Source organism: Notolepis coatsorum (assembly GCF_963971535.1).
Source record: "Notolepis coatsorum genome assembly, chromosome: 4".
Classification (NCBI taxonomy): domain Eukaryota; kingdom Metazoa; phylum Chordata; class Actinopteri; order Aulopiformes; family Paralepididae; genus Notolepis; species Notolepis coatsorum.
Window position 1 is genome coordinate 7,053,003 of NC_140168.1, and position 134,499 is coordinate 7,187,501.

Genomic DNA, 134,499 nt, shown 5'->3' on the forward strand with positions numbered 1-134,499 from the left:
ATCAAACATTTATTTTTTTTAGTCTAGATTGGAATTGATTTATGTTTTCACAATATTTTAGTTCATCCTCTCTAGCCCATTCCACAGGGTGGCTCCGTAAGAGGAGACACACATTATTTGCAGGTTGGTTTTCATCACAGGTTTTTTGAAGTTCAATGGTCCTCTGAGGTTGTATCCCCCCCTCCCCTCTTTATCCAGACATTTGCTTATTACATTTACCGGTAATTGATTACTTCTTGCTTTGTACATAACTTGCAGAGTTTTAAAGTTTACCATATCAATGAACTTCAAAATGTGTGATTGTAGAAACAGTGTGTGTGTGTGTGTGTGTGTGTGGTCCCGATATCCTGCATTGTTTATTAAATAAAAACGATTACTAAAACATGTTGAACGAAGTAAAAATACATTTTCATTGTGAGATTAAATACCTAAATGTAATTTTATATAGTTTGAAATATCATGGTTTCGTTCGATGAAGGCAATGTTGTTCTCAACATCGATTACAGTCGACCTAGAAGAATACAAATAAACTGTCTGATTTCGCTTCGTATTCTATTATTAGTGGGGAAATAATCTGACCACAACACTAATTGCCGCAATCTAGTGGATTAGGTTTTCGATTACTGTACATTTCTCAGCAGGTACAGTAATCTCGGTCGAACACGTAAACATTTTAAGTAACCTTGACTACGAGCTGCACCTTCAACTGGGTCCAGTCAGGTCCGCAGAGCTCAAGGAACTCGGGGCTGGTGATGTGAGCGTTTGGAATTCAACGTTTGCACCGTCAGTTCAACTGTGTGTGTACCCCTGAACGTGAGCGGGGGTTGTGGTGATTCTCTCATCTTACATTTATTTATGTTATTCACAGTACTTTGCCTTATCATTTCTGCTTCTGTTCAAGATGTCTTGGAAAATCTAAGCAATTTTAATTGGAATGTTTTAATTAAATTTTAAGTGAGTTCCTGTAGCCTATAAATGGAGAACCCCCCCCCCGAGATCATATGTTACCCTTTAATCTTCTCATGTGCCATGTATGTTAGAGGTTCTTTGTCCAGGCAGGGTATGAACCTATGTGGGTCCTGATTGCTGATGCATTTGATTACTATGACTGCTGCAAATAAAGAAATTACTTTATTTCTGAATTTCCTGTCCATGAAGTGGTTCTCTCTCTCTCTCTCTCTCTCTCTCTCTCTCTCTCTCTCTCTCTCTCTCTCTCTCTCTCTCTCTCTCTCTCTCTCTCTCTCTCTCTCTATCTCTCTCTCTCTCTCTCTCTCTCTCTCTCTCTCTCTCTCTCTCTCTCTCTCACAAACATGCATGAAGTGGTCTCTGTCTCACAAACATGCATGCAGTGGTCTCTGTCTCACAAACATACATGAAGTGGTCTCTCACAAATATATATGAAGCGGTTTCTCTGTCTCACAAACATACATGAAGTGGTCTCACAAATATATATGAAGCGGTTTTTCTGTCTCACAAACATACATGAAGTGGTCTCTCACAATATATGAAGCGGTTTCTCTCACACACAGTCGGTCCATAAATATTTGGACAACATAATGTTAATAATTTTGTCTCTACACCACAATGGTTTTGAAATGGAACAATCTAGATGTGCTTAGACTACTTACTGAACCTCCATTTATTGAACCTCTGCTATAGACTACTTACTGATCATCTGCTATTAGACTACTTACTGATCATCTGCTATTAGACTACTTACTGTTTCATCTGCTATAGACTACTTACTGATCATCTGCTATTAGACTACTTACTGATCATCTGCTATAGACTACTTACTGATCATCTGCTATTAGACTACTTACTGATCATCTGCTATTAGACTACTTACTGATCATCTGCTATAGACTACTTACTGATCATCTGCTATTAGACTACTTACTGATCATCTGCTATTAGACTACTTACTGATCATCTGCTATAGACTACTTACTGATCATCTGCTATTAGACTACTTATTGATCATCTGCTATTAGACTACTTACTGATCATCTGCTATTAGACGACTTACTGATCATCTGCTATAGACTACTTACTGATCATCTGCTATTAGACTACTTATTGATCATCTGCTATTAGACTACTTACTGATCATCTGCTATTAGACTACTTATTGATCATCTGCTATTAGACTACTTACTGATCACCTGCTATTAGACTACTTATTGATAATCTGCTATAGAATACTTACTGATCATCTGCTATTAGACTACTTACTGATCATCTGCTATTAGACTACTTATTGATCATCTGCTATTAGACTACTTACTGATCATCTGCTATTAGACGACTTACTGATCATCTGCTATAGACTACTTACTGATCATCTGCTATTAGACTACTTATTGATCATCTGCTATTAGACTACTTACTGATCATCTGCTATTAGACTACTTATTGATCATCTGCTATTAGACTACTTACTGATCACCTGCTATTAGACTACTTATTGATAATCTGCTATAGAATACTTACTGATCATCTGCTATTAGACTACTTACTGATCATCTGCTATTAGACTACTTACTGATCATCTGCTATTAGACTACTTACTGATCATCTGCTATTAGACTACTTATTGATCATCTGCTATTAGACTACTTACTGATCATCTGCTATTAGACTACTTACTGATCATCTGCTATAGACTACTTATTGATCATCTGCTATTAGACTACTTACTGAATATCTGCTATAGACTACTTATTGATCATCTGCTATTAGACTACTTACTGAATATCTGCTATAGAATACTTATTGATCATCTGCTATTAGACTACTTACTGATCATCTGCTATAGACTACTACTTACTGATCATCTGATATTAGACTACTTATTGATCATCTGCTATTAGACTACTTACTGAATATCTGCTATAGACTACTTATTGATCATCTGCTATAGACTACTTATTGATCATCTGCTATTAGACTACTTATTGATCATCTGCTATTAGACTACTTATTGATCATCTGCTATAGACTACTTATTGATCATCTGCTATTAGACTACTTATTGATCATCTGCTATTAGACTACTTACTGATCATCTGCTATTAGACTACTTACTGATCATCTGCTATAGACTACTTATTGATCATCTGCTATTAGACTACTTATTGATCATCTGCTATAGACTACTTATTGATCATCTGCTATAGACTACTTATTGATCATCTGCTATTAGACTACTTACTGATCATCTGATATTAGACTACTTACTGATCATCTGATATTAGACTACTTACTGATCATCTGCTATTAGACTACTTACTGATCATCTGCTATTAGACTACTTATTGATCATCTGCTATAGACTACTTACTGATCATCTGCTATTAGACTACTTATTGATCATCTGCTATTAGACTACTTACTGATCATCTGCTATTAGACTACTTACTGATCATCTGCTATTAGACTACTTACTGATCATCTGCTATAGACTACTTATTGATCATCTGCTATAGACTTATTGTCTATACAGTATATACAATGCTTTGTAAGCTTAGCCCAAGATTAACAAGCAGAATCTACAAATGGACAGCTAAACACACAGCAGTCTCACATTGCTAGATCCATCTCCACACTACAGCACTGTGCCAATGCAGTTAACAGGAGTGGAATTTAATTCTGAAAATAGTTGATCAGTTTTAAATAGGCTACAAACAGGATTATGGTGCGTTTCGTTAATAGATTAAGTTCTGACATGTTGCAAAACAGATCAAAAAGAGGATATGGAGAGGGCTTCAGCGTTCTTGGTTTGGTTTCGGTAGGTGCTCTTTGGATTAAATCCGGGGTAGGATTCTGTAACAAATACTTGAGATCCAAGGCAGCTCTACATGTTTTAAAATGCCTTTATTTTATGGCTCACATTGCTTAGAGAATATTAAAATAAACCGACATGTTTTGGCCCACACAGGGCCTTCATCAGGGTTTATTTGTCTGTAATGAGTCAGGTGCCGTGGGGGAGAGATAGTCACAGGGTGCCTCGGTCAATAAAAAGTTTGGGACCCAATGGCCCTGGAGGACACAACCACTGAGGAAAAGGCCACGACTCACTTCTCCAGGGCAGGGTTCTTCTCCAGGTGACCACGGATGGCTTTGCGCAGCATGGTGTTCTTACAACATACAATGCTACAATACAATGCTAAGCTTACAAAAAGACTCTGCGCCGTCTGCGGTCGGTACAAGAGCACGTCGCCAAGGGGTCGCTCTTGTACGCCGAGGTGACAATGTGGATCCTCTGGTTCGTCAGAGCGTGCAGCTTGCGGATCAGCTTGTACAGGCGAGGAAACTCCTTGGGGCGAACGTCCAGGAACTCCAAGCGCTCCAGGTGTGGCAACGACTGAAGACCGAGAAAGTCTTTCTCCGGGACGCCTTGGTGGCGGATCGTGAGGCTCCTGAGTTGAGGGACCAACTGGGGGTTCTGCCAGTAGCCCGCATACCGAGACCGAAAGCACGGCGGGTCCAAGTGAAGGTGGAGGAGGCCCGGGACACGCTTCGCCACGACAGCAAAGTCCTCCAGCTGGTGTACCATACGCAGGGTCAGACGGGTCACCGTGGCCGGGATGGAGTCTGCATACCGACCAAGTGCGGGGCCCTTGACAATGACGAGGGTCGACAGACGACTGAGGTTGCTCAGCCATGTTTTCAGGTGACACCGGGGCCCGTACACAAAATGCCCCTTGTAGAACAGAGTGAGACTCTGAAGGCCGGGCAGGCTCCTCATTGTGTCTTTTGACAGTGAATGGTAATCGTAGAGAATAAGCTCCAAGCTGGATAAGGCCAGACCGTCGAGCTGGAAGCCATTCTCTCCTCCCTGACTGACAGCCGGATGCGCAGGGTGCATTAACCAGGAAAGGTGCTTCAGCTTGGGGAGGCGGGCGATCGTGGAGTGAAACGTCTCAACCGGGATGTAGTTTTTTGCATCCGGATGATACGCAAGAGATGTCAGATTAGTCAACTGCGAGATGGCGCTGATCACGTTTGTCTCATCAAGGAAGCAAACGCGACACAAACTCAAGTGAGTCAGTGGTTGAGGTAGAGACATCCTGGAATCAGACGACAAGCGCCTCCCTGTGACAGCCAAGCGCTTTAAGTTAGGGAATTTCTTTAAAAAGTTGAGGAGGCCCTTGTTGTTGGAGACATTATCCAGGAACAGTGCTAATGTGGTGAGAGTTGGAAGCGACAGGGCGAGCGGCTCCCAGGCTTTCTGCACGACAATACGAACACTATGGATTCTCCTGCGGCGAAGAATGGCCCAGAACTGGGGATTGTAAGTGTTTCCATTTCTGAAACGCAGCGCCACTGTATCGTCTTTCCAAAAAGGTCCGTGGTCAACGAGCTGATTGAAATACTTGCAGCAGGTACGGATGTTTAACTTGTCTGCCATTGACAGATATCCAAAGACGTGGACCCAGAGCTCCGGGGGCAGTCTATGTGACAGCAGTGCCATTTGCAAAGTTGAGGCTGACGTTCACTGATACAATAGTATCACTGATTATGAGGGCCGACGTTCCACTCTACTGGTTAAAGTTGCTTACTCGTGAGTAGTACGTTCGTTGATAAAGAAAAATAATGTCCACAGCCGCTCCAGTGTAAAACAAAGATATCCAAATGGTTTATTTCTCTTCCACACCAAAGTCGAGATGCACAATGAATGTTCTTCTTCTTCTTCTTCTTATTTGAATTTCCGGCAGAGTAGACGCATCGTGGCGTATTACTGCCCTCCGCAATTCTTTTTATGGGCTCTTCTTCTTCTCCTTCTTCTCCTTCTTCACCGTCTTTTTCTCCTTCTACTGGACCCCGTCATCAACTACATTGTCCATTGGAGTGCAGCTAATGAGAGAATTGTTGAGTATATATAGATACACAAATGTTCTAGAATGTTTGTTTATGACATCATACTGTGACATCACAAATGTTCTAGAATGTTCTATTATGACATCATACTGTGACATCACAAATGTTCTAGAATGTTCTGCCATTCATTCCGTTTAAAGTCGATTTGTAGCCAAACGGTGCTGTGAAACATTCCAAAAAGTAATAGCAACTCGAGTTGGACCAAGCCGGTCGTTTTGATACCTTACACTTGTGTGCATAGACGCCTGCGCAATAGAGCACTCGAAGCAGCTGCTCTCCCACTATTGAACTTGGGGAGCAAACTTGTCATTTTGCTCCCCCACTTCTTGATCATATGAAAAATATGATATATCCCCCCCCCAATATATAAATCTAACCATAACTACGTAATTTCAATCAAATTAATAATACGCAATGACACTTAATAGCAAGTTTTTAAGTTTCCAAAGATTCCGACCACCCCCTGCCCCATATGGTTTGATCCAGTGCCTCGGCGCACGGCGCTGCAGCCTCCAGGTAGGATGAGTGATCAAAGCCCACAGAGTCATTAATGGTGGCAGGCAGGCAGGCTTTTACACTAAGTTGTTCAAATATAAGGATTATGTTAGACATGTCTTTATTATTGAGTGGTAGAACTTCTGATGACGTTGTCATTATTATTATCTAGATATGTGGTCGTGTCAGCTGGATGACGTTTACTTCGTTTGCAAACGTTAACATTCACTATCTATAGCGCAGACGAGCAGGACCGGATTAACGACGGCCGCGGCCTGTGGGCCTCTAGTGACGAGGGGCCTCCATTTTTTTTTTTTTTTTTAACTTTTTTTTTCTTTTTTCTGGAGATCGATGTCATGACTGTGCATTGCAGACTCAGGAAGGAGGCAGAGAAGGAGATAAAGAGACACAAGAGTTACAGGTAATGGAAATATATCTTTTTTCTCTTTCTTATTAAAAACGTGGCCTATTTGAAAGGAGATTGATTTAATAAAAATAAATTAGCAAAAAATCAATATACAGTACAGTATATATATTAATATATTATTATTATTATAGTAATTGGCTATCATACTGCAATATAAACTGAGTTTTATAGTGAAAAGAGCAGCTTTATTGGTCAAGATTGAAGGCTCTATATTGCAGGAAATTGCAGGTACAGGTTCATTACATTTAAAAAAAAATCTGCCGTGGAGGGGGTCAGGCAAAAAAAAATGCAAAAAAACAAAAAAAATCTTGCACCCCCACTTTCAACTATAACTAGGCGGCCATGGTGTGTTGTGAAAGCTCTGGCAGGAGTTACTGGACAAAAATCGGCGGAATAAATAATAACGACAATTCCGCGCAGGGGAAATTATGAAAGTGTGGGTGATGCCTGATCACCGCCGGCCAACGGGAAAGGGTCTCTCGCAAGTCTCTATTACAAACGGTTCAAAAGATATAAAAATGGGGCGTGGCCTAAGGATCAGGGGAGTGGTCAACATAGACCAATGAAAGAGGATATCCCTACTGAGTACAATGGCACAACCCGCAAGTCTCTACGACAACCGGTTCAAAAGATACAAAAAGGGGGCGTGGCCTAAGGACGTGGTCAATATAGACCAATGAAAGAGGATATCCCTACTGAGTACAATGGTACAACCAGCAAGTCTCTACGACAAAGGTTTAAAAAGATACAAAAAGGGGGCGTGGCCTAAGGATCGGGGGAGTGGTCAACATAGACCAATAAAAGAGGATATCCCTACTGAGTACAATGGCACAACCCGCAAGTCTCTACGACAAACGGTTAAAAAGATAAAAAGGGGGTGTGGCCTAAGGATCGGGAGAGTGGTCAACATAGTCCAATGAAAGAGGATATGCCTACTGAGTACAATGACACAACCCGCAAGTCTCTACGTCAAACGGTTCAAAAGATAGACAAAGGGGGAGGAGCCAAACTATGGGCGTGGTCAACATAGACCAATGAAAGAGGACATCCCTACTGAGTACAATGGCACAACCCGCAAGTGTCTCTGACAAACGGTTAAAAATATACAAAAAGGTGGCGGGACCTAATTATAAGGGGGAGGGGTCGAACCATGGGGGCGTGGTCAACATAGACCAGGGGTCAGCAACCTTTTTGACATGGAGTGCCTGTTTGAAATATAGTTGTAACTAGTGTGCCTCAACAATATTCCATGCATCGTAATTTTTTTTTCTCATCAGGTCTTTTTAATGATAATCTTTACATTATTACATCATTATTGTTATTGTTATTATTAACAATATTATTATGATGGTTGTATCAACCCTAAATCTGAGTTGGGGGGGGGGGGGGGGAATGCAATGCAGACAAACAGCTGCATACAGTGCGACCATTTCACTCACATTTGCCCATTCATTTTTGGACACATCACACACCATCGTGTGTACTGTACGTGTGCTGTCATAGCTCCACCTACAGGCCTAATGGAGAACACCAGGAGAACACCAGGGTGTGAATGGAGGGTGAATGTGAGGTATATCGTGTAAATAAGTTTTGATTGATCGCAAGACTACACTGTACATTTTTTTATAATAATAAGTGACCAGAACTTACAAATAATGAGTTCAGTTACTGTGCATTAAGGTTTTCAGTTTTCAATCCATAATAAGTTAACAGAAAAATAAGTACACAACCACATTATTTCAACCTAATAAAACTATGTTTATTGTCATTGTTTTAAGAACACAAGTTGACTTGGTAGTACTCACATTTTGAGTAAAAAAATGGCTTTTAACATGTGCAATGTTCAATTAAATAGAAAAATTAATAATACAATTTGTTGATTAATCCCACTGGTCACAATGGTGACCGTAATAATGTTTTTGTTATAAGGCTCTGCAAATGTTACTGAATGATGTAGCAATGTATTTCCAGCTCAATTGAAATAATAAACAAATATAGGGTCTCAATTAAATATGTGGTAGTAAAAGAACCTGTGGGAGGATTTCAACAAGATAAATGCGACAACAGTGCAAAATATTTCACTATAATATAAAAAAAAAAATATATATATAATTTTTTATTTTTTATTTTTTTTGCTGCCCCCTGTGCCTATGAAAATGCCCCCGCGTGCCTATGCAGGCACGCGTGCCTAGGGTTGCCTACCCCTGACATAGACCAATGAAAGAGGATATCCCTACTGAGTACAATGACACAACCCGCAAGTCTCTATGACAAACGGTTCAAAAGATACACAAAAGGGGAGGAGCCAAACTATCGGCGTGGTCAACATAGAGCATAGACCAATGAAAGAGGACATCCCTACTGAGTACAATGCCACAACCCGCAAGTCTCTACGACAAACGGTTCAAAATATTAAAAGGGGGCGGGCCTAATGCTAATGGGGAGGGGCCGAACCATGGGGGCGTGGTCAACGTAGACCAATGAAAGAGGATATCCCTACAGACCCCCATGCCGTCAGGAGGAGGCCTCTCACTAGGAGAGCAGTTACTCCTCACCCACCAGCAGGGGACGGGGGGGACACAGGGACCCCCCGAACGCCTTGGGAGCACTTTATGTAGAGTTTTATGTTTTTTATTTATGTTAATCATTATGTGTATTCGGTAAAGAGAGCGGAGGCTACGACCGGAGGTAAAAATATGTGTGACATGGGGGGGACTGACAGACGAGCAAAGAAGAGAGATGACAAAGGTTAAAGGTATAAAAATGATGTTTGTAACTGAGGGGTACAATTCCCTGACTGTATTAATCAAGTATGGTATCATTAAACCACTACCGTCTTATGTACATTACTGGCCATACCGTACACAAGTATATCAGATGAGAACTCCTCCACAATGAAACGGTTTCCACACAAATACTAGTTTAGAATATTTATTACATCAAAGGTAAGATATATAACAATACTTTACTTCGGGTGCGCTTATAAGGCAAGAAATGTGCGTAAGCAAATCAATAATGAATATTAAGAATTATATCTATGGTACTCTGGGAAGGGGGTGTACTACCGGTTGTAAGCCAGCAGAGGGAGGCAATGCTCTATGCAAAGTCAATGGGTCCACGGGGACTTCAACAAGCCCTGCTCGGGGGGCGATCTTACTCCCTGGAGCAGCGGATGAAAACGGCAGCTGTAATCCCAGGGTGCGCGCCGCACAGGTGAAGCCGTGGAGTCTCTCCTTGAGACGGGCTCGAATGATGTCCTCACGGTAGATCCCACACAGCAGCGGGGTAGACGGTTCTCTGCTCCAGCAGCCACAGTCAAAGCAATGAAGAATAATAATAATAATCCTGCCGGAAAGTGGCTCTGCAATCACCGGTGTAAATCCTCCGTGGTCACGGTGGTTCACAATTGAACTTGACGTTACTATCCTATTCGCACGCGGCAATAAATGCTCTATGTAGACGCACAATTACCCACTTCACGTGGTCTTTGACTCGTAATGAAGGCTTACTAATAAATAGCGAACGATACGTTGAACAAACGTATTAGGATAACACGACTCTATTTTGGGGCAATACGAGCCCTACTCTGCCGCACGTTGCATAGTGGGTGAGACGTCACTTGGGTAACTGAACAAGACTGAACTCCAACTCGAACTGAAAGGCGAACTAACTCAGTATTCACCTACACCATATTTATATGTACGGGGAATAATCAAGTGCCAGCCTGCTCACTGTCTCGTAGCCCTGGGCAGAAGCGGGCATGTTGAGACAAGCCCTGACGGTCGCTTTCAAGTCGGCTCTAGGGGCACGGCACTGGCGCTGGTGGCACGCCATCCAATAGGAGAATGAAATATTATGGGCTATAGTAGGCTAAAGGGACATTCCGTGTATATGTACAAGGAATATACAAGGGATATCAAACGACATACAAATACCATTATATATCCATAAATAAATATATATATTCGGTTTAATCTGATCCTTCGTAACAGCCGCCCCCTAATTAGTCCCACCTAATTAGCTAAGCAGAGACAGATTAACCGCACTGTCCACTACTCAATGTCCGTTGTGAGGGTAGGCAGGTCACAAAGTCAGGGGTCATGGTCGTCATTAAGCGAGTCGGGGAGCCTTGGCGACTCTATCAGCCTCGCCACGGATCGGTTGTAGGTCCGCCCTTGGCCGAGCACTTCTGCCACTCTGACCTTTCCGTCGGCACCAGTGGTCACTTTGCTTACGCGGCCGGCCGGCCACGCAGCTCGGGGTAGTGACTGGTCTATGGTCATGACGACTGGACGGGATGAAGGGGGGCTTAGGAGGGAGCGGGCCTGAGACTGCTTTGATCTGTGCTTGGCTGTGCTTTCTCCTCCTCCGTCTGTTTCTCTTGTTTGCTCTGTACCCCGTCTGAGGAGGGGCCAGTCCCGGCCGCCCCGTCAAGGAGTCGCTTGGGGTGCTGGGTTCGAGGTCAGCTACGTCTGAAGCGCAGCTGAGGGGGGTGGAGTTCCGAACTCCCTCTGGTGCCCACGGTTCTCTCACGGGCCTCTCGCTTAATGTCAATAGCCTCTGCTGTACGGGGGAGAGGCCGGTGTCGCTCGCCTCTGTGTGTAGGCAGCGTGTAGACGTGGGTTGACTGTCAAGTCCGTAGAGGGGACCCTGGAGCGTCCATCCCAGTCGGGTCTGAACCGCGACTGGGCATCCTTTGGGTCCGACGTGGGCCGCCTCAATTGGGAGAATGAGGTCCGCGTGGTCGGAGCCGATGAGCAGGGTCGGTGTGGCGCCGTCGATAAGCGGTATAGGTAGTTGACGTAGGTGCACATACTTCTCCATCAGCTGTGGGATGGGGTAGGTGTACTGAGACAGGCCTATGTCGTGGCTGGTGAAGACGTTGGTTATACTATACTGCTTCTCGGGCCGGTCCACCGCTGCCATCTTGAAGGAGACCTTTTCACCCTTTATGGTCTTCTGGTCCCTTCTGATGGTGCGTATGGTCATTGTATCTTTGACACCCCGCAGGCCCAACTGGGCTGCTGCGGAAGCGAGGAGGAGAGTCTTTTCAGACCCATCGTCCAGGACGGCGTAAGTGTCCAGGACCTTGTCCTCGTAGCTCAGGAGCACTCTGACCACTTTGAGGAGCACTCGGGGGGTCCCGCTATGCTGGTCAATGTGGAGCACTCCTGTGTGTGGTGACGTAGAATCTATATGGTGCGAGTCGCACCGTGGCTCAGTGTCTGCCGTAGCAGTCGGGACACCAGGGAGCGGTCTGGTGGAACTTTGGTGCTGGTGCCACCGCCTCGGCATGGTACATTACCGCGACGGGCCCACTCTGTTGTCCTGGCTGATGCCTGTTGATGTCATGCAGGACCTCCAAGTGGGTGCCACCGCACCTGCTGCACTTCTTTTTCAGGCGGCACTCAGCTGCTAGGTGGCTGCGCGCGAAGCGGAAGCAGCGGCGGTGGTCCTTGGTCCACTGACTCACCTCGTCCGTGGTCAGCTTCCCGAAGGTGTCGCATTGGTACAGCCGATGTTCTCCCTCACAGTACTGGCACTCAATCTTCCACTGGTCCTCTTTCGTCGAGGGGGTGTTGTGGTTCTTGTGTGGTACTGATTCGGCTTGGTGCATAACGGTCACCAACCGGCGGTTATCCGTTTGTCCCCGAGGTCCGAGTCTTGGGCTTATAATAATAATAATTTAGGACCTGCTCAGAGGTCATCAATCGGCACACATGCGATGCATGCATGCAATTCGTATCTGCGATTAACCCATCCCGTCGTCCTTCCCCCCCAAGGGCAGCCGGGAGCAGACAGGCGTCAACGTGAGCCGCGCCAGGGGACCAATCCAAGTGCTCCTGTCCGTCTTCGTCAAGGACGCCACAGCGTTAGCGATCTATTGTTGTGCATGTTTTTGCCATTGGGTTTATCTTATCGGGGGGGAAACCCTTGCGAGCACGGGGAGAACATGCAAACTCCACACAGAAAGGCCTGGGAGATACCCCACCTGGGTAACTGGCATCATGGAAACCTGGTCCCCAAGCGGGAATCGAACCCTGGACCTTCTTGCTGTGAGGCGACAGTGTTAACCACTACACCACCGTGCCGCTCCACTCCATACGAACGTGTCGAGTCGTAGGCTACTGACCTCCCTGGCGAGGAACTCAGATAGGTCTAGGAGGGATGCCTCTGGACCGTTGGGGTCGCGGTAGTCTCTCTGCCGCCTGAAGCGCTCTTGTCGGGCGGGAGGGAGCTTCTCTAATATCCTCTCTACGTTGGAGTTAGCGTACAGTTCGTAGATACCCTTTTCCTTTTGGGACCCCAGCATCCCTACCAGGGACTGTACCTTGATAGACAGGTCATCTAATGCTCTGTTGTCTCTGGCTGGGGGGAGACGGTCAATGTCTCTTATCTCCTGTATCACATAGTCCCATACGCGTCCATAACGTTGGTCGAGTGCTGCTAGAGCCGCTGTGTATGGGGTAGTAGAGTTGGCATAGGCCAGCGCTATATTGTGCGCTCGGGGCACCTTGAGGTGCTTCAATAGGGTAGCATACTTGTGGCGTTCATCAGCTACATCAACCATCATTGTCTCTAAGCACATCCGTAGCTCCGTGTACTGTGCTCGGTTCTCATGGGTGAAGTCTGGAAACGTCGGTGTGCCAAGGTACGATGCCATGGATGACTGGCACATCGGTGAGCGTTGGGGAAGAGGCCTCCTAGGCGAGTCTCCCCGTGCGTGTCGTCTTGGGCTGGTACTTGGTGGGTACCGAAGGTCGGGTACCCAGGTGCTGTTCCTCGGGGCTGGCGATGCGTCAAACATTCCTCCTCTTCCTCCTCCTCTCCCTCTGCTAGGACCTGGAGTCTTCTGTTCAGTCTCTCGGCGTGGTCCGGTTCTTCCCGGTTGCTGGGTCTCGTATGGACCGGCCGGGGAGGGGGTTCGGAGACGTGGACAGGATCCTCCTGTTGGCGGGGTCCCGGGTCGCTTCGTCGGGTAGGGGAATGTGTCCTAGACCCATGTCTTGACGATCTCTGAGAGCTCCGTGTGGAGTGAGGGGGTGTCGCCATGGCAACCAGTTTGTCCATCAGCTCCGCCTGCAGCCGGTCGTGCTCTGCCTCGCGCTGGGCCTGGGCAGCGTCGCGCTGTGCGTTGGCGGCGTCGCGCTGGGCATTTGCGGCGTCGCGCTGTGCATTGGCGGCGGCGTGCTGTGCATCGGCGCAGCTTCTCTCAATGTTCTCTTCTGTCTGGAGGCGTCTGGTCTCCAGTCTTATGCGGTCGTCTTCACTCCTTTGTTGCGCCTGGAAGCGCTCTCGCTCGCCTGCAAAATGTTCGCGCTCGCGCGTCTGTTGCGCTTGAAGTCGATCGCGTTCGGTGGAGGCTGCCAGGGTGGCGATGAGTGCTTGCGCCAGCATCTTGTCCGCCTCGCTGGGGGAAGACGCCGTTCGGGGCGATCGGCTCCCGGCAGTACTTGTTGGAGATCCGTTCTCCTGTTGCGTACCGAGGAGATCCATCTCCTGGGTGCGCGTCTCTTCTTGTGGTGGGTCGGGTTCCATCCCGGGAGGGCTTTCTCTATCCTGGAGCTCTCCGGGGACTACCTCGTCGACGTTGTCTGGGGATAAAGTCGTGTCAGTTCCCTCCTGGTCCCCACCGTGAGCTTGGTCAGTTACATTAGAACCCACTAGGGTCTCTGTTGGCGGGGTAGCCTGGTTGATAGGGTCGGACATAATTTTACTATCCGCTTTAGTTATTTTATCCGTATTTAATTTCCCTTTAAAGCTAGGTATTGGACTGACAGCGTATGCCTCTAGATAGGGAGGTGGCTGCCGTCTGCGCTGCGGGCGATCTAGCTTAGGAGAACCGTTTGTGGAGTGTTCGTCATCGGCCATGTCAATATTAATATTATATTAATATTACGCTAATTATTATCTCCGGCTCGAAGGACCAATTGTAACTGAGGGGTACAATTCCCTGACTGTATTAATCAAGTATGGTATCATTAAACCACTACCGTCTTATGTACATTACTGGCCATACCGTACACAAGTATATCAGATGAGAACTCCTCCACAATGAAACGGTTTCCACACAAATACTTGTTTAGAATATTTATTACATCAAAGGTAAGATATATAACAATACTTTACTTCGGGTGCGCTTATAAGGCAAGAAATGTGCGTAAGCAAATCAATAATGAATATTAAGAATTATATCTATGGTACTCTGGGAAGGGGGTGTACTACCGGTTGTAAGCCAGCAGAGGGAGGCAATGCTCTATGCAAAGTCAATGGGTCCACGGGGACTTCAACAAGCCCTGCTCGGGGGGCGATCTTACTCCCTGGAGCAGCGGATGAAAACGGCAGCTGTAATCCCAGGGTGCGCGCCGCACAGGTGAAGCCGTGGAGTCTCTCCTTGAGACGGGCTCGAATGATGTCCTCACGGTAGATCCCACACAGCAGCGGGGTAGACGGTTCTCTGCTCCAGCAGCCACAGTCAAAGCAATGAAGAATAATAATAATAATCCTGCCGGAAAGTGGCTCTGCAATCACCGGTGTAAATCCTCCGTGGTCACGGTGGTTCACAATTGAACTTGACGTTACTATCCTATTCGCACGCGGCAATAAGTGCTCTATGTAGACGCACAATTACCCACTTCACGTGGTCTTTGACTCGTAATGAAGGCTTACTAATAAATAGCGAACGATACGTTGAACAAACGTATTAGGATAACACGACTCTATTTTGGGGCAATACGAGCCCTACTCTGCCGCACGTTGCATAGTGGGTGAGACGTCACTTGGGTAACTGAACAAGACTGAACTCCAACTCGAACTGAAAGGCGAACTAACTCAGTATTCACCTACGCCATATTTATATGTACGGGGAATAATCAAGTGCCAGCCTGCTCACTGTCTCGTAGCCCTGGGCAGAAGCGGGCATGTTGAGACAAGCCCTGACGGTCGCTTTCAAGTCGGCTCTAGGGGCACGGCACTGGCGCTGGTGGCACGCCATCCAATAGGAGAATGAAATATTATGGGCTATAGTAGGCTAAAGGGACATTCCGTGTATATGTACAAGGAATATACAAGGGATATCAAACGACATACAAATACCATTCAATATATATCCATAAATAAATATATATATTCGGTTTAATCTGATCCTTCGTAACAATGTTGTTAAACGTTAATGGAATGAATAATCCGATAAAGAGGGGCAAAGCGATGCTGAAATGTAGAAAGAGTGAGATGCAAGTGATTTTTTTGCAGGAGACGCATTTGATAGCACAGGAACATGAGAAACTGAAAAGATTTGGATATGAGAATGCATATTATAGTTCCTTTAAACGGACCCTGAGGAGAGGAGTAGCCACGTTAATCAAGAACACAGTAAAATTTGAATTGATCAAAGAAGTAAGAGACAAGGAGGGGAGATTTGTTCTGGTGAAGGGGAAAATGGAGGGTCAAATGGTTACGTTAGTGAATGTTTATGCACCCCCAGAGAGTGAGAGGTATTTATATGAGACCATTTTTGACATGATAGCGATGGAACTAGAATGGATATTGATATGCGCGGGAGATTTTAATGTGGTATTGAATCACGACTTGGACACCACGAGTACTAGAAAAGGAAGGCCGCAAATCAGCAGGTATATGAATATACAAATGACGGAAATGGGAATTACGGATGTTTGGAGGGGGATGCACGCCCTCGACAGGGAATACACACATTACTCACCCACACATGACAAATGCGAGAATAGACTATTTTTTGATGACGACGGGGGACAGTTATAGGGTGCGGGAGAGCAGAATAGGAGTAGCGGACATATCGGATCACAGTGCCATATATCTGACAGTAGATCTGGAGGGGAGACGGAGGAACACGATCTGGAGACTGAATGTGGGAATATTAAATAACAAGGAGGTGGTGAGTCAGATTAAGGAAGAGATAGCCAGGTATAAGGAGGAAAATGACAACGGGGAGGTCGACCCGAACATTCTATGGGACACACTGAAGGCGGTGATAAGGGGGAAATTGATGGAGAAAACAGCACTGCTGAAGAAGGCCAGAACGGAGACATATCACAATCTGATAGGGAAGCTGAAGGATCTACAGGGGAGACACCAGATAACGAAAGAACAGGAAACGCTCTGAGAAATCAAAGAAGTAAGGACCAGGATAAATAGGGAATTATTGACGGAAATAGAAAAGAAAGCGAGGTTTATGAAACAGACGTACTATGAAGGGGGACCAAGAGCGACCAGACTGTTGGCTAGGAGAATCAGGACCAGTGATGCCGGTAACGCGTTACTAAGTAACGCGTTATTGTAATCTGATTACTTTCCCCCGAAAATAGTAATCTAACGCGTTAATCTTTAAAAGCCAGTAATCTGATTGCAGTTACTTGTCCAAGTGGCTGTGCATTACTATTTCGTTACTATCTCATCATAAATTCATAATGCAGGCGGAATGCAGTATTTTATTTTGTTTTCGACAGTCAAAAATACATTTTTGAGCTGTTTTTCTTATTTGGGAGTGACGTGGTGTGGCAGTGAAAGGGTTACACAAGAATGTGGCCCGCGGCGTGACTGGACTCTCTGTCTGTGAGTGACTCTGCTTTGGCCCAATCACATTCCCCATCCACAGTCTGCGAATCAGAGGCAGAGTAGGGCGGGTCTTCACAGCACGTCATGTGACATATGCGTCAATCGTGTGACAGCAGGGCTCCGTTGCATTCGTCTGAGAATTCCACCCCAAAACGCTTACAGGAAGAAAAAACGCGGCTTATTATTATTACCGAGGCGCGCGGCTTATTATATTATTAAAACAGCTACTTGTGGGCACTCATAAAAACACCGTGGTCTACAAGTTGTTTAGCGAGAGAGGATGGTGGTAATGTGCTTCAATAGAACAATGGATCAATGCCATGTCAAAACTCGGCTCCGCTGATTTGAAGGGCTCTGCAGTGTACACACACAGACACACACACACGCGCGCGCGCACACACGGGATCGCAGCAGCCACACACACATTTCCACTGTCCAATAGACAAGCGCCCTTTTCGACCGCGTGACATTGTTCAGATGTTTCAACTTCACCCCCAGAACCGCACCGAGTCCACCAAAACTATATGTGAAAGCGACCTAAACGTAAATACTGTCTACCGCTAAAAACAGCACATCCAATTGCATTGAAAGCATCTGGAATCACAACACTACGACGCTTCGACTAGGTACAGGAGGACTCGGAGGCCAGCCAAACAGCAAAAGAGAGAGATTGATTAATGTATATTTGATGGTGGCAGAGCAAAAGCTCTTATTTGCCAGATTTACAGTTAATTTACATGTTAAAGAGAGACTGATTGTATGTTTATAGAGAGACATTTATAAAAACAATTTAATAGTTACAGTTGATATAATTGAATAGTTCAGCCTGCATTTGTTAGATGTGAATGGATACACTGGTTTTGTAAAACCACTGGCTGGCTGCTCTAATGCTGTGAGCATCATAGACTGTTGCTTTACCATACTTGATGGTACAGAAGCTGAAGCACTAGTTTAACAATTTACGTTATGTGCAGAGAAACAAGTTAAAAACAATTTATGCACTTTCAATAAAGCGTTTAAAAAAAACGGTTGGGGGAACGACGACGACTTCGTAACCTAGTTACTTTCAAAGTAACTAAGTTACTCTGATAATCAAGTAATCAGTAAAGTAACTTGGATTACTTTTTAAAGGAGTAATCAGTAATCAGTAATCGGATTACTTTTACAAGTAATCTGTGGCATCACTGATCAGGACGCAACAGAAGTTAAACACGATACACACAATAAGGGATACAAAGACTAATGAAATATTGAGGGACCCAGCTGAAATAGAGAGGACATTTAGAGAATACTATGAGACACTATACACACAGCCAAAGGCAGCGGGAGAAGAGGAAATAGAAACTTTTCTGGAGAAGCTGGAGTTACCATCGATAGGGAGAGAACAGAATGAAGAATTAAATAAAATAATTACGGAACGGGAACTGGAAGAGGCAATTAGTAGAACTAAAAACAACAAATCTCCGGGGAGCGACGGATTCCCATCGGAATTCTACAAGACATTTAGAGCAGAATTAGCGCCCATGTTAGGAGCGGCATTCAGGCACACAATGGAAGAGGGCAAAATGCCTCCCTCGTGGAAGGAAGCCGTAATCACCACGATACCGAAGGAAGGGAAGGATAGAGAATTATATAGTAGTTTCAGACCTGTGTCCATACTCAACGTGGATTATAAGATGTATACATCAATAATATCAAAGAGATTCGAGACGTTTATGCCAGACATTATAGATGAAGATCAAACTGGATTCATTAAAGGGAGACAGACACAGGACAACGTGAGAAAGACATTACACATAGTGGAGAAGATACAAAAACAAGGTGGTAGTGCGGTACTGATTAGCCTAGATGCAGAAAAGGCATTCGACAGTGTGAGTTGGGCATTTTTATATAAGGCATTGGTGAAATTCGGGCTAAACGGGAGGGCAATGAAGATGATCAAGGCACTATATCAGGAACCGACAGCGAGAATTAAGGTGAATGGCAGCCTGACGGATAGAATCAGATTAGAGAGGGCTACCAGACAGGGATGTTGTCTCTCACCAACGCTCTTCGCCGTTTTCATAGAACCACTGGCACAACTGATCAGACAGACCGAGGACATCAAGGGAGTAAGGATAAAGGGAACGGAATATAAACTAGGCCTATATGCGGACGACGTGATAGTATACATGAGGCAACCAGACAAGAGCTTCCCGGCACTGATGGATCTACTGAAGGAATACGGCCACTACTCAGGATACAAACTAAACGTGACAAAGACACCGACATTAGCATGGAACTTTACCCCAATGACGGAAATTAGGGAGGTGTACGGGATAAGGTGGGACATGGACAAGATTAAATACCTAGGGGTGAACATCACAAGAGGGGTGGGGAAACTGTTTGAGGCGAACTATACACAGATAAATCAGAACATCAAGAGAGACTTAGAGAGATGGACAGTAATGCCCTTGGACTTCAATTCAAGGATAGAGGTCATTAAGATGAACATACTATCAAGGTTACTATACCTGTTTCAGTCACTACCGATACAAATACCACAGAACCAATTCAGGGAGTGGGACAGACTGATATCGAGGTTCATATGGGCGGGGAGAAGACCACAGGTCAGATATAAAACACTACAACTACCAAAGGAAAAGGGAGGGATGGCAGTACCCAGCCTACAAGACTATTATTATGCAGCACAACTGAGAGCAGTGACGTGCTGGTGTAACGACAGATATGAGGCCAGATGGAAAGACATTGAAAAAGAAGGGGAGGGATACAAGGTACAGGCTCTGGTGGGGGATAGGGAACTATTCAAAGAAAAAGAGGGACTGTTAGATCCAATCACCAAGTGCACCTTGACTATATGGAACAGAGTAGTAAAAACACACAAATTGGAGAAGCAGTCAGGGGTTCTGAGATGGGTAGCACATGACAAGAGATTCAAGCCAGGGAGGTTGGACCATGGATTCAGAAGGTGGGAGAGGGGGGGGGGGGCAACAGCGATATGCAAAATGATAGAGAAGGGGGAAATGCAAACCCTACAAAAATTAAAGGAGAAATTTGGACTAGAAAACAGGGACCACTTCAGATATCTACAGGTTAGAGATTACTACAATAAAGAAATAAGAGGAGACAAGGACGAAGAACAGAATGGAATAATCGAGATGATAGTATGGGCATACGAAGCGGGGAAAGGAAGGGTAATTTCAGCACTATACCGGGCTATAATGAACAGCAAGGGACACACGACCGATTATATAAGGGAGAAATAAGAGAGAGAACTGGAGATAGAAATAACAGAGAAGGAATGGGGTAGCATATGCGAAGTGCAGCACTCAACAACAGGATCAAGGGTATGGAAAGAATTTGGATGGAAAAACATAATCAGATTCTTTATAACCCCAGAGTTGAAGGGAAAGTATGCACCAACACAAAGGACATGCTGGAGGATGTGTGGGAAGGAGGGGGCAAATCACACACACATATTCTGGGGATGTCAGAAGCTGAAGGGGTATTGGGAGGAGATAGGGGAGGCAATGACCAGAATATTAGGATACGGATTACCACAAACGGGACTGGTGCTTTACTTAGGGGACCTGACGCACGAGGGAATACATGGGGGGGACAAGTATTTAATAAAGATAATGTTGATATCGGCCAGAAAAGTAATAACGAGACTGTGGTACAAAGAAGATCCACCGACAATAGCACAATGGGTAGGAATAGTAGAGGAGATACAGGATATGGAGAGGATAACACACATGCTGAGGCTACAGGAAGAGAAATTTGGGGAAAGATGGGGAAAGTGGGAGGATTATAAGGGGAATGAAAACGACATCACAGAGGAGGAACCAAATGCAACACAAGAGGGTGAAGGGTAAAGGAGGAAAGAGGTTCAAGGAGGGTCTCTGAACCCGTGTCACACACCTTTGCTTTAGTTAGTTTTTCCTTTTTTATTTCTGACGGGTATGACAATTGTTTTATGTTTTTTTTTCTTTTTTTTTACTTTATCATTTAGTTTAGTCTGTTTAACAGTGTTCTTTTATTGTATGTTTATATTTAATTTCATGAATGTACCCGTATATGTATGTCGATATGCTATGGATGTCAATATAAATGTTATGTTGTATGTCCATAAATGTTGAATAAAGATTTAAGTAAAAAAAAAAAAAAAAAAAAAGAGGATATCCCTACTGAGTACAATGACACAACCCGCACGTCTCTACGACAAACGGTTCAAAAGATACACAAAGGGGGAGGAACCAAACTATGGGCATGGTCAACATAGAGCATAGACCAGGGGTAGGCAATTAAGTTTGGCCGAGGGCAAAATTTTTTCCAAGCCATTGTATGGGGGGCCGGGAACAAAAACAATGGCTAATTTAATATATTGATAGTAAAAACATTTTAACTCTGTGACAGACCACCTTATAACTAAGACATACATTTGTGGCAGAGGCAGATAATGGACAAAATAAATGAGCTGCATAGGTGGCCTAATAAACTGTAAACGACATACACATTTGCACTGAACATTATACCTTTGTCTGTTTGCCATTTTATTATAAAACCAGAGACAGCGCCTCTCTCTTATCGGCCTATCTTACATTACGCGCAACCAATGTGTCTATCTGACGGCCCTTTCTGTGGAGCGCATTGGACTATTGAGAAACAATAGGAATTTTCCATTGGTTCTCCCAGTCCATGTGACCATTTCTAGCATTTCCATTGGCTATAGTGAGGAAGGCACTTGCGTGGAGGGCTCTGAACGGCATGACCAGTGTGTGGAAATCCAACCTCCCCCGTCAAATCAAGCTCAACTTCTTTCATGCAACAGTTGAGTCTGTCCTTTTGTATGGCAGTGAATGCTGGACCTTGAAGCCCACCCTGCAGAAGTCCTTGGATGGGTGCTACACCAGAATGATGCGTGTGGTGCTCAACATCAACAGGGATGAGCATGTCACTAATGCAAACTTGTATGGGGGGGTGCTAAAGGTGAGCGATAAAGTGGCGAGGAGGTCAGGAGAATGAGGCTGGCAGGTCACTGCCAGAGACACCATGAGATGCCAACCAGCAAACTTGTGCTGTGGGAACCAACACACGGGCATCGATCACGAGGACGTCCCACGTTAACCTACGTGGACGTACTCAGGAGAGATGCGGGAACAGAAAGCACCAACGAGCTAGCCAGATGCATGGAGGATCGGGATGACTGGAAGCACCGATGGAGGGCCCGTCCGAGGACGACCTAGATAGATAGTGATAGACATAGATATATGATAAATGGATAGATACAGCGGATTAGATGCAGTCCAGAGAAAACAACCAATCTAGATATTTCAAGATTCTATGCTTTACATCCGCGCATTCTCTGAGAGATGCACTAAATTTTGAGATGACAATCGATTCCGATATAATAAAGCAAGTCTTTATCACAAACAAATCCAAAGATATTTAATGTTTTACAAAACATGTCTACTGTTTTTTAGTTAATAAATGTCTCGTTGTAATTCCTTATATACCTAATGTAGCGCATCTTCTTGAAGCAGATTCAGCTTTTTTTGCTCTGATTTGACTTCAGTTTAATTGCATTGTTACTGTTCACATGTGTGGTGCCGTCACAGTCATATATAAGTAAAGATAAAGTTTGAATGACCTACTGAACTGATGTTTTAATTTCACACCACACATGTGGTGTGGCTTGTTTATTATTTCAGCACCAGGCGCTGTCCACCGACTTCTTTCATGTTGAGCAAGCACTACTACATTGCACCTGGCTATACCTGTTATTCACTCTCAACATGGATAAAACAACATATAATAAGCATTCTTTAGGTGGTGGTAGTTTCTCTATTTGGACATTATAGCTAACGGACAGACCCAGGCCTAGCCAGCAACTGGGTGTCAGCCCCTGTCCCCATGAGAAGCGAAACGTGGGGCCGCTCGTGCTTCACTGAAGGCACGCAGCCCGCAGCCAAAGGGAGCAAATCAGAGCCTGTATCCCGCTGGTGTTTGGGGGGGGAGTGACCGGAGAGCGAGCTAGACGGCAACGGTTTTTTAGGGTGTGCCAAGGCTGTCGGCCTTGCGAACACCTGTTGTCTTTGTGTCCAGGGTACCTCAGGCGGGGGAAACATGGCCGCTGGTTGGGGGCCTCGCCACAGCCGCTGGCAAGGCCGCGCCCTCACCTCTGGCTGCGCGGTGTGAGGCGGTGTGGGGCCTAGGTCAAATACCGCCCGCGCTCCTGCGGAAAGACCAAAGTCCCTCTGCGGAGAGGGGAGCCCTGAGGAGGGAAAAACCTTCTCTCCTCCTCAAGGGGAGACTGATCCAACCAAAGATTGGACAAGCGTTGACACCATCCTAGCCCTCCCTGCGGTTATAGCTAGGTCAAAAGCTAATAACCTCAAAACCTCGCACGGCACCATTTTTGACAGAAAAAACAGCAATTCGAACAATGTTGCTAGTCACTGCTAATTCTATACCGCGACGGTATAGGCTTTAACAGCCCACCAGCCACCTGCCGGGCCGACTCGCCTCATGGCGTCGGCCGGGCGGGACACCGTTCCACCATGTCAGAAGCAAAGGACTGATGCCACCTGCTTCACAAGCACAGAGCACCAGTGGTGGCTGCAGACAAAAGACTACTACTAGTGAAGCACTGCCTCACTAGTAGGAATGCAGCAACCTCCACTCTGGTGTGCACCCATGAAGGGGTAAATGAATAAATGAACGAAAACTCCACTAACACACTGCAGAATGGGCTAGCCCATACACACAATTGTTAAGGGGATGCAGACCAGAGAAAAACACCAGTCCCGCACACAATTTATAGATTCACAAAAAGCACACCAGCCCTGGGCCTCAGCCCATCCACCCATGAAAATGGTAAACAAGCCCCCGCTAAACCCCCAACATTAGACACCGATTGACCGTCAGCATGAATGGTTAAGAGGAGGGAAGACCTTTTAGTAAAGACAGCCCTCGGCGGGGAACAAAGAACGGAGACCCAGCATTGTAGCATTAGCATTAGCCGCGCGCACTAGGATAGTTGGGAAAACACCCAAAACAGAGTCACCCAAATATCCTGCTCTCGCGCCAATACATCACACGGCTGTCTCATGGGACAACAAGCAGTATTACTCATGCTAGTATCAATGCCTGTGTGACGGATCATACTGGGTCTGCGTTGTGTTTGATGTTAAATGAGAATGTCCCGAGGGGGAGTCGAACAGGGGGCTCCCGTGTCCGCGGGCGACGACACAGGCCGCTGCACTAAGAAGTGAATTCACTCCTAACTACCGTACCTATGCGTCTGTTAACCCTGTTATGGGGAAGTGAGTTTAATTTACCAGCCCGCACTGCCACAGTCACTCGTCAACACACCTGTTTCCGTGACTGTGGACATACCCACGGGCTTCCCCGTTACACTCACCTCCCTAAACTCACGCCCCTCAGGACATCCGGGTCACTGGGCACCACTGTGACGGATCATATTGGTCTGCGTTGTGTTTGATGTTAAATGAGAATGTCCCGAGGGGGAGTCGAACAGGGGGCTCCCGCGTCCGCGGGTGACGACACAGGCCGCTGCACTAAGAAGTGAATTCACTCCTTAGTGCAGCGGCCTGTGTCGTCGGACGCGGGAGCCCCCTGTTCGACTCCCCCTCGGGACATTAACATTTAACATCAAACACAACGCAGACCAGTATAATCCGTCACAGTGGTGCCGTGACCCGGATCATACTGGGTCTGCGTTGTGTTTGATGTTAAATGAGAATGTCCCGAGGGGGAGTCGAACAGGGGGCTCCCGCGTCCGCGGGCGACGACACAGGCCGCTGCACTAAGAAGTGAATTCACTCCTAACTACCGTACCTATGCGTCTGTTAACCCTGTTATGGGGAAGTGAGTTTAATTTACCAGCCCGCACTGCCACAGTCACTCGTCAACACACCTGTTTCCGTGACTGTGGACATACCCACGGGCTTCCCCGTTACACCTGACAACGCAGGCCTACCTGTGCGCGACGTAGCTCGACTGCTAACGTAGTCGCGCGATGTTGCTCAGTTCGCTGTCACGAGATGAGGAACCCCAGGACAGGCCTGATGCGCTGGTAGGATGTGCCGAGAAGATTCCAGGGGCTGGTGAACCTCCGGCGAAAACCCAACATTGTGTAATTTCTTCCTGCGTTTCATAACAACTAGTTCACGGAGTGCACTGCAACGTCCGTGTTGGAAACAAAAAAGAGGAAGGTAGAGTGTGACCATGTCCGGTGTCATATAGTAGGACCCGGGGGCGTGGCCTGGTCATGTGCATGTGAGTGCAATTGTTTGTTCGTGAGCACGGTAGGTGCTAGGAGATAAGAGATATCTCATAATGGCAAAGAGCGAGACGCGATGACCAGTATGATAATATAACTGTAAACAACAGTTGATTGTGAAGAACAAACGATGATTGTGAAGAACGTCCTCATCACAAGAAAGGATCTGCATCTCAGCACCAATGTCAACGCCATGCCAAAGACCTGATGGAGGTGTTGCTGAGCAATGGGAATCCCTTTGAGGAGGGCAGTAAAGACCTGGTTACATTAGACAATAAGGTGTGTGAGTCTGCGGCTGCTGCCGTATCTGTCCATCAACTCGAGTCTACGGGACAAGAGCAGTACAACAATTTCAGGAAGAGTGCTTGAATCAAATGACAGACTTCTGACAGCACCAATCAAGCTAAATAACTTACTGTTGTTCCATGAGAAGAAAACACAGAAGAAGACAGCAAATAAGCTGAGAATGCAGCACTTCAAACATCATGCAGAGCTCTATGGGAAAGCTTTTATTGTGCTAGACAATACACGTCAAGTAGAGATATTTCTGTTGCGAGGAGTTAGTTGCGCCAGGTGTAACAAGACATTTTCTCATTCCTGTCAAATAAGTTGTTAACAGATGGACAGTTCCCAGATGACAAGGATGTCTACATCACTGCAGGTGATCAAGTCCACCATGTTGGAAACAGTCCACCAATGGATCAATGCAACCATGAGGAAGCTGACACTCGTGTCCTATAATACATCTCCTCCACGCCCTCCAAACATCATCACTTGGGAGGGTGCATACTGGAGATACAGATGTTTGTCGTAGTCCTTCTGACTAATTTCCATCACATCAAGCCACTAACAGATACACACCCACTCAGGGACGTGCACATGACTTTAGAGGGGCAGGTGCTCAAAGGCTGAAAACGGCACTATACCTGTGTGTGTTTTAACCGAGCGTGCGTAGCGCACAAGCCGGATTTTTAAGGTTCCCTTTCGGGCGGGGGGGGCCCTCTTTCTATGCTTTTTGGGGGGTTTTGGTGATCAAATATTGAATATTGAACTATAATAATCAGTGCAGGAGCTCACTTATCCTTGAAAGACTGTCATAATCACAGCTAGAGCATTCTTCACTCCTCCTCATCCCCCCTTCACATTCACCACACACCTTCCTCACTTCTCTTCATCCTCCCTTCCATCCACCACGGAAGCTTCACGCCTATATTTGGTCAGCGCTCCTTCACCCCCTGTCACTCAACTCAGCTGCACCTCATCTCCTGATTCACACGCTGCCAGGCACCTCACTCTTCACAGCTGTATCCCATTCCCTGATCACCAAGACCCTACTTCTACCGGAGGATGCTGACCAGAAGTCGTTGTGGTGTTATTATCATTACCTAGGTACGACGCCTCAGTCCGAAGACCTGCTAGACACTCTTGTGTGATTATTCCCTGTTCTAACATTCCTTCTCTTGTGCCCAGGACCTCCGTGCCAGCGAGCCCCTGTCTGGACCCCTGGAGCTATACTAAGGAGTTCCTGCTCACTCTCTCGACACGGACCTGTGTCTTCCGTCCGCAGTAGCACTGGAGTGCACCTGCTCTCATTGCCCCAAGAACATTCCCAATTCCTGTCTGTTGTACATTTCTGGATGTAACTCTTGTCTGCTTGGGGAATACTATTAAATATCCTGAAACGTGTGTGTGCTGTGCGCTGAGGCTGCCTCACTAAGCCATTATTTAGTTTAGCAATAGAAATACATCAAACCAACAATAAATAATATCATAGAGAAGAAGACAGTATATGGCATATTAATACAGTATATTCCACTATACAATAGTTATATCCGCAGCGATCGGTTTAGTTCTTATTTATTTAGTTTGCAGTGTGTGTGTGTAATGCTCACAATGCCTCATAGAGTCAGGACTATAAATGCAAAACGTAATTATTAATGATACAAATATTGTGGTATTAACTCATTCTGCGCCAATCACGTAATATTGCGTGTTTGCTCGCCAGCGGTTGAGCGCCAAACACGTAATTTATTTTCCTCTGATCCCCGTTTTAAATCATCATCCGGGTCATTCTAGCCGTCCCTGGGTCGTTTGTATACGCTGGAATTGCAATGCCGATCGAATATCACTAGGTGGCAGTATCGCCTACCTTTTAAACTCGGATAGAAAGGCAACAGGATAGTCAATGAATGCACCAGACTATCGAGGCTCACTCTTTGGAGCTCTTCAAAAGCAATCGCTAGCAGATCTGATCGCCTCAAAACCGATAGTGTCCCGTAAACACGTGTGATTACATATAAACGAGTAATCGCGATCGCTGATGGGATCATTGGAATTATTCTTTTTGGATTACCATCTGGCTAAGGTAAGGACCCCCTATGTCTATTTTACCAAATGTGAAACATGTTTATGTAACGATCACAGTGGCTTACTTTACTTGTCATAAACTAGGCTTTTTCTAACAATCGGATTTTCGGATACAGAACACACACACAGCTCTGCAAACATCGTGAAACACTGCAGACATGACCATTGACCTTGACCTTCTAGCGGAAGGGATGGGGATTAAGCGTGGTGCTGAAAGTGTTAATTATCATTATAATTATTTAATTCCACGGATGTCTGTAGTATCGGCAATCCCCAATGGCATGTCCTAGAGAAAGATGTTGAAACCATGAGTGCACACCGGTCTGTCTGACTTACGACTGCCTTTTCGAGTTCGTAAATCCTACAAAGAATTTACAATACGAATGCAGAATAATTATGTAAATAGAGTTACGAAGGAATTCCTTGGTAACTTTTACGTATGTCCGTTCGAGAATGAGGACCATTGACAACGCTCTTTGGGAGGGAGGGACATTCATCTCCAGAAGGCAAAAGCTATAAGATAAGATAAGATACTGGTATGTTGATAGTCAGGTTACTGCGCCTGATTGAAGAGCCTCAAGCCCTAAACAAAAGGTCGGTGCAATTAGATATAGCAACATGGAAATACGTTGAGGAATCTATCTGGACACAGTGTAGACAGAGACAGACAGAGACAGAGACAGGCAGAGAGATTAATGTAACGATAACCTTAAATACAATTACACTGGCTCCCTGTGCACTACCGGATTGATTTCAAAAACCTTCTACTCACCTTCACAATCTAGCCCCCATCTACATCACTGACCTCCTCCAGGAATACACCCCCTCCCGTACCCATACTGGACTCCTCTCCATCCCCAGCTCACGCCTCAGCACCATGTGTGCCCGAGCTTTCAGCTGCTCGGCTCCCAGACTCTGGAACTCCCTGCCCCCGCATATCCGACAGTCTGACTCCCTATCATCATTCAAATGCAAACTGAAACCCCATCTGTTCAAACTCGCATATTCACTATAACCTCTGTCACTGTCCTATACCCCCTGCTGTTTGTTTGTTTGTTATTTTAACTTCACTGTTTTTATACTTCCTGTTGCTTGTCTTATTCTTAACCTTGACTTTTAACTGCCTTGCTGCATTTAAATTCTTTTTATAATTTTTTTTATGATCTGTAAGGTGACCTTGGGTGTCGGGAAAGGCGCCACCAAATACAATTTATTATTATTATTATTATTATTATTATTATTATTATTATTATTATTATTATTATTATTATTATTATTATTATTATTATTATTATTATTATTATTATTATTATTATTATTATTATTATTATTTAAATGGATTGAAGTGTATACTTACCTAAAATGTAGACAAGTATTGCAATGAATTACAGTTATTAATACAATAGAATGCCTGAAACATAATATCCTATACTTACCCAATTTCACTCAGAAAGTCCAGTACCTAGGCGCTCAGGGCAGAGCTCAGACCCAGCTCGATCAGCTTGTCCACCAGTCTGGTGGGGACTATGGTGTTGAACGCTGAGCTGTAGTCAATGAACAACAGTCTCACATAGCCCCCCTTCTGACGGTCAAGGTGCGAGAGGGTGCTGTGCAGTACCTGGGAGACCGCGTCGTCGGTGGACCTGTTTGTCCTGCATGCAAATTGCATAGGGTCCATATCACTGGGGAGGGAGGCACAAATGTGGTCCTTGACCAGCGTCTCGAAACATTTCATGACCACAGAGGTGAGTGCCACCGGTCTGTAGTCATTTGGACATGTTGGGGAGGGTTTCTTCGGTACAGGGATGATGGTAGACATCTTGAAGCAGGCAGGGACCACTGACTCCGCCAGGGATTGATTAAATATGGCGGTGAACACTGGGGCCAGCTGGTTGGCACAGGACTTGAGTATGCGTCCTGTTATGCCATCTGGGCCAGCAGCCTTCCTGGTGTTCACCTGCATAAATGCTCTTCTCACACTGTGTTCCGACAACGAGAGAGCGTCCCCGCCCCCCCCGCGGTTGCCCCCCCCCCTCCACAACAGCCGGCGCGCCAGTGACGTCACTAGCCGGAGAGCCAGCAGCGCCACTGTCTACACCAGACCGAGCGTAGAAGGTGTTGAGCTTGTCCGCGAGGGTGGCGTCGTCGCTCCCCATCCTAGCCCTCCCTGCGGTTATAGCTTGCGGCTAGGTCAAAAGCTGAGTAACCTCAAAACCTCGCGCAATGTTTTGACGTTGGCTGGCCCTAAGGCTGCACCACCCGACACCATTTTTGACAGAAAAAACAGCAATTTGAACAATGTTGCCAGTCGCTGCTAATTCTATACCGCGGCGGCCACCTGCCGGGCCGACTCGCCTCATGGCGTCGGCCGGGCGGGACACCGTTCCACCATGTCAGAGGCAAAGGACTGATGCCACCTGCTTCACTAAGCACGGAACACCAGTGGTGGCTGCAGATCAAAGTCTACTACTAGTGAAGCACTGCCTCACTAGTAGGCATGCAGCAACCTCCACTGTGGTGTGTACCCATGAAGGGGTAAATGAATAAATGAACGAAAATTCATAGATTCACAAAAAGCACACCAGCCCTGAGCCTCAGCCCATCCACCCATGTAAATGGTAAACAAGCCCCCGTTAAACCCCCAACATTAGACACCGATTGACCGTCAGCATGAATGGTTAAGAGGAGGGAAGACCTTTTAGTAAAGACAGCCCTCGGCGGGGAACAAAGGAACGGCGTCCCAGCATTGTAGCATTAGCATTAGCCGCGCGCTCTAGGATAGCTGGGAAAACACCCAAAACATGTTTTCCCAAATATCCTGCCCCTCGCGCCAATACATCACTCGGCTGTCTCACGGGACAACAAGCAGTATTACTCATGCTAGTATCAATGCCTGACAACGCAGGCCTTACCTGTGCACGACTTAGCTCGACTGCTAACCGTCGCGCGACGTCCCTCAGTCCGCTGTCACGAGACGAGGAAAAACCCAGGACAGGCCCGTTGCGCTGTTTAGGATGTGCCGAGAAGATTCCAGGGGCTGGGGGGTGGACATTTACGGTGGCCAGTTTCGAATTGCAGCCTCCCGTAGGTGCTCTTTGTGAGCGGTTTTGAAAGTGGGTAGGGATTCACATTATTTTACAGCTGTTGTTATATGCACATTATTGTGGCATAATTGCGAAACGTGTTTAGTCCCTTGTTTGAGCCGAATCTGGGTTTAACATGATTTGTGGAACTCCCTCTGGTGTTGTGGGCGTGGTATTCACTGACCTTTGGGAAGTATTTCGACATGTACATTGAATGTACTTTGAATTTTCCACCAAATGAGTGATTCCACTTCCTGAATGTTGGTTCATGGGTAGTTCTCTTTTGTTCAGAAGGCTAGTAAAAATGTGAGGTTTTGCCCGCTGCTCACTACCTTTTCTCTGTCTTCTTTAAGCCTACTGTTAGGAATTCCCTACTCACTCTCTCTAGCCCCCACCCTCTCGTTCCTTACCCTTAGTGGCCACACCTGTTTGATATTCTATTATCTCTCGCACCTGTGGTGGCAGGCTAATTAGTCCCCCTGTGGGCTTTAAATACCAGGGCGCTTCCCCTCGTTTTGGCGTGGGGTCGTGTTGTATTCATGCTGAGTCATATTCTCTAACATCTAGACTCTTTCGGGAGATCCTCTGGTCTACCAATGCTGTAAGATGGATCTCTCCAGCCTTGAGATGTTTGCTCCAGCCTTCATCTGCTGTCGCCGTAGCCTGTGGAGGAGACATTGTACTGCGCTTTCTAATTCTCTACGGGAGGTATTCCAGTGTTCCACTCCAGACCAGCGCTCAGACGCGCATCTTCCAGACCTTCGAGCTTGGCACGCTCCTCCGTACCAGCGCACTGACGCGCATCTTCCAGACCTTCGAGCTTGGCACGCTCCTCCGTACCAGCGCACTGACGCGCATCTTCCAGACCTTCGAGCTTGGCACGCTCCTCCGTACCAGCGCACAGACGCGCATCTTCCAGACCTTCGAGCTTGGCACGCTCCTCCGTACCAGCGCGCGGACGCGCATCTTCCGGACCTTCGAGCTTGGCACGCTCCTCCGTACCAGCGCACTGACGCGCATCTTCCAGACCTTCGAGCTTGGCACGCTCCTCCGTACCAGCGCACAGACGCGCATCTTCCAGACCTTCGAGCTTGGCACGCTCTCCAGACCTCAGCGCGCCGACGCGCATCTTCCAGACCTTCGTGCTTGGCGCACTCCTCCTCGCAGACGCACCCCGAGGCGTCTCTCTGTTCCGACGCGCACACCAAGGTGTGGCGCGCACTCTGTTCCTCGGCTCCGACAGCGGCTACCCGGTGGACGACGCCCTCGCCACCGCCACTGTTCCGACGCGCACACCAAGGTGTGGCGCGCACTCTGTTCCTCGGCTCCGACAGCGGCTACCCGGTGGACGACGCCCTCGCCACCGCCACTGTTCCGACGCGCACACCAAGGTGTGGCGCGCACTCTGTTCCTCGGCTCCGACAGCGGCTACCCGGTGGACGACACCCTCGTCACCGCCACTGTTCCAGCGCTCTGTTCCTCGGCTCCGACAGCGGCAACCCGGTGGACGACATCCTCGCCACCGCCGCTGTTCCAGCGCTCTGTTCCTCGGCTCGGACAGCCAGCCACCCGGTGGCGATGCCCTCGCCCCGTTGCTGTCCCTGTACCATTACGCATACGCCTGGGTGAGTTTTGATTGTGATGTCACTCACCCAGCGTAGTGCCCTTGCCCCCCGTTCCCGCTGCTGTCCCTTACCTTTACGCATACGCCTGGGTGAGTTTTGATTGTGATGTCACTCACTCAGCGTAGTGCCCTTGCCCCCGTTCCCGCTGCTGTCCCTTACCTTTACGCATACGCCTGGGTGAGTTTTGATTGTGATGTCACTCACTCAGCGTAGTGCCCTTGCCCCCGTTCCCGCTGCTGTCCCTGTACCTTTACGCATACGCCTGGGTGAGTTTTGATTGTGATGTCACTCACTCAGCGTAATGCCTCTTGCCCCCGTTCCCGCTGCTGTTCCTGTACCATTACGCATACGCCTGGGTGAGTTTTGATTGTGATGTCACTCTCCCAGCGTATTGCCTCCTTTAGTTCTCACTTGGATATTATTTTGGACATTCCATCTCCCACTGTGTGTTTGTTCACACGAAGATAGTATTTACTTTGTTACTTTGTTTTTTGGACTGTTCTGCTTCTGCTCTGTTTTTCCCTTTGAATATTAACCCTCTCCTCTGTTCTGCAGAGCGGCCCAGATGTTTTCCCACCAGTCCCCAGTTCCTCCCTGTCCCCAGCCCGCCTCCGCGGGCCTCTGTTCCCTCTGTCACCAGAACCTGGCCCTCTGTTCCCCAGAACCTGTTCCCTATGTTTCCCCAGTACCTGTCCCTCTGTCCCTAGATCTCCTAGTCCCTAGTCCTCTATCCGTAGTTCTCCTAGTCCCTAGTCCTCTATCCCTAGCTCTCCTAGTCCCTAGTCCTCTGTCCCAAGGCGTTCCCTTAACCTTCCCAAGGCGTTCCCTTAACCTTCCCCAAGGCGTTCCCTTAACCTTCCCAAGGCGTTCCCTTAACCTTCCCTTAGGCGTTCCCTTTACCTTCCCATAGTGTTCCCTTTACCTGCCCACCTCTTCAAGGCACTTTACCTTCCCCTCTTGTGTTATTCCAGTGTTTTGTGTTTTCTCCCTTAAAGGGACAGTGCCCTTTTTCCCTGTTCTAAATAAATATCTGTTTCTTGGCAAACCATCATACCTGTCTTGTGTTGTGCGATTGGGGTCGGTTACAAACCATAACAGTACGACCCCACCAAATCGACGACCCCAGCCAGCACAGACGGTGTATGTTGAGTTTGCCTTTTTTTTTTCTTGTCCCCTCTAGCTCCCCTGTTAGCCCTGTTAGCTTCCTTGTTAGTCCTGTTTAGCTCCCTTGTTAGCCTGTTACTCCCCTGTTTAGCTTGTTAGTCTCCCCGGTTAGCTCCCCTGTTTGCTTCCCGTTTTGCCCTGTTTGACCCCCCTGTAGCTAGCCATGCCCTGGCGGCTAACCCAGTTTCCCTCTGCATGGCCCCGGTCTGCTAGCTTGGCCCCGGCTGTTAGCACAGCCTCTATGTTAATGCAGCCTTGCAGCTGGCATAGGCCCTGTAGCTAGCCAGGCCCAAGCAGCTAACCCGGTCCCTCTGCATGGCCTCCACTTTTTTGTGTAGTTTATCCCACTGCTAGGACTGCCCTTTCAGCTAGCAAGGTCAGTTTTTCTCACACAGCTAGGACTGTCCTTCCAGCTAGCTTGTGCTCTCATGCTGGTCCAGCCCTGTCTGCCAGCCTAGCTCCGGCAGCTAGCGCAGCCTCTATGTTGATGTAGCAGTACAGCTAGCATAGGCCCTGTAGCTATCAGTGCCCTGGCAGCTACCCTTTCCCTCTGCTAGCCTGGCTCCGGCAGCTTGCGCAGCCTCTATGTTGATGTAGCAGTACAGCTAGCATAGGCCCTGTAGCTATCAGTGCCCTGGCAGCTAACCTTCCCTCTGCTAGCCCTTTCCCGGTGCTTCCATGGTTACCCCTTAGCTACCCTGCTTGCCCCTCAGTTCCTCTAGACCAGTTGCTCTAGACCAGTTCTCTAGACCCAGTTCCTCTAGACCAGTTCCTCTAGACCAGTTCTCTAGACCAGTTCTCTAAACCAGTTCTCTAGACCAGTTCTCTTGCCCAGTTCGCTAGACTAGTTCTCTAGACCCAGTTCCTCTAGACCTGTTGCCCCTCTGCTACCCTAGTTACCCCTCGGCGACCCTGTTTCTTTTGCTAGCCCCACTCTTGTGGTGGCTTCCCCTGCTGGCTTGGCCAGTACCTCTTGTTTTGCCCCCTGCCACTCTGTCTGTATTTGTTTTGGGTCGCCGGGTGGCTCCCGTTGAGGGGGGGGTACTGTGAGGTTTTGCCCGCTGCTCACTACCTTTTCTCTGTCTTCTTTAAGCCTACTGTTAGGAATTCCCTACTCACTCTCTCTAGCCCCCACCCTCTCGTTCCTTACCCTTAGTGGCCACACCTGTTTGATATTCTATTATCTCTCGCACCTGTGGTGGCAGGCTAATTAGTCCCCCTGTGGGCTTTAAATACCAGGGCGCTTCCCCTCGTTTTGGCGTGGGGTCGTGTTGTATTCATGCTGAGTCATATTCTCTAACATCTAGACTCTTTCGGGAGATCCTCTGGTCTACCAATGCTGTAAGATGGATCTCTCCAGCCTTGAGATGTTTGCTCCAGCCTTCATCTGCTGTCGCCGTAGCCTGTGGAGGAGACATTGTACTGCGCTCTCTAATTCTCTACGGGAGGTATTCCAGTGTTCCACTCCAGACCAGCGCTCAGACGCGCATCTTCCAGACCTTCGAGCTTGGCACGCTCCTCCGTACCAGCGCACTGACGCGCATCTTCCAGACCTTCGAGCTTGGCACGCTCCTCCGTACCAGCGCACTGACGCGCATCTTCCAGACCTTCGAGCTTGGCACGCTCCTCCGTACCAGCGCACAGACGCGCATCTTCCAGACCTTCGAGCTTGGCACGCTCCTCCGTACCAGCGCGCGGACGCGCATCTTCCGGACCTTCGAGCTTGGCACGCTCCTCCGTACCAGCGCACTGACGCGCATCTTCCAGACCTTCGAGCTTGGCACGCTCCTCCGTACCAGCGCACAGACGCGCATCTTCCAGACCTTCGAGCTTGGCACGCTCTCCAGACCTCAGCGCGCCGACGCGCATCTTCCAGACCTTCGTGCTTGGCGCACTCCTCCTCGCAGACGCACCCCGAGGCGTCTCTCTGTTCCGACGCGCACACCAAGGTGTGGCGCGCACTCTGTTCCTCGGCTCCGACAGCGGCTACCCGGTGGACGACGCCCTCGCCACCGCCACTGTTCCGACGCGCACACCAAGGTGTGGCGCGCACTCTGTTCCTCGGCTCCGACAGCGGCTACCCGGTGGACGACGCCCTCGCCACCGCCACTGTTCCGACGCGCACACCAAGGTGTGGCGCGCACTCTGTTCCTCGGCTCCGACAGCGGCTACCCGGTGGACGACACCCTCGTCACCGCCACTGTTCCAGCGCTCTGTTCCTCGGCTCCGACAGCGGCAACCCGGTGGACGACATCCTCGCCACCGCCGCTGTTCCAGCGCTCTGTTCCTCGGCTCGGACAGCCAGCCACCCGGTGGCGATGCCCTCGCCCCGTTGCTGTCCCTGTACCATTACGCATACGCCTGGGTGAGTTTTGATTGTGATGTCACTCACCCAGCGTAGTGCCCTTGCCCCCCGTTCCCGCTGCTGTCCCTTACCTTTACGCATACGCCTGGGTGAGTTTTGATTGTGATGTCACTCACTCAGCGTAGTGCCCTTGCCCCCGTTCCCGCTGCTGTCCCTTACCTTTACGCATACGCCTGGGTGAGTTTTGATTGTGATGTCACTCACTCAGCGTAGTGCCCTTGCCCCCGTTCCCGCTGCTGTCCCTGTACCTTTACGCATACGCCTGGGTGAGTTTTGATTGTGATGTCACTCACTCAGCGTAATGCCTCTTGCCCCCGTTCCCGCTGCTGTTCCTGTACCATTACGCATACGCCTGGGTGAGTTTTGATTGTGATGTCACTCTCCCAGCGTATTGCCTCCTTTAGTTCTCACTTGGATATTATTTTGGACATTCCATCTCCCACTGTGTGTTTGTTCACACGAAGATAGTATTTACTTTGTTACTTTGTTTTTTGGACTGTTCTGCTTCTGCTCTGTTTTTCCCTTTGAATATTAACCCTCTCCTCTGTTCTGCAGAGCGGCCCAGATGTTTTCCCACCAGTCCCCAGTTCCTCCCTGTCCCCAGCCCGCCTCCGCGGGCCTCTGTTCCCTCTGTCACCAGAACCTGGCCCTCTGTTCCCCAGAACCTGTTCCCTATGTTTCCCCAGTACCTGTCCCTCTGTCCCTAGATCTCCTAGTCCCTAGTCCTCTATCCGTAGTTCTCCTAGTCCCTAGTCCTCTATCCCTAGCTCTCCTAGTCCCTAGTCCTCTGTCCCAAGGCGTTCCCTTAACCTTCCCAAGGCGTTCCCTTAACCTTCCCCAAGGCGTTCCCTTAACCTTCCCAAGGCGTTCCCTTAACCTTCCCTTAGGCGTTCCCTTTACCTTCCCATAGTGTTCCCTTTACCTGCCCACCTCTTCAAGGCACTTTACCTTCCCCTCTTGTGTTATTCCAGTGTTTTGTGTTTTCTCCCTTAAAGGGACAGTGCCCTTTTTCCCTGTTCTAAATAAATATCTGTTTCTTGGCAAACCATCATACCTGTCTTGTGTTGTGCGATTGGGGTCGGTTACAAACCATAACAAAAAACTATGAACTAACAGGGTGGAATGCAATTTTGGGGACACACGGTAAATTCAATACAAATAATAAATAACATTAATTTATCCACTTATATATATATTTATAATTAGAGAGTTTTTAACTTGAACTATATGATAATAAAAGCATATTTCAACGTATTTATAATTATATTGCAAATGTTTCTAATTGAAACTGAACATTTGCTTTGGGGACATTGTAAAAAGGGGTGTATGTGCCTAACATTTTTTATTTAATAATATATATATATATATATATATATATATATATATATATATATATATATATATATATATATATATATATATATATATATATAGTACATGCATTTTTGTGTGTTAATGTTATAAATATGACCTCAATATATAATAAAAGCCTTTCATTATAAACATGTGATTCATTTTAAGTAACATATAACGAGTTATATATCCTGAGGAGGACGGAAAAGTCACCAGAATGACCTGTTTATTATTATAGGCTCCCTTTCCTGCTTTTCCGGAGAAGCATGCAACTGCAGAGCCGCAGAGCCAGCGGCGCTCTCAGGTCCGGCGGTCTGAGGACCGCTCAGCAGCGCCACCCAATGGCTGAATTCAAATGAAATTAAACAAATCATGACATTTATGACTGGCTATGAACAGCAGTATTATAGGCCTACAGCAGTATTGTACAGCCAGCAATATTATACATTATTTATTATACATGACTATTCTATGCAAGTAGGCTATGTCTAAGCTATTTTACAATATTATACATGAACTGCTTGTTTGTTTTAATCTGTTTATTACTTGTTTTTTATTATTATTTATTTTAAATTTATGTTCGAAATAAATAAACTCATTCATTCAAGATATTGTGTGAGCAAAAGTATAGTTACTGGCTGTACAATACTGCTGTAGGCCTATAATACTGCTGTTCATATCCAGTATACACATATTTACATTAAACATAATATTCACCATTCCTTAATTACCATCATACGTACCCACACCACATCACATAGAGTGTATAGCATATAGCAAAAGTATACCGTTACCTTATATTTATGTAAATAAGTAAGGCAATTGAAATATAACAGAACTTGCGGCATCATATTGTTAATTTTGTTGTCAAAATCTGCAGTACGGCTCAATACACACAATTGTTGAGGGGATGCAGACCAGAGAAAGACTTCCGTCTTGTTTACATCAGGGTCCCCCATTTTCAATTCATCATAAATGTACAGTTCCCTCCCCCTTGTATATATTTACTGTTAGGATCTTTGTTTAACAGTACTGTATATTTGCATATCTTGTATGTCACAAATGTAACAGTACTGCATATATGTATGTCATAAAAGTCATGATTAGTTAGTTTAGATTAGATGATTAGATTTTTATATCTGTATATTGAGTATGTCATAAATGTCATTATGAATTGAAAATGGGGGACCCTGATGTAAACAAGACGAAAGTCCTTCTCTGGTCTGCATTCCCTTAACAATTGTGTGTATTATTGAGCTGTACTGTACTGTACTGTACTGTACTGTACCCATTCTGCAATCTGTTAATTAAAGTTTAAATAAACGCATTCATTCAAGATAACTGGCCTTGCGCGGATCTCACAGCTGTGCCCGCACAGTGCAATACTCCAATTCACAGTAAATTACCAAGTATGGCTTTGTCAGTATTCCAATGTACAGTGTACAGTGTCCCCCCCCCCCCCCCCCACCTCCAATGTACAGTTCCCCCCTACCCCCCCCCCCCCCCCCCCCCACCCACCCACCCAACCCCACCCCAGTGACCCCACCTACCCAACCTCCTCCAATGTACAGTTTCTACATCAAATGTATATACACTCTTTTCTGGACACTTTTTGTATCACAAACAGTACTGTATTTGCAAATCTGATATGTCATAAATGTATAGATGTAGCAGTACTGTCTATCTGTATGTCATGTATGTCATTATGTTACGATGAATTGAAAATGGGGGACCCTGATGTAAACAAGACGAAAGTCTTTCTCTGGTCTGCATCCCCTTAACAATTGTGTATTGAGCCGTACTGTATTGTACCCATTCTGCAATCTGTTAATAAAGTTTTCAATCAATCAATCAATCAAAGCCATTGGGTGGGTGGCGCGGTCCTCAGAGAGCGGCGGACCTTGTGTTAATCCCAGCGGAAGAGTGCAAGAGCGCTTCCGCATTTTGCCCTGATTGGCCGCGGTAACGCCCTCCAAATGCGCATTTTCTTCCCCCCCCCCCCCCCAGGCCCAGCTCAGACGCCGAAATGGAATGCATGTAGTACATTGCAACACAACGCAGCATTTCCGCGTACATTGCAACGTAACACAACGCAGCTGTCAACTGTACTTTACATATTATCCAAACGAGGACCACATAATGTTATTTCCCTGTACATTGTAACGTTAACACAACGTTTTAATTATGGAATACAAACGCAGCTGTCAACTTTACTTTGTAACATTGTTTTTTCGGTCATTCATAAAATTGATTGAATGAAATTGATTGAATGAAAATAACAGATTGCAGAATGGGTACAATACAGTACGGCTCAATACACACAATTGTTAAGGCGATGCAGACCAGAGAAAGACTTTCGTCTTGTTTACATGATCAGGGTCCCCCATTTTCAATTCATCAGGACATATATGACATACAGATAAACTGACAGCCCTAATTACAACCTTTATTTAATGGTTAATATTTTGATAAAAGGTAATTTACTATATTTGTATGGCATTTACACTTAAAGTAGAAAAACAAAAGTAATCTGTAAAATAATAGTGAATTTCCTGTGAAAAAACATTTATTTTTTACAGTACGTTACACACACAAATGCTACATTATGAAAATTTTTACAAAGAAAGTATATTTAGATTCAAAGACTATTTTAATAGCTTTCTTTGAATACACGGTTTCTCTCCTGTGACGTACAATGTTCAACAAAACCGCCAACATTGACTCAGCTAGACCTCTTTGTTATATCTGCAGCGCTAACAGAAATAAAAACAACCCAGGCCCATGTTAAAGTGCAGCTTGGCTTAGAGGATAATGTCTTGTATGAACTACCAGTAATATAAATCATATTAACAACAAAAATGTGTTACGCCTTCATGTCAGATGATTTTCAAAAAGGAAAATGTACTCTGTCGTCTACTCTACGCCATCCTAGGTTGTCAAAGTGGGCAGGGGTGAGGTGGGTTCTAGACCCATGTTACTGACCAGACACTCTATATCAGTGATGTCTGTTTACTGTATAATGTACAGTTTCTACATCAAATGTATATTATACACTCTTTTTCTGGACACTTTTTGTATCACAAACAGTACTGTATTTGCAAATCTGGTATGTCATAAATGTACAGATGTAGCAGTACTGTCTATCTGTATGTCGTGTATGTCATATAATGATGAATTGAAAATGGGGGACCCTGATGTAAACAAGACGAAAGTCTTTCTCTGGTCTGCATCCCCTTAACAATTGTATGTATTGAGCTGTACTGTACTGTACCCATTCTGCAATCTGTTAATACACTTTTCAATCAATCAATCAATACTGCAGAGTGGCAGCGCTAACAGAAATAAAAACAACCCAGGCCTATGTTAAAGTGCAGCTTGGCTTAGAGGATAATGTCTTGTATGAACTACTCAATCAATCATGTACCTCGGCGCGGCTGAATAACAGTAGCAGTGATCGCCTGCTGCGTCCATCGCGTGTATGTGTGCTAATATGGCGCGTTAGCGTTAATATGTGATTAATATGAACCAAAGCGTGTTAATATGTGATTAATATGATCGCCTGCTGCGTCCATCGCGTGTATATATGTGTGCTAATATGGCGCGTTAGCGTTAATATGTGATTAATATGAACCAAAGCGTGTTAATATGTGATTAATATGAACCAAAGCGTCGAACCAAGCGGGGATCTCATGCGCATGCGCGCGCGCGAGCGAGCACCTGGGCGAAGGAAAAGGAAATGCGCATTACCGTACTGGCGTATGGCGAAGTATGCGGAAGCGCTCTTGCACTCTTCCGCTGGGATTAAGCTACACGCCGCCGGCGTTGAGAGCGCCGCTGGCTCTGCGGCTCTGCAGTTGCATGCTATTGGGATCGCCCCGCCCTCGACTGCTGCAGTTCCTGTCTTGAAATACAACTCGCACAGATAGGGTTTCTCACTCGTCTCTGCTGCAAGAAGGCTCAAGAAGGGAATGTGTCAATTAAACATCTAATCGTCGGGAACTTCTATATATATATTTTTTAAACACAAATAACAAGACGCGCATGGGTCTAATCTTATTATTGCATGGACAGTAACATGTCCTAGTAATAATCCATCCATCGGGACAACATCTGTCAGTCATCTCTGCTGCAGCACTACTACTGTGTACTACTACATATTAATGTCCACCATGTATCAGTCGATCATACGGACGTGTTTGCTGTCAGAGGCGCGGTGTTGGGACGCCGAGAGCAAGAGGTCATACCAGGAGCTGTTCGACAAGCTGGACACCAACAGAGATGGGAAGGTGGACGTGGCTGAGCTGAGAGCCGGTCTCAAAGACATGGGCATATTCCGCCAGGGAGCTGCCCAGGTATAAAAACAATTCATGGTTTTGATTGATTGATTGAAAACTTTATTAATAGATTGCAGATGGGTACAATATACAGTACGGCTCAATACACACAATTGTTAAGGGGATGCAGATCATGCAGACCAGAGAAAGACGTTCGTCTTGTTGTGTAACCCAACCCCCTCCAAAGTACAGTAAATGACCAAGTATGGTTTTGTCAATATTCCAATGTACAGGTTTGCTTGTACAGTTGTACAGTGTTCCCCACCCCCCACCCCTCCTACCCAACAATCACAAACAGTACTGTATTTGCAAATCTGGTATGTCATAAATGTATAGATGTAGCAGTACTGTCTATCTGTGAATGAATGAATGAATGAAAACTTTATTTAACAGATTGCAGAATGGGTACAATACAGTACGGCTCAATACACACAATTGTTAAGGGGATGCAGACCAGAGAAAGACTTTCGTCTTGTTTCCATCAGGGTCCCCCATTTTCAATTCATATAGACATTTATGACATACACAACATACATGACATTTATGGCATCGGGACATATAGGTATATATAGGTATTTAGTACTGTATGTCATGTATGTCATGTATGTCCTGATTAATTGAAAATGGGGGACCCTGATGTAAACAAGACGAAAGTCTTTCTCTGGTTTGCATCCCCTTATTACAATTGTGTGTATTGAGCCGTACTGTATTGTACCCATTCTGCAATCTGTTAATAAAGTTTTCAATCAATCAATCAATTGTTTACATCAGGGTCCCCCCCCATTTTCAATTCATGGTCACATGCAGATGCAGATTAGTTTTTTCCAGCTGGCATGCAAATTGTACGTAAACCCTTTTTTGGCCTCATGTTGTTATTGCATTTGTATGATGAGAGACCAGCCCTATACTGTGAACCACCGGCCTACTGTATATCTAGACCAGTGTGCTCCGAACAGATGATCTGATGGGATGCAGAGAGACTCCCAAATAGCTGCCCAGAACAGACTTGATTGATTGATTGATTGAAAATTGTATTAACAGATTGCAGAATGGGTACAAATACAGTACAGCTCAATACACACAACTGATGATGAATTGAAAATGGGGGACCCTGATGTAAACAAGACGAAAGTCTTTCTCTGGTCTGCATTGATTGATTGATTGAAAAGTTTATTAACAGATTGCAGAATGGGTACAGTACAGTACAGCTCATTATACAACGGCATGCAAATTTCTCGATTCTGATTGGCCATTTACACGTCTTTATTGGCAACAATCCACGGTCCTGGGCTCAGGACCCGCCCACAACCGAATCACATATCACTCCCCGGCTCACTCCGGGAGAAAACAAGATCGCGGACAACAAATGGTTATGTTGAAAGCACCATAACGACTAAATATGAAGCGATTCTGTCAAGGGGAATGTGTTAGTCCTTTAAACAATGTTGGATGATGTAATTGATGGGTCTTGAGTCAATCTAGAACAAAAGAAAAATCGCGGATTGATTGATTGATTAATTGATTGATTTAAATTTCTTCCTTCCTACTTTCTACTGACTGCAGCGTTCTCTCTCACACTGTCCGACGCTGGCGTACCCACAAACACACACACACACATACACACACACACACACACACACACACACACATACACACACACACGCACGCACACACACACACACACTGTGACACACACACACACACACACACACACGCACACACACACACACACACACACACACACACACTCCTGTCTGCAACAGCGGGGGAGTCAGACTGAGAGAGAAGCAGCGCTGTTTTAAGTGAGCATGGTCTATTGAATTGATTGATTGGTTGATTGCTAATTTTATTACTGTACCCCTGGTTTCCAACTGGTTAAGTTTAGGCTAAAAGAAATAAATAAAAAAATAGGGCGAAGAAAACGTTTTTTTCCTATAGGGCAAAGAAAACGTTTTAATTTGTTTTACCTACTTTATATAGAAGCATCTAAGAATGAAGTTCTATGGAAAGTAGGTCTGCATTCCCTTAACAATTGTGTGTATTGAGCCGTACTGTATTGTACCCAAACTACCCATTCTGCATCTGGTAATACAATTTTCAATCAATCATTCCAATAATACACAGTTGGATGTGTTAGTTGGTTGGATGCACTTCAAGCTGCTTCCACATGAGGCAACTTCTCTCAATCATTCCAATAATACACAGTTGGATGTGTTAGTTTGGTTGGATGCACTTCAAGCTGCTTCCACATGGAGGCAACTTGTCTTTTTTGTAGTTGTGGGAACTACTTTTTCTGGCGGATGGTTTTTTCAATAAATCTTCGATTAATGTGTGTTTATTGTATAGAAATAAGGTTGGATGAATCTGGCAGTTGTATAAAAGCTTTACACCACTTGTAGTCGTGATTTGTGACCAATAAACCATGCCTAGGGGGGTCTAACGACCACCCCTAGGCATGGTTTATTGGTCACAAACCACTCCTGCGCGTGATGTAATGCTTAAATACATACAATTGTTAAGGGGATGCAGACCAGAGAAAGACTTTCGTCTTGTTTACATCAGGGTCAGGGGTTGGGAAGGGGACACACACACATTTTACACTGTACATTGGAATATTGACAAAGCCTTACTTGGTCATTTACTGTACAACTAGGTTAGGACATTTGTAGGGGCCAGTTTCGCATCCGCTTAACAATTGTGTGTATTGAGCCGTACTGTATTGTACCCATTCTGCAATCTGTTAATAAAGTTTTCAATTCAATTCAATTCAATTCTGTTAAGGGGATGCAGACCAGAGAAAGACTTTCGTGTTGTTTACATCAGGGTCCCCCCATCAGACTACTTATACATACATACACTATTGTTTTCCCCAAACAGGCCTGTACAGGTTAAATAAGGACACGTCACAAAGCTCTCACCATCAGACGACCAAACCACAAGCTTTATCTGGAGCATGGCACTAACCACTAACCACTAACCACTAACCACTAACCACTAACCAATATCCTAACCCAACCCCCTCCAATGTACAGTCATTTACCTAGTATGGTTTTGTCAATAGTCCAATGTACAATTTTGTTTGTTTGTACAGTGTCCCCCCCCCCCCCTCAATGTACAGTTTTGCTTGTTTATACAGTGTGCCCCCCCCCCCCCCCAACCCCCTCCAATGTACAGTCATTTACCTAGTATGGTTTTGTCAATAGTCCAATGTACAATTTTGTTTGTTTGTACAGTGTCTCCCCCCCCCCCCTCAATGTACAGTGTTACTTGTTTATACAGTGTGCCCCCCGCCCCCCCCCCCCCCCCCCAACCACCTCCAATGTAAATTACCCAGTATGGTTGTCAATATCCCAACGTACCCAACCCCCCCCACCCAACCTCCTCCAATGTACAGTTTCTACGTCAAATGTATATACTCCCTTTTCTTGACTCCTTCTGTATCACAAACAGTACTGTATTTGCAAATCTGGTATGTCATAAATGTATAGATGTAGTAGTACTGACTATCTGTATGTCATGTATGTCATATATGTCCTGATGAATTGAAAATGGGGGACCCTGATGTAAACAAGACGAAAGTCTTTCTCTGGTCTGCATCCCCTTAACAATTGTGTGTATTGAGCCGTACTGTATTGTACCCATTCTGCAATCTGTTAATAAAGTTTTCAATCAATCAATCAAACTACACCCGTGTGTTCTCTACAGAAAATAGTGTCGTCTGGTGATCAAAACAAAGACGGATGCCTCGACTTCAGCGAGTTCACCAGATACCTGAGTGACCACGAGAAGAAACTACGGCTGACGTTCAAGAGTCTCGACAAAAACAACGACGGTAGGCTGTGACTCACCGAATGACACTGTTATGACTTCAAGTCGCATTGATTGATTGATTGAAAACTTTAATTAACAGATTGCAGAATGGGTACAATATACAGTACGGCTCAATACACACAATTGTTAAGGGGATGCAGAGACCAGAGAAAGACTTTCGTCTTGTTTACATCGGGGTCCCCCATTTTCAATTCATAATGACATTAATGACATACGCAACATACAGATATATATCATGACATGTCTGACATACAGTACTGTTACATTTGTGACATATGAGATATGCAAATATACAGTACTGTTATCCTAACAAAAAATCCTAACAGACAATATATACATACGAGGGGGAGGAAACTGTACATTAGGAGGGGGTGGGTGGGAGGGGGGGTTTGTACATTTACGGGGGCCATACAGATATACAGATATATATCATGACATTTATGACAATACATGACATACAGTACTGTTACATTTGTGACATACAAGATATGCAAATATACAGTACTGTTAAACAGTCAAAGCATCAAGTCAAAGTCTCTATTTGTCACACGCACGCCTGCACGCACATTAATACAGTGTTTCTTCTGTACGCCTCCCCCTAGACTGCAAAAGGAAGGAAACTCCTCAATAAATAAAAAAAAATATAAACGTCAATGGCAGTAAAGAAACTCAATAAACTCAAGTGACTTAATAAAGCTCTTATAAAGAACTCTCTGGAAAAACTTCACATATTTCCAATTAAACTGCTTTAAGTTACATAATGTTAAGACTGAGTGTTACCAGTAGTGTAATTTACAATCCAGGAGACATGCAAAAAGAAAACAGTAATGCATTGCGAAAAGGAATATGTGACTATGATGCAGTCAATGGGCCTCATTCACCAATACTCTCTTAACTCTCTCTTTTATTTGTTTGTATTTTATTTTTGTATTATTTTTTAAACAAACATATAAACAAACATGACAACACACAATTAGATATACAGCATTGTTAACAGTGCACATCAAATTAAATCACCGTTTAGATAAATGTCTTATACAAGATATGCCCCTAATACCTGCTATCTATTCCCCTACACACTTATTATGCTCTTGCTCGCACCCCCCACCCTGGACCCCCCAATGGATAATCCATCCATTATCTTCGCTCCTAACCAGACACTACCATTATATGCTATCTTTTATTCTCTCCACCACTTCTAACCACATTGTCAATTTGGATTAATTGAGACCCAAAATTCTTGCTGTAGATATTTCTAGATAAATCACATCGAGATATGTAAGAATCCAGACCTTTCGGCACATATGCTATCAGTTTTTTAGCCACTGTAATACCAGATAAAACCAATCTCTTTAGCTGTATAGGTACTGCATACTCAAAAACATCATTCAGCAGTAATACAGGTACAGGTATATTCAGAATTAAGAGATTTGATAATTGCTGGGTCACTTCTTTCCAGAATATCTTAACTGGTGGGCAGTCCCAGTACATCTTAACTCTCTTATATTGTTTTCTTAACTGTCTGTTAACCTAATGTATTGTCGCAGTGAAAGGGTTAACCCTTTGGTAGTGAGGCAGTGAAAGGGTTAACCTTCTGTAGCGTGGCAGTGAAAGGGTTAACCCTTTGGTAGTGTGGCAGTGAAAGGGTTAACATTCTGTAGCGTCGCAGTGAAAGGGTTAACCCGTTGGTAGTGTGGCAGACAGTGAAAGGGTTAACCTTCTGTGTATTGTCTCAGTGAAAGGGTGTAGTGTGGCAGTGAAAGGGTTAACCTTCTGTGTATTGTCGCAGTGAAAGGGTGTAGTGTGGCAGTGAAAGGGTTAACCTTCTGTATTGTCGCAGTGAAAGGGTTAACCCGTTGGTAGTGTGACAGTGAAAGGGTTAACATTCTGTAGCGTCGCAGTGAAAGGGTTAACGGTTAACCCTTTGGTAGTGTGGCAGACAGTGAAAGGGTTAACCTTCTGTGTATTGTCGCAGTGAAAGGGTTAACCCGTTGGTAGTGTGGCAGTGAAAGGGGTCAAGAGAAAAATAAGAAAACATGGCTGAATCCCAGGCAAGAACAAAATAAGGAAAAGAAAATGCTATAGTTAAGAACAAAATAAGAGGAAATCTATTCTTATATCGCTTCGTGAATGAGGCCCAAGGAGCGTTGTACAGTCACTAGACGGTCCTCATGTGGGATCCGGAGGGCCTGTCGGTGGTAGCTAATGCACGATTGATTGATTGATTGAATCAATCGAGCCTCTCTGTGTTGGCGTTTGGGGGCGCGGCGTGTGGCAGCGACCAGTGTTGGGATTGGCCGGGATCCTGTTTAGGGTTCTGTATCGTATCGCTCTCGCTCGGCATCGCTCTCTGCACTATCTCGCATACGTGCACGCGCACTGAATAAAGACCACAATGTACCTTTAATCCCAATATTCGTCTGACCACACCCCTATCAGCTTACCCATATAAGCAGGGGTGGGGCCACCCACTCTCCTCCTTCTCGCTTTCACCACAAGGAAGAAGTGCCTCGGTAGATCCCCACACTTGACACCATGATGGAAGAAAGGTTTAGGAGCAGCTTTGGGAAACAAGGATACGTTGACATCATATCTTTATTTTCTCTCTCACTATTTTCGAGAAAATACGGCGATATTGTCTTCGTACTGGAGTGTCTGGAAGATGATGATCATTCTAAAAACCCTCCACCGGTTTTCGTATTGGGAGCACGCCGCTGCATGCTTCTCAACTGCAGTTCCTTGCTGTGTTTGTTGGGGTGAAACCTGTCAGGCCACAGCTGAACTGTCGGACATGCCGCTGTTGTGAGAAGCGGTGCGTTCCAGGTTGGGTGAGTAGTGTTTGCTGGCGGGCTCCACTTGTCTGTTAGTGCTATGGGGGCTACTTGACAAAGTTTATGGAAACCGGCCCCAGGCTAGGGTCCTTTGTTCAGCCACCTAGGCGACAGAAGGCCTTGGTCTGAAGACCATTATAGTTTTAACTAGTGGGCCGCGACCATTGACACTGGTGATCCCTGTGTGTTCTGGACGAGTGGATTCTCTCTGTCACCGTGTTAAGGCCCCATCTTTCATATCCAAATGAGAGTATTCCTTCACGAGGGGATATGTGCATGTAATGTGCGATAGCGGCAGATTCATGTTCAAAGTCAGCTACACAGGCCAGTTGGTACTGTGCTGATTCCGTCGGGTGTGGTAAAGTCACCGTTGTGAAGCGGTGTTGACATCTTGTTTTCTCTTTTCTCTTAAAAAGTGAGGAGAGGTTCAGAACGGCGGCCTGTCTGGGTGAGTGTTATGTCATTGTTTACATGTTCATAGCTTACGGTATAGCCAGTCAGCTGTTAGCTGCGGGGCTAGCATGTCGTGGTCGGTCGCTAGGTAACGTTAGCTTGCTGCTATGGGCCATGGCTGGCGCGGGGTAGCTTAGCTTCTCGCGCGCCGCCGTGAGCTCGCTTCTGATCGCGTGCGTCGTTAGCTCGGCATCTCGCAAGCAGAAGCAGTAGCACCCGAACGGTTGGAGCGGCCGTTAGCTTGATGCTATTCTGTTGAACGTGCTTTGATTTTAACATGTTTTACACTCTTGACCGCGACGTCATCCTTGACAGGGGATGTTTCGTCGACCCTGCCCTGAGCCTGGACGGCAAGGTTGCATCAACGGGGGACTGTAGTACGGGTTGGGGCGGTGACGCTACCCAGTTCGGACAACACAGGAGCGGCTGTGTTCCTACGGTGTCTGTGACTGCACTTCGCTGATCTGCGTTCCGGGTAGGAACGGGGTTGACCAGACCTCATAACACGTCTTCTGGTTTTACTTTGCTAAATGTATTGTGAATAACGGTGTTTTTTCCCAAAACGTGTGTTGTTGCAATGCATTTAGGATACGTTGCGGGTTATGTGTGAGCTGTTTTTTGTCACTGGCAGTTAGCTTCTCCGTGCTGGTTGTTGTGTGAGAAACATCATGGTGTTTATATGTACCGTGTACTCGCAACTAAGGTAACTAACCTATGAAGCTATGCTTGGTGACAAGTGAGTAAAAGAATGTTCTTTCTCAGACTGTAATGACAATGAACAGTGTGTTCACACATTAACAGGTTTTCCTGTTTTAACTGGCCGTATTGAGGGTAAAATAGGAGGATTGTGTTTCCCCCCCGGTTCCCTGGGGACTTTTTCATCCTCCTATCAGACATGTTGTGCATTAATTGTGTCTTTTGTGTGGTAGGGATACGATGTAACTCTTAGCTTGATTGCTGAGGTTGTGCTAAATCTGCTGGAGAAACTTATTTCCTAAAGGGAAATTGGTTTGGTTGCTGTCATGTGTGCTTAGCAAGGCCTGTGGTCGATACTAATCAAGAATGATGTATTCTCTCATTGTGAAAAAAAGTGGGACCAGGGAGTTCCTGGTCCCACGGCCTGGTATATTGGGCGTGTGCACCGCAGGAATTCCCCCGCCATAGAGTACGTCACCGTGCGCGTCTCTGTTGGTAGGACTTCCGTGTGCTGTTCAGGTCCATGTGATGGATCTGTTTTCAGGGGGGGTGGTCAGGGCTCCTCCTCACCAAGCGCCTATTCAGGCCTTCTGTGAGTTCGGACTCCTTCTTCCATGTGAGGAAGCCTCCATCAGAGTACAGAGCCTTCCTCCTCAGATTGTCAAAGTGAGTGGACCCTCTAGAAGGGTCCTTTTCTATTGTATGTATATTCGATTCAATTCGTTTATTGAGTGTGTATGGGTTCAGTGCCTCTTCCCCGGAGGCCCTAAAACCAGTTTTTTACATGGCTCAAGGTGCAATATATTCTTTTCAATCTGTACAGCTCGCGTGGGAAGTCTCTCTGGGGATCCCCGTCTCTTTCCTATGGGAGGGTGGTGGGATGTAAAAATGTGAACATTTTTTACCCCGGCTGTGTAGACTGGGATACATACTGTTGATGCTTCCTTCTTTCTATTCCAGAAGTGTTGGAGTTAGGGAGTGTCACACCCCTCTTGTCGTTCCCCTGGGCGCCTTGGGGATTCAATGACAGGTCTAAATAGCCTGTTCATTGATGGGGGTGTGTCCCGACGCACGTATAGTGCTAGCTCGCTGTAAACAGGCGATTGACTGGCACGCCTTGGTTGCTTGTGGTTGAAACAGCGTTTTTATAAAGCAACTGAGATGGGGGTTTTTCCTCTTCCGACGACCACATCCCATGACCTGGGTGGGTTGTCGACGGATTCTCGTTCATGTCTGGGGGATGATGACGGGATGGATCTGAACATATGTGGTGGGGTCTCACGCCCTTGGGGTGGGCCACCAGGCGCGGTTCGTCCGAACGTCTGGGTGGCGCCTTCTTTTCATGTTAAGATCAACACGCATATCTGCCCTTCTCCTGGAGTAGGCATGTCGGCGTGGTTAGGGCATGGCTTACAGCCATGCCATTCTGTACGCGCTCGATCTCGTCGGATCTCGGCCGCTACACAGGTTGGTCCTGGTTAGTACTTGGTTGGGAGACCGCCGGGGAATACCAGGTACGGTGTGCTTAGGGGCTGGTTCTCCATTATTTTTCGCTCCTCTCTCACGCATGGCGAAGAGGGGCCTGTGGGGGTGGTTTTTTGACCTCCTCTGGTGACCCTGTGCTTCCCGTACCGCCAGGCCCGGTCCGAAGTGATGTTTGCGACCCGTAGGCCTGGGTTAACCCTTTTTGGAAACTGAAACACTTGTACTGCGGTATAGCCGGTGTATACCCGCAGGTGTGTTTTGGAGTTTTTTCTTGAGGGGTTATAGGAACAACCACCGCATTGGGTAACACCGAGGTGGTTGATTCCCTGGTGTGTTGGAGCAGTGTCAACTCCCGGGTTCACCGTTTGAGGGTGCCCCTGCACGTTCATGACGTCTGCCAATCGTGTCAGCCTTCTCTGCCTCGACCCCTCTGGGTGGGGGTTTTTAAATGGAGGCTTGGTCATGCAACACCGCCAGCTTACGCTCCTTCCGCCGGGGCGGCTGTGTTCAGCTGTCCCCTCTGGCGCCTGTCTCGTCCGCAGTCTCCAGGCTAGGGTTAACAGCCTGTTGCCTGGTTTTTCCCCGGTGCGCTGCCTGCTTCCGTTGGTTAACCTTTTTTGTGTGCTTACGGCCATGCTGACTGCCTGTTCTGCAGGGTCAGTGTGCCAGGCGGTGTACTATTGGGGGGACAGGGCCCGCTCGGCTTACGGCCATACCAACCTGAACACGCCCGATCTCGTCCGATCTCGGAAGCTAAGCAGGTTCTGGCCTGGTTAGTACTTGGATGGGATTCCGCCTGGGAATACCAGGTGCAGTAACTGAGGGGCCTTTGTCCGAATACGCTGGCGATGTGGGGGGCGGGGCACTACGTGCCCACCTGGTGGGGTCTTGATGCTGGCATCATGGACTTCTCCGGGCCCCCATTCTAGGGAGTCCAGTCCTTTTGGTGGGTCTGGGTCTTCCTTCGTGCTCCGCTGCTACGGCCTTGCCACGGGGTTGGGTTTGCCCTTGACCCCGTGATTCTGGGGGCAGTAACGAGGTTGTTCCTCCGTTCGTTCCCGGGTGGCATGCGGGTTGTGCGTGTGTGTAGTCGTGGGGTCAAGCCACGGTCTGCTCACCCTGTGCGTTGAGTTGCTTGAGTGCCTCTTCGCACGGTCGGGTCCGTCGCCCTCCCGTGAAGCCCCTAATAGGGGGGGTGCCCGCCATTAGGGTGGGTCGGGGGGGCTCGGCCCTCCCTGTTCTGATGGTTTGTGGGGGGCTGTCAGCGGGGTGTATTTGTCGGCCGTTGGCTCTCGCTCGGCCTCCCTTGTGCAGAGAGCGATGCCGAGCGAGAGCGATACGATACAGAACGTTAGGTTATGACTATAACCAAGTTCTGTTAGTATAGCGACGCTCGGCATCCGACGCCGCTGCAGCCTTTGACCTCGCCTTGTGGCGAAAGCTTGGGAAGGAGGAGAGTGGGTGGCCCCACCCCTGCTTATATGGGTAAGCTGATAGGGGTGTGGTCAGACGAATATTGGGATTAAAGGTACATTGTGGTCTTTATTCAGTGCGCGTGCACGTATGCGAGATAGTGCAGAGAGCGATGCCGAGCGTCGCTATACTAACAGAACTTGGTTATAGTCATAACCTAACGTTCTCTTGGCCTTTGTGTCGTCTTCATTATATACCGGTGATAATCTCATTATACTCAAGACTCATGATTTCCACTTCCAGCGAGAGCTAAGTTCAAGGTTGGTCACCGACCCATGCCTTGTTGTCAGGGATAAAACTAAAAGTCCAAGGACTTATCTCCATCGTTGTCCCTGTTGTTGTCACTGGTTGCAAGTGGCACGGTGGCATCTGAAGGGCATCGAGCATTCTTAGTGCATCATCTAATAAAGTGCATTCGTAGTAGTATTCATGTTTCAGTTTTTTTTAAATGTATAAAAAGCATCATTCATCAGGGCGGCTACGTGGCGTAGTGGGCAAGGCGCTCGCCATGAATGAATCCACATTGCTTTCAGTTTAGCTGGCCGTCCATACTAATACACATTGGCCGTATTAGGGGGTGGGAAACTGATGGGTGGGGATCGGGCGTTGTGGACAGCGACTCCTACAGGTCGGTTGGTGCGCCTGCGCAGTAGAATCAGGAAGTGTCGGGGGCAGCGTGAGCCTCCCACGCGTTACTCCTCGCCACTGAGAGATCGAGCTGCGCAGGTGAAAAGATGCGACGGCTGTTACCTCAAGTACCGGAGGGGACTTGTGCTATGTATGACTTAGTCCACATTGCAGCCGGCTCGTGGGAGGCAAGAAACAGCGTCCGTGACAGGGGAGGGTTGAATTGGATGATACGAAATTGGGATGGGAGAAAATATAGAAAATGGGAGAAAAAGTGGATAAAAACCATGTATCATTGGTGCATAGGTTAACATCCAGTGTTCACGGTTCACATATCGCATGATCACACCTCTCAATATCTCCTTCTTGCACCGCAGGGCGCATCGATGCCTCTGAGATGCAGCAGTCCCTCTCGGAGTTGGGCATGGACGTCTCCAGAGAGGACGCCCTGAAGATCCTACATAGGTTTGACCTCGTTTTACTCAGTAATATATCAGTGACGTTTGACTTCAGTGATGTTAGATCGCTTGATACTCACTCAGTAATATATCAGTGACGTTTGACTTCAGTGATGTTAGATCGCTTGGTACTCGGTAATAATCAATGACGTTTGACTTCAGTGATGTTAGATCGCTTGATACTCGGTAATAATCGATGACGTTTGACTTCAGTGATGTTAGATCGCTTGGTACTCGGTAATAATCGATGACGTTTGACTTCAGTGATGTTAGATCGCTTGGTACTCGGTAATAATCGATGACGTTTGACTTCAGTGATGTTAGATCGCTTGGTACTCGGTACTCAGATTGCTGTGTGTCTCCTCAGTATGGACATCGACGGCACCTGGATGGTGGACTGGAATGAGTGGAGGCAACACTTCCTCTTCAACCCCGCGCACAACCTGAACGAGATCATACGCTTCTGGAAGCACTCCTCGGTGAGACACACACACACGCACGCACGCACGCACGCACGCACGCACGCACGCACGCACGCACGCACGCACGCACACACACACACACACACACACACACACACACACACACTGTCCTCATAATCGGTTTCTCCTCCCCTCCCTTCCCCCAGTAAAGAGAAAAGAGTCCATTGTTGGGATTGACTGGGATCCTTCATGATTCTCTTGGCCGCTCTGTCGTATTCATTATTACTAATCTCATAACTCGAGACTCTCGTGATTTCCAGCGACAGCTTCTGGGTTTCACACCCATGCTGTTAAAGGAAGTTAAAGGAACACTCCGACATTATGGGAAATGTGCTTACCGTCTTCTCCAGAGTCGGACAGGAAAATACTGTTATGTAGATATCAATTTCCTCTCTGCAGCGTTCAGTAGATAGCTATCCGGCTGCATGATAGCCTAGCTTAGCACAATCGAATGGAAGCAGCAGATACGGACCAGCTAGCCTATACAGTAGCTGTTGGCCAAAAACACCTCGCCCCCCCCCCCCCCCCCCCCCGGAGTTTTAAGCTTGGCTCCTTGGTCCTTATCCGTTTACATTCATTTGAGCTAAGCTAAGCTAGCTTGCAGCGTTCGCTTGCGTTTCTACTGAGCGCACAGAGAGAAGATGGTAAGCACATGACATTTCCCATAATGTTGGGCGTGTTCCTTTAAATCTGCTGCGAAAAATGATAGAGCAAAACAAAAGGCCCGGTACCTCTGTATTAAACATGTTATACATTCTCTACTATACTGCACAACTACACACACTGCAGTGTAATATAAAGGCACACTGTCTTTACAAACAAACAAAATAAAAAGGTCACAAGGTTAGTGAGTAGTCTACACAATGAGTCATTGAACAAACGTTCAGATTCCGATTCAGACTACTTTATTGATCCCACGTGGGGCAATTCATAATTGTAGCTTTGCACGAGTAACGAAACAACGACAACAAAAACATCTCAACGACGACAACAACATTCCATGCTATACACAGTCCAGTAAAAGTAAAAGTAAAAACAGACAACTAGGTGTAAAAGGCTACTTAAAGTGACTACCGTCTGTGTTTAAAAGTCTGATAGCCGAGGGGACAAAAGATTTGGCATAACAGGTTGGTCCTACTCAACGGAATGTCATAACGGCGGCCAGAAGGCAACAGTGAAAACCGCTGAGACAGAGGGTGGAGAGGTTGGTTTGTGACGCTCGTCCCCTTCTTGACCACCTGGTCCGTCCAGAGAGAACATAGGTCTCTCTGTTTCACTCCAATTATATTGGAGCACACTTTCACAATATTCTGTAGGCTGTTCTTATCTTTAATAGATAGGCCACTGCACCAGCAGATAAAAGAAAATGTTAAGAAAATAACCATAAAAAGTGCTCAGGATCTTCGCACTAACATTAAAAGAGTTCAGCTCTCTCAACACGTAGATCCTCTGCTGACCTTTTTTGACAATGGACTCTGTATTTAAAAGTTGACCTTCAGTTTACGATCAAAAACACAGTTCCCAGGTATTTGTAGGATTCAACAATCTGGACGTTTGTGTTGCTGTTGAGAGGTCGTTGCATCACTACCGCCCACGATAAATACTGCATGAGATCTTTTATGGTCCTCGTAAAATACTGGATAATGTGACTGTAGTTTAACTGAGAGAGAGAGAGAGAGAGAGAGAGAGAGAGAGAGAGAGAGAGAGAGAGAGAGAGAGAGAGAGAGAGAGAGAGAGAGAGAGAGAGAGAGAGAGAGAGAGAGAGAGAGAGAGAGAGAGAGAGAGAGAGAGAGAGAGAGAGAGAGAGAGAGAGAGAGTATGTGTATTGTGTTTTGATGTGTGTGACTACTGTTGAAAACAAACAGGTTCTACAATTAGTATCAGGAGCATTAGCAGCAGTGGAATGTGTAGCAGTAGCTATATCTAGTTGACCTAAACCAAAGCAATTGTTTGTCTGTGTGTGTGTGTGTGTGTGTGTGTGTGTGTGTGTGTGTGTGTGTGTGTGTGTGTGTGTGTGTGTGTATGTTTGTCCGTGTGTGTGTGTGTGTATATGTTTGTTTGTGTGTATGTGTGTACATGCATGAGACGTGATTGGTCTCAGCTGAGAGAGAGAGAGAAATAGAGAGAGAAACACAAGAGAGAGAGAAACACGGAGAGAGAGAGAGAGAAACACAAGAGAGAAAGAGAGAGAGAAATAGAGAGGGAGAAAGAGAGAAATAGAGAGGGAGAGAGAGAGAGCAGCGTAAATCATGCAGTACAACGGTTGAGATCTCACAAAGCACCGTTAGCCGAACCAGAGAATATATAGGAGCCCAGTTTCTTGGTGTCATTTAATTTTCTTGTTTTGTGTCTCATTCATCATCTAATATTCATTGTACAAGTTGTCCTAGACGAGCCCTATATGCCTACTATATATACCATATGGTCTTTTGACCTGTTCTGTAACCTTTTGGTTGCGTGCGTTATGCTACTGAAATATTGTCTGGATGTTCTTATGGCGTTATTGTGCAGTTAACCGTCTGTAGTGTGGTAGTGAAAGGGTTAAGGCCGGCGAGTTGACCAGTAGTTGCTGCATCAGACCGCGTCATGGAGGAGGACGAGCTGTGTGTGTGTGAAGGTTGTGTGAACTCTGTCACAAGAGAATGTGTTCGTCACAAGAACCGAAGTGATAAAGAGAGGAAACCTATAGCAGAAGGAAGTAAGTGTAGTAGGGATGTGCATGACTGACCCAAAACATTTTCGAATAGTCTACCGTTCTTAAGACCGAATATTCGAAAATTCGGGGAAAAAACACACAAAATTGTTATTTTCCGTTTCAGTTTAAATTCAGTTGCAATTTTCAGTTTCAGTTAAATTCAGTTATTCTTTTTAATAGAATGGATCATTTAAAATCAAAGGGTATTGCACATAAATAGGCACTTCTTCAGATAATCCTTCAGAACGTTGATCGGCTCAGCTGACCGTGACAATAAATCAAAATGACACTGTTCGCCATCGTAGCCTATAATAATAATAACGGCATTGCATTGGCCTATCCACCGGTTTTAATAAACAAACAGAAACGGTAGCATGTGCATCTTGCTAGATCAATTAGGCTATGCAGATTAGGCTGCCTCTAAATCTGCCCCCCCCCCTCCCCCCCCCCCTCCCCTCGGTTTCCTCACTTCCCTGACTCCTCCCCTACTGGACTCTGTATCTGCTACTTGTTACCCGTTGGTTGTATGTCCTGCGTCTTCACACTGTTGCTTAATCCCTGTGGTTCTTTGTTTCTCTGTTCATTTGTTTTGCTCATTGTCAGCGTCTTTGGGTTCCTGAAAAGCGTTTTATAAATACAATTTATTATTATTATTATTATTATTAAATATAAAAAGTTTAGTTTAGTTTGCTTCACTTAAAAAGAAAAAAAAATATAATAATAAAAAAGAAAATTATATATATATTTTTCGACTCTGACATGAAAATCGAATGTGGAGACTGGCAGGACTATTAAAAAAAATAAATTGAATAAAATGTAGTGTAGTCAAGTCCAGGGGGAACTATTATTTACCACACGTGTGAAAGAACAAGCAGTCACCGTGAGTTCACAATGGATCGCCAAGTCGTTTTCACTGACAATGTTATTATTACATACATTTTTAGCTTGACTGTGAACTTATCTCGAGACGACCCCGTCGCCATATCAGGAGGTTCCACATGGTCGTCTCCACCCCCCAGGCCTGGGACGAGACTTGTTTGTGTGTCAAAACAAGTGCACCCATCCAGTTTCTTTTTAATAAGGAGAGTGAGTGAATCTGTGTCCGCTTTCTCCCCCTGGCCGCCAGGTGCTGGATATAGGGGACAGTCTCTCCATCCCCGATGAATTCACGGAGGAGGAAAAGACGTCGGGGATCTGGTGGAAGCAGCTGGCGGCCGGCGCGGTGGCAGGGGCGGTCTCTCGCACCGGCACCGCCCCTCTGGACAGGGTGAAGGTCTTCATGCAGGTGAAACATCACCAAACAAAGTGACTCAACGTGCCACACACGTTGGTTTACATTTTTCAATTGAATTGAATAGCAGACTCGCTATGTAACTAGGAAGGGAGGGACGTTCTCTCCGTGTCGCAGGTCCACTCCTCCAGCCGTCTGTAGTGTGGTAGTGGAAGGGTTAACCGTCTGTAGTGTGGTAGTGAAAGGGTTAACCTTCTGTAGTGTGGTAGTGAAAGGGTTAACCGTCTGTGTTGTGGTAGTGAAAGGGTTAACCTTCTGTAGTGTGGTAGTGAAAGGGTTAACCGTCTGTAGTGTGGTAGTGAAAGGGTTAACCTTCTGTAGTGTGGTAGTGAAAGGGTTAACCTTCTGTAGTGTGGTAGTGAAAGGGTTAACCGTCTGTAGTGTGGTAGTGAAAGGGTTAACCGTATGTAGTGTGGTAGTGAAAGGGTTAACCGTCTGTAGTGTGGTAGTGAAAGGGTTAACCGTATGTAGTGTGGTAGTGAACGGGTTAACCGTCTGTAGTGTGGTAGTGAAAGGGTTAACCGTCTGTAGTGTGGTAGTGAAAGGGTTAACCTTCTGCAGTGTGGTAGTGAAAGGGTTAACCTTCTGTAGTGTGGTAGTGAAAGGGTTAACCGTCTGTAGTGTGGTAGTGAAAGGGTTAACCGTCTGTAGTGTGGTAGTGAAAGGGTTAACCTTCTGTAGTGTGGTAGTGAAAGGGTTAACCGTCTGTAGTGTGGTAGTGAAAGGGTTAACCGTCTGTAGTGTGGTAGTGAAAGGGTTAACCTTCTGTAGTGTGGTAGTGACTCGCTATGTAACCAGGAAGGGACATTCTCTCCGTGTGTCGCAGGTCCACTCCTCCAAGTCCAACCGGATCAGCCTGACGGGTGGCTTCAAGCAGATGATCGCAGAGGGGGGCGTGAGGTCCCTGTGGAGGGGCAACGGGGTCAACGTGTTGAAGATCGCCCCGGAGACGTCCATCAAATTCATGGCCTATGAGCAAGTAAGCCTGAGTTTATTTATTTTCTCTTAACTCATTTAGCTTTTATTTGTCTTAATTTGTCTCTCTCCTCTCTCTCCTTCTCTCTCTCCTATCCCTCCTTCTCTCTTTCTCTCTCTCCTCTCCCTCCTTCTCTCTCTCTCCCTCCTTCTCTCTTTCTCTCTCTCCTTTCCCTCCTTCTCTTTTTCTCTCTCTCCTCTCCCTCCTTCTCTCTCTCCTCTCCCTCCTTTTTTTCTCTCCTCTCCCTCCTTCTCTTTTTCTCCTCTCCCTCCTTCTCTCTCTCCTCTCCCTCCTCTCTCCTCTCCCTCCTTCTCTCTTTCTCTCTCTCTCCTCTCCCTCCTTCTCTCTTTCTCTCTCTCTCCTCACCCTCTCCTCTCCCTCCTTTCTTTCTCTCTCTCCTCTCCCTCCTTCTCTCTCTCCTCTCCCCCCTCTCTCTCCTCTCCCCCTTCTCTCTCTCCTCTCCCTCCTCTCTCTCTCCTCTCCCTCTCTCCTCTCCCTCATTCTCTCTCTCATCTCTCTCTCCTCTCTCTCCTTCTCTCTCTCTCCTCCCTCCTTCTCTCTCCTCTCCCTCCTTTTCTCTCTCTCCTCTCCCTCCTTCTCTCTCTCCTCTCCCTCCTGGCCATGCCATGCCTGTGTAGTTCAAGTTTCAAGTTTTGTATTATTCATCACGTGTAAGTTACATGTACGTTACAGTGCAATGCTTGGTTCTGTATGAGCCTCCTGAGATTGTGCTTCATACAGTAAAAAATACTACACTATTACAAAATATACAATATACACAACGAAAGTACAAAATGCTAAAATGTACATTTCCTCTGTGATACAGTAGGCCCCATTGTACATATTTACTATCTTTTATATATATATAACGATTCAAATGATGGTTATAGATGAGTTATTGTCACCATTCAAGATTCAAGAGGTTTACATTTGTCACATACATACTAGGGCATACAGTGAAATGCGGGTGGTCATGCCCGCATTGATTGTGCAATAATACTAATAATAAAATAGACATAAAAACAGGTAAATAAGAAGACATAAGATGTGCATGATAAAAATAGGCACTGGGTCCTATGTACACTACTATACAATATACAGTTTTAATTCTGTCATTATGCTAAAATCTAACCCTAACTAACCTTACTGTCATGCACTTGTCCTAATAAACTAACCTACGCTGTAGCACTCAACACTTTGATGAACATTGTTACTCAGCTGATAGAGTTGTGCCCTTCCTGATGACTTGTCGTACAGAACTTGTAAGTCGCTTTGGATAAAAGTGTCAGCTAAATGACTAAATATAAATGTAAATGCTACACTTACTATATCTAAACTATACTATACAAGAACCACATCGGTTCTTTCCTTAAAGTGACCTTTATATTCCTCACCTTTAAAGTGACCTTTCCATTTTGTTTAAAGTGACATTTTGTTTAAAGTGATTGTTTAAAGCGATTGTGTGTGTGTGTGTGTGTGTGCTCATGTGTACTTGTGTGTGTGTGGAGAGTTCAGTGTTCAGTGTTCTGATGGCCTGATGGTTGTTGTGTGTCTCCTGTTGCAGTATAAGAAGCTGTTGACGTCGGAGGGCGGTCAGATTCAGATGCACCAGAGGTTCATGGCAGGCTCTCTGGCCGGGGCCACAGCTCAGACGGTCTTATACCCCCTGGAGGTACGGCGTCCTGTGTAGATCATCACTGTCTAATTGATTGATTGATTAATTGAATTGATTGATTGAAAACTTTATTAACAGATTGCAGAATGGGTACAATACAGTACAGCTCAATAATACACACAATTGTTAACACTTTGGGTGCCGGGAAACGCTTAAACACGTCATTCCCGGCCATGCTCAAGTTGCCGAAGACGCTTTACAGCATCTTTAATATCAATATTTCAAAAATCTGGGATCGGATTCATATGTCCCCTCCGCTGGCCTGAGATCCACCAGGAGGACCCACTGAGCTCTCTGGCGGTTCAGGAGCGCCATCTGGTGGCCGATCGGCGCAATCGCTTAACAGGAAGTGCCGTAGAGGTTGTGCTGGACAGCCGTATTACTTCCGGGCACTCGCTAATAGGTCCCGGGACTTGATCTCGACAAACTACATAGCGATCGATTGCCAATAACTCGATAAACAACATGATTTGGACGTATATACCATTATACAAGCTGGAAATGGACCGGGTAAATCTACATCCCATAATGATAAAATGTCTACTCTACGATGATCGCCCAACGGCGCGCGGAGACTGGGGTGAGTTTTAGCGTGCAACGTTACCGTCTTCGATACTAACTGCTATTATCAACATTTGACCCACATTAGATGATTGGTATAACGCTGCCCACGGAATTATAAACGCCCCCTAGCCCATCCGGTCAACATCAGATGACGTGTAGTAACTTCTAGAAGTACGTCTAGTTGGAATTTTTTATATCGCGCTGATTGCCATAAAACTGTATTGCATCATCAATATAATGTATTTGGGGCTATAGATCACGTTCTGGAGAAAGCTGCAGAAAGAGATGAAAACATACTTATACATTAGACCATACTTTACTATGAATATGTGAATGAAAAAGTTTAACGTTGCTACACAATGAACAATACATATAGGACTTTGAATGGGCCCTAATAATGGCAATGTAGCAATAGAATTTAAAAAGTTATAGCCCTGCAAAGAAGGGGACTTTCTCTATAGACAAATAGAGCCGGCAACCTACGGTTGATAATGAATTTAACCCATGGCAGCCAAAGTGTTAAGGGGATGCAGACCAGAGAAAGACATTTCCGTCTTGTTTACATCAGGGTCCCCCATTTTCAACTCATCGTAACATTTATGACATACATGACATACAGATAAACAGTACTGTAATCACACACTGTATTCCCGGGGGCCTAGTGACTGAGTGGAAGAAGTCGGGGTGGGTATTTTATCACCATATCTTATGTCACAATACAGGAGTATTGTGATTTTAAACATATTGCTATTGTGATGACTATTATTGCGATGACCATATTGCGATGACATTAGGGCTGATATTCGATTTTTTTTTTGGAATTCGAAGCATCGGGCCGAGATTCAATTTTAATTCGAAGCTTCGAAATAAACGAATCGGAAAAACAATTATATAAAAAAAAATAAAAAATCTTTAAATTACATTTTTTTTTATGTTATGGGAATTGTACAGCACTTTGTTCAACTTTGTCAGTGCTGTAAAGTTTAAACCTTTTTAAATCTTAGACTAACTAAACACTTTGCTTCCATGAAATATTGTAAACCGTCATGTGAGGCTTTATAAAAGCAGCACAATGAACACAAATCTGTCAGTGCCGAGTCCGACCTCATCTTAAATAACAAACAGCATTGCTTGTTGTAGTTAACAAAGAGAGGCAGAGTTGATTTTGCAAAAAAAAAAGAAGAAAAAAAATCATATACCGGTATATATTTTTTTACATAATCGAATTTTATTTTCATATTCGAATCCCATGCCCATCGAACGAAGCTTCGACGTATTTAAGACAGCCCTAGATGACATATATTGCAATGACATATATTGCGATGACATATATTGCGATCTATTACCTTTTTTGTGTCCCCAAATTATATCCCCAAAGGAAGACTTTGCCAACAACATCTGTTATATCTAATATACGCTTTCAGTTCATCTCACTTCTCTTCAATCATTTCTATTGAAGCAAAAATGGGATTGTTGTTGCCAAGCGGGAATGAAGACGAGCCCTCCTTCTGTTGTTGTTGTTCTCTGTGTGTTTCCACTCTGTTCAGGTGATGAAGACGAGCCCTCCTTCTGTTGTTGTTGTTCTCTGTGTGTTTCCACTCTGTTCAGGTGATGAAGACCAGGCTGACCTTGAGGAGGACCGGTCAGTATGGTGGAATGTTCGACTGTGCCAAGCAGATTCTGAAGAAGGAGGGCCTGAGGGCGTTTTACAAGGGCTACGTTCCAAATCTGATAGGCATCATCCCCTACGCTGGCATAGACCTAGCTGTCTATGAGGTATGTACGCTTAGTGATATATACATGTATGTGGCCGCTGCCATGTCAAGTGTGTTCCACAGTACAGTGCACTTAAGTTTTCCTTAACCCTTTCACTACCGAACAGTCTGTAGTGTGGTAGTGAAAGGGTTAACCGTCTGTAGTGTGGCAGTGAAAGGGTTAACCGTCTGTAGTGTGGCAGTGAAAGGGTTAACCGTCTGTAGTGTGGCAGTGAAAGGGTTAACCGTCTGTAGTGTGGCAGTGAAAGGGTTAACCGTATGTAGTGTGGTAGTGAAAAGGTTAACCTTCTGTAGTGTGGTAGTGAAAGGGTTAACCGTCTGTAGTGTGGTAGTGAAAGGGTTAACCGTCTGTAGTGTGGCAGTGAAAGGGTTAACCGTCTGTAGTGTGGCAGTGAAAGGGTTAACCGTATGTAGTGTGGTAGTGAAAGGGTTAACCTTCTGTAGTGAAAGGGTTAACTGTCTGTAGTGTGATAGTGAACGGGTTAACCTTCTGTAGTGTGATAGTGAAAGGGTTAACCGTCTGTAGTGTGGTAGTGAAAGAGTTAACCTTCTGTAGTGTGGTAGTGAAAGGGTTAACCTTCTGTAGTGAAAGGGTTAACTGTCTGTAGTGTGATAGTGAACGGGTTAACCTTCTGTAGTGTGGTAGTGAAAGAGTTAACCTTCTGTAGTGTGGTAGTGAAAGGGTTAACCGTCTGTAGTGTGGTAGTGAAAGAGTTAACCTTCTGTAGTGTGGTAGTGAAAGGGTTAACCTTCTGTAGTGAAAGGGTTAACTGTCTGTAGTGTGATAGTGAAAGGGTTAACCTTCTGTAGTGTGGTAGTGAAAGGGTTAACCGTCTGTAGTGTGGTAGTGAAAGGGTTAACCGTATGTAGTGTGGTAGTGAAAAGGTTCACTGTCTGTAGTGTGGTAGTGAAAGGGTTAACCTTCTGTAGTGAAAGGGTTAACTGTCTGTAGTGTGTTAGTGAAAGGGTTAACCTTCTGTAGTGTGGTGTTTGACGAACAATGTTTCTGACCCTTAGCTGCCAGAGTTGCACCCTCTTCCTGCTGACTTGTTGTTATCCAGAACTTGTAAATCGCTTTGGATAAAAGTGTCGGCTAAATTACCGAATGTAAATGTAATTACAATTACATAGTAATTGATGATATGATACTAGTCAAAGTAAATAGTAGTGTAGTAATGTCACAGCAGCAGTCAGTCTGTGTAGTGTTCACAGTTTTTGAGTTTCATTTATTTATTTCAAACCATGCAACCTATACAATACAAGACAACGACAAAACAGTACAATAACCACCGCAAAACATTACAATAGACAACAGTAACAACAGACCCCACTTAATGGTTTGAAAAGGGGGATGGAAGAAGCTAAGCTTGTGAATTTCCATTCCCCACACCCTGACCATCAATTACATACAACATGTAACATAGCTCTGTTTCCCACATTCCCCCGACATCTCAACAAGACATACATGAGCTAGTTAATACATATTCTATATAACATATTCCTTCTAATGCCAAACGTCATGTTCTCCCTCCTCCTTATACCTTTCCAATATTCCTTTTTTTTTTTCTTTTTTTTTCTTTAAACTGGTTTATGTTTTTACTCAGTTTAACCTCCTCGTCCAATCCATTCCATAATCTCACTCCACAAACAGACATAGATTTGAGAGTGGTTCTTACACCCGGTTGCTGAAGTTTCTGTTTCCCTCTGAGATTATAATTCCTGGTGCCTATCCTCTCAGTGAACCAATAATGGATGGGGGTTGGAAGAGAGTTGTGTGAAGCTTTGAACATGATTTCGGCAGTTCTGAGTATGATCAAGTCCCATTATGATTTAAAAGCTGATGCTTGTAAAAACAATGGGGTAGAGTGTTGGTTGTACTTAGCATTGTACACAATCCTAATGGCCTTTTTTTTGCAGTATATAAAGAGGTGATATAGTGGAACGATAAGAATTACCCCAGACTTCCAGACAATAGTTTAAATATGGTAGTAAAAAACTGACAGTTCAATCAGTCAGTGAGGGGGGGGGGGGGGGGGGGGGTGAGGTGTCTGTGTAGCCTTACTTGCTATATACAATAAATATATATATATATATACATACAATATATATATACGGTGTATACAGCATTATTGTGCAAAGTTATATAGGTAGACTATAGTTTGAGGAAGGTAGTTATGAGGACTGAGGGAGTCTGACTTGCTGCACACAGCCTGTAACTAGGTGCTTTTTGACTTGCAAATGTTTGTAAATAGGCCATGAAAAATGGAAATATTGAACTGGTAAATTACCATAATATGGGCTCTTTAAAAACAAGTTCAGTACTGAGAATTATGTGAAATATAATGAAAAGACCTTTGTGTGCCCAGATTAGGTCTGGAATATTGCCTTTACATTTGGAAACTGGATGTATACGGCCCTCTGCATCACGTTCAGCGAAAGGGTTTGTTTGATCAGATAAATAGTGAATATCTTGATTGTAGAATCCGCTTCAAGGCCCTCGACCTAGCATACCGTGCGGCAAAGGGAACTGCTCCCGCCTACCTCCGGTCAATGGTCTCTAACTACACACCCTCAAGACCCCTACGCTCTGCATCTTCTGGCCGCCTCAGACCTACTCCTATCCAAGCTCCGGGAGGGTCATCAAAGAGAAGTCGCCTATTCTCAGTCCTTGCCCCACAATGGTGGAATGAACTACCCACCCCAGTTAGGACAGCCGAAACACGTCCAATCTTTCGCCGTCGACTAAAGACGCACTTCTTCAACCATTATCTGAATAAAAAAAAAAAAAAAAATAATAATAATCTAACCCTAACTAACCATACTGTCATGCACTTGTCCTAATAAACTAACCTACACTGTAGCACTCAACACTTTGATGAACATTGTTACTCAGCTGATAGAGTTGTGCCCTTCCTGATGGCTTGTCGTACAGAACTTGTAAGTCGCTTTGGATAAAAGCGTCAGCTAAATGACTAAATGTAAATGTAAATGTAGAAGAAGAATAATAGAAGACTCGGAAATACTGAAAAATGTATACTAGAAGGAAACGTTTGCCTTTGTGGATTATTTAGATAATGGACACTAAGAAAACACATGTTTTATAAATGGAGGTTCTGTATTATATTGGTTACCTTTATTATTATTATTATTATTATTATTATTATTATTATTATTATTATTATTATTATTATTATTATTATTATTATTATTATTATTATTATGCTGTGTGTCCGTGAAGACCACGTCTTAAATGTTGTAATAAGTGTGTCATGATGTAATCACATGTGGGATTGGCCATTAGACGGTACGACATGAAAATAAAACAACACTGATTCATAGTATAATGTGATACAGTTACACTGTAGGGCTGCTCATTACAAATTGTCGGACTACTCGTTTAGTTTAGTTTAGTTACAAATTGTCGGACTACTCGTTTAGTTTAGTTTAGTTTACTCAGTTTATTTGATCAGGGACAGTGCATATCAATCAACAGTTATACATTTATAAATAAATACACAAATTAAAAACTGTAAATATGCCAACATTAGCAGGGTTGCTAGTTTTCAGTTGTAGTCCATGGGCTACAATGTTTAAGCCAGAAAATAAACAGAAAAATAGAAGGACATTAAAGCTAATATAAAAACAGTTTAAAACATATTCTGTACATTCACTCACTAGGCATTCATGCATCTATAAAAAAAAAAAAAAAAAACAGTGTACAGGGACAAATCAAAGCAATACATGTATACGCACCGTATAGCCAGGCACACATATGGCAGGCACACATATACATAATCATAAATCGCATAACCACATAATCACAATCAGGACAGTCAGGCTAGTGGGAAAGCATACGATGCATGCTGGGCAGCGTGTGTGTGTGTGTGTGTGTGTGTGTGTGTGTGTGTGTGTGTGTGTGTGTGTGTGTGTGTGTGTGTGTGTGTGTGTGTGTGTGTGTGTGTGTGTGTGTGTGTGTGTGTGTGTGTGTGTGTGTGTGTGTGTGTGTGTGTGTGTGTGTGTGTGTGTGTGTGTGTGTGTGTGTGTGTGTGTGTGTGTGTGTGTGTGTGTGTGTGTGTGTGTGTGTGTGTGTGTGTGTGTGTGTGTGTGTGTGTGTGTGTGTGTGTGTGTGTGTGTGTGTGTGTGTGTGTGTGTGTGTGTGTGTGTGTGTGTGTGTGTGTGTGTGTGTGTGTGTGTGTGTGTGTGTGTGTGTGTGTGTGTGTGTGTGTGTGTGTGTGTGTGTGTGTGTGTGTGTGTGTGTGTGTGTGTGTGTGTGTGTGTGTGTGTGTGTGTGTGTGTGTGTGTGTGTGTGTGTGTGTGTGTGTGTGTGTGTGTGTGTGTGTGTGTGTGTGTGTGTGTGTGTGTGTGTGTGTGTGTGTGTGTGTGTGTGTGTGTGTGTGTGTGTGTGTGTGTGTGTGTGTGTGTGTGTGTGTGTGTGTGTGTGTGTGTGTGTGTGTGTGTGTGTGTGTGTGTGTGTGTGTGTGTGTGTGTGTGTGTGTGTGTGTGTGTGTGTGTGTGTGTGTGTGTGTGTGTGTGTGTGTGTGTGTGTGTGTGTGTGTGTGTGTGTGTGTGTGTGTGTGTGTGTGTGTGTGTGTGTGTGTGTGTGTGTGTGTGTGTGTGTGTGTGTGTGTGTGTGTGTGTGTGTGTGTGTGTGTGTGTGTGTGTGTGTGTGTGTGTGTGTGTGTGTGTGTGTGTGTGTGTGTGTGTGTGTGTGTGTGTGTGTGTGTGTGTGTGTGTGTGTGTGTGTGTGTGTGTGTGTGTGTGTGTGTGTGTGTGTGTGTGTGTGTGTGTGTGTGTGTGTGTGTGTGTGTGTGTGTGTGTGTGTGTGTGTGTGTGTGTGTGTGTGTGTGTGTGTGTGTGTGTGTGTGTGTGTGTGTGTGTGTGTGTGTGTGTGTGTGTGTGTGTGTGTGTGTGTGTGTGTGTGTGTGTGTGTGTGTGTGTGTGTGTGTGTGTGTGTGTGTGTAGGACCTGAGTGTATTAGTACTGCGGATGGGTCTTGAATCGTGCTACAATTCCAGAGTAAAATAAGGTAGTACCCTGACATAGGGGTGGGCGATATGACGATATTAGATAAATATCGGGTACAGTTCATTAACGATTAACTTTTTAAACGTATCGTGGACATTGTGATGTTTTGCACAAACCCTCACGTCAGTTTCTAAGCCTCCGTGGCTGAGATGAGACTTACTTTAGCGTAGTGCTTTCCCCTCTCCCTCTCACAGAAAATAAATCACACACACTCGCCCAACTTACTAGTGTGTCAGTAGACTATACTCTTCGATTTTTAGAAACTTTTAATTTAATTATTTTTGAAAGCATCTTCATGGTTTAATGCAGGGACATATGTCACAGGGACTATTATAATCATCATATTGGTCATGACTGTCAAGTCAAGTCAAGAGTTTTATTTGTCACGGCATACAAGCAAACAGTGAAATGCGGGGGTCATGCCCGCAGCGATTGTGCAATAATACAAGTAATAAGAATAGGAATGAGAATAAGACATTTGTGCAATAATACAAGTAAGTAAGTAAGTAAGTAAGTAAGTATTTATAAAGCACCTTTCATACATGTCATGCAGCTCAAAGTGCTGTACACAATTATAGGCATATATAACGATAAAAGCAATAAAGTCATAGTGATCAGTTAAGATCAATGTTAAAAAAAAAAAAATAATAATAATAATAATAATAATAATAATAATAGTAAAGTAAAAATGAAAATAACGTAAAAACAGTCATTTGCTTACCAGTTTGGGAGAACAGGTCCGCACAAACATTTCCGCTCAGTGGCAACCGGAAGTGCACTAAACCAATGCACTTGTATGGTAGGTAGCAATGTTTAGGTCTTATAATGCTAGTGTAGTTACGTTTTTATCAGTGGTCATAGTTGGGTCCATAGTGCTTTACCAAGTCCCACGGATCCATCAGTGGCCGTGTATTGTGTGCGTATGTACCCGTTCGCTCATGTGGTCAGTGGCCAGAGTTGGGTCCACAGGACTTATCCAAGTCCCATGGACCCATCAGTGGCCGCGTCTTGTGGTAGAAAGAAAGAAAAAGAAAAACGTATAAAGAAAACAGTCTAAAGTTTGAAAGTTTGGGAGGTCCGCAAAAAAAAGTAATAAGAATAGGAATGAGAATAAGACATTTGTGCAATAATACAAGTAATAAGAATAGGAATGAGAATAAGACATTTGTGCAATAATACAAGTAATAAGAATAGGAATGAGAATAAGACATTTGTGCAATAATACAAGTAATAAGAATAAGACATAACAGGTATAATGTACATAAGCATGGTAAAAGACATGCTAAGGTCCTGCGATAGTGCAATACAATGTTAGCTACGGATGAGGCACTGGGTCTTATGTACACTACTATACAATGCTATGCTATACAATCTACAGTTATACTATGTGTCCTATCAATCAAAGGGTTAAATCAAGCATGTTTAAATGCTTTAGAGGAAATGTCAAAATATCGCGATATGTATCGTGATAGAGCCAAAAGATATTGTGATATCATTTAGAGGCCATATCACCCAGCCCTACCCTGACGTACGTAGCTCTATCTCTCATCCTGTCCTTCTCCTACGCCCCCCCAGAGTCTGAAGAACGCCTGGTTGTCTCACTACGCCAAAGACACGGCCAACCCGGGAATCCTGGTGCTGCTCGGCTGTGGAACCATCTCCAGCACCTGTGGCCAGCTGTCCAGCTATCCCCTGGCTCTGATACGCACGCGCATGCAGGCGCAAGGTAAGCACAGCTCGTAATGGTCACAAATGTGCCTGCCTATTGTATTTCTGTGTTGTTATTTAGTTGCAGTGCCATGCAGCGTTTCCGTTAGCCGGTAATTACCGGTTTTTGACCGGCAAAATATGTTGAAGTCCGAATATTTAAATATCTCCGGTCATAATGTCCGGTAAAAATAATTTCTCTAAGCACAATTTTATTATTTGAATTGTATTAAAATAGGCTCAAATTAAATAGCCTATGCGATGAACAAAACAATCATTACATGTTGCTTCACGCTGATAAAGCGCGGATGGCGCCGCTCGCAGTGTTCGAATTATGAGGGGGCCAATGGGGGCTCAGCCCCCATAGCTATAGTCTGAGCCCCCATAGTCAAGAGCCCCTGTGGGGGTCTCTCAAAAAATTTATATAATATTTTTTTTTTTTTTTTTTTACGAATTAGTATTATTTATGTTACCTAAATAAATTGTTAATAGATCATATTTTTCTTTTCAGTTTTTAAAAGAACTGAGTAATTAATGTTGTGGAATAGGCTGCATTTCACCTCCAAGCCGCTATGCGTCGCCCATAAGTTTAACGCTACTGCAACCTAGTGAAGAAGAAGCAGCAAGCAGCTGCTGTAAACAGAAAGCTGCCGGTCTGTGTCCTGCAACTAAAAACATAAACACTAAACAGTACGCCACATGCCGCCAAAAAGAAAGAAAAAAAAAAAGGCTCAACCCGCCGCAAGGCTGTACAAAGCTGGACAGCTTTGGTTTTATAAAAAGGCCAAAGACTGACGCTGTTAGTGCAGCAGCTAGCAGCGCTACTGTCACTGAAGTTGACACTGCTAGTGCTAGTACTAGTGTTAGCTCTGCTGCTCCTGTGCGCAGTGCACCTGTTATTGTTACCGCGCCGGTTGCCACTGCCAGACCCGAGTCTCCACCACTAGACCTGGACTGCGCTGCTACTCAACCACCACAATGCTGGGGTCCGAGTCAGTGGAACTTTTGGAAAAATAAATATGACTGGTTATTTGCCAAGGAGGGATGCATTGGCTGCCTTCCATGTAAAAACGCCAAGATATTGTTAAATAAATCATTTGGAGCCCATTTGGCAGAGCAGTGGATGAATGGGACTGTGACTAGCTCTCAGAGCAAGAAGTTGAGGAAGAGAATATAGTCGTCACTACTCGCTTTGGATAAAAGAGGTCAGTGGTTTGAATCCCGGCTCTTCCAGTCTGCATGTCGGTGACATGCTGCAGTAGTTACTTTTCTTCTTGTTGTTCTAAGAAGATGCTGCTACTATTTTTCATACAGTTCTTGATTACCTGTGCACATTTGTTTATAACATTATTTATTTTGATTTATACAAGTATTTATTTTATGTTCATTTTATTATCAGATGATAATGTTACTTACTGTATCCTGATAAATGCTGCTGTTGTGCCATACAACTATTTATTTTCCATTAGATTATTTTGTTAGTTTTTGATTTATAAGTGCAGAGACAAATAAATGTTAATTCAAGTTCATAAATTTGGTCTAATTTTTCAAATTAAATTGTTGTATTTTTTCAGATGCAAAATGCAAATAAGTAAATATGGCATTATATATCAGAGGTGAGTAAGAAAATGAACAAATATTGATGGTTAAGAATGAGCCTGAATAATGACATCACACAATAGTCTAATGCATAGGTGTCAAACTCATGGCCCGCGGGCCAAATGCGGCCCGCCACGTCATTTGATGTGGCCCCCCAAGAGCGCCGGTAAAAAAATTGCGGCGTTAAAATAATTGTGGGTTAATGCGTTAATAAAGCTTTGACAGCCTTAGTTATTACACATTCTTACACATACATGTGTGTTGAACATCTGAGGTATTGATGAAGTAACAAAGGAAAAAAGCCAAAAGCACTTACTCCTCAGACATTCTTTGACAATTTTACAGCCCAAAATACAAAAAAGATCCAGGCGGAATAGGTAACAAACTTGAAGAAATATTGTCTGAACTGTCAGATGCAAGCTGGCTGTGTGACATAACCGAGCATCTCGCTCAATTGAATAAGAAGCTGTAGGGACGCAAACAAGTCCCACCCAAAACTTGACCAATATAGTTGTGAACTGAGACAACCCTTATTTTGTTATTTTTGAGTACAGTTACAGTTGTGTGTTCATGCAGACACATAATAGCAATTTCATTACGAATTGAAAATGGGGGACCTTGATGAAGTAAACAAGTCGAAAGTCCTTCTCTGGTCTGCATTCCCTTAACAATTGTGTGTATTGAGCTGTACTGTACTGTACCCATTCTGCAATCTGTTAATTAAAGTTAACGACTATGCTTGCACCTCATGGTACCAAAGCACCTCAAAGGCACTAAAAACCAAATTACAAACATCTCAAAACAAACTAGTCAGACTACTGCTTGACCTGACTCCTAGAACCCACCTCACCCCTGCACACTTTGCCAACCTAGGATGGCTTAGAGTAGACAACAGAGTACAGCAACTTGCAATGGGCCTGGTCTACAAGATACACTACACGACCAAGGTACCCATGTACATGTCAAAATACTTCCCAAAGGTCAGTGAATACCACGATCACAACACCAGAGGGAGCTCCACAAATCATGTAAAACCCAGATTCGGCTCAAACAAGGGACTAAACACGTTTCGCAATTATGCCACAACAATGTGGAACGCCCTACCCAAAGCTGTAAAGGAATGTAAATCACTACCCACCTTCAAAAACACTCTCAAAGAACACCTACGGGAGACTGCAATTCAAAACTGGCCCCTACAAATGTCCTAACCCAGTTGTACAATAAAGACCAAGCATGGCTTTGTTAGTATTCCAATGTACAGCCCCACCCAACCCCACCCCACCTACCCAACCTCCTACAATGTACAGTTTCCATGTCAAATGTATGTCAGTATTCCAATGTACAGTGTCCCCCCCCCCCTACCCAACCCCCCCCCCCCCCCCCCCCCCCCCCCCTCCAATGTACAGCCCCACCCCACCTACCCAACCTCCCCCAATGCACAGTTTCTATGTCAAATGTATATACTCTTCTTCTGGATTTTTTTAGTATCACAAACAGTACTGTATTTGAAAATCTGGTATGTCATAAATGTATAGATGTAGCAGTACTGTCTATCTGTATGTCATGTGTGTCATATGATGAATTGAAAATGGGGGACCCTGATGTAAACAAGACGAAAGTCTTTCTCAGGTCTGCATCCTCTTAACAATTGTATGTATTGAGCTGTACTGTACTGTACCCATTCTGCAATCTGTTAATAAACTTTTCAATCAATCAATCAAATTAAACTATCTTCCATTAGTGGCCTCTGCAAGGTTGTGTGCAGCCATTTGTTTTTGTAACATCTGCTACATCTGTCCCACGTGTTCTTTGCAGCTCAGTTGTTAGTTCTGCCCTTCTTGACTGTGACAAAAAGGTTTTGAACAAACTTAATGTCATAGCTTGTATTTGATGATATTCTTCTTTGTTATTTACTTGAATGGTTTGATCATTGATTGATGGAGTAATATGGGGTTCTGATAAACTAAAATTATTTGTTAAAATAACATAAGCTAACATATATTTCTACATCTATGCAAATGCATATGCAATATGTATAACTTGAATAAGTAATAAATACAGAAACAACATGTTTAACAATATGTAAATGAGTAGCTACATTTATTTTACATTACATTAACATTAATACGGTCTTTGGCCCTTTGAGGGCAACCATAATGCTGATGTGGCCCTCTGTGAAAATGAGTTTGACACCCCTGTTAAGAGAGGAACTGAGGAGGGTAGAAAGAAAGAGAAGTCACCGCTGCTCTGTGAAAATGAGTTTGACACCCCTGTAGAGAGGAACTGAGGAGGGCAGAAAGAAAGAGAAGTCACCGCTGTAGACAACAACTGACTCAATTTTGGATCTAGAATTCTTATTTCTTGTGATAATATAAATTAGATTGGGAGAGTAGCTTAATATAAGCCTAATCTACTGGGGGAAACCTTGTTTTAACCTTTGAATAGACTGCTACCTAATAAGGTATTACACTCTTATCTTATGAGCTTGTATAGCACATCTGCAGACATATTGATCTAGTGTGTAGACTATTCTCTTATAGCCAACTTCTGTCATCACGACTTTATTGTTTTACAGGATAATATACTGTACCAATACTGTAGATCTGTCTCTGGGTACTTCTTCTCTTCTCTCATTTCTGGACTCCTTTTGTATCACAAACAGTACTGTATTTGCAAATCTGGTATGTCATAAATGTATCTGTACTGTCTATCTGTATGTCGTGTATGTCATATATGTTATGATGAATTGAAAATGGGGGACCCTGAAGTAAACAAGTCGAAAGTCTTTCTCTGGTCTGCATTCCCTTAACAATTGTGTGTATTGAGCTGTACTGTACTGTACCCATTCTGCAATCTGTTCATTAAAGTTAATTAAACTATCTTCCATTAGTGGCCTCTGCAAGGTTGTGTGCAGCCATTTGTTTTTGTAACATCTGCTACATCTGTCCCACGTGTTCTTTGCAGCTCAGTTGTTAGTTCTGCCCTTCTTGACTGTGACAAAAAGGTTTTGAACAAACTTAATGTCATAGCTTGTATTTGATGATATTCTTCTTTGTTATTTACTTGAATGGTTTGATCATTGATTGATGGAGTAATATGGGGTTCTGATAAACTAAAATTATTTGTTAAAATAACATAAGCTAACATATATTTTTACATCTATGCAAATGCATATGCAATATGTATAACTTGAATAAGTAATAAATACAGAAACAACATGTTTAACAATATGTAAATGAGTAGCTACATTTATTTTACATTACATTAACCCTTAGAAGTCTAACCTAAATAGCTCCTCCTCCTGAGAATTTCCCCCTTTTTTTTGTTACATAATATAAAATTACAGATTCATACCTTCAAAATAAGCCATCAATTGTCAAATTTGAGACGATAGTTTTCAATCAATGTCCTATCAAACATTCTGGTAAAATCCTAACACCTTTTCAGTATAGGACTTTGAACTAGATCCAAGTTCATTCAGCTATCTGATGAGAGAACTACACTCCCAGAATTCAATGTGATCATTGTCACTAGAACCATTTCACACCTGGAGCAAAGGCCCAGTCATTCCTTTGTTATTCCAGTGAATGGACCCAGCAGGAGGCCTAGCCTAGCGACAAGCGGCCACTACATAGTTGGGTATTGAAAAAATGCTCATATCCAAAAGTAGTAGATAGATATAGGTCATACATGTAGGTATGCACTTGTCCTAATATACTAACCTACACTGTAGCACTCAACACTTTGATGAACATTGTTACTCAGCTGATAGAGGTGTGCCCTTCCTCAATAAAGCCAGAGAGAGAGAGAGAGAGAGAGAGAGAGAGAGATAGAGAGAGAGAGAGATGGTATTTACATTACTGTACCATATCACATACCATATCACCTTTTGCAGCATACCATGATTACTTATATTGAGATGTTTCAGTACAGTGGATGGTACAGTATATACAGTAAAGTACAGTATATATAGTACTGTAAGAAAAAGAAGCAAACCAATAACAATTTGTGGTTGTATTTCTCTAGAATGAGAGAGAGAGAGAGAGAGAGAGAGAGAGAGAGAGAGAGAGAGAGAGAGAGAGAAAGAAAGAAAGAAAGAAAGAAAGAAAGAAAGAAAGAAAGAAAGAAAGAAAGAAAGAAAGAAAGAAAGAAAGAAAGAAAGAAAGAAAGAAAGAAAGAAAGAAAGAAAGAAAGAATTATTATTGCAGCGATTTTCACTGTTGACTTTTATTTTACTGGCCATCTTTGAACATGCCATATTTTTCTACTAACTGCCTGCTGGCAAAACTATGCTACTCGCTACAGTACCTGCAGATTAGACTACCTGTATATGCGCTGTCAACTCTCGCTCTGACTCCAACCCGTTGAAAGAGACAACACGCATTTCGTGAAGACCCGCCCTACTCTGCCTCTGATTCGCAGACTGTGGGTGGGGGGGCGGGATTCTGACGGGACTCTGAATATGATTGGACCAAAGCAGTAGACAGACACAGGCAGTTGGAGCAGTGCAGGCGGACAGACAGGAGCTTGCAGAGGAGATAGCGGAGAATTTCGAGGATACCTGCTATACGCACTGATGACAGGATATATTTCCTTCCACTTGGTATCACTCTCGAATCACGTTTCAACCACTAACGTTGCTGCCATGAGCCTTCGCTATGGTAGCCTACAAGTGATAAAATAAATAAAACGCCCAACTCGCTGTACAAGAAATTCCTTCTGTGTGTGTGTGTGTGTGCTCTACTGGGCGCACCTTTCTACTCTAGAAAACTGCGAGATAACTCATCATAACTCGTACACACAAGCACTCTGTCTCTACTCATACAGTAGTTGATGTTTTAGCGCGACGTGGGTATATACACGGGCGAGGATGAAAAGCATGTTAGACTACTTTTTATTCATAAGTTAACGTTCCGTCGGGTCCGCGTGTATTCTCGAGAATGATAATAATAATAATGCAGGACCTCTTCAGATTATATTATCAAAGACAGACAGTGAGAAACACAACCCCCCCCCCCCTCTCGCGCTGAAGAATATGCATATTAGATCACTCAGTGATTAACACCTATGCGCTGTGTGTGTGTGCGCGCGTGCATGTACGTGACGCGTTGTAGTTTCGGGGGAATACAGGGATATTTAGAACTATACAATTGAGCAAGAATTAAACATATTTACAAGTCGTATTATGTTTAGCAAGTAAGGATACATATAGATTACACTATTATGCACTCGAAATTGTCTTTGTGCTATTTTTACAGATTTTTGAAAAACGGGACTTCCTGAGCATTTGTGAGAGATTCTAATTATTTTGTTCTCCGCCCACGGGAGCAATAGGCCCCGTTGACTTCTAAGGGTTAACATTAATACAGTCTTTGGCCCTTTGAGGGCAACCATAATGCTGATGTGGCCCTCTGTGAAAATGAGTTTGACACCCCTGGTCTAATGATTAGAATGTTGTGTGATGTCATTATTACTTAGTATTAGACTAATCCTAATGAGATATTCCTCTAAATATGACTTCGAAAACAGCCACAATTCCAGGAAAAAAAATAGTAAAAAAAAATATTCAGGGGGCCCCCATAGCTCTCAGGTGATAACTCAAACCCTGGCCGCTCGGATGTGAATCTTTTTTTCTTTCTTTTTTTGAGCCTGTCTGTCTGCCCACCACAGAGACCGCTGATGCCGTGGTGAAAGAAAACAGAAACAGAAATGTCGAGCGTTCAGGCCCGAGTGGAAAGTTTAATTCTCCTGGCTGAGGTGCGACATTATATCCACATTTTCCAGTTCACTGATCCAGCCAGGGTTACCAGTGACACAGTTCATTCTGGAACCTCAGATCCCCGCTGATCATGAGGTTCTAGTCTACAGTATCGCGTTGGATCCATACACGTATCGATTTTTTCGAATGGTGATCAGGAATTGGAATATACCAGTTGGATACCATCTGATGTCAGGTAAGGACTCTATGTTATCAGTGTTAGGATAATCAGAGTAAGTTTGATGAAGTTATAAGCTGTTTTGTGAAATGTCTTCTTGTTTCGGTTTCACTAAAAGTCCGAGAGGAAATCAACAGGGCGATTATCCGCGCGCGGCCGTAATGTGCTTGCGTGCACGTATAATATTGATCATCTAGCGTTTATTTGAAAACTATTCATAAAAAGGCCGACGAATATCAACGTTGTGGAATATTCCACTAAAAGACTATTTTCATAGAATGCTCCAGAAAGAGCTGTTTTTTATCTGAAAACGGGGGCTTTTCTAACTGCTCTGAAACGGCAACGACGCGATAAACAGCCTTGACAGCACCGACTGGAAAATAGTCTTTGATAATGCGATGGGCAGATTAGACACATAGCCATAATTTAAAACATAGATTAGGCGATATTAACGTTAACATTGGCGCCGATGGTGGCATTCAGCCGGTAAAAAGGAAAACCAGGCTGACCGGCATTTCTCGAATATGTCCGGGGATAGAAATCTTGCAGGACATCCAGACCGGCACGAATATGTTCTAACGGAAACGCTGGTGCCATGGTTTGGTCACTAAGTGGCGCTCCGTTGTTTGTACCCGATGTCGCTACAGGTTTCATTTGATTTAAAGGGGAACTATCTTATAAATGGCCTTTTTGAGTGTTTAGCATTGTTTCCTAGCTATGTGAACTTATATTAATATGATCTATGTCTCAAAATTCTCATATTGGCGCATTCTTCCAATTCTCCTCTCACAATATTCACCCTCACTGAACTGAGTCATTTGAAAATGTGCCCTATATATATATGTGATGTCATAAAGACACCGCTGCATGTTAATGTTCAGGCGGCACCGGCACGGCGCAGTGGTTTAGGAGCCCAGGCTCAAAACGGCTCGAGATCTTGAGGTAGAAAAATGCTGTTTTTGAGGACTTGATTAGAAATACAAAACAATGAATAAAAAAAATATATAAATTACAGAGGTGTTCCATAGACTCACAGGAATTGTGTAAAAGTGCCCAAATAGTGAAAGAAATAGTAAAATAGTTCCCCTTTAACCAATTCCCAATCCCCTTCCTGGTCGCTGCGCACTTACCCCCCACAGTCGGTCTGGGAGAGTGGAGGCTATCACGTGCTTCCTCCGACACACGTCCAGCCAATCAACCGCTTCTTTTCACCTGGCAGCGCAGACTCTCACTGAGAGGGCGTAGCGTGTGGAAGGATCACACTATCCCACTTAGATCCTATCCGCGCTGAGCAGGCGCCCACGACCGAACTGTAGGAGTCGCTGTTTACAACGGCCCGGACCCACCCCGCCAGCTTCTCCCACCCTCTAATACAGCCAATTGTATTAGTGTGAACGGCCAGCCAAGCTGGTGACAACGCCGGAGCTGTGAGCTGGATTCGAACAGGCGAATCCAGCGTCTCCGGGGTTGGTGACGAACGCAATCTCCGCTACGCCACCTGACCGCCCGGCTAGTAGTTGTTTTAATATAGTTGTGTATATTGAATAATGCCGTATGACCAGGCATCGTATGGCCAGTCCTTATTGTATCACTTGTAAATAAATGGGTTTGTGCCAAATCCCCCAAAAACGACTGTCTGTTAAGCTATTGTGCTAGTAGCTGTCCTGGTGGCGTCTATTCGAATACCAACCGGTTCATGCTTCTGCGTTCGCGTTTTGCGAATCTGATTGGCCACTGCCGTTTCTGGTGCGATCTGATTGGCCACGGGACGTTTCTGGTCATGTGACATGTGCGCCCGATCGCGTGACGCGCCCATTTCCGCCTCGACCAGCAGCAAACTACCTAACGCCTAGTTTAGCACCGGTTAAGCTTATAGGCGACTCTGTCGAAGTTGGTCAAGGTTAGAGTTTGGAATCAGGGCTGGCGTTCTATCGCCCTGCTCTAAAGACAAACTCTAACCTTAACCAACTTCGAAAGAGTCGCCTATAAGCTTAACCGGTGAAAGAACTTGCCGTCACACGATTGGTGCGACCAGAAACAGCAGTGGCCAATCGGAGCGCAAAAAACGCGAACGTGGAAGCATGAACCGGTTGGTATTCGAATACAGGCATCCTGGTGCTGTCATTTTCATGCTGACAAGTTGACGTCGCACAGCCAGACACGTTACAACTAAGCTCCCATTCATGACCATGCTGTCAGCTGTGGAGGACACGTCAGTAATATAGATATCGATTTTTTTCTTTTGTCCACTTTCGTGGAAATGTGTCTTTGGCTTCACCATGGTTACAATCAACAAGACAACAACACAGTACAAACACCACACAGGCACAAAAGATATTGGCCCAAAACAGCCCAATACGTAGACAAAAGAAAAACAACAATACAAACATAGACAAGTGCTTCAGGTACCCAAACAGTACCATGGTTATTAAAATTAAAATCTAAGAATGCATCAGAGCAATGGCATGTGGGATGAAATACTTCTTAAATATGCAGGACATAGGGCGGCTGGGTGGCGCAGCGGACTAAGCGCTCGTCACCAACGCGAGAGACACTGGTATCGAATCCGGCTGTCAAGCGTTGCCGCCGGCTTGGGCCGGCCGTCATACTGGCTCGATTGGCAGAGTCAGCGGGAGGGAAGCCGGTGGGGTGGTATTCTGGTCGTTGTAAACGGCGACTCCTACAGGTCGGTCAGGGCGCCTGCACAGCGAGGGAGGGAGATGGCGAGGGTAGTGTGACCTCCCACACGTTACACCTCGCCAACGAGAGTCCTCGCTGGCAGGTGAAAAGATGCTGCTGGCTGTCTCCTATGTCTCGGAGGAAGCATCTGATAGACTTCAGGGCTCCCTAGACCGACCAGTGGGGGGCACATGCGAGCAACGACCAGGAAGGCATAACGACTAAATTGGGATGGGAGGAAAATACAGAAAAACAGGAGAAAAAGTGGATAAAAAAAAAGAAATATGCAGGACATGGAATGGTGTGTGTGTGTGTGTGTGTGGGGGGGGGGGGGGGGGGGTATAGTATGAACTTAGTATGCGTTACTAAGTAGTATATAGTAAGCGTTAGTACATTTTATTATTGGTTAGGCACTAACAAAGCTCCTCAACTTGTGGCAGTACGATTAGATTAGATAATAATTTATTGTCATTATACAGCAGAAGTACTACAGTACGACGAAAACAAGTTCGACATCCAACGAGAGTGCAAATGTAACAGTGAAGTGTGCAATAGTGATATACAATGTACAGGTGATTAAACTGGGTTTGAATCCGTATGCCACAGAGTAAACGTGCAGACTCGCATAGTGCCGCCAGACGCAAAGGTTTCCACCTGGTCTTCTGTTGTCCGATGAAGAGCAGACATCTGAGGGAGACAGAATGACGTGGACACCTTGGGCTAGATCCACAGAGAATGGATTGCACGGAGCAAGTTGCACCCTTACTTAAAATTCACTATGAATTGAAAATGGGGGACCCTGATGTAAACAAGATGAAAGTCTTCCTCTGGTCTGCATCCCCTTATTAACAATTGTGTGTATTGAGCCGTACTGTATTGTACCCATTCTGCAATCTGTTAATAACATTTTCATTCAATCAATCACCGACATTTTTATTAACAGATTTCAGAATGGGTACAATACAGTACGGCTCAATACACACAATGCTGTAGCTCCTGAACTTACCATAACAGGGATATCTGCAGGGTATTAGAAAGACTTAAAAAGTATTAAATTCACAATTATAAAAAAAAAAATCAATTATAAGAAAAACAAGTTAATTCGCACAGGTATTAATATCGCACAGGGGGGCAGCCCGGCTCTTGGGAGATGAAAATAATATTGAATATATGAAATGTTTTTGTATTCAAGCCGTTGTTTTTCGCGGGGCTACCGGGAGCTTGGGGCCGCCAGTTCAGTGTTTATTGCTAGGATGGTCATGAAATTGATATTAAATTTAGCTCTAAGTGGTATTAAAAAGGTCTTTAACCCTTTCACTACCACACTCCCAAAGGGTTAACCTTCTGTAGTGTGCTAGTGAAAGGGTTAAAAAGTCTTACATTTAACTTGTTGAAACCTGCAGATCTCCTGCATAATAAATATATATATTTTCCTAACTGCATGTTTTTTTTTCATCTCCCAGCTTCCCTGGACCCATCAGACCAGCCTTCCATGAGTGCACTGGTGAAGAAGATTGTGGCTAAAGAGGGCTTTTTCGGACTCTATAGGGGCATCCTGCCCAACTTCATGAAGGTCATTCCTGCCGTCAGCATCAGCTATGTTGTCTACGAGTACATGAAGACTGGTTTAGGGATCTCCAAATGAGGCAGCAGGGGGACATGGCAACAAGTAACGAAACACAAAAAACAACAACCGTTCGGCCTCAGACTTGAACACGGAGCTGTACCACCTGTGTGACGTCCATGGATTGGGGCAGCAGTCGAGGGGCTGGGACGCGCGCATGCCTGAGAAAAGAAAAGCCTGACTTCCACTAAGCCAAGCATGAATCATTAACGCAGAGAAAGCAGTCGACAACATATCCGATGCTATTGGTGAAAATCACACAGATACCACAACACCAGTGGTGGTGAAGGAGGCAATTTCCACCCTACATTGTGGGGGGAGCGCTTTGAGTGTCTAGAAAAGCGCTATATAAATGTAATGATCATTCATTCATAGTACACACGCATACCATTACACAGCAGAATGGTAATCTTTTTAGGACCGTAAAAACAAAACCAAAAGTTGTAGCCACTGTGGTTGTAATTCAGTGGGACATGTTTGAAATGCATTTATATGCAGACCAATGTCCTATGTTGTGTTCTCTTTTGTCAAGTACATTTTGACATATATTTTACATTATTTACATTCCTCCTCTGCATTTAACCGAACCGGTTGTTGATTGAATACTTTATTTTGACACAAATCGTATGACAAAAAAAACATTTTAAAAGACAAGACAATAACAGTGTCAATAACGCAGGTCAAAAATGGATAAAACACAATAAAGCCAAGGCTTGTTTCCATTGTGGTCCATACATGGAACATAAAAAGGCACAGAAACACAAATGGACATGTACACTGACAGGACACATTCTAAAAAAATAATTATAAAAACACCTAACCTGACAACTCATACAGTTAACTAATGTTAAAAGAAAATCCGCAAACCCTTAAAAGCAACTCATGATAAAAGAAATAAAAGCCAAGTTATGATAAAAGAGATAAAAAAAACATTTTAAGACCAATTTGAGTTGCTGCTGAGCCATGTTTTTAGGGCGGATTTAAATCCGAGAGGGGAGTTCAGGAGTTTTAAAAATGTTGGCAGGGCATTCCACATTACAGTAGCCGAGTAAAAAAATGCATCTTTCCCCATGCATGTCCTGACTCTCGGCGGGACCAGGTCCGTGGGGCTTCCTCTTGTGGCGTGTTTGTGGACATCTCCTACTTTATTAAAATAATTGACTAGGTACTTGGGGACCGTTTCTTTTAGTACTTTAAAAACCAGTAGCATTTTAAGCTGGTGTACTCTTTCTTCAACCCTAAGCCATCCCAGCCTGCTAAAGTGGGCTGGCGTTAGGTGAGTCCTAAAGTGAAGGTTGTGCAGGAGTCTCACTAGTTTGTTTTGGGAGGTCTGGAGCTTTGTCTTCATTTGTTTTGATATGTTGCTGTACCATGAAGTGCAAGCATAGTCAAAGTGACATTGGATGTTACTTTGGGTTAGGGTTAGGACTCGTTAAGAAGCAGTGGGGCCCACAGTCGGGCGCCCAGGCACCAACTCCAGCTGCAATGTATGCACCTAGCATGCATGTCTTTGTGTAATGTATGTACCCAACAACATGCATGTCTTTTTACGATATATATAATATTTATATTATTTGCGATACTCAAGATCCATTGAGTAACCATCATATCCCATTCACAGTAACCCAGATAACTTGTGATTATGAAAAGCCAGGATAAGATGCCTGGTATATACTGGACAGCCAGGATAAGATACCTGGTATATACTGGACAGCCAGGATAAGATACCTGGTATATACTGGACAAGTATCATCAAGGATACTGAGGCCTGGTCCACAGGTATTTTTGAACACATGTTTTTTTCCTATTCCAAAAGAAATCCTGTCCACGTCAACTGTGTTAATATCTCCATCCACAACAACAACAGCAAAAACACTTGCATGAAATTATCTGCTGGCATTAGGGTTGGGCACCGAGAACCGGTTCTAACCGGTTCCTAACTTCGGGTTCTGGAACCGGAAGTAACATATTTGCATTTCGATTCTTAAAAAAAAAAAAAATATATATATATATTTATTTTTTTACTTTGTTAATTAATACCCTAGTTACAGTACAGCAACCAAATTAAACTGTATCAAGTCAACTGACAATGTGAATAGTATGAAAAAAATTAAAGATAAAAAAGAAAAAAAATCTCCTGCAAAATAAGCTGTGACCTGTTTTGACCTCAAAGGATCGAGAATCGTTTAGAACAGGAATCGAAATGGAGAATCGGAACCGGAATCGTTCAAATCCAAACAATGCCCAGCCCTAGCTGGCATTGACTTACATTGTTATTTTTTTTTACATCCGTATAATCGTGGGCGTGGCCATTATTCATGATGTTAGCATTTTCCATAAGCTCCGGTTTCACCCGTCCACGCAACCGCGTATCTTTAGAAACTTGAGTTTATGAAAAACCTTGGTAGGATTTTTCAAAAAGGTCAGTGCGTGTGACAAAGAGCCAAGAAAGAAGTGCATAGAAAAAGATATGGTTTCAAAAATACTGGACTAGGCCTGAGGCACATATACAGTACATCTTGTCCCGTATACACATAAATGATTTTTACAGTCAACATCATTTCACCTTCCAGGGTAATATTCACTTTATTCACGTATCCAGTGAGATAACGTGAGCAAGACATTCAGATAATGTAATCAACTTATTCCAGATATGAGCCATTAGCGATTAGGGATATACTGTACTGCAGTGGATATATAGTAGTGGGTTCTACCGCAGGGTTGAGAAAGAGGCCAGTTGCACATTTTCTTGTTTTATCGCTTCGTGATTATTTATGCGTGCCTTGTCGTCTGTCGGTTCCTGACTATTTTAAGAGATATTACACTGTTTATTGGGATGCTCGATATTGGCTTTTTTACCGATACCGATATACCGATATTGTCCAACTCTTAATTTCCGATACCGAGATCAACCGATATCACATTTTAATGCCGATATCGGTCGATAATATCGGTAGGCCGATAATATCGGGCATAATTTCTATAGAAATGTAAACATTTTTTTTTTTTTTTGAAAACCGATATTTTCCGATATCACATTTTAATGCCGATATCGGCCGATAATATCGGACATCCCTACTGTTTACATTTACTTCTTAAAGGTCAGCCGGAAGCCTCTCTGAGCTCCTGAGTGGCTCTGTGGACTTGTTTTCATAATTTTTTTTGCAGAATACTTTATGAATAATGCAAATGTTTCTTCTGACTGACATTTTAGCAGGGTATTTGTGTTTCTAGATTCACACCAAAAGCAATCCTAGTATGACTGAATAAAGATACTTTGTCTTATAATTTTTGGTCTGTTGTTTCACTGTGATGTATAGTGTTAGCCCATCACTTGTCCAAAGTTGTCCAATATCTGCTTGTGAGCATCGTATATATAACCTGGCTGGCCTCGAAGTTAGCATCGTATATATAACCTGGCTGGCCTCGAAGTTAGTGTTACAACCCCAGTATGTCAAGCGGAAGGGGTGAATAACAGATGATCATGTTGTGATAAATGACCCAAAAGGAAAAATAAAGCAATGCCGACAAGTTTAGGTGAAAGAAAAATATATATATTGTGCCTTTTATATATAACAAAAACAGACTGACAATGACAATGGTTGAGTTGACACACAACCAAGGGGGGGGGGGGAGCTTGAATGATGCCAAAGGAATTAACTGAGTAAAACAAAACTAACCCAGTAAGGAATATCTTCTCTACCTATACACAGAAGGTCAAATAAAAACTACTCATCACTAGTCACTACACTAATATCTGGTATGTCATAAATGTATAGATGTAGCAGTACTGTCTATCTGTATGTCATGTATGTCATATATGTCCTGATGAATTGAAAATGGGGGACCCTGATGTAAACAAGACGAAAGTCTTTCTCTGGTCTGCATCCCCTTAACAATTGTGTGTATTGAGCTGTACTGTATTGTAAACATATGTCTATGGTATATTGACTTGAGCAGACTGTTAGATCAACCCTGAAACTGAAAATATCTGTTATAATAGTTAATTCAAAATAATGCTTTAATATTGAACTGTAGCATTACATGGAGGCTACTGGAAAGAAGATGCAAATGGTCAGTGTTGTGTGACATTCTGGGGGGCAGGTCATAAAAGCCCCCTCAGGGTAAGACTGTTTACTCAACTGTATTTAGGACACAGCCATTCCAAATCCCCCACGATCAAGAAACACCTTCTAGGGGGTGACTGTTGAACACTTGAAAAGAGGCTAAATGAAGAATCCACATGATAATAGATTAGAGACAAGACACACAGGTCAAATAATGCCTTAAGTCTGTAGGAAACTAAACCATATCAATTTAGAAGGTAACTTACAAAGAAGATTTGAATACCATTTTAGGAATGTCAAACTGGTTAAGTAATAAAGCTATTTCACTCTGGTTGTAAAGCTTGCTAGAATCTAAGACCAAGGAACTATTAATTGTGATACTTTATGTAGGAAATCTGGTATTAAAATATAGACAACTCCTCATTGGATAAATGCTGAATACATATGTAACTTATTACATTAACCATACAAATATAGAAAAGGTTTTAGAGTTAAGCCTCTGTGCTCATCAAGAGGCCACACCGACGGGGGCCCATGGGCCCCCCCTCTGATGCTGGAGGAACACCAACGAGGAAACCAGGGGGAGGGGGGACCGCCCCCAGAAGACCACCAATTGGAACAAACTCCTTATTTAGAGATAATTGTGATTAATTGTGGTTAAAAGGCAGTCTAAAAATGATGTCATATAGCCTATAAATATTGAATCAGTAAGGTTAGTTGACAGGCCAGAACTCTACCCCAGATTCTGAGCCTCCATCGCCCACCAGAGAAATATGCCTGGCAAAATACATGTGAGTAAATCATGGGAACCCACTGTTGGGTGTTGTTTAGTGTAAACTGTAAAGATCCCTATCTTAGACCAGGTTTAACCATGTGTATTGCTCAGTACATTCTCTTTTCATTGACATAACATGACTACTATTTATGTGCAAAACTGTCTTGATGTGAAGAGCCACCGTGACTGGGCTATATGATTATGAAAACCTCATCAATCCTTTTGTACAATCATGTCTTATGAAAAATGATGAATAATTCCTGTATGTAACTGATGCTTATCCACCTTTGGCCTCTCGGCAAATAAATACATGAGTTTGAATTCGAACTCTGTAGTCTGGACTGCACGTTTATTCCTTGCTGGCTATATTGGAAGTCAGATGAGGAGACCATTCTATCACACTGTCCTTCTTCCCTCTAGTTAGCAACCTGTATGCACTGTAAATAACCTTAGGTATTGTGATTAGAATATACCACATGTCCAAAACATACAATGAGTGGCATCACTCCTTACTTAGTGTGTCTACTCTAGACAATACTATCACTACGTTGTGTAGCACCAAATGTATTGGGCCCCTTACATGCTCCCTATCGCTAAGCCACGCCCCCTTTGAAACCTCGGACAAACAAAGCCGACCGTGAATGACGACAGTCACGAAAGGGGCTAGGCCGCTGGAGATTTACCACAGCAGGTAATAGACCTGTTTTTTAAAGATAACACAAATATTTCATCTAGAAGCAGACAGAGAGGGTTACAATATGCAGTGGAAAAGTATGTTCATGAGATACACATTTACCTTAGACCTCCATGGTGATGCAAGCATTAGCTATAGATAACGTCTCAAGCATTACTTAAAGTTGACTTGATTGAAGATTACAAGAACTATGACGATAATCCATGATTACTACTATTGCTGATACATTTAGTTTAGGCTAGTTGTTAGAAAGGATCAGATTAAACCGAATATATATATTTATTGATTGATATATATTGCATAGTATTTGTATATCGTTTGATATCCCTTGTATATTCCTTGTACATATACACGGAATGTCCCTTTAGCCTAGTGCAGACCATAATATTTCATTCTCCTATTGGACAGCAGTCCACAGGCGCCAGAGCCATGCCTCCGGAGTCAGGTTCAAGGCCACCGCTAAGACATGTCTGTACATGCCCGGCCTTGCCCAGGGATACGAGACAGAAATGAGATTGGCACTAGATTGTTCGCCGTGCATATAAATATGGCGCAGGTGAATACAGAAGTAGAGTTACCCAATAAGTTGAAGCCTCACCCACGATACTCCGTGCGGTGAAGTATGGCCTGTTTGGCCCCAAATAGAGCATTGAGACCGCGTGCGAATTGATAACTGAATTGTCAGAGTTTGGCGCTATACCGTCGAGTGCGACATATTTCTATTAAGTCAGTAATAGTCTATTTGTGTATAGTGTATCGTGCGGCTAAAGTTCTACAGTGACCAGCATCACCAACGCTTCCTCGTATCAGCTAGAGTGCTTATCCAGGCTGGGCTGCTTTCATGGCGCTTTCACCCGAGGAGACCTAGACGAGAACCGTGTGGACATGTACACTGGATTAATCTACCCGACGACTACATAGCCCTTTGTGGCTGGATTATATTTGCTTTGGTCCTGTGATTTATGGAGCGGAGAATCGCCGACGCCTACACGTGTTGGATTTACCCTGTGAGGAGCCAGGTCGAGTCGGCGCCTCAGAGAGCCTGAGGCCGGCTAGCTTTCTTCACTGTGGAGCTACAGTCTACGGAGAACAGCTGTATTCGTCTGTGGATCAAGAGACTATTGCACCGTCTCCTGTACATGGAGTCTCCTTAGTCATCGTTGACCAGACTCTCTACTACCGACAGATCCTCTACCCCTGCTGGCTTACAACCGGGGGGACCCTTCCAGTATCTCCCGCTATATATTACTAGTGTACCATAGATATAATTCCCTAAGATTCAGGTTGTATAATTACCTCCTGCGTAACCAGAGAATGGACATTCATTATTGATTTGCCTACGCATATTCCTTTGCCTTATAAGCGCATCCAAAGTATAATAGAGAAGTATATTATGTACCTTTTGCTGCAATAAATACTTGATTATACCTTTGTGTGGAACCGATTCAATGTAGGAAGTGTTCATCATATTTATATATCATGTACTGTATGGCCAGTAATTAAAGTACATAAAGCGGTAGTGGTTTAATGATACCATACTTATCAATACAGTCAGGGAATTGTACCCCTCAGTTACAATTGGTCCTTCGAGCCGGAGGGTAACTAGTGTAATATTAATATAGTGGTATTAATATTGACATGGCCTATGATGAACACTCCACAAAACGGTTCTCCTAAAGTAGATCGCCCGCAGCGTAGACGGCAGACACCTCAGTACTTAGAGGATTACGTTGCCAATATACTACCTAGCTTTCTACAGACGGTAAACGCGGAAAAAGTAGATAGTAAAATTATGTCCGACCCTATCGACCAGGCTACCCCGCCAATAGAGGCCCTAGTGACTTTACCCCCCGCCAAGACCGAAGAAGTAGTCCCCGGAGAGCTCCAGGATAAAGACAGCTCTCCAGGGATGGAACTCTACACGCTACAAGAAGAGGAGAGCACCCCGGAGATGGATCTCCAGGACTCGCCACAGGAGAACAGATCTCCAACGAGTACTGCCAGGAGCGGATCACCTCAACCAGCGTCTTCCCCCAGCGAGGCGGACAAGATGCTGGCACAGGCATTCCTCGCCAGCCTAGCAGCCTCAACAGAGCGCGATCGACTCCAAGCACAGACGCTTAGTGAGCGCGAACATTCTTCCATGGAAAGAGAACGCCTTCAAGCGCAGCAACGGAGCGACGAAGATCGTATACGTCTAGAGATTAGACGCCTTCAGACGGAAGAGAATATGGTAAGGGACCGGGCCGAAGCCCAGCGTGCCGCCGCCGAAGCCCAGCGCGCCGCTGCCGGTGCCCAAAGAGAAGCAGAGCGCGACCTCGCTCTCACCAAGCGCGAAGCCGAGCGCGACCGATTACAAGCGCAGATAATGGAGCAGCTGATCACCAGGGCAACACCCCCTCCCTCCGCACGGGGTTCCAGGGCCTCGTCAAGACAAGGGTCAAGGGCACCCTCCCCTACCCGATCAAGCGACCCTGAGCCCGACCACCAGAGAGAGCCTATACCCCCCTCCGAACCCCTTCCCCGACCGGTCCAAGTGAGACCCAGCTACAAGGAAGAAACGGTCTACACCGCGGAGAGGCTAAATAGACGACTACAGGATCTAGAGGACCTGCCAGAGGAAGAAGAGGAGGAGAGTCAAGCCCGACTGCAGCACAGTACTCCACAGGACCAGGAGGTCCAGTACAGCCCAGGCTCTACCCCCGCGGCTCTGCGCTACAGACCCCCGACTCAATTCACGGGTGAGCTTGACGCACGACCAGCCCCGAGGAACAGCACCTGGATACGCGGGCCATGGTACCCAGCAGGTACCAGCCCACCAAGAGGCGTAAGAGGAGACTCGCCTAGGAGGCCTCTCTTCCAACGCTCACCGATGTGCCAGCCATCCATGGCATCATACATTGGCACACCGACGTTTCCGGACTTCACCCACGAGAACAGAGCACAGTACACGGAGCTACGAATGTGCTTAGAGACAATGATGTCCGATGTAGCTGATGAACCGTACAAGTATGCTATCCTACTGAAGCACCTCAAGGTGCCCCGAGCGCACAATATAGCGCTGGCCTATGCCACCTCTACTACCCCATACACAGCGGCTCTAGCAGCACTCGACCAAAGATATGGACGCATATGGGACTACGTAATACAAGAGATAAGGCATATTGACCGCCTACCCCCAGCCACAGACAATCGCTCACTAGACGACCTGTCTATCAAGGTACAATCCCTGGTAGAGATGCTGGGGGCGCAAAGAGAAAAGGGTATGCACGAACTGTACGCGAACTCTAATGTCGAGAGGATTTTAGAGAAGCTTCCGCCCGCCCGACAAGAGCGCTTCAGGCGGCAAAGAGACCACCGTGATCCTAACGGTCCCGAGCCATCCCTCCTAGACCTAGCCGACTTCCTGGCGAGAGAAGTCAACAGCCTACGGTTGGATACGTTCATGCGGAGCACCCCAAGCTCCAGAGAGGGACCTAGGAGAGCAAACGATGGCCGCAGATTGGTGACCGTCATGCACCAATCAGAATCAGTACCGAGCAGCAAGAACCACAGTACCCCCTCGATGAAAGAGAAGTGGAAGATGGTGTGCCCGTACTGCGAAAAGGAACACTGGTTGTCACAATGTGACACGTTCAAGAAGATGACCGCCGACGAGGTGAGTCAATGGATAAAGTCCAACCGACGCTGTTACCGATGTGCGCGCAGTCACATGGCAGCCGATTGCCGCTTAAAGAAGAGGTGTAGTCGGGTGACGGAGCCCACCTAGATGTCCTACACGACAGTAACAGAAGAAAGCCTGCACCCTCAAGCAGCACAAAGGCAAGTGTTATGTACATTGACCCCGCCAGCAGCGGGGGCGCCCGGGTGCTCTTAAAGGTGGTCCGCGTAACACTGAGTTACCAAGACAAGGTCATGGACACTTACGCCGTCCTTGACGACGGGTCAGAGAAGACCCTTCTCCTCGCGTCCGCTGCGGCCCAGCTGGGGCTGCGGGGGAGCGAAAACCAGATGACGATTCGGACAATAAGAAGAGATCTAAAGACGATAAAGGGCGAGAATGTCTCCTTCACTATCGCAGCAAGTGGGCAGCCAGAGAGACGGTATAGGATTACTAACGCTTTCACCAGCCAAGAAATAGGCCTGTCGCAGTACACCTACCCCATCGCCAAGCTGATGGATAAATATGTGCACCTGCGTCAACTACCTATACCGCTCATAGACGGTGCCACCCCGACCCTGCTGATAGGCTCCGACCATGCAGACCTCATCGTCCCGATTGACCGGGTCCACACAGGGCCCAGAGGCTGTCCTGCAGCAGTCGAGACCCGCCTAGGATGGACATTACAAGGCCCCCTCGCTAAGTCTCTTAACCGAACAGCAGCCACTAACTGCCTCCACTCCAGAGTGACAGAAGAAGACACCACCCTCCTACAGCATGTCGAGAGGCTATGGACACTAGAGACAATGCCCTTTAAGAACGAAAAGAAAGACATTCGTTCCAAGGAAGACATTTACGCTATAGCCCTCCTAGAGCAGGGGACAAAGAGAGTCAAAGTCAACGGAGTGATGAGATACGCAACTCCACTCCTGAGGCGAGAGGGTATGCCTACCTTCCACGCCCCAAAAGAAGCGACGGAGCGGTATCTATTGAACACAGAGCGGCGCCTAGCCAGAGACCCCGCTCAAGAGACTGTGTACCGCGCTGAGATTAACAAGCTAATCACAGCGGGACACATAAAGAAAATTGACATTAAAGAGGCCGATCAGACGACCGAATCATGGTACGTGCCGCACCACAAAGTCCACCACAACGGCAAGGATCGTATTGTGTTCAACTGCAGCTACCAGATCGGATCACAAAATCTGAATAAAGAGCTCTTGCCCGGCCCAACACTTGGCCCCTCTCTACTAGGCGTGTTACTACGTTTCCGCCAAGACAAGGTGGCCATCAGCGGCGACATCAAAGGGATGTTCCTGCAGGTGAGACTAGTGGAGGAGGACAAGCCCCTGCTGCGGTTCCTATGGAGAGAGAGGATCGGGGATGAGCAACCAGCCATCTATCAATGGGAAGTCCTCCCTTTTGGAACCACATGCAGCCCATGCTGTGCTACGTTTGCACTGCAAAAACACGTCGCAGAGGACCCAGCAGCTGATGAAGAGGTCCGACAAAGTGTAGGAAATAGTTTCTACGTGGACAACTGTCTGCAAAGCGTCTCGACGCCAGAAGAAGCCGAGGCCCTTCTACTCAAGCTCCGCGCCTCCCTGATCAAAGGTGGCTTTGATCTCAGGCAGTGGGCCAGCAGCGACCCGCAAGTATTGCGCAGCCTCTCCCCCGAGGACAAGGCAGCAAGCAGCGAGACCTGGATGGCGACCATCCCAGGAGAAGCCCAAGAAATGACATTAGGACTAGTCTGGCGCTTCAAAACAGACTCGCTCCATTATAAACACACACCCCTGACCAAGGAGCAGGGAAGGTCGACTGCACTACCGACCACCAGACGGAGTGTATACAGAACACTCGCCAGACAATATGACCCGTTGGGATGTATTCTACCTTACACCACCAGGGCAAAGATGATTGTAAGAGCGTTATGGGACAAGGACCAGGGCTGGGACGACCCCATACCCGAACACCTTGCATCCACATGGAGAGAGTGGGAGACGGAACTCAGCTCACTCCCAGGTGTCAACATACGCCGCAGCTACTTCCCACCCACAGTGAGGCCGGAGACGTGCCAGATGGATCTGCACGTCTTCAGCGACGCCTCCGAAGTAGCCTACGGTTCGGTGGCCTACTTGCGTGCCCGAGAGGAGGGAGGAGAAATACATACTGCTTTCATCCTGGCTCGCTCAAGAATAGCCCCACGAAAGCAACAATCTATCCCGCGTCTAGAGCTCTGCGCAGCCCTAGCAGGAGCGCAACTCGCCACGTTAATCCAACGTGAACTCACCATTCCGGTGCAAAGAACAATCTTGTGGTCAGACTCCACGACAGTACTCACATGGATCCGGTCTGATTCGTGCAGATACAAGGTCTTCGTGGGAGTCAGAGTCACAGAGATTCAAGATTTAACAGAAGTAGCAAGCTGGAGGTATGTGGACACAAAACACAACCCAGCTGACGTCATCACCCGGGGAATGTCCCTGGATGACCTCACCCGTCACAACCTATACAGTGACGGGCCAGAGTTCCTCAAGCTCCCGGAAGAAGAGTGGCCTACACCCACCCCACGGGAAGCGAGTAAAGAGGAGGCCGAAAACAAGAAATCTATGTTCTGTGGATTGAACACACTCGTCTCCACAGACCCCGACATAGACGATTGCCTCACCCTAGAGAGTGCGCAGCTAAAGACATTCCTGTGGCACCACCCAGAGGTTCGGCTCACTACTGACATTACAGCAGCTGACTACGAAGAAGCAGAACTTCTTCTACTACAACGAGCCCAGAGAGACTCGTTCCCCGATGAGCTAGACTGTCTACAGGGAGCAAAGCCCGTCCCATCAGACAGCAGACTGCTCCACCTAGCCCCCGAGAGCGACGCCCATGGTCTCATCAGAGTGGGTGGTCGTCTGCGGAGAGCTCCAGACTTACCGGATGACGTCAAGTACCCGATAGTCTTAAACAGCCGACACAAGGTCACAGAGCTGATCATAAAGAAATACGACGAGGATGTGCATCACGCCGGGGCAGAGAGAGTCTTTGCGGAGATCAGACGTCGTTATTGGATACTGCAAGGGAGAGAAGCAGTGCGGCGCTTCCAGCGAACCTGTCTAGACTGTCGTAAGTGGCGAGCGCAGCCCAGTATACCCCGGATGGCTGACCTACCTCCCTGTCGCCTCCGACTCGGCGACAAGCCTTTTCACTCCACCGGTATGGACTGTTTCGGCCCGCTGTATATAAAGAAAGGAAGAGGAACCGAGAAGCGGTGGGGTATTGTATTCAAATGCATGACCACCCGAGCGATGCATATAGAACTCCTTCCAACCATGAGCACAGACTCATTCCTTATGGCCTTCCGAAGATTCACATCGCGGAAAGGCAAACCGTCTATATTATTGTCTGATCACGGGACAAACTTCAAAGGCGGAGAAAGAGAGCTGAGAGAGAGCTTCCAAGCTATGGGCCCAGAACTTAAGACCCACCTCGCTCCATCCCAGATTGACTTCCAGTTTAATCCCCCGAACGCACCTCACTTCGGTGGAACTTGGGAACGAGAAGTACGTTCAATAAAGACAGCCCTGTACGCCGTGCTTGGGGCCCAGACCGTGGCGGAAGAAGTCCTAATGACAGTCCTCACGGAGATCGAGGGAGTATTGAACTCAAAGCCCCTCGGTTACGTCTCAAGTGATGTAGCAGATGTCGACCCAGTCACCCCCAACACACTCTTGATGGGGCGGCTGGACCCCGCGCTACCACAGACAATGTACAGGCCTGAAGAAGCGAACGGCCGAAGAATGTGGAGGTACAGTCAAGTATTGGCTGACAAGTTTTGGAACAGCTTCCTACTCCACTATCTACCGTCTCTACAGACCCGCCAGAAATGGGTGAAAGAGAGAGACAATTTGACAGAAGGAACAGTCGTCATGATTATCGACCAGTCACTACCCCGAGCTATGTGGCCGGCTGGCCGCGTAAGCAAAGAAAGGTCCGAGCAGCCGAAGTGCTCGTCCAAGGACGGATCTACACCCGACCCGTGGCGAGGCTAATAGAACTGCCAAGGCTCCCCGATACTATCGATGACGACCATGACCCCATGACTTTGTGAACTGCCCGACCCCTCACAACAGACATTGAGTAGTGGACAGTGCGGTTAATCTGTCTCTGTTTAGCTAATTAGGTGGGACTAATTAGGGGGCGGCTGTTACAAAGGATCAGATTAAACCGAATATATATATTTATTGATTGATATATATTGCATAGTATTTGTATATCGTTTGATATCCCTTGTATATTCCTTGTACATATACACGGAATGTCCCTTTAGCCTAGTGCAGACCATAATATTTCATTCTCCTATTGGACAGCGGTCCACAGGCGCCAGAGCCATGCCTCCGGAGTCAGGTTCAAGGCCACCGCTAAGACATGTCTGTACATGCCCGGCCTTGCCCAGGGATACGAGACAGAAATGAGATTGGCACTAGATTGTTCGCCGTGCATATAAATATGGCGCAGGTGAATACAGAAGTAGAGTTACCCAATAAGTTGAAGCCTCACCCACGATACTCCGTGCGGTGAAGTATGGCCTGTTTGGCCCCAAATAGAGCATTGAGACCGCGTGCGAATTGATAACTGAATTGTCAGAGTTTGGCGCTATACCGTCGAGTGCGACATATTTCTATTAAGTCAGTAATAGTCTATTTGTGTATAGTGTATCGTGCGGCTAAAGTTCTACAGTGACCAGCATCACCAACGCTTCCTCGTATCAGCTAGAGTGCTTATCCAGGCTGGGCTGCTTTCATGGCGCTTTCACCCGAGGAGACCTAGACGAGAACCGTGTGGACATGTACACTGGATTAATCTACCCGACGACTACATAGCCCTTTGCGGCTGGATTATATTTGCTTTGGTCCTGTGATTTATGGAGCGGAGAATCGCCGACGCCTACACGTGTTGGATTTACCCTGTGAGGAGCCAGGTCGAGTCGGCGCCTCAGAGAGCCTGAGGCCGGCTAGCTTTCTTCACTGTGGAGCTACAGTCTACGGAGAACAGCTGTATTCGTCTGTGGATCAAGAGACTATTGCACCGTCTCCTGTACTTGGAGTCTCCTTAGTCATCGTTGACCAGACTCTCTACTACCGACAGATCCTCTACCCCTGCTGGCTTACAACCGGGGGGACCCTTCCAGTATCTCCCGCTATATATTACTAGTGTACCATAGATATAATTCCCTAAGATTCAGGTTGTATAATTACCTCCTGCGTAACCAGAGAATGGACATTCATTATTGATTTGCCTACGCATATTCCTTTGCCTTATAAGCGCATCCAAAGTATAATAGAGAAGTATATTATGTACCTTTTGCTGCAATAAATACTTGATTATACCTTTGTGTGGAACCGATTCAATGTGGGAAGTGTTCATCATATTTATATATCATGTACTGTATGGCCAGTAATTAAAGTACATAAAGCGGTAGTGGTTTAATGATACCATACTTATCAATACAGTCAGGGAATTGTACCCCTCAGTTACACTAGTGGTCCAACGCAGTATACGAGCTAGACCCGACAGTTGTGTCACTAGATGGGGGAGGGAAATGAGAAAAAAAGTGAGAGCTGTCATTCTGCAACCAGAATAATCCACCTCTTTTGTAAACATGCTATGTTGGTTCTTTTGTGACCCAGGTAAATATGCCAACAATCCTCATCCATAAAGGGGTGAGACGTCAGAGAATGGTATGCTGCACTAGTGTACATCAGGTCAAATGATTGATTATACTAACTATAAATGTATAGTGATAGAGACCAAAGTAGAAATACCTAATAATAAATAGTAATAGGGGGCGGCAGTGGATTGGGAGGTAGAGCAGTCGTCTGGTAATCCGGAGGTTCCCGGTTTGATTCTCGCTCCTCCCGGGCAGTGTGTCGAAGTGTCCTTGAGCAAGACACTTAACCCCATTGCTCCTGATGAGCAGGTTGGCACCTTGCATGGTTGCCTCCACCGTCGGTGTGTGAATGTGTGAGTGAATGGGTAAGATGTGAGAAACAAATTGTAAAGCACTTTGGATAAAAGCGCTATATAAATACAGCCATTTACCATTTACCAAAATACCTGTAAATCACAGTATATGGGTACAGGACATAGCTTTTCTTATATTTAATATACATATAAATAAATGCATGACAACACATTCTCAAGATAGATCACTCTGATTAGAAAAGAAAACCCACAACTAAAGTGTACATAAATAGCCACTATTTTTAATATATACAATAAATATACATGGATTTACAGTTACACAAATGGATGTACGATATAAAATACAAACAGTGCTGGAATAGCGAACAATATCATGTATCATCAGCAACTGTAGTTTCCGTCATCTACCCAGTAAAATAAAATAAAATTACTGACTGCATTACTTTTTAATTTTCATTATAGGGAACTTTGTACTTTCACTCCACTACATTTCAAAGTAAATATTGTACATTTTACTCAACTACATTTATCTGAGCCTCCCCCCAAAAAAGATTTAGCATACAAGACATGGCATAAATTGATGAAGATTAAGTACTTTAACATTTTAAACCAGCAATCTGAGGGACACAGAGCAGCATAACTGGACCACTTTAACAACCTTCAGGTCAATATATCGAGGGTTGAATGCACTGAAATACAAGAACACCCTATAGAATATGTACTGTACTTTTACTTTTGAAACTTAATACAGTACATTCAATATCAAATAGTTCTCTACTTTTACTTAAGTAGTAGCTACAGTACCATCTACAGTAGTAGCTACAGTACCAGCTACAGTACCAGCTACAGTAGTTTGCTGTGCTGTTTCACTGCTAGGTATACTAAACACAGTACATAGATTATTGAATTGATCATAAGTGAATCCAGTGGAATATTTGAAATAGGCTGGTACACGGCTGTGCTGCAAGACTTCTGGTGTTAATCTATTTGGTACTTGATTATGTCTCAGAACAGTCTTTTTTACTCGTCAGTGATTCGATTTGTGCTTGTTGATTTCTCAATCGTTCATCTCACTCCTCTTGTCCACCTTCCATTGGGGGAGCCTGCTCCACAGGCCGGCACTCCTCATCTGGAGTAAGAGGGGAGGAGAGAGGGGTGATGGATAAGGGGAGAGGGATGAGGGGGAGAGGTGAATGAGGAGAGAGGGATGAGGGGGAGAGGTGAATGAGGAGAGCGGGATGAGGGGGAGAAGTGAATGAGGGGAGAAAGAAATGAGAGGAGAGAGGGATAAAACACAAAAAGCTGAGTATTAGCTAAGCATAGACAGATAATAATTAGGGATGCTCGATATTGGCTTTTTTACCGATACCGATATACCGATATTGTCCAGCTCTTAATTTCCGATACCGATATCAACTGATACCGATATATGCAGGGTTCCCCCCCCCCACTGAAACGGAATAATTTCAGGTAATTAACATTACATATCTCTTGTTGTGGAATTAACACAACATTATGCATACTTTTGACAATAAATAAAATCAGAATTTGTTCTTACTTGCTTGCCTGGGTAAATAAACCAATAAATAAACCGATACCGATATTTTCCGATATTACATTTGAATGCCAATATCGGCCGATAATATTGGACATCCCTACCCATTAGCCATTGCCACAGGCAGGGGCGTAGTTGGAGATTCTGGGCCCCATGAAAGAATGTATTTGTGGGGCCCCAATCCATGTGAGCGCGCGTCAGCGCTCGAGCTTAACAAATTTGGGGCATTTATTTATTGATGAAAACGCATAATATGGTTTTTACCTATACATTCGGATCAGCAGTTCAGCACCTGAACTGTTGGTGGGTGAGCCTAGTAAAGGATGTCGCATTGCGTTCATCTTCAATGAATGGATCAATGCAATAGTCTACCAAAGAACCTTGAGTCTCACTAGGCTAGGCATATATTTCCCCCTACTCTTGTGACAATGTTTTCTGATACTTAACTCAACATACAAAAGCTGTTACTTGTCCTGTCTCTCTGTAATCCCATCTCCAACACAAGTAGTCTACTCAAGCTGTCTATCAGTGAGCTGGATGCAATCCTACCTTGAGGGGAGGGAACAGATGGTGGAGGTAAACGGTACCCTATCCCCCCCCCCTCACAGTGAGCTGTGGTGTTCCACAAGGAAGCATACTAGGACCGCTACTGTTCCTAATTTATGCAAATGACATGTCGTCAGCTTGTGACTGCAACTTGTTCCTGTTTGCGGACGACTCAGCCCTGCTGGTCTCTGACAAGAACAAGTTACAGGTTGAAAAAACCCTCAGCTCGGAACTAGGCAGAATCTGCATATGGCTCGCTGATAACAAACTATCATTACACATGGGCAAAACAGAGTCCATTCTCTTCGGTTCAAATAACAAACTCAGCAAGACCGACGGCTTCTCAGTTACAGTGGGTGACAATATTGTCACAAGGAAAGATGAAATTACCTACCTGGGTTCCATCCTAGAGGCTAATCTCTCCTGTGACAAAATGGCATCCAATGTAATAAAAAAAGTCAACCAACGAACTCGATTCTTGTACCGGATCTCCTCTCTGGTAAACAAGAATACCCTGAAGACTCTGGCAGGAGCACTCATTCAGGGGTACTACGACTATGCTTGCACCTCATGGTACCAAAGCACCTCAAAGGCACTAAAAACAAAATTACAAACATCTCAAAACAAACTGGTCAGACTACTGCTTGACCTTACTCCTAGAACCCACCTCACCCCTGCCCACTTTGACAACCTAGGATGGCTTAGAGTAGACGACAGAGTACAGCAACTTGCAATGGGCCTGGTCTACAAAATACACTACACGACCAAGGTACCCATGTACATGTCAAAATACTTCCCAAAGGTCAGTGAATACCACGATCACAACACCAGAGGGAGCTCCACAAATCATGTTAAACCCAGATTCGGCTCAAATAAGGGACTAAACACGTTTCGCAATTATGCCACATCAATGTGGAACGCCCTACCCAAAGCTGTAAAGGAATGTGGATCACTACCCACTTTCAAAACCTCTCTCAAGGGACACCTACGGGAGACTGCAATTCAAAACTGGCCCCTGTAAATATCCTAACCCAACCCCCTCCAATGTACAGTCATTTACCTAGTATGGTTTTGTCAATAGTCCAATGTACAATTTTGCTTGTTTGTACAGTGCCCCCCCCCCCCCTCAATTGTACAGTTTTGCTTGTTTATACAGTGTTTCTCCCCCCCCCCCAACCACCTCCAATGTAAATTACCCAGTATGGTTGTCAATATCCCAATGTACCCAACCCCCCCCCCCACCCAACCTCCTCTAATGTACAGTTTCTACGTCAAATGTATATACTCCCTTTTCTTGACTCCTTCTGTATCACAAACAGTACTGTATTTGCAAATCTGGTATGTCATAAATGTATAGATGTAGCAGTACTGTATTGTTCATGAAAAACCCCAACACCACATTGCCTCATCTGCTCAAGTTGATTGAGGACTTTGGTGATTTATCGGGATTTAAGATAAATTGGCCGAAGTCGGCTTTCCTTCCACTTAACACCCCTGCAAAAAAAGATACAACCCTCCCAGGACAGATACCGATGGTAAAACATTTCAGATGCTTGGGAGTGGAAATATTCCCTACCATAAGACAAACGGTGAAGCACAACTACACAAAAATCCAAAACAAAATCAAAGACGACCTTGATAGATGGGCAAAACTTAAGAACACAGTACAAGCACGGATATCAATAGTTAAGATGGATGTACTACCTAAAATCAACTTCTTCTGTTCAATGCTACCGTTACCCCCTCCAGAGGGTTACTGGAAAAGATTACACTCCTCCACATACAAATTTATTTGGAATAACAAACCACCACGTATAAAAAGATCCACCGCACAGAGAAATAAAGCAGATGGTGGCATGGCATTTCCAGATTTTTTCCTATATTTTAAGGCGTACTCATTAAGTCCATTGACAACATGGTTTGACTCCCAAGCATTAGCATCTTGGAGGAAAATAGAAGAAAACATAGTAGCCCCACATAGACTGAAGGACATAGCATACACTAAACTACCAATCAAGCACTGTGAACGAAAATTTGGCCCCATAATTACTCATGCGATCCGGATATGGCGTGAATCACAAAAAAAAAATCCTAACCCACAAGAATGGCACAACCATACTCCCTTATTCAATAACAATGCTCTCTTAATTGGAAAACGACCTATAAGATTCCCTATATGGGAAGAGCAAGGCATACACTCATTAGGGGATATTTTTAACAAACAGGGTTTTTGTAGTGATAAAGAAATACGCAAAAAATTTAATCTCACCAAGTCCACATGGCTTTTTCACAAACAGTTAGAGCTATGTTTGAAGTCTCACGGTGTTCCATTAGACAGACCAATTGAACACCACAGATACCACAAATTCTTCTACTCAAGAGAGACATCGAGAGGTTTTGTTTCAGAATTTTATCATCAATTACTAACGTCCTCGTATGAAACCCTCCAACTTGACTCTGTCTGGAGGAGGGATATACCAGACCTGGAAAATGACTTTGATTGGCAAGGAGCCTGGGCAAATGTCCGACTTACATCAAGGAACCCGGATCATCAACAAATCAATCTTAACTATATTCACAGGACATACTTGACTCCTATAAGACTGTGCCGAATGGGGCTCAAACAAGATTCCAAATGCACCCAATGTACAAATGGGGACGAAGGGACATTTATGCACATGTATTGGGACTGCTCACCAGTTAAGGCATTCTGGAAAGATGTGACCCAACAAATATCAAAACTCGTATCTTGGAATATACCTGTACACCCCTCGGTATTGCTGTTGAATGATGTTTTTGAGTTTGCAGTGAATCCACAGCTAAAGAGATTGGTTTTATCGGGTATCACAGTAGCCAAAAAGCTGATCGCATCACGCTGGTTTCAACCGGAAAAAATGTGCCGTAAAGTTTGGTTTCTTACATATCTCGATGTAATTTACCATGAAATATCTACAGCAAGAATTCTGGGTCTCAATGAATCCAAAATGTCAATGTGGTTAGAAGTGGTGGAGAGAATAAAAGCTAGCTTATAATGGTAGTGTCTGGTTAGGTGCGAGGGATAGTGGAGGTACTTCTCAAGGTGGGGTCCGGGAGGGGGGGGTTCGAGCTGAGCATATGTATGTAGGTTTTTTTTTTTAGATAACAGGTATTATGGGTATATCTTATATAAAACAACTAACCAAAATGTGATCTCATTGGATGTGCCCTGACAATTAATGCTTGTATATCTTATCGTGTGTTGTCATGTTTGTTTATATGTTTGTTTTAAAAAAGAATAAAAAAATAAAATACAAAAAAAAAGATGTAGCAGTACTGACTATCTGTATGTCAAGTATGTCATATATGTCCTGATGAATTGAAAATGGGGGACCCTGATGTAAACAAGACGAAAGTCTTTCTCTGGTCTGCATCCCCTTAACAATTGTGTGTATTGAGCTGTACTGTATTGTACCCATTCTGCAATCTGTTAATAAAGTTTTCAATCAATCAATCAATCAATCAAAGCACACTATTAGGTTGACAGACACTTACCTTTTGATGTGCTCTGTAGTATACAATCTCTCATTCTGTCAAACAGAGTAACAAGCACCTGTTTGTTTCTTTTGTGAGTTTTTTTTTAATACAGGCAATTATACTTATGAGTCATCTACATTAACTTACTTTAGGATAATAATAAAACCATATTAATAACAAGATAATAATAGTGTTATAAATATATTAAAATCTTAGTTCACCAATCACACATACCCATCTTCTCAATCACCCACCATGTTTACTCAACTGACGGACCCATTCTTTCTTATATGATTTTTAAGGTGTTTTTTAAACGGTGTGTAAAGGAGCCCTACAGAGACCCGTGTGTTCGCACTTCGTCTGGTCTCTGTTCATCAATCCCACTGTCTGCAGCCGGGGGGGCGAGTTGCTTTTTAACAGCGGAGGAGTGCAAGAATGTGACAATTTGACCATGTGACCGCGGCAGCGCGAGAGAGCGGCAATGCGGAAATAGGCTGTCTATTGCCATTCTCTAAGACAAACGCTAACCTTAACCAGCTCCTTAACAGCGCCTAAACTTAACCGTTCTAACCTTAACCAACTCCGAACCTTGCCTAACCTTAACCGGCGAAAGAATACACGTTAAAAAAAGAAAATTTGATGGGATTCGAACTTGTCAACAACGGACCGCAGGACCGCTGCGCTGCCAGGTGAGCTGAGCTTCGAATGAAAATCATGGCGGATTAGGGCGGTTACATAATGCCGCAAGCTCTGCCGCTCCGCTCTGCGGTTGCCGCGCCTGCCGCGGGGCGTGTCGCAGCCAATCAGGGAAAACGCGGAAGCAACGGCAGCACTGCTCCGCTGTTAATAAGCAATAGGCAGCCGGCGGGGCGAGTTTTTGTGACGTTGACAAAAAGAAGACTAGAAGGGGGATTTAATCTATATAAATCCATATTGATATTTCATAATCAGTCTCGGTTGACAGTTGAGTCTACAACGACTCAGTTGATATTTTGTACATACTGGCTTATTATGCGATTGTTTTTGCCTTTATCCTGCCGGGCTTTTCCAGGTGTGCTGATGCCAGGTCAAAACAATAACATTACCTCCACTCTGTCTGCAGCAGCTCTCTCTGCTCTTGGAACAGCTCTGCTCTTCAGGAAAAGGTGCTTTGGTATAATAATTCATTACATTTATATAGCGCTTTTTCTAGACACTCAAAGCGCTCCCCACAATGTAGGGTGGAAATGGCCTCTTTCACCACAACTGGTAGCACCTAACCCTACGTAGGCACAATGACTACCATACACTGGCACCAGGCACAGATCACACTGACTACACAATGACTACCATACACTGGCACCAGGCATCACACTGACTACACAATGACTACCATACACTGGCACCAGGCACAGATCACACTACACAATGACTACCATACACTGGCACCAGACACACATCACACTGACTACACAATGACTACCATACACTGGCACCAGACACACATCACACTACACACTGACTACCATACACTGGCACCAGACACACATCACACTGACTACCATACACTGGCACCAGGCACACATCACACTACACACTGACTACCATACACTGGCACCAGACACACATCACACTACACACTGACTACCATACACTGGCACCAGACACACATCACACTGACTACCATACACTGGCACCAGGCACACATCACACTACACACTGACTACCATACACTGGCACCAGACACACATCACACTACACAATGACTACCATACACTGGCACCAGGCACACATCACACTACACACTGACTACCATACACTGGCACCAGGCACACATCACACTACACAATGACTACCATACACTGGCACCAGGCACAGATCACACTACACAAAATGACTACCATACACTGGCACCAGGCACACATCACACTACACAATGACTACCATACACTGGCACCCGGCATACATCACACTACACAATGGCTGCCAATGCCATACACTGGCACCCGGCATACATCACACTACACAATGACTACCATACACTGGCACCTGGCATACATCACACTACACAATGGCTGAACGGCTCAGGAGACGGATTGATATCAGCCAATTAAGGTGAAGGGATGATTAGGTGGCCTTGATGTCAGAGACCCCCTACTCTTTATGATAGACGCCCTGGGTTCCATCTGAAGGACGGCACTTGCAGCTGTACGGTGTCTCTATCACCATAATTGGGGCATTGTTACTGACTAGTCCAGAGGACAGAGTGCCCCCTGCTGGACAACAACACCACTTTCCGACAGCGGCTTTGACTGGGGCTCGAACCCATAGATATACTGTATAGCACTAGATGGCTTACCCGCGCTGCTGGCCAACGGAGACTGACGTTGCCACAAGGCGGCCATCTTGCTTGGATGGAGCATGCACACTCATTACATGCATGTCTATAGTGCATGTTCTATTGAAATAACCATAGCTTGCTCAATTTTCAACCGTTTGGTTTGTTAAAAACGTCAGAGATGTAGTTATCATACTGCATACATATAATGGACTTTCATATAAAAAGAAATAAAAAAATAAAAAGATTCCTCCAAGCAAGAATCATAGCCAACGTTTGTAATAGCCAATAACGTTTGTAAATCCATCGACTTAAGTGTATTTTTGTTTGTGCAAATCACTCACCTTACAGCAGCTACCATAATACGCACCAGACTGTTACGATTGGCGCGGTTCGTTGGCATGGTGGAATGTGGAACCCAATTGCAGCAGATAACGGAGAGATAATTGACAGGAGGCGGAATGCGTGGTTGGCTCTTTCAAAATAACGTGCACTTTATTTCTGTTACACGGAGCATCATATAAAAAGGAAACACTTTGAAACAAGAAAAGAAAGGGATGTTTTTAACAAACAGGGTTTTTGTAGTTATGGAGAAATATGCAACATTTTTTATCTCACCAAGTCCACATGGCTTTTTTACATACAGTTACGGCTATGTTTGAAGTCTCACGGTGTTCCATTAGACATACCAATTGAACACCACAGATACCACAAATTCTTCTATGAAAGAGAGACATCGAGAGGTTTTGTTTCAGATTTTTATCATCAATTACTAACGTCCTCGTATGAAACCCTCCAACTAGACTCTGCCTGGAGGAGGGATATACCAGACCTGGAAAGTGACTTTGATTGGCAAGGAGCCTGGGCAAATGTCCGACTTACATCAAGGAACCCGGACCATCAACAAATCAATCTTAACTATATTCACAGGACATACTTGACTCCTATAAGATTGAGCAGAATGGGTCTTAAACAAGACTCCAAATGCTCCCAATGTACAAATGGGGACGAAGGGACATTTATGCACATGTATTGGGACTGCCCACCAGTTAAGACATTCTGGAGAGATGTGACCCAACAATTATCAAAACTCGTAAAAAATTGGGATGGGAGAAAAATAGAAAATGGGAGAAAAAGAGCTTCATCTCTTATCATTTCGCTTTAATCATCGTGAGACTGAAGGATGCGTCAGCCCTCATTGAAATACATTGGGACCAAAGTGCATAGTCATTGTCACTTAGGATTAGAATCAATTAGGGGTAGACTCAGAGGGAGCTGTCAATCAACTCAGTACTGCTGACCTAGCAATGACCTCTCAGGGAGTTAACCCTTGATGGCCCCTTTTTGTATCTTTTGAACCGTTTGTCGTAGAGACTTGCGGGTTGTGGCATTGTACTCAGTAGGGATGTCCTCTTTCACTGGTCAATTTACATTTACATTTAGTCATTTAGCTGACGCTTTTATCCAAAGCGACTTACAAGTTCTGTGCGACAAGAAAAATCACGCTGGTTTCAACCGGAAAAAATGTGCCGGAAAGTTTGGTTTCTTACATATCTCGATGTGATTTATCAAGAAATATCTACAGCAAGAATTCTGGGTCTCAATTAATCCAAAATGTCAATGTGGTTAGAAGTGGTGGAGAGAATAAAAGCTAGCTTATAATGGTGGTGTCTGGTTAGGTGCGAGGGATAATGGAGGTACTATCCAAGGTGGGGTCCGGGAGGGGGGGGTTCGAGCTGGAGCATATGTGTGTAGGTTTTTAGATAACAGGTATTAGGGGTATATCCTATATAAGACAATTAACTAAAATGTGATTTCATTGGATGTGCACTGACAACTAATGCTTGTATATCTTATCGTGTGTTGTCATGTTTGTTTATGTGTTTGTTTAAAAAATAATAAAAAAATAAAATACAAAAAAAGAAAGCATCGCTTTATCTAAAAGATATAAAACAATGGTTTGTGTTTGTGCATATCCTAATTTTACAACACACACAAGTGTAAGGTATCAAAACGCCCGGCTTGGTCCAACTCGAGTTGCTATTACTTTTTGGAAAGTTTCACCACACGGTTTGGCTACATATTGACTTAAACGGGACATTTTGGTCCATAAGGAATGAATGACAGAACATTCTAGAAAATTTTGTGATGTCACAGTATGATGTCATAATAGAACATTCTAGAACATTTGTGGTCACAGTATGATGTCATAATAATTTGTGATGTCACAGTATGATGTCATAATCAAACATTCTAGAACATTTGTGATGTCACCGTATGATGTCATAACCAAGCATTCTAGAACATTTGTGTATCTATATATACTCAACAAACTCCAATGGACAATGTAGTTGATGACGGGGTCCAGTAGTAGAAGAAAAAGAAGGTGAAGAAGGAGAAGAAGGAGAAGAAGAAGAGCCCATAAAAAGAATTGCGGAGGGCAGTAATACGCCACGATGCGTCTACTCTGCCGGAAATTCAAATAAGAAGAAGAAGAAGAACATTCATTGTGCATCTTGACTTTGCTGTGGAAGAGAAATAAACCATTTGGATATCTTTGTTTTACACTGGAGCGGCTGTGGACATTATTTTTCTTTATCAACGAACGTACTACTCACGAGTAAGCAACTTTAACCAGTAGAGTGGACCAGTAGAGAGCCTCAACTTTGCAAATGGCACTGCTGTCACATAGACTGCCCCCGGAGCTCTGGGTCCACGTCTTTGGATATCTGTCAATGGCAGACAAGTTAAACATCCGTACCTGCTGCAAGTATTTCAATCAGCTCGTTGACCACAGATCTCTTTGGAAAGACGATACAGTGGCGCTGAGTTTCAGAAATGGAAACACTTACAATCCCCAGTTCTGGGCCATTCTTCGCAGCAGGAGAATCCAAAGTCTTCGTATTGTCGTGCAGAAAGCCTGGGAGCCGCTCGCCCTGTCGCTTCCAACTCTCACCACATTAGCACTGTTCCTGAATAACGTCTCCAACAACAAGGGCCTCCTCAACTTCTTAAAGAAATTCCCTAACTTAAAGCGCTTGGCTGTCACAGGGAGGCGCTTGTCGTCTGATTCCAGGATGTCTCTACCTCAACAACTGACTCACTTGAGTTTGTGTCGCGTTTGCTTCCTCGATGAGACAAAGGTGATCAGCGCCATCTTGCAGTTGACTAATCTGACATCTCTTGCGTATCATCCGGATGCAAAAAACGACATCCCGGTTAAGACGTTTCACTCCACGATCGCCCGCCTCCCCAAGCTGAAGCACCTTTCCTGGTTAATGCACCCTGTGAGCCAGGGAGGAGAGAATGGCTTCCAGCTCGACGGTCTGGCCTTATCCAGCTTGGAGCTTATTCTCTACGATGACCGTTCACTGTCAAAATACACAATGAGGAGCCTGCCCGGCCTTCAGAGTCTCACTCTGTTCTACAATTTTGAGTACTATCGCTGGTGTCACCTGAAAACATGGCTGAGCGACCTCAGTCGTCTGTCGACCCTCGTCATTGTCAAGGGCCCCGCACTTGGTTGGTATGCAGACTCCATCCCGGCCACGGTGACCCGTCTGACCCTGCGTATGGCACACCAGCTGGAGGAGTTTGCTGTCGTGGCGAAGCGTGTCCCGGGCCTCCTCCACCTTCACTTGGACCCGCCGTGCTTTCGGTCTCGGTATGCGGGCTACTGGCAGAACACCCAGTTGGTCCCTCAACTCAGGAGCCTCACGATCCGCCACCAAGGCGTCCCGGAGAAAGACTTTCTCGGTCTTCAGTCGTTGCCACACCTGGAGCGCTTGGAGTTCCTGGACGTTCGCCCCAAGGAGTTTCCTCGCCTGTACGAGCTGATCCGCAAGCTGCACGCTCTGACGAACCAGAGGATCCACATTGTCACCTCGGCGCGCAAGAGCGACCCCTTGGCGACGTGCTCTTGTACCGACCGCAGACTGCGCCGAGTCTTTTTGTAAGCTTAGCATTGTATTGTAGCATTGTATGTTGTAAGAACACCATGCTGCGCAAAGCCATCCGTGGTCACCTGGAGAAGAACCCTGCCCTGGAGAAGTGAGTCGTGGCCTTTTCCTCAGTGGTTGTGTCCTCCAGGGCCATTGGGTCCCAAACTTTTTATTGACCGAGGCACCCTGTGACTATCTCTCCCCCACGGCACCTGACTCATTACAGACAAATAAACCCTGATGAAGGCCCTGTGTGGGCCAAAACATGTCGGTTTATTTTAATATTCTCTAAGCATTGTGAGCCATAAAATAAAGGCATTTTAAAACATGTAGAGCTGCCTTGGATCTCAATTATTTGTTAACGAATCCTACCCCGGATTTAATCCAAAGAGCACCTACCGAAACCAAACCAAGAACGCTGAAGCCCTCTCCATATCCTCTTTTTGATCTGTTTTGCAACATGTCAGAACTTAATCTATTAACGAAACGCACCATAATCCTGTTTGTAGCCTATTTAAAACTGATCAACTATTTTCAGAATTAAATTCCACTCCTGTTAACTGCATTGGCACAGTGCTGTTGTGTGGAGGTGGATCTAGCAATGTGAGACTGCTGTGTGTTTAGCTGTCCATTTGTAGATTCTGCTTGTTAATCTTGGGCTAAGCTTACAAAGCATTGTATATACTGTATAGACAATAAGTCTATAGCAGATGATCAGTAAGTAGTAGTCTATAGCAGATGATCAGTAAGTAGTAGTCTATAGCAGATGATCAGTAAGTAGTCTAATAGCAGATGATCAGTAAGTAGTCTAATAGCAGATGATCAGTAAGTAGTCTATAGCAGATGATCAGTGAGTAGTCTAATAGCAGATGATCAGTAAGTAGTCTAATAGCAGATGATCAGTAAGTAGTCTAATAGCAGATGATCAGTAAGTAGTCTAATAGCAGATGATCAGTAAGTAGTCTAATAGCAGATGATCAGTAAGTAGTCTAATAGCAGATGATCACTCAGTAAGTAGTCTAATAGCAGATGATCAGTAAGTAGTCTAATAGCAGATGATCAGTAAGTAGTCTAATAGCAGATGATCAGTAAGTATTCTAATAGCAGAGGTTCAATAAATGGAGCTTCAGTAAGTAGTCTTAGCACATCTAGATTGTTCCATTTCAAAACCATTGTGATGTACAGAGACAAAATTATTAACATTATGTTGTCCAAATATTTATGGACCGACTGTGTGTGAGAGAAACCGCTTCATATATTGTGAGAGACCACTTCATGTATGTTTGTGAGAGAGACCACTTCATGCATGTTTGTGAGAGAGAGAGAGAGAGAGAGAGAGAGAGAGAGAGAGAGAGAGAGAGAGAGAGAGAGAGAGAGAGAGAGAGAGAGAGAGAGAGAGAGAGAGAGAGAGGCAGTATATTACATTTCAAAACCCTATGGTCTTGTAATTGTGTCTTTTTAATGGTCTGTATGATGATTAATGTGAACAGATGCGGGGGGATGTAAGGAATAGTGTGAAACTATATTTCATTATACATCATATTTATACAGTTTCACTGCAGCCATAATATATGATATTCATTAAAAGTGCATTAGCGATACCTGCAGAGTTTGTGTTACATTTATCTTTTTTTAATCATTCAATTTGCTGTTTTAAAATAGAGATGGTTAGTGAACAGCAGGAAGCAGGCCCAGAATCCCAGTTAAATGAGATTTCTCCACAGACGTATATTAAAACATTACCTTGATATGCAAACCATTTACTAATCTAGAACGCGTATCATTTACAATTACAAGGTTGCTACCTTCAAAAGAACTATATCTAAAAACCCTTTCACTGCCACACGACAGAAGGTTAACCCTTTACCATCACACAAAGTAAAGGGTTGACCTTCTGTCGTGTGGCAGTGAAAGGGTTAACCGTTTGGTTGTGTGGCAGTGGAAAGGGTTAACCTTCCGTGTATTGTCACAGTGAAAGGGTTAACCGTTTGGTAGTGCGGCAGTGAAAGGGTTTGGAACATTTGGATTCATTCTTGCACAGAATTGCAACTCATACTTTTACTAAATGCGCTGGATGAGAACAGCCACCTGGGGTTTCAAAATTTCACATTTCACAAATGGTTTATTTAAAAGATTTTCTGAAAATACATCTAAATGGCTAAATGGAGTCTCTGTCTGCTTCCTGGTATTCACTAATGGTCTCAACAACACCACAAAAATGTATCGATTTAGTTTGTTTGTACCTGCACTCCCTAAACTGCCCTATATAGACTGACACTATAACCAGCACATTGTGCATATAAACAAGCCCATTATCAAATTATATATTGTACATTTACTGAGCTTAGACATTCTCACCCACCACCGCTGCATTGCACTACAACTCATACCTCATCACACCTTACTGTAAATTGTAGCTAAATTGTACCTCATCCCATTTCTGCATTGTACTGTATATTGTATTGTAACTCAGTTACTTTTCTACTCTGCATTGTATATTGTATATATGTACATTGAACACTTTTGTCTACTACTTGACTTCTATTTTATACTTATTTAGTGTGGGTGACCTGGCGTAGGTCACTGCCACACTATTGTAATCTATACTATTCTTTAATATTCTTATTCTTTATTCCGCCGATTTTTGTCCGCTAACTCCTCCCAGAGCTTTCGCACCACATACACGTGAAAGGTATCAAAACGACCGGCTTGCTATTACTTTTCGGAACGTTTCACTGCACCGTTTGGCTACAAATCGACTTTAAACGGGAAAATTACGGTCCATAGGGAATTAATGGCGAACTATAGTGTAGAAGCTGCATTTATTTTTGTACCATCATCTTTTGTAAATTGCGACAGTGATCTCAATTTTGGACATAGATATAAAAACAACACATCAACACGATGACACGGCTGTGCCCTCGCTCACAAAAGAAAAATAAATGGAATTGGACATTTGTATCTCAACTTATGACCATTTGTTTGCAAGTTATGCTCCACATAGACACGAATGGGTTCTTCACTCTAGCAAAAAACTGATTTTTTACTGTTTCCCCCCAATTGTCGACGGAATTACACAATATCGCACTTAACCCTTCACATAACCCTTCAAGTGCTCATATTAGGGCGGCTACAGTAGGTGGTGCAGTGGGCAAGGCACTCACCACCAATGCTGGAGACGCTGGGTTCGAGCCCAGCTCTCCACATTGTTTTCAGTTTGGCTGGTCGTCCGTACTAATACAATTGACAGTATTAGAGGGTGGGAAAACTGATGGGTGGGGATCGGACGTTGTGGACAGCGACTCCTACAGGTCAGTTGGTGCACCTGCGCAGTAGAATCAGGAAGCGACGGGGACGGTGCCCCTCCAAAGCGCAGACCCCTGACGCTGAAAGATCGTGCTGTGCAGGTGAAAAGATGCGACGGCTGCTACCTCGAGTACCGGAGGGAACTCGTGCTGTCGTGCAATGTATGGCTTCATCCACATTACAGCCAGCTTGTGGGAGGCATGAAACAGCGTTCGAGATAGGGGAGGGTAGAATTGGATGATACGAAATTGGGATGGGAGAAAAATAGAAAATGGGAGAAAAAGAGCTTCATCTCTTATCATTTCGCTTTAATCATCGTGAGACTGAAGGATGCGTCAGCCCTCATTGAAATACATTGGGACCAAAGTGCATAGTCATTGTGTCACTTAGGATTAGAATCAATTAGGGGTAGACTCAGAGGGAGCTGTCAATCAACTCAGTACTGCTGACCTAGCAATGACCTCTCAGGGAGTTAACCCTTGATGGCCCCTTTTTGTATCTTTTGAACCGTTTGTCGTAGAGACTTGCGGGTTGTGGCATTGTACTCAGTAGGGATGTCCTCTTTCACTGGTCAATGTTGACCACTCCCCCGATCCTTAGACCATACCCCCTTAGGCCACACCCCCTTTGTGTATCTCTTGAACCGTTTGTCGTAGAGACTTGCGGGTTGTGGCATTGTACTCAGTAGGGATATCCTCTTTCATTGGTCTATTTTGACCACTCCCCCGATCCTTAGACCACACCCCCTCAGGCAACACCCCCTTTGTGTATCTCTTGAACCGTTTGTCGTAGAGACTTGCGTGTTGTGTCATTGTACTCAGTAGGGATATCCTCTTTCATTGGTCTATGTTGACCACTCCCCCGATCCTTAGACCACACCCCTTAGGCCACACCCCCTTTGTGTATCTCTTGAAACGTTTGTCTTAGAGACTTGCGGGTTGTGTCTTTGTACTCAGTAGGCATGTCCTCTTTCATTGGTCTATGTTGACCACTCCGCCGATCCTTAGACCACACCCCCTTAGGCCACACCCCCTGTGTGTATCTCTTGAACCGTTTGTCGTAGAGACTTGCGTTTTGTGTCATTGTACTCAGTAGGGATATCCTCTTTCATTGGTCTATGTTGACCACTCCCCCGATCCTTAGACCACACCCCATTAGGCCACACCCCCTTTGTGTATCTCTTGAACCGTTTGTCGTAGAGACTTGAGGGTTGTGGCATTGTACTCAGTAGGGATATCCTCTTTCATTGGTCTATGTTGACCACTCCCCCGATCCTTAGACCACACCCTCTTATGCCACACCCCCTTTGTGTATCTCTTGAACCGTTTGTCATAGAAACTTGCGGGTTGTGTCATTGTACTCAGTAGGGATATCCTCCTTCATTGGTCTATGTTGACCACTCCCCCAATCCTTAGACCACACCCCCTTAGGCCACCCCCCGTTATGTATCTCTTGAAACGTTTGTCGTAGAGACTTGCGGGTTGTGGCATTGTACTCAGTAGGGATATCCTCTTTCATTGGTCAATGTTGACCATTCCCCCGATCCTTAGACCACACCCCCCTTAGGCCACACCCCCTTTGTGTATCTCTTGAACCGTTTGTCGTAGAGACTTGCGGGTTGTGTCATTGTACTCAGTAGGGATATCCTCTTTCATTGGTCTATGTTGACTACGCCCCCGGGCCCCGATCCTTAGACCACACCCCATTAGGCCACAACCCCTTTGTGTAGCTCTTGAACCGTTTGTCATAGACTTACGGGTTGTGTCATTGTACTCAGTAGGGATATCCTCTTTCATTGGTCTATGTTGACCACTCCCCCGATCCTTAGACCACACCCCATTAGACCACACCCCCTTTGTGTATCTCTTGAACCGTTTGTCGTAGAGACTTGTGGGTTGTGTCATTGTACTCAGTAGGGATATCTTCTTTCATTGGTCTATGTTGACCACGCCCCCTTGGTTCGGCCCCTCCCCCTTATCATTAGGCCCTGCCCCCTTATTGTATCTTTTGAACCGTTTGTCGTAGAGACTTGCGGGTTGTGGCATTGTACTCAGTAGGGATATCCTCTTTCATTGGTCTATGTTGACCACGCTCCCTTGGTTCGGCCCCTCCCCCTTATCATTAGGCCCTGCCCCCTTATTGTATCTTTTGAACCGTTTGTCGTAGAGACTTGCGGGTTGTGGCATTGTACTCAGTAGGGATGTCCTCTTTCATTGGTCTATGCCAGTGGTTCCCAAACTGTGGTGCGCGCACCCCTTGTGGTGCGCGAGCGGCGAGCGCCCTCTAGGTGGTGCGTGACATGAAAAGGCTAATGGCGGTAAATAATAAAAATTATTATTATTATTCTTTTTTTACAATACAATTTCATAAAAATCTTAGTCAAACCTTTAGTATTATGGATATTAAACATGCTGGCAGAGTACATGCATCCATGTTGTCGTGAACATTTTAATTAAATAAAGAAATTCCCTATCCATAGTCACCGTGGGAAGAGATAAAATAAAAAATAAAATCTGTGCACGGAGACCAGCAACAATTTTTTCTAACAGAAACCAATTGGGGGGTGCGGTGCGTCAGCTAGGTCTGGAGGTGACAGGGGGTGCACGGCCAAAAAAGTTTGGGAACCGCTGGTCTATGCTCTATGTTGACCACGCCCATAGTTTGGCTCCTCCCCCTTTGTGTATCTTTTGAACCGTTTGTCGTAGAGACTTGCGGGTTGTGACATTGTACTCAGTAGGGATGTCCTCTTTCATTGGTCTATGTTGACAACGCCCCCATGGTTCGGCCCCTCCCCCTTATCATTAGGCCCGCCCCCTTTTTGTATCTTTTTAACCGTTTGTCGTAGACACTTGCGGGTTGTGCCATTCTACTCAGTAGGGATGTCCTCTTTCATTGGTCTATGTTGACCACGCCCATAGTTTGGCTCCTCCTCATTTGTCTATCTTTTGAACCGTTTGTCGTAGAGACTTGCGGGTTGTGTCATTGTACTCAGTAGGGATATCCTCTTTCATTGGACTATGTTGACCACTCCCCCGATACTTAGGCCACACCCCCTTTTTGTATCTTTTTAACCGTTTGTCGTAGAGACTTGCGGGTTGTGCCATTGTACTCAGTAGGGATATCCTCTTTTATTGGTCTATGTTGACCACTCCCCCGATCCTTAGGCCGCCCCCCCTTTTTGTATCTTTTGAAACATTTGTCGTAGAGACTTGCTGGTTGTACCATTGTACTCAGTAGGGATATCCTCTTTCATTGGTCTATATTGACCACGTCCTTAGGCCACGCCCCCTTTTTGTATCTTTTGAACCGTTTGTCGTAGAGACTTGCGGGTTGTGCCATTGTACTCAGTAGGGATATCCTCTTTCATTGGTCTATGTTGACCATTTACATTTAGTCATTTAGCTGACGCTTTTATCCAAATCGACTTACAAGTTCTGTACGACAAGCCATCAGGAAGGGGACAACTCTATCAGCTGAGTAACAATGTTCATCAAAGTGTTGAGTGCTACAGTGTAGGTTAGTTTATTGGGACAAGTGCATGACAGTATGGTTAGTTAGGGTCAGTGTTGTGCTAGTTACTGAAAAATAGTAACTCTGTTACTTTACTAGTTACTTCATTTCAAAGTAACTTCGTTACTGTACTAGTTACTTACACCCAAAAGTAATGAGTTACTGTGAAAAGTAACTATTTAGTTATTAAAAAAAAAAAAAAAAAAAAAAAGATTGCTCCCGAGTCCCATGCCCATGAAGGAACAGCCTTGATGTCGCCGGAGCGTTTCATTATAACCATTATAATTCAAGGGTACTACGACTATGCGTGCACCTCATGGTACCAAAGCACCTCAAAGGCGCTTAAAACAAAATTACAAACATCACAAAACAAACTGGTCAGACTACTACTTGACCTGAACCCCAGAACCCACCTCACCCCTGCCCACTTTGACAACCTAGGATGGCTTAGAGTAGACGACAGAGTACAGCAACTTGCAATGGGCCTGGTCTACAAGATACACTATACGACTAAGGTACCCATGTACATGTCAAAATACTTCCCAAAGGTCAGTGAATACCACAACCACTACACCAGAGGAAGCTCAACAAATCATGTTAAACCCAGATTCGGCTCAAACAAGGGACTAAATACGTTTCATCTACAGTCCCCTCCCCATCATATGTATATACTCTGTCAGGATCTAGGGGTAACAGTACTGTATATTTGAATACCGTTTATGTCACAAATGTATCAGCACTAAATACCTATATGTCCCTATGCCATAAATGTCATGTATGTTGTGTATGTCATAAATGTCTATATGAATTGAAAATGGGGGACCCTGATGTAAACAAGACAAACGTCTTTCTCTGGTCTGCATCCCCTTAACAATTGTATGTATTGAGCCGTACTGTATTGTACCCATTCTGCAATCTGTTAAATAAAGTTTTCATTCATTCACCATCTTGCAAGTTGCAACGTTGTTTAAGATATCAATCAAAGCATTGCAACGTTAGAATAGTTAGGATATCAATTGTGCATGAAAGGACTATATTTATATTGTTTGATTAGTATTATGAGATTCCCTGGCAGATTGCGTACAGTCAAAATCCGTTGATCAACTTAGTTTCAGTAAACACATTGCACTCACCAAAGTCTGCGGTGGTCGAGATGTAGTAGCGTTAGTCCAGTTGACTCCAGCAGCGCCTCAAACATGTTCTTTATCTCGTTTCCATGTTGTATATTAATTATCTCTCCAAGTAGTTGCTAAATGGTTTGTTAGTTCGTTTCGTTTTGTTTTGTTTACAATAGAGGGTCTATTTCTTTCCGTAGCCGCATTTCTGGTTTGCGCATTTCTGATGGCCAGTGGCCACTGACTGACACTCTCTGGTCTGGACTCCAGTATATTTGAGCCAAAACACAAATGACATAACTAAAACGTTATTTTCTTTTCGCTCGACAAAAGAGAAATACGCGAGTGCTCTGCCTGGGCGCTGCCATTATTAGGAATAGTAAACAAAACACGCCCCCAGCATAGCGTTCCCCGCAGCCAGGCAGACAGGATATGAGGATAATAATAATAATAATAATAATAATAATAATAATAATAATAATAATCACTACCGCTCGCTATCAATCTACGCCGTATATAACGCAAATAACGCAGTGACGAACCATTCAGTAACGTAAGTAGCGTTACTGAATTTCAAAAGTAATGCGTTAGAGTACTAGTTGCGGCAAAAAGTAACTTCGTTTCTGTAACGCGTTACTTTGTAACGCGTTAGTCCCAACACTGGTTAGGGTTACCACTCCCCTGATCCTTAGGCCACGCCCCCTTTTTATATCTTTTGAACCGTTTGTCATAGAGACTCGCGAGAGACCCTCTCCCGTTGGCCGGCGGTGATCAGGCATCACCCACACTTTCACAATTTCCCCCGCGCGGAATTGTCTAGTTATTATTTATTCCGCCGATTTTTTACCAGTAACTCCTGCCAGATCTTTCACAACACAGACAAGTGTAAGGTATCAAAACGCCCGGCTTGGTCCAACTCGAGTTGCTATTACTTTTTGGAAAGTTTCACCGTACCGTTTGGCTACAAATTGACTTAAACGGGACATTTTGGTCCATAAGGAATGAATGGCAGAACATTCTAGAACATTTTGTGATGTCACAGTATGATGTCATAATAGAACATTCTAGAACATTTGTGATGTCACAGTATGATGTCATAATAGACATTTGTGATGTCACAGTATGATGTCATAATCTAGAACTTTGTGATGTCACAGTATGATGTCATAATCAAACATTCTAGAACATTTGTGATGTCACCGTATGATGTCATAACCAAGCATTCTAGAACATTTGTGTATCTATATACTCAACAATTCTCTCAGAACATTCATTGTGCATCTTGACTTTGCTGTGGAAGAGAAATAAACCATTTGGATATATTTGTTTTACACTGGAGCGGCTGTGGACATTATTTTTCTTTATCAACAAACGTACTACTCACGAGTAAGCAACTTTAACAAGTAGAGTGGAACGTCGGCCCTCATAATCAGTGATATTAACGTATCAGTGAACGTCAGCCTCAACTTTGCAAATGGCACTGCTGTCACATAGACTGCCCCCGGAGCTCTGGGTCCACGTCTTTGGATATCTGTCAATGGCAGACAAGTTAAACATCCGTACCTGCTGCAAGTATTTCAATCAGCTCGTTGACCATGGACCTTTTTGGAAAGACTATACAGTGGCGCTGAGTTTCAGAAATGGAAACACTTACAATCGCCAGTTCTGGGCCAGTCTTCGCCGCAGGGGAATCCAAAGTGTTCGTATTGCCGTATATGTCAGAGAGAAAGCCTGGGAGCCGCTCGCCCTGTCGCTTCCAACTCTCACCACACTGTTCCTGGATAACGTCTCCATCAAGGGCCTCTTCAACTTCTTAAAGAAATTCCCTAACTTAAAGCGCTTGGCTGTCACAGGGAGGCACTCGTCGTCTGTCAAGATGAACTCTGATTCCAGGATGTCTCTACCTCAACAACTGACTCACTTGAGTTTGTGTCGCGTTTCCTTCCTCGATGAGACAAACGTGATCAGCGCCATCTCACAGTTGACTAATCTGACATCTCTTGCGTATCATCCGAAAGCAAAAAACTACATCCCGGTTGAGACGTTTCACTCCATGATCGCCCGCCTCCCCAAGCTGAAGCACCTTTCCTGGTTAATGCACCCTGTGAGCCAGGGAGGAGAGAATGGCTTCCAGCTCGACGGTCTGGCCTTATCCAGCTTGGAGCTTATTCTCTACGATGACCATTCACTGTCAAAAGACACAATGAGGAGCCTGCCCGGCCTTCAGAGTCTCACTCTGTTCTACAAGGGGCATTTTGAGTGCTATCGCCGGTGTCACCTGAAAACATGGTTGAGCGACCTCAGTCGTCTGTCGACCCTCGTCATTGTCAAGGGCCCCGCACTTGATCGGTATGCAGACTCCATCCCGGCCACGGTGACCCGTCTGACCCTGGGTATGGCACACCGGCTGGAGGACTTTGCGGTCGTGGCGAAGCGCGTCCCGGGCCTCCTCCACCTTCACTTGGACCCGCCGTGGTGGTCTTGGATTGCGGGCTACTGGAAGATCCCCCAGTTGGTCCTTCAACTCAGGAGCCTCACGATCCACCACCAGGGCCTCCTGGAGAAAGACTTTCTCTGTCTTCAGTCGTTGCCACACCTGGAGCGCTTGGAGTTCCTGGACGTTCGCCCCAAGGAGTTTCCTCACCTGTACGAGCTTATCCGCAAGCTGCACGCTCTGACGAACCAGAGGATCCACATTGTCACCCTGGCGTACAAGAGCGACCCCTTGGCGACGTGCTCTTGTACCGACCGCAGACGGCGCAGAGTCCCACATGCTCTGTAAATAACTATGTACAGATACCGAGATGTCACTCCATGTTACCTGCTACCTGTTACTGCACAATGTTGTTTCCTTCTTTTGATTCTATTATATGTACCACTGTATTGCACATCGTTGCGGGCAAGACCACCCGCATTTCACTGTATACCTGTATGCCGTGACAATTAAAACTCTTGACTTGACTTGACTTGAGTCTTTTTGTAAGCTTAGCATTGTATTGTAGCATTGTATGTTGTAAGAACACCATGCTGCGCAAAGCCATCCGTGGTCACCTGGAGAAGAACCCTGCCCTGGAGAAGTGAGTCGTGGCCTTTTCCTCAGTGGTTGTGTCCTCCAGGGCCATTGGGTCCCAAACTTTTTATTGACCGAGGCACCCTGTGACTATCTCTCCCCCACAGCACCTGACTCATTACAGACAAATAAACCCTGATGAAGGCCCTGTGTGGGCCAAAACATGTCGGTTTATTTGAATATTCACTAAGCAATGTGAGCCATAAAATAAAGGCATTTTAAAACTTGTAGAGCTGCCTTGGATCTCAATTATTTGTTAACGAATCCTACCCCGGATTTAATCCAAAGAGCACCTACCGAAACCAAACCAAGAACGCTAAAGCCCTCTCCATATCCTCTTTTTGATCTGTTTTGCAACATGTCAGAACTTAATCTATTAACGAAACGCACCATAATCCTGTTTGTAGCCTATTTAAAACTGATAAACTATTTTCAGAATTAAATTCCACTCCTGTTAACTGCATTGTCACAGTGCTGTAGTGGTGGAGATGGATCTAGCAATGTGAGACTGCTGTGTGTTTAGCTGTCCATTTGTAGATTCTGCTTGTTAATCTTGGGCTAAGCTTACAAAGCATTGTATATACTGTATAGACCAGGGGTGGGCAATTATTTTTCCCGGGGGGCCGAATGAGCAACTGAAAATATGTTGGGGGGCCGGGCCAAAATTCCAAACTCAATTATGCATAATATACATTTTATTTCTATATAAAAAGCAGTAAATTGCATTGTTTTGACCCCTGGTTATTTCCAAAATGATAAACAAAATGTGAAACATTAATAACAAAGGGCATTTTGAGTTTCATATACTATTGAAACAAGGATTTTCTTAGCTTTCTAAAGACATCACATCATCTTATAGCAAAAATAAACAAGACATGTCACTGAACTGTGTAAAGAAAAGTGTCCCAGTTTTGTAGCCTTTTTTACTTTACATGCCTATATTAAACATTTAAGAAAAAAAAATATCAAGTGTCCCATTTCACTTGTTATATTTCCACATTTTAGTGTTCTTCAGTTCTTTTTTGTTTCATTCAGTGTGAGAAATCCAGTCTCTGTTGAGCTTTAACAAGTCCATCAAAGTCAGGTTGCATGTCTGAGGTGGAGATGCGAAGCACAGCTGCCAGATGTTCATCAGTGAGAGAGGATCTGTACCTGGACTTGGTAAACGTCATGACTGAGAATGTCTGTTCACATATGTAGGTGGATCCAAAGAGAACCAACATCTTCTGAGCATGTCTCCTAAGCGTATATTGTGCGTGTGAACGTTGACATGAAAAGAAAAAAGTTAAAAAAAAAAAAGAAAAAAAAATATTAATTTTTTTTTTTTTTTTTTTTTTTTTTATTATCATGTAATCTTTCGCGGGCCGGTCAGAATCATCCCGCGGGCCGGATGCGGCCCGCGGGCCGTACAATGCCCAGGTCTGGTATAGACAATAAGTCTATAGCAGATGATCAGTAAGTAGTCTAATAGCAGATGATCAATAAGTAGTCTAATAGCAGATGATCAGTAAGTAGTCTAATAGCAGATGATCAGTAAGTAGTCTAATAGCAGATGATCAGTAAGTAGTCTATAGCAGGTGATCAGTAAGTATAGTCTAATAGCAGATGATCAGTAAGTAGTCTATAGCAGAGGTTCAATAAATGGAGCTTCAGTAAGTAGTCTAAGCACAGCTAGATTGTTCCATTTCAAAACAATTGTGGTGTACAGAGACAAAATTATTAACATTATGTTAATCCAAATATTTATGGACCGACTGTGTGTGAGAGAAACCGCTTCATATATTGTGAGAGACCACTTCATGTATGTTTGTGAGACAGAGAAACCACTTCATATATTTGTGAGACCACTTCATGCATGTTTGTCAGAGAGACCACTGCATGCATGTTTGTGAGAGAGACCACTTCATGCATGTTTGAGAGAGAGAGAGAGAGAGAGAGAGAGAGAGAGAGAGAGAGAGAGAGAGAGAGAGAGAGAGAGAGAGAGAGAGAGAGAGAGAGAGAGAGAGAGAGAGAGAGAACCACTTCATGGCAGGAAATTCAGAAATAAAGTAATTTCTTTATTTGCAGCAGTCATAGTAATCAAATGCATCAGCAATCAGGACCCACAGGTTCATACCCTGCCTGGAGAAAGAACCTCTAACATACATGGCACATGAGAAGATTAAAGGGTAACATATGATCTCGGGGGGGGGGGGGGGGTTCTCCATTTATAGGCTACAGGAACTCACTTAAAATGTAATTAAAACATTCCAATTAAAATTGCTTAGATTTTCCAAGACATCTTGAACAGAAGCAGAAATTATAAGGCAAAGTACTGTGAATAACATAAATAAATGTAAGATGAGAGAATCACCACAACCCCCGTTCACGTTCAGGGGTACACACACAGTTGAACTGACGGTGCAAACGTTGAATTCCAAACGCTCACATCACCAGCCCCGAGTTCCTTGAGCTCTGCGGACCTGACTGGACCCAGTTGAAGGTGCAGGTCGTAGTCAAGGTTACGTAAAATGTTTACGTATTCCACCGAGATTACTGTACCTGCTGAGAAGTGTACAGTAATCGAAAACCTAATCCACTAGATTGCGGCAATTAGTGTTGTGGTCAGATTATTTCCCCACTAATAATAGAATACGAAGCGAAATCAGACAGTTTATTTGTATTCTTCTACGTCGACTGTAATCGATGTTGAAAACAACATTGCCTTCATCGAACGAAACCACGATATTTCAAAATATAAAAAATTATATTTAGGTCTTTAATCTCAAAATGAAAATGTATTTTTACTTCATTGAACATGTTTTAGTAATCGTTTTTATTTAATAAACAATGCAGGATATCGGGACCACACACACACACACACACACACTGTTTCTACAATCACACATTTTGAAGTTCATTGATATGGTAAACTTTAAAACTCTGCAAGTTATGTACAAAGCAAGAAGTAATCAATTACCGGTAAATGTAATAAGCACATTTCTGGATAAAGAGGGGAGGGGGGGATACAACCTCAGAGGACCATTGAACTTCAAAAAACCTGTGATGAAAACCAACCTGCAAATAATGTGTGTCTCCTCTTACGGAGCCACCCTGTGGAATGGGCTAGAGCTAGAGGATGAACTAAAATATTGTGAAAACATAAATCAATTCAAATCTAGACTAAAAAAATCTATTTTTGATAGGTACAGAAGGGAAGAAGAGCTTTAATTGCATATAAAACAAATTTAATAATAATAAATACGTATGATACTGTATTGTGCGCTATATCATATCACATTATATAATCATATTATAATTAATTTGTATATTATATTGAACTATATTTGCAGTATATACTATTATATTGTGGTACTATATTGTATTGTATATATCATGTATTATATATCTCACATCACATTATACATGTGCTGTATACACTATTATGTACTATTATATATGCTATTATATACTGCAGGTATACTATACTGTAATGTGTACTGGAATGTGTACTATATGTGTGTACTGAAATGTGTACTATATGTATCTACTATGTATGTATGTAAACGAAAATAAAATTTTTAAAAACTAAACGTAAGTCTTCAGGGGTAGGGCCCGACAAGCCTAGTGCTTCTCCCTTCAGCCCTTTTCGGACAATTGGACAATGCTGCAATAGCAGCTGGTAAAACTTTGGTGATTTATGGAATGGACGTTGTTATGTGTCCAAAGCCCGAAATAAAAAATAACTGAACTGAAATATATATATATATATATATATTTTTTTTAAATGTAATACAATTACCCTTTTTTTTTTTTAAAGTACCTGTACCAGATTACAGTTACCAATTTTGGTATTACAGTTAGTTACCAATTGGATTACAGTAATCAGTTTCCTTCCCCTATACCCTGGATTTATTTTAGCCAGGTCTACTGGGGTCAAGGTGACGTCTCCTCCGCGATGCTGACCTCAGGTCTGTTACAGTGTAACGTGTACCGAGGTCCAGCAGGTGACGTCTCCTTCGCGATGCTGAACTCAGGTCTGTTACAGTGTAACGTGTACCGAGGTCTAGCAGGTGACGTCTTCTCCGCGATGCTGAACTCAGGTCTGTTACAGTGTAACGTGTACCGAGGTCTAGCAGGTGACGTCTCCTCCGCGATGCTGACCTCAGGTCTGTTACAGTGTTACTGGGGTCTAGCAGGTGAACTCTTCCAGGAAGACTAGAGTTCCACAGTGTACTTAGACATCATTGCATCAAGCTGAAAAAATTGGCACAAGCACAAATATCACCTTTTCAAAGTGAAAACAAAAATAACCCAATGACTGAAAGTGTGTTTACTGTATGCGCTCCGATCCCAACACACCAAGTGATCATAGTTAAAGGTGTGCATGGAAATCTCTGAAAATAATATAGCACAAGATAAAACAATAAGGAAAAGGAAATCACACAATTCAGATATGTGACATTACAAAATCACACAATTCAGATATGTGACATTACAAAATCACTAGTAAAATAAAACGTATGTGATGAAGAGAATTATCACTTGGCTCATCCCTGGTCTTGTGTGTATTCTGATTCCTGACCAGCTAAAAGTTTCACCGCACCGTTTGGCTACAAATCGACTTTAAACGGGACATTTTGGTCCATAAGGAATGAATGGCAGAACATTCTAGAACATTTGTGATGTCACGGTATGATGTCATAATAGAACATACTAGAACATTTGTGCTGTCACAGTATGATGTCATAATAGACATTTGTGATGTCAGAGTATGATGTCATAATAGAACATTCTAGAACATTTGTGATGTCACAGTATGATGTCATAATCAAACATTCTAGAACATTTGTGATGTCACCGTATGATGTCATAACCAAGCATTCTAGAACATTTGTGTATCTATATACTCAACAATTCTCTCAGAACATTCATTGTGCATCTTGACTTTGCTGTGGAAGATAAATAAACCATTTGGATATCTTTGTTTTACACTGGAGCGGCTGTGGACATTATTTTTCTTTATCAACGAACGTACTACTCACGAGTAAGCAACTTTAACCAGTAGAGTGGAACGTCGGCCCTCATAATCAGTGATACTAACGTATCAGTGAACGTCAGCCTCAACTTTGCAAATGGCACTGCTGTCACCTAGACTCCCCCAGGAGCTCTGGGTCCACGTCTTTGGATATCTGTCAATGGCAGACAAGTTAAACATCCGTACCTGCTGCAAGTATTTCAATCAGCTCGTTGACCATGGACCTTTTTGGAAAGACTATACAGTGGCGCTGAGTTTCAGAAATGGAAACACTTACAATCGCCAGTTCTGGGCCAGTCTTCGCCGCAGGGGAATCCAAAGTGTTCGTATTGCCGTATATGTCAGAGAGAAAGCCTGGGAGCCGCTCGCCCTGTCGCTTCCAACTCTCACCACACTGTTCCTGGATAACGTCTCCATCAAGGGCCTCTTCAACTTCTTAAAGAAATTCCCTAACTTAAAGCGCTTGGCTGTCACAGGGAGGCACTCGTCGTCTGTCAAGATGAACTCTGATTCCAGGATGTCTCTACCTCAACAACTGACTCACTTGAGTTTGTGTCGCGTTTCCTTCCTCGATGAGACAAACGTGATCAGCGCCATCTCGCAGTTGACTAATCTGACATCTCTTGCGTATCATCCGAAAGCAAAAAACTACATCCCGGTTGAGACGTTTCACTCCATGATCGCCCGCCTCCCCAAGCTGAAGCACCTTTCCTGGTTAATGCACCCTGTGAGCCAGGGAGGAGAGAATGGCTTCCAGCTCGACGGTCTGGCCTTATCCAGCTTGGAGCTTATTCTCTACGATGACCATTCACTGTCAAAAGACACAATGAGGAGCCTGCCCGGCCTTCAGAGTCTCACTCTGTTCTACAAGGGGCATTTTGAGTGCTATCGCCGGTGTCACCTGAAAACATGGTTGAGCGACCTCAGTCGTCTGTCGACCCTCGTCATTGTCAAGGGCCCCGCACTTGATCGGTATGCAGACTCCATCCCGGCCACGGTGACCCGTCTGACCCTGGGTATGGCACACCGGCTGGAGGACTTTGCGGTCGTGGCGAAGCGCGTCCCGGGCCTCCTCCACCTTCACTTGGACCCGCCGTGGTGGTCTTGGATTGCGGGCTACTGGAAGATCCCCCAGTTGGTCCTTCAACTCAGGAGCCTCACGATCCACCACCAGGGCCTCCTGGAGAAAGACTTTCTCGGTCTTCAGTCGTTGCCACACCTGGAGCGCTTGGAGTTCCTGGACGTTCGCCCCAAGGAGTTTCCTCACCTGTACGAGCTTATCCGCAAGCTGCACGCTCTGACGAACCAGAGGATCCACATTGTCACCCTGGCGTACAAGAGCGACCCCTTGGCGACGTGCTCTTGTACCGACCGCAGACGGCGCAGAGTCCCACATGCTCTGTAAATAACTATGTACAGATACCGAGATGTCACTCCATGTTACCTGCTACCTGTTACTGCACAATGTTGTTTCCTTCTTTTGATTCTATTATATGTACCACTGTATTGCACATCGTTGCGGGCAAGACCACCCGCATTTCACTGTATACCTGTATGCCGTGACAATTAAAACTCTTGACTTGACTTGACTTGAGTCTTTTTGTAAGCTCAGGTCTGTTACAGTGTAACGTGTACCGAGGTCCAGCAGGTGACGTCTCCTTCGCGATGCTGAACTCAGGTCTGTTACAGTGTAACGTGTACCGAGGTCTAGCAGGTGACGTCTTCTCCGCGATGCTGAACTCAGGTCTGTTACAGTGTAACGTGTACCGAGGTCTAGCAGGTGACGTCTCCTCCGCGATGCTGACCTCAGGTCTGTTACAGTGTTACTGGGGTCTAGCAGGTGAACTCTTCCAGGAAGACTAGAGTTCCACAGTGTACTTAGACATCATTGCATCAAGCTGAAAAAATTGGCACAAGCACAAATATCACCTTTTCAAAGTGAAAACAAAAATAACCCAATGACTGAAAGTGTGTTTACTGTATGCGCTCCGATCCCAACACACCAAGTGATCATAGTTAAAGGTGTGCATGGAAATCTCTGAAAATAATATAGCACAAGATAAAACAATAAGGAAAAGGAAATCACACAATTCAGATATGTGACATTACAAAATCACACAATTCAGATATGTGACATTACAAAATCACTAGTAAAATAAAACGTATGTGATGAAGAGAATTATCACTTGGCTCATCCCTGGTCTTGTGTGTATTCTGATTCCTGACCAGCTAAAAGTTTCACCGCACCGTTTGGCTACAAATCGACTTTAAACGGGACATTTTGGTCCATAAGGAATGAATGGCAGAACATTCTAGAACATTTGTGATGTCACGGTATGATGTCATAATAGAACATACTAGAACATTTGTGCTGTCACAGTATGATGTCATAATAGACATTTGTGATGTCAGAGTATGATGTCATAATAGAACATTCTAGAACATTTGTGATGTCACAGTATGATGTCATAATCAAACATTCTAGAACATTTGTGATGTCACCGTATGATGTCATAACCAAGCATTCTAGAACATTTGTGTATCTATATACTCAACAATTCTCTCAGAACATTCATTGTGCATCTTGACTTTGCTGTGGAAGATAAATAAACCATTTGGATATCTTTGTTTTACACTGGAGCGGCTGTGGACATTATTTTTCTTTATCAACGAACGTACTACTCACGAGTAAGCAACTTTAACCAGTAGAGTGGAACGTCGGCCCTCATAATCAGTGATACTAACGTATCAGTGAACGTCAGCCTCAACTTTGCAAATGGCACTGCTGTCACCTAGACTCCCCCAGGAGCTCTGGGTCCACGTCTTTGGATATCTGTCAATGGCAGACAAGTTAAACATCCGTACCTGCTGCAAGTATTTCAATCAGCTCGTTGACCACAGATCTCTTTGGAAAGACGATACAGTGGCGCTGAGTTTCAGATATGGAAACACTTACAATCCCCAGTTCTGGGCCAGTCTTCGCCGCAGGAGAATCCAAAGTGTTCGTATTGTCGTGCAGCAGATTAGAAAAGGAAGAAAGAAAGCCTGGGAGCTGCTCGCCATGTCGCTTCCAACTCTCACCACATTAGCACTGTTCCTGAACGACTCCAACAAGGGCCTCCTCAACTTCTTAAAGAAATTCCCTAACTTAAAGCGCTTGGCTGTCACAGGGAGGATGAACTCTGATTCCAGGATGTCTCTACCTCAACAACTGACTCACTTGAGTTTGTGTCGCATTTGCTTCCTCGATGAGACAAACGTGATCAGCGCCATCTCGCAGTTGACTAATCTGACATCTATTGCGTATCATTCGGATGCAAAAAACTACATCCCGGTTAAGACGTTTTACTCCACGATCGCCCGCCTCCCCAAGCTGAAGCACCTTTCCTGGTTAATGCACCCCCCGCATATGCCTGTGAGCCAGGGAGAAGAGAATGGCTTCCAGCTCGACGGTCTGGCCTTATCCAGCTTGGAGCTTATTCTCTACTATGACCATTCACTGTCAAAAGACACAATGAGGAGCCTGCCCGGCCTTCAGAGTCTCACTCTGTTCCACAAGGAGCATTTTGAGAACTGGTGTCACCTGAAAACATGGCTGAGCGACCTCAGTCGTCTGTCAACCCTCGTCATTGTCAAGGGCCCCGCACTTGTTCGGTATGCAGACTCCATCCCGGCCACGGTGACCCGTCTGACCCTGGGTATGGCACACCGGCTGGAGGACTTTGCGGTCGTGGCGAAGCGCGTCCCGGGCCTCCTCCACCTTCACTTGGACCCGCCGGCGCCGTGGTCTCGGATTGCGGGCTACTGGCAGATCCCCCAGTTGGTCCCTCAACTCAGGAGCCTCACGATCTGCCACCAGGGCCTGCTGGAGAAAGACTTTCTCGGTCTTCAGTCGTTGCCACACCTGGAGCGCTTGGAGTTCCTGGACGTTGACCGCAAGGACGTTCCTCGCCTGTACGAGCTGATCCGCAAGCTGCACGCTCTGACGAACCAGAGGATCCACATTGTCACCTCGGCGCGCAAGAGCGACCCCTTGGCGACGTGCTCTTGTACCGACGGCAGACTGCGCCGAGTCTTTTTGTAAGCTTAGCATTGTATTGTAGCATTGTATGTTGTAAGAACACCATGCTGCGCAAAGCCATCCGTGGTCACCTGGAGAAGAACCCTGCCCTGGAGAAGTGAGTTGTGGCCTTTTCCTCAGTGGTTGTGTCCTCCAGGGCCATTGGCCATTGGGCCAATTATTTGTTAAGGAATCCTACCCCGGATTTAATCCAAAGAGCACCTGCCGAAACCAAACCAAGAACGCTGAAGCCCTCTCCATATCCTCTTTTTGATCTGTTTTGCAACATGTCAGAACTTAATCTATTAATGAAACGCACCATAATCCTGTTTGTAGCCTATTTAAAACTGATAAACTATTTTCAGAATTAAATTCCACTCCTGTTAACTGCATTGGCACAGTGCTGTAGTGTGGAGATGGATCTAGCAATGTGAGACTGCTGTGTGTTTAGCTGTCCATTTGTAGATTCTGCTTGTTAATCTTGGGGTAAGCTTACAAAGCATTGTATATACTGTATAGGCAATGTAATGGGAAATATTAAAGGGACCAAACGATGAGCCGTTTACATGAATGATTGTGTTTCATTATTAATAATTGGAACGTTTATTTCACTGTGGCCACAATGAAAGGAAAGTTTACAGTCAGAGACAACATGTTAATACAGTAGCGTCTGGCCAGAGACTGACCAAGAATTCTGTTCAGACGTATGTTAAATACACAGTTGTCAGATGTAACATAATATCAGATATGATGATGAAAATGACCCAGTTAGGAGAATCAACCTTGGCTAGGTGGTGATGTTCCCAACTGGAATGTTAAACAGTCTTGCTAACAGAGAAGAAGATTTAAAGAGACAGTAGTGTCTGCCATATCTGAGTACATTATATAGCTGGTCAAGTGCACCAGTCAAGCTGTCTAATGACATGATAATATATTCCACGACACTCCCCCCTTTGATAATTAATCACAAATCATTATCACTTCATGACAACTACAAATATTATCATCCTTAAACCAAAAATAACATCAACGCTATTAACCCTAAAAAATGCCAAAAACAAGACTTTAACTTATAATAATATGGGTAGACTACTGTCTCTACTATAAAACGGCAGAAAACATAACTTTATTGAATAACTTTATTACATCAACCAACCCCTAGAGGGAGACATTAGTCCACATATAAATGTGGTCGGGAACACTGTGGCCAAGCTCCGGGTGGTCGAAGGACCAAGAGTACAGTGTCCAGGCGGAAAACATATCTCTCCAATCACCAGGCTGGAAAATAGAATCACAAAAAAACAGGAGAGTATCTCGCAAAAAGAGCATTTCCCCTACAAACTTATCCAAAACAAACAATTCTCATAAAACTCTTTCAGTAGCGAAGAACAGATAACAGCAAGAAACATATGACTGCTCCTCGCAAGGCTGCTATACTCCCACAGAACAGAGAGACAGCAAAACAAAACTTGCAGACTCTTCACAAAGAATGAAATATAATCTCAGGGAGGTCACACATAACCCAAGTCTTCCATTGTAATGTACAGCACATTCAAAAACATCTTCATTCTGAACCAAGTTCAGTACCTAATATTTCTGAGAGGAATACTGTAATATCTGTATGTGTGTGATTCAAACTTGCCTAATCATCATTTTTGAAGAATCCCGGAGCGGTCTTTCCTCCTCCCCCCGTCCGCAGTCCAAACACCCCCGTCTGCAGTCCATGGCTCCAGTATGCCGTGGCTCGGTTCTGATGATCCTCCCCTCTGATGCAAGGAGCGGTCCGGTGAATGGCTTAGACCTGCTGGCTTAGATCTTTGTCATCAGCTGATGCTCAAGGAGTCTGGTCGAAAGCCTGCTGGAAACTGTCTCTTAGATCTTTATCTCTGGACCAATGATACTATCAGGCTGGGGTCAGCTATCGGTTGATGGTCTTAGCGTCCCATCAGCTGGGTGTATGCATTCACTAGCTGATAGGCCCTCTGCCTCCTAGTTCTGGAGCAGATTGGGACAGCTTACTTTGTCAGTAATCAGCTGTAGTCGGTTCCCCCACTCAGGTCCTCGGTTGTGCCCCTGATGGAACAAGCCTGCTGGAAACCGTCTCACAGATCTTTGTCCCCGGCTGATGGTCAAGGAGAACTGTCTCAGTGACTTAGCTGTAACTGCAGAGTGGAACCCCGGTTCAGTAGATTAGCTGGGCCAGCACTTGTCAGTGGTCAGTGGTCAGTCCTCTGCGCCCCATAGCTGGGTGTCCTCTCCTCGGGCAGCGTCGGGGTATTTGGACCGGCACAGCAGACGGAAGAGAGACACGCCCACCGAGAATTCACAAAAGAAAGAGAGAGAGAGAGAGAGAGAGAGAGAGAGAGAGAGAGAGAGAGAGAGAGAGAGAGAGAGAGAGAGAGAGAGAGAGAGAGAGAGAGAGAGAGAAATAAAAAATAAAAAGCTGTCTGGTAACATTTTACACACTAAAATGGTAGAAAGGTGTCCACTCCAGGCTTGAAGTTAGCACATCATATACCCTCAACTCAGCTCCAACGAGCAGGGCAGTTTCCTAAGTCAACAAAAACAACTGTCTCTTAGAGTCAAAAACCCTTATAGTACAGACAAACTATATATATATATATATATATATATATATATATATATATATATATATATATATATATATATATATATATATATATATATATATATATATATATATATATATATATATATATATAATTTTGAAGCCCAAAAACCCCACCCCTCTTCTTCGGGATGCAGACTTGAACTCAATTTTTTTTATTATACTTGTGGTAGGCCCCCGCACCCCGTCTATAAGGCACGAGGCTAATCCCCCCCTAATACATCTGGGACGTACCAATATTGAGAAAACTATAGAAAAACCACTAAAAACAATATCTTAATATACCCAAAATAAATAGCTCTGCACAAAAAATAAAAGGGTAGAAAAGTCTTTTGTTTTGAATTCAAATAACAATTTCACAACGCAATGGCTCCTATACAAATATATTTGCTACCAAATAATCCCCCGATTCTTGAAAACATCACCTTTATGGAGTCCTTTACCACAAGACTTATGCCTTATGGATAAAGTTACATGTCTAAATCGTTATCACGGCATGCCTTTATGGTCAATGTAATGTATTTAGTGTATGCTTGAAATAACATCTAATGCCTGAAGCTGCTCTCCATTGTCTATCAATTAACCTTGCAACCAATGTTCTAAATAATACCTCCTATTTATTAGGAAATCAAGCTTTAAAAAAAATATATATACCCTTGTATCTTTTCAATGCAATGCAAATTACAAAACAGCAACCTCACAAGACACCATTTCAAAGGTGCACTATTTCGGTTTTTGTCATATTTGCATAACTTGCTATTAGTGTACAAAACTAATTTATTACACACATAATCCTTAGAATGATTGTATCTTGTATCTTGTGCTCACTTTACTCCCTATTTCACTGTTCCCAGAAGAATATTTTCTGAAGCTGGACGAAGGTCATTTCATTACAAAGCTCCATCTGACTGGAACAACCTTCCTCTTTCTCTCAGATCTGTTACCTCTCTTGGCCGCTTCAAGACTTCACTGTATTCACATCTCGAAACGACCTGTTCATGCTTTTAACACTGCTTGTACATACGTTTATTTCTGACTTTGAGATAGGTCATTGTACTGTATACTTGACCTCTTTGTTTAAAATGAGTTGGTGAATGGGGGTGTGGGTGGGAGAGGGTGAGCAAGCTACAGTAACTGTATCTGTACATGTGTGCAGTGGTGCAGTCGTGGTCACACCCGGTTACACGCCGTGTTACCAGATCACTGAGGCAGAAGTACGCGCGATCGCGCACGGATGTGTACTCGCGTGTACGCGCACACAAAAATGCGCTGTATCCATTCGTTGTGACTAAGTACCCGGCCACCGTTTTACATAACAAAAAGCACAGGTAGACTAAGTGTCTGGGTGTTGGCTATCTGAATGCATCTCCCCCTTCATTCTGTGTGACACAGGCAGTGGAGGTGAATACTAATGTGGCTCGGAATTTGTGATGGGGGTCTACCTGCTTATGATATTGAATCAAGCGTCTGTGCTGCGCGCCAGCTTTCCACGCGCACATTCACACAAATAGAGAGCAAGAAGAGCTTGTATGATAGAAAGATTGCACTTGCGTATATGCGCTTGTGTGTGTGTGTGTGTGTGTGCGTGTGTGTGTGCGTGCGTGTGTGTGTGTGTATAAATCAGTTCTGTGCGCATGCACGTACCCGCGCGCACGCGTGCACGTGGCGTGTTACCAGTTCCCATATTACGACTGCACCACTGCATGTGTGTATTGTGTATTGTGTACTTGTACTGTATGTAATGTTTTACGTTTGTGCCTAGGACCCCCTCTAAACTGAGATGCATCTTTATCAAACCAAAACATAATTTTGAGGCCGCGCACAGCTCTGTTTGTAATGTTTTGAGCAGAATCTTAATGCTGGTCGGATCTATGCGCTTCTGTTGTGTGTCTGTGTGAGAGCGCAGTAGCGACGCCCACAAAGCACTGAAAAGCGGGGCTTCACTGGGTAACGTCACACGCAACAGGGTACTGTAGTATTCCGTGCAACGCGCCAGTCAATTTGACTACATGCCTATTTTACACAACCGTTTCTGTGCGTGATAGATTTCAGATGTGCGCGGGAGCGTTTTGCCATGTGCGCGCGCCTTAGAGGGAACATTGCTTGCAACCTCGATAATTATTTCATCATTAACGTCGGCCCTCTCCAGACTCTGAAAGCAGAAACACCACGGCAGCAGTTTTCTGTACACTCGACCCTTGTGTTTTCTATTAGTCTACCATGGCTTTGGGCCTGCAGCTTGTTCCATGGAGTTATCTCCAGTTCTCTATATATTTTCCCTCTGCAAGCCCCTGCCATGGCCACGCCCTTTTCAGACTGTTGGACGGTGTGAGTGTCCTACAGCACATGGCGCTATCGTTATCTATTTAGTCTACCACCTTCTCAACACCCATATCTGTCCTACAGGGCTATTCCCTGTTTGTCGTCTTCCGTCGTGACACCAGCAGCTAACCGATTCCCACTCCCGCGCCCTATCTTCGTCCCAGTTTGGCCTTACAAAGCATTGTATATACTGTATAGACAATAAGTCTATAGCAGATTATCAGTAAGTAGTCTATAGCAGATGATCAATAAGTAGTCTAATAGCAGATGATCAGTAAGTAGTCTAATAGCAGATGATCAGTAAGTAGTCTAATAGCAGATGATCAATAAGTAGTCTAATAGCAGATGATCAGTAAGTAGTCTAATAGCAGATGATCAGTAAGTAGTCTAATAGCAGATGATCAGTAAGTACTAAGTAGTCTATAGCAGATGATCAGTAAGTAGTCTATAGCAGATGATCAGTAAGTAGTCTAATAGCAGATGATCAGTAAGTAGCCTATAGCAGATGATCAGTAAGTAGTCTAATAGCAGATGATCAGTAAG

General features: G+C 44.6%; 1 protein-coding gene across 1 annotated transcript; it reads left to right on the top strand.

The window, feature by feature from the left end:
• The first annotated feature begins 41,745 nt into the window (after positions 1–41,745).
• Positions 41,746–82,629, top strand: LOC311227334 (mitochondrial adenyl nucleotide antiporter SLC25A24-like). The gene is made up of 10 exons (XM_084312938.1): positions 41,746–42,012; positions 45,700–45,826; positions 53,768–53,855; positions 54,216–54,327; positions 58,152–58,310; positions 59,143–59,295; positions 60,857–60,964; positions 63,140–63,307; positions 69,907–70,057; positions 81,716–82,629. Exons 1-10 carry the CDS (start codon positions 41,821–41,823, stop codon positions 81,895–81,897), a joined length of 1,440 nt encoding a protein of 479 aa, XP_084169064.1. The 5' UTR covers positions 41,746–41,820; the 3' UTR covers positions 81,898–82,629.
• The last annotated feature ends 51,870 nt before the right edge of the window (positions 82,630–134,499 follow it).

Bases quoted from the DNA above. Each gene is read 5' to 3' on its own strand.
- LOC311227334 (XM_084312938.1), top strand. From the start codon at position 41,821: ATGTCCACCATGTATCAGTCGATCATACGGACGTGTTTGCTGTCAGAG. The intron at 58,311-59,142 runs GTGAAACATCAC...CGTGTGTCGCAG, and splicing joins GGGTGAAGGTCTTCATGCAG to GTCCACTCCTCCAAGTCCAA. The intron at 63,308-69,906 runs GTATGTACGCTT...ACGCCCCCCCAG, and splicing joins TAGACCTAGCTGTCTATGAG to AGTCTGAAGAACGCCTGGTT.